The sequence below is a fragment of the Crassostrea angulata genome, chromosome 9 (genome assembly GCF_025612915.1).
Source record: "Crassostrea angulata isolate pt1a10 chromosome 9, ASM2561291v2, whole genome shotgun sequence".
NCBI classification, from domain to species: Eukaryota; Metazoa; Mollusca; class Bivalvia; order Ostreida; family Ostreidae; genus Magallana; species Magallana angulata.
The window spans coordinates 31,924,325-32,067,335 of NC_069119.1; the positions used below are offsets into that span (position 1 = coordinate 31,924,325).

Consider the following 143,011-nt stretch of genomic DNA (forward strand, 5'->3'; position numbering starts at 1 on the left):
TCGGAATAAAGTTCATTATACATATCATTTTCATAATAAAATTATCTCTATTGATCGTTGATGTATTTCATTATATGTTTCAATTTTCAAATAATTGTTTAATATTATTAATTCATAGATAAATGTTACGATATACATTTGTATAGCACTAAAAATCAAAGTACTGAGAATACTGAAAGACGGGGTCTTGAAGTTTGAATATGTAATTGTCCTGGATTTCCTCGAATATGCTTCCAACTATTTTGAATTAGTTGTTACAATCTATGTTAACTCGGCGTTTATGCAATTGTCTGATACTTTGTCTAAATTTTACTCTATCCCGGCCTTCATAATTGTAGAAAATTGACACAACGGTATATCATGTAAAACAAGCATTCTGAGAGTATTTCATAAGCAATACACGTCCCCTACCGGTTTGTAGAAATTTGTGAAAACAATGCACTGTTATGCAGAATATCATTTCTTACCGTCTCAACAGACCAACCCGATAACGAACCCGATTGTTATACTACATAAAACCCTGTCGATTAAATTTACAACACAATACTTGACACTGTTTTACAGAACTTATTTGTTTGTTAGAAACAATAAAAGGAATGGTCCAAGAAATGCACGATATTATCACTGACAACATACTTTCCTCGTTTATTTGATACACACAGAGCCCGATTACGAACCCGAACATTAAAAAATTGGAATGTAAAATATTAATTTTCTCGAAAATATGTCAACCAGACGCTACAAAAGTGTAAACTTGATATGTACTTTGACATTTTGAAGCTGTTCAGCAAATTTCATATTATTCCTCAAACGCATAAAGAAAAAAAGGGTTGAAAACTGAAGTGGGACAGACAGACGGACGGACGGACGGACAGACAGACAGACGGATTGACGGACGCAGAGGAAAAATTATAGTCCCTTCCGGTGAAAACCGGTAGGGGACTAATAAGACCCCAAGGAAAAATTTTAAAAATTATTACTAACCGGGAAAATCAAATAACTATATCAACGTAGATAGTTGGGAGTTGATTTTAATCAACTCTCCTATGCAGTCACTCTGGCAAACCGAAAGTGAAACAGTGTTTGGACCTAAGCACAAATCATCATCGCTGACAAGTCTTAGTTCTTGAATATAATAGAAAAATTCGACGTAATGTATGCTGAAGCATTGTTTTTCAAGGAAACTTATCTATAAACACTTTGTAAGATTTTATATAATACGAACAATTTAGATATTTATGTAGTCTCATGTATTCCTACGCCAGAGTTTAATATAGTCTCGTTCAACCAAAAGCTCGGATGTCTCCGTAAATCTCCGACAAACAGAGAGGCTCTCTTGCTTGTCGGGGATTAACGGAGACAGCTGAGCGACTGGTTGAACGAGACTGGAGTTCAATATCAATAGTGCTTGAATCCATACAATTTTTAGAATTGATTCGATTACTAATACATAGTTTGAAATCTATCTTTAAATATTACACAACATGATTCATATGGGGTTTCTCTAAATTCTTGTCTGAAAAGTCTAATCAAAATTCATATTATAAAAAGTGCGTAATTTAAATACAGATTAGAAACTAATTGCCATGCAAGATAAGTTAATTTTAAAATCAATGATAATCGATAAAATCAACTATTGTCAGTACTTCAGTACTTTGATTTTAATCAATAGAGTTATTCAATTTTGTGATCCAAGGGAAAATACACAAGTCGGACGGTGTCCGTAAAAAAAGTTTTATGAAAACCCCGAAAACTCTAAAACTGCTGAATTAACAAAGAAAGTGAACATTTGTATACCGATAACAAACACAGGCACCTGACGTTAGAAATATTTTTTGACAATAAGATTCCAAGAACTTTGACAATAAAAAGATTTGTCACGGTCGCCAATTTGATTTTTAAGACCAACTTACCTGAAACGATTTTCTTCATTTGCGATTCGTGCAAAATTAATAGATAAACAATATATTCGTTCGCCACTTACTACTTTTTTGTGTAAACTCGTGCATCACCTACACGAATTACGATACAACCGTTCCTTTCACTAAAAATCATACTCCGAAAATCGGAGACATAAATAACAGAGATTGTCAACCTCGCCATTAGCGTGTAAATCCTTACTTTGAGAACTACAAGTGCAACAGCAATCTTGTATAAGTCATCAAATTTGAACCTGATAGTGAACATGAACCTGTAAATATTTTAGGCATGTTTTATTTATGAAATATTTACAAAAACTCTTTATTTAGTTTTTAAATTACTTTTTAAAAACTTATTGACTTTTCACAAAGTAATGGTAATGCATTACTTTACTCATGTAATGGTAATGTAATACATTATTTCAAGAAAATTAAGTAATGGTAATGGTAATTTAATGCCCTAATTCATGAAGTAATGGTAATGTAATGCATTATTTTACAATGTAATTCACCCCAAGCCTGATTCCAAACAAGCCGAAAAACATGAACATTTACATTTAACTTGGTTCTTCAATCGATAATATTGTCATATATCATATGATGAGTAAGTCTTCCAAAATGTATAATCTATTATAGATTATGCTTACAATGCATTGTTTAAAATTTAAATTCAGTTTAATCAACTAAAGAGCCAACGAACGAGAAGACAAATTCAGACTTTTTTTAATTTTCTTTGTATAGAATTCCTTTAAAGACGAACAGCCGTCATACCTGGAAGCCAATGAAACACCTATTTAATTTGTAAAACACCCGTCCCGATTTTAACTTCGGCTTGCGCATGAATCGAAGTTTGGTAGTGTTCAGGTGAAAGATTGCCAAAATAAAATTCAAAATTGTTAAAAAAGGCACATTGCGTTTGGGAACTTAAATTTCGATTCCACCATCAACCTCTTCTATTCATTACTGAGCTCGTACACCAACTGAATCGTCAACGGCGCTGTGCATTCAGTTACGTAACTCATTCCACATTTGAACCCAAGCAAGAATATTTGATCAATAAAACTATTGTTTATTAAGGTCTTCCGTTTCCAACGGAAGACCTTGTACTGATTCTGATGGTTCTTCTTCATTATTAGGGTCTTCCGTTTCCAACGGAAGACCCTCTTGTTATTCTTCGGTTTCTTTTTATTAGGGTCTTCCGTTTCCAACGGAAGACCCTCTTGTTATTCTATTGTTTCTTTTTATTATTATTAAGGTCTTCCGTTTCCAACGGAAGACCTTCTTGTTATTGCTTTGTTTCTGTTTCCCCTATTATTATTCTTTTTTTTTCTTACGCATTTTTGTGCACGCGAGTTCTCGGGAACGGCTTGGCTGATTTTAATGAAACTTTCAGAACTAACAGATATTGATCTGAACCTTATTGGAAATTTTTTACATTGATGACGTCATTTCCGTTTTAGAGATATTGACGTTTTTACGATTTTTAGAGGGTCGGCTTGTCCGGTGTTTTTCTCCTAAACGAAAACAGATATTTGATTCAAATTTTCAGGGTTTGTAGACCTATGTTTGTGGATATGACAGAAGCATTTTCATTGTTCTGTGACGAAAAACACCGAAGCTCGTCTGCGCTTAAAAATTGAGATAAAAAGCGTCATGATTATTTTGTGGTTTTCTTTGAATATCTTTTTTCTCAAAAGTATTTTGTTAAGACTTATAGAACAAAAAAACTTCAAAAAGTCAAGATCTTCCATTTGACATTAGGGAAAAGGTGCTGGCCCTTTAGATTAAGGGCCGAAAGGGCTCTAAAGTATTCTAATAATATCTTTTTAATGTGAAATATTTTGTAATACTTTATAGAAGCAATTATGTTCATCGTAACGTTATGTACCTATACATGACAGTTGTTTACTCCTTTGTTACGTATTTAGGGATTTTAAGGGGCCAGCAGTCCGAAATTTTGATCTTATATATCTGAAAATGGAGAGAAATTTTGAAAAGCAATGTTGAACAAAAGATGCTCCAAATAGTGTCGTTAACAATTTGCAACCATAATTTTTTGTGATCCGGTCCCGGAAAGGAGTTATAGGGTCGGCCCTTAAAACGATCTCTTCCAGACATCTCGAGAACGGTACATAATTCTACATACTTGTTGAACAAAATGTGTTTAAAATGACAAGAGCTTTCTTTTTATATCACGAAAAAGGGGCTGGCTATTCAAATTAGGAGCCGATAGAGTTCTAAAGTCTTTTAATCATAACCTTTAATTGTGAAATATTTTGTAATACATTACGGAAGCAATTATGTTAATCGAAATGTTATGTACCTATACATGAAAATTGTTTACTCCTATGTTATGTAATAAGGGATTTTAAGGGGTCAAAAGTCCGAACTTATCATCAACGTCCCAAAATTAAAAAAAAGCAATTTTAAGGAGCAATATTGAACAAAATACGCTAAAAAATGTGATTAACAATTTGCAACCAAAACTTGTTTGTTATCAGTTCCCACGATCTCTTCCAGATAAATCAAGAACGGTTACAAATAACTTTTTACACAAAATGTATCGAAATCAAAAGACCTCTTATTTGATATGAAATAAAATGTGGCTGGTCCCGAAATTGGGGATCCAACGGGGTGTATAATCCTTCATCCATCGCTCTTTTAGATCACATCTGCATTTCCTGATATGTTTCGTTGATGAAGATAAAAGGCAAAGTCATTTCCTCTTCTAAAAACCGGACGGAAGACCTCCTCGTTGCTCGCAACGAGATCGTGTCTAGTTATTAGGGTCTTCCGTTTCCAACGGAAGACCCTCTTGTTATTCTTCGGTTTCTTTTTATTATTAGGGTTTTCCGTTTTTCAACGGAAAACCCTTCTGTTATTCTACTGTTTCTTATTATTATTTTTTTTTTTTCCCGCAAATTTTGTGCACGAGATTTCTCGAACATTTTTTGTCTGATTGCTATGAAACTTTCAGGGTATGTAGATGATATTAATATCTCTAGACGTTTTTTTCAAATTTTTAAAATTCACTTCCAGTTATGAGTTATTGCCCTTTAATTGAAAATTGGGGGGTCTTTTGTCCAGAGTTGATCTCGGGAACTACAGATGATAGACGCAGGAAATTTGGCGAAATTGTCGGTAACATTTTATATTTTTGCTGGCATGAAAATTTTGGTAATTTCTTTGTTAGTTTTTGAGCTATTTGTCGCCAAAGTTTAAGATTTTTTCGGGGCTGAAATTTTGATGCTTTTTGTATAATAACCTTTTAACTAAAAATATTTTGTTAATACATATAGAACAAAAGTTGTTTAGAATAACGAGAGCTTTCATTTAAAATTAAGAAAAAAGGGCTGGCCCCTATAATTAGGGGTCAGCAGCTCATACACGTATTTTTCTGATAGCAAAAATCGTTATCATTTTATGAAAAAAAATTAATTCAGTTATTGTTAATATATTAAATAATGTCATTTGGTATCAAATTAAACAAGTTCTGTGCTATATTTTTTTTCAAATTTCATAAAACAAATATGTGAGAATCGTACATGAACGAGTTAATATGTCTACATAGACACACAAGCGAACAAATGCCACTTTAAGGACCAGGCATTTACTGCATTACGTTGTGTTGCGTCTTAGATAAATTGTTATGATTCAATTTCATTTTTTTCATCTATATCATTTATGAATTCAATGAACACACATTATTTAAACGCTCAATGTGCAACTATTTGTCGGGGCGCCCCTGTTTGTAACCCCCGCGCGCGCGCCGAATGTAAACAGTAACGAACGGCATTGTAGAAAAGAGAGAGCCGTAATGCAGAAGAGAAGTTGTGTATTCTTTCGGTGTACACATGCATTTTCAATTTACTGTGAAACATATGAACATGCACAGGGAACAATACTACATATTTGTTTAAGGAGGATATTTTTCTCGTGTGAATCGTTTACGAGGAAATTCTGACAGCCACACTTCTGTCGACGATCAGCCGTTGATAAGCTACGAGTAATAAAGGAGAAAAGATGGACATGAAAGTGTGTGATTTATGTGGATGTTACTGAAGAAGGTGAGGCTTTTACTCCTTTTAAAGTTTCTTGTTAACTGGTTAGAATTTAGTATATAGTATAGATGTACATGTAAGTACGTGCACACTGTTAGATGTTTTTGTTATGGTGTGGGTGTTTGTTTACTAACGTGTAATTTTTACATGTTTCATGGATGTTAGACTCGCTCGAGGTTCATGGGGGACTGGAAAGGGTAACTGAATTTATCTATTTAAAAAAAATAACAGATTGTGAATTTTCAACTCAAAATTCAAAGCAGGGTCTAATTAGAAACATATCATATATTCTTGTGCAGAAGACTCCAAATGTAGTCATGAATACCCTGTAGACATAACTTGTAAATAAACAATAAACAAGTAAATAAAATTGTATACTTCAGACTTCAGAGTTAAAACATGACTTTAATATATTTATGATGCTGATCATTGTATCATTAGAGAGGTTTAGCAGAGCAACGGGTACCCGGTACATGTACTTGTACATGTAGGTTACAAGTTAGAACTATGCGTACCATTCTACCAGTTCACATAATTTTTCTTGTTTAGCAGTTATGATGTGTACTTAAATTGTCCTTGTTAATGTTTTAAATGTAATTTTTTATTCTCTTTTTTTAATCTGACTACTGGCAGTACTGGCGTGCGAGCAGTCCTCGCCGAGGACCATTTCTCGCTGGTGCACTGTTACATCATATTTTCGTATATAATTTTATGTGTTGATAAAATGACGTAACAATGCACTGGTGAGAAATGGTACTCGGCGAGAACTGATCGCACGCCAATATTGATTAATTACAGACAAAAACTGAAGGTTGCGAGTGTTATTTTTTATTGAACAACATTGTTTAAAATAATTCTTTATATATGTGACGATCAGACCGGTTTGAATACCAGTGCCAGATGGTAGTTGGTAGAGCACCTGACTAGAGATTCAGGGGGCCCAGGTTCAAATCCCGGTTTGGTCCTTCATTATTTCTCCCATCCTGTTACAATATTGGTGTTGTGACCAACCCCTGGAACTAACAGGTTAACTCGATCCTGCCAGGGGTGATCTTCGAGGGTGAAGATCATTTAAGGGGGGAGGAATGTGATGGTCAGACTGGTTTGAATACCAGTGCCAGATACATGTAGCTCAGTTGGTAGAGCACTTGACTAGAGATTCAGAGGGCCAGGTTCGAATCCCAGTTTGTTCCGTCGTTATTTCTCCCATCTTTTACATATACATGTATATCAGATATATGACAGATGATTAAGGGTCATCACATGTTTTGCAAGATGCAATAAGTGTTAAAAACCTTTACTTTACAACACAATACATTTAAGTGAATATTTATGTTTCTATATTGTTATTATTTGGTGTGGTTTTCTTGACAGTGTCGCATAAACAATTTACCCGCTCCTAAAACACAAACTTTCTTTTTGTGGATTCAGCTTACTGCTGATTGGCTGCTGTTGCAGCAGACAAATAAGATATGCACGCACAAAACACAGTGAACTTATCAGAGAATGAGTTGAGTTTATTTCAACTGTTGAAATTTGGGTATTTTTTTTAAAAATGTATACTTGTGACAAAACATATATGTGGTACATACAGCTGTAGCTTTATGAAGAAAATTTTGGTTAGACCATATATACCTATCATGCAAGTAAATGATATTTACAAAAAACTTGCAATTTATGGCGCACGAAATATACGCTAGTTTTATAAAGATTGACATACATGTAATGTACCACATTCTGTGAAAAATAATCTATTAAAAATTCTTCATTAAGTTTACTCATACATGTTTTATGCTTATTACACATAGTATTGTTTTTAAAACATGTAATTTATAAGAAAATAAACAAAAACCCTCGCTAAATTTATTTGCAAAAAAAAAAAAACACAGTAGAATTGATAAAAAATGGTATACCAGAAGCTAATACCAGTACATGTACTTTGACGCTGTTCGGTGGGTAATATTCGATTGTAATTTACGAATTGAAATATTGACTGTTGCACTACAAGTACAGTAATAAACTCTCTCTTTCTCTCAAACTCTCTCTCTCTCAATCTGATAAGTGTTTATACCTATGAAAATTTTTTAATATTATATTATGACTTGATATGCAAATTTTGATCTTGTACTGCCTAAATGTTATGTCATGTATTGGGATATGTCATACTTATTACACTGCATGGTCAGTGTATTTTTTACAGAAATACTATGCATATGTTAATTAATGTAAACACAGCTATTAGGTACTAGTACATGTAGTACATGTATGTAAACACAGCTAATTATTTTTTGTTTTATTTCAGCTCAAAACAGACTCTTGTTCCCACATGGCTTTTTCTGGTACCTGTTGATTCTTGTGGGTCAGCTCCTGAGATTAATCTGTCACCTCTATTCACATGCATATTCCTTGTGTTCTACAGACTATTTACCGGTAATTCAAATTAAATCCGATAATGCATGAACAATAATGGAACTTGAAGAAAGCATCATGCCATGTTGTGGTTTGTGTTTGATAAGAAATTATGAAAACAAAATTAAGGCTGTTTAAAGACATTCATAATTGCTGTGTTTTTCAATAAAAGTATGCAATTATGTTTCCTTTATTTTTTATTTCATAAAGATATTTAGATGTGTTTACATAATTGAAAATCTCCCCCCCCCCCTTTATTTAATTGTCTGCATTAAGATTACATGTAGGATATGTAAATGTACATTTGAATTTGAAATAACAACTGCTATGATAATTACTTTTGAAATGAACAAGAAACAACATATTTCTACCTTTCTAAGGTATATACATGTGCAGAAAAAAAGTAGAAAAACATGTCAAATTTGAACATTTTTCATTGAAATCAACTCTGTCTCCAGCTACCTGGGTGTGTTTAAATTTAATTCTAATTTAAGGCAGATGTCTAACTTGTAGGTTGTAACTTACTGTTTTAGCATGGTTAGAAGGAGACTAGAAATCAGAATAGATTAGATATTCACTAAATATGATTGTTAGCTTACTTTTTTCATGAAAACAAGAAATCACAAGCAGAACAGCAGTCTATTTGTTAATTAAAATGGTACAAATCATACAATAAACAAAAAAAAATCAAATTTTAGAATCATTGATGATTGTTTTCAAATATGTGTGAGAAATGACTCAAGGAAATTGCCACTTGTTTCATAAAATTTGGTAAAACATTTCAAACCATGACTTTTTATGAAAATCAAAAGATTGGGGTGGGGGGTATACATGTAAGGGTATTTCTAAGTGATGTGAAGCTTTTATCATGATTATATCATGTAGGCGTATGTTGTATTGAATAAGGTTTCTTTTTAAAGGTGGTTGAACAAAAGTTGACCTCTAAAAGGTCAGGTAAAGATGTTTTACTATGGAGAACCCTGTAAATCTGTGTTTACTAAAGGAATTTGGAAATGGTGGGTTCACTTAAATGGCCATATTTTTATTAAACCTCAATGGAATTGGTAATATGTGGTATTCTTTTTCTCAGAATTGCATTAGCTTTCTTATTCTAAGACAAACCGTCTTTTCATAAAACTGTTAGTGTACTAAGTTAAAGGTACACAGAACAGTTTCGGATAAAGTACCGTCAATATTTTTGTAAAATTGAGAGTGACTGTACTTGAGGGTTTATCATTGTTGCGTAGATTCATGAAATGAATTTTAATGATTATCAATAGTTAGAGGGATGTCTCTTGTTGGAATTAGTAAGCAATATTAAGGCCCCTAATTTTAAGTACATGAGAAGCAGAAATAAATTATATATCATGAAATGTAGGTGGATGGGATATTATATGCCTATTTAGTATTTACTGGGTATGAGGACAATAGCAAGTTTATTGTCCCCCAAGACAGCAACTATTTATAAATGAGGCAAAGCCAAGGGAAATAGTTGCTGTGGAGTGGGACAATAAACTTGCTATTGTCCGAATAGTCAGTTAATTGGTATTTCATTATACAGAAGAAAACTTTATTTGTCAGCGATGCAGAATTTCTTGATGATAAACAAATTAGAGTTAAATCAAACTTTGTATTTAATGCAGCGATCTTATTAGGTCAGAGGTGTTCCAAGTTTAAGGTGATATTGGACACTTCCATGTTGTGACGTATTGTTTATCGAAATAAACAATGAAATAAAGTGTAATTATATAAGTACATGTAGTTTCTTTTCAAAAATGGTCACCTAACTCCTTAGCACAGTGGGTTAGATGGTTTACTAGGAACCTGTAAGTCATGAGTTCGAATCCCGCTGGGGTTTTTACAATTTTTACCTTTTCAAATATTTTCAAAAGCTATTTTTTGGTTAAATATTGTAAAATTTGAAAATTCTAAACTGGTGAAAAGTTTTCAATTATATAGTACTTTAATCCACATTAATATCGACAGATGTCCCATACCACCTTCAAAAGGAGGGAAATCAAATTCTGTTGAAGAATGGTTTTGATGACTATTCACCATGGGCAGATAACATGGATACTATTTTAAATTAGATAAAAAGGCATGTTTATGCGGGCGCCTTCTAGTGATCAATTTGTCCGTCTGTCCATCCGAGATGGCTTGACAGGAGCATAGCTTCTCTCCCCTTGGCGCAATCTGGCTCATACCTCATCCACAGGGTTCCTTTGGTTGAAGGATATGCAGTGACCTTGAACCATGTTTTTAGGTATAAGGTTAAGGTCATAGCAGGATTATATATATAAAATCCTTGTCTGGGGCATATCTTTTTTCCCTTTGGTCCAATCTGGCTAATACTCACAGAGTGTCTCTATGGTTAAACGATGTGCAGTGACCTTCCATGAAATTTCTAGGTAACGGGTGAAGATCATATCCGATCATGCAAAAATCCTTTTTTAAAAGCATATATAATTTCTACTAACCCCTATTTGGCTCAGACTTCACATAAGCAGAGCTTTTGAGTAAAGGGTGAAAGGGTGTGTAGTGACCTTGAACCTATTTTCAGTGAAAAGAAACTGTGAAGGTCATAGCAGAATTATAGTTTTAAAAATCCTTGTCCGGAGTATATCTTCTCTCCCTTTGCTCCATTCAGCCTCATACTTCACCCACATGATGCCTTTGATCAAAATATATGCAATGACCTCGAATGATATTTGTAGATGAAGAGTCAAGGTCATATCAGTTCACACAAAAATCCATATTTTAAGAGCATAGATATACTTTCATTTTAGCCCCTATTTGGCTAATATTTTACCTTTACAGAGTTTATTGGTTAATGGCGTGCAGTGACCTTGAACCAAGTCTGTCAATGTGAAGGTCATAGCAGATCTTTTTAAAATTAGTTTTAGACGGTAGATTATTTTCCAAATATGCTTAATCTTGGTCAGATTGAACAAAAATGCATGTATGTTAGGGGGAATGAAATTTAATTAAAAGGGTAAAGGCTTTTGGAAGTTCAATAATTCACTCCTCCATGATCAAACTTATGTTAATCTAGTGAAAAGTAATATACAAAAAGTTAAAGAACAATATGCTGTGTTTCCATACAATCCTGCAAGTATCCATACAGTTAAGAATGACGAATTACATTTAGTTATTGATGATCAAATGTTTTTTGAACAACTATTGCTGAGCATAAGAGGTGCCACAATACAGTACTGTTCCAGAAAGAAAAAATTAAAAAACGAAAGAATAAAACTACTGGAAGAAGAAATTAAACAACTAGAAATATTGAGGAATAGTAATGATTCAGAGGACATTCTTCAAAAATTAACCAATGCACAGAACAGTTTGGAAGAATTCAGAAAAGATTTTATTAAAGGTTTATTTATCAGAACAAAACTTAACTGGATTGAACAGGGTGAAAAACCAACAAAATATTTTCTTAGTTTAGAAAAAAGAAATTATGTCAATAAAACTGTTGGCAAACTTATGCGCAGCAATGGTACTGTTATTACCTCACAGGAAGATATTTTAGCAGAAATTGAGACGTTTTATAAAAATTTATATTCCTGCTATGATAAAGAATTACAAGATGTTGATATTGAAATAGCTATTGATAAGAACTATATTAGAGCACTTGATGAAAATATGTCTAAAAATTTAGAGGGTTATATAACTAACGAGGAAGCCTTATTGGCACTAAAAAATATGAAAAATAACAAAAGCCCAGGAAGTGATGGTTTTAGTACAGAATTTTTTAAATTTTTTTGGAAGGATCTTGGATGCTTTTTATTAAGATCAGTAAATGTGGGATTTGATGTTGGCGAACTTTCAGTCACTCAAAAACAGGGTATTATATCTATACTGCCAAAAGGGGATAAACCAAGGGAGTATTTAACTAATTGGCGTCCAATATCTCTCCTTAACGTTACATACAAAATAGTTTCAGCATGCATCGCAAATAGAATTAAAAATGTCCTTGATTTCTTAATACACGACAGTCAAAAGGGCTTCCTCAAAGGTAGATTTATAGGAGAAAATACAAGAATGATTTATGATGTAATTGATGTAGCTCAGGATAAACATATTCCAGGTATGATTCTACTCATAGATTTCGAAAAAGCTTTTGATTCTATATCATGGAAATTTATGTACAATACATTACATTTTTTTAACTTTGGTCCTGATCTTATCAAGTGGGTATCAGTACTATACAATGGGGCCAAATTATGTGTTATTCAAAATGGTATTTTTTCAAAAATTTTTGAAATAGGCAGGGGCTGTCGACAAGGTGACCCAGTATCCCCATATTTATTCAACTTATGTGTAGAGATATTAGGACTTTTGATAAGACAAAATAAAAACATTAGAGGTATTAAAATAGGAAAAGAAAAAGTATGTTTATTACAATATGCAGATGATACAGTTCTTTTTTTGGATGGATCTGAAAAAAGTTTAAAAAGCGCACTTGATCTTCTTTTTCAGTTTTCAAAATTCTCTGGACTAAAACCCAACATTTCCAAAACAAAAGCAGTCTGGATTGGCTCAAAAATTAATTCGAATACAATTTGCAGTGATACTGGTTTACAATGGACGACAGAACCTTTTACAATTCTCGGAGTAACATATACTGCTAACCTAAAAAACATGGAACAACTGAATTTTGATAATAAACTAAAACTAGTTCAGAAAGAAATTAACCACTGGTTAAAAAGAAATATTTCAACATTGGGAAAAATTACAGTTGTTAAAAGTTTACTTTTATCAAAATTCACACATTTGTTTACCTCTCTTCCAAAACCAAGTACTCAATGGATACGGCAATTTGAAAAAACACTGTATAATTTTATTTGGGGAAATAAAATAGACAAAATATCTCGAAAAACATTGCAATTAAATTATGAAAAAGGGGGATGCAGAATGACAAAGGTTGAAATATTTATTAAGTCTCTTAAACTAACATGGATTAGGAGACTTTTAACAACTAACTCAAGCTGGATAAGTATTTTTTCTGAAATAACTGGGTGTCATACTTATAAACTATGTCAGTTTGGACCTGAATATTGTAGACAGAGGGCAAAAGCCACTCGAAATAATTTTTGGAAAGAAACCTTATTTTATTTATGTGATTTTTTAGAAAGTATAGAGACTGATAATATCAATATCATGCTTGAGCCACTATGGTACAATAATAAAGTAAAGATTCAAAATAAATATGTATTTTGTAAGGCTCTTTATGAGAAAGGATTTCATATTGTTCATGATTTATTTGATACTCAAGGTGAATTCATTAGTTATGAGAGAATCACTAATGAATATCCAGTTAAGATTCCATTTACTACTTACGAAGGTTTGAAACGTGCAATTATTTGTGCTTGGCCAAATGTTAAGCAGTTTTCACATCAAGTAATAATCAAACCATACCAACCTGAATCTATCAAAATACTTTGCTTGTGTAAAAAAGGAGCACGGAATATCTATGATCACTTGATGGTAAAATCTAATCATAAACCTATTTGTGAAAACAAATGGGCCTTCAATTTAAATTTACCTCTAGATTTTAACTGGAAACAGGCTTATTCAAACCCTAGATCTGCCACAAAAGATTCAGGACTGATATGGTTTAACTATAGAATTATCCACAGAATACTAGGTACTAACAAAATACTACACATGTGTAAAATTAAAAATTCCCCACTATGTTCAATATGTTTTTTAGAACCAGAAACAATTACACATCTCTTCTTTTACTGTCCATCTATTTTTCAGATATGGTTATTAATGTCTGATTGGATTTTTAGAAAGTCTGGTGAAAGAATTGTATTTGATGCCAAAACTGTTATTTTTGGTGTTCCAGAAAAGAAATACTTAGCTATAAACCTAATTATCATGTTAGTTAAGAGACATATCTTTAGTCAATCCAGAAAATCTGCTAATATTGCATTTGAGAATATTGTGAAATATTTACAAAATTACTATTCTTTAGAGAAACTAATGTTGGAAAATAGATTTTACCAAAAGAAATGGTCAAGATGGGTATGCCTCTTTGACGTGGCATAATGTGTAGTAAGACCCTATCATTATTGTATTATTATTTTTATATTTACTTTCCCAATCTGTGTGGGAGTGGTGTGGTGTGAATGATGGTATAGATGTATTTGTATTGAAAATGAATAAAAAAAAAAAAAAAAAAAAAAAAAAAAAAAATTTAATTAAAAGTTCTATGCCAGCTGGAAAAATTTCAAGTTATAGGTCAAGGTCAAAGCAGAATTCTCTGAAATAACATAAGCGGGGCCCTTTGAAATGTTCACCATTTCAATGTTGTCTGGTTCATAGTAATTTTGCATAGAAAATATTCACAGAGGTACAGTAAAGTAAACTTTACATCGATAAGTTTCTGACAATTAATGACGCAACGAGCACACAGTACGAAAGGTCAACCCTTTGAAAAGCAGTGAAGAGGAAAAGTTGCTCAGAATTATGTTTTAAACAAAATTGATTTTTTACGTAAATTTTAATTTTGCATTCTGGGAAGAAAAAAGATGTTAGTTCAAGGTAAAGTAAACTTGTACCTAAAATGAAGTCAAATTTGTTAAGTCGTACTTAAACACATTTTTTTTTGTTAAGTCGTTCTTGAAATGGTTAAGGGTTTTTGGTTAAGTCGTACTTTAAAAAATTCGGATTATGTTAAGTTGTACCAAGAATCATTCGATTTTTTTTTTTATCTTTTTGTACTTAGGTTTCTTTGTTACTAGATTAAGAACTCTGCTTCTTAGACGTACTTCTAGCGTTGCTTTCGACATTAGCGGAAAACCCACTCGTTGCTTTGCAACGAGCTTTGCTCTAGTTATTAGGGTCTTCCGTTTCCAACGGAAGACCCTCTTGTTATTCTATTGTTTCTTTTTATTATTATTATTATTATTATTCTTTTTCTTTATTTTTCTGACTTTTTTTAAGCTTAATATCTCACAAAGTTTTCAACGGATTGACATGAAACTTTCAGGGATTATGTAGCATCATTGTCCCTTAAATATGTTAAATTTTCAACTACAACGTCACCTTCGTTTTAACGTTACGTCAATTTTTAAATTTTAAAAAAGTGATTTTGTCCAGGGCGTTTTTCAAAAACGCTTCAAGATAGAGACTTGGAATTTTCTGTGTTGAAGCATTGATCGTTTTTATTTGGACATAAGGCTGGAATTTAGTTTCCGTCACTTCCGCTCCAAACCGGAAGTGTTTTAAAATTTTCGAATTTTCGAATTTTTCGTTTTAATTTCAAATGTTTACGAGGTTTGTAGAGTTGGTCATGCTGAATACGAAACTGAAATCCGTTTGAAAATCGGACGATGCATTACAGAGATATCGGGGTTTTAAAATTGATTACTCCGGAAATTTTGTTTCCGCGTCCTTGGTTTAAAAAATAGCGTAATGTTAATAGTAAAATTAACTCGTACCAAAAATAATTGTTAAGTCGTACTGAAACACATTCGGATTTTTTTTGTTAAGTTGTTCTTAAAATCAAGAAGGTTTTTGTAAAGTCGTACTTAAAATCATTCGGATTTTGTTAAGTCGTACCAGGAATTATTCGATTTTTTCATCTTTTTATTTTAGTTACTCTTGTTATTGGTTTAAGAGCTCTGGTTCTTACAGGAACTTCAAGCTTTACTTCCGACATTAACGGGAGACCCACTCGTTGCTTTGCAACGAGCTTTGCTCTAGTTATTATTCTTTTTCTTTTCTTCTGACTCCTTTTTTGCTTCATAACTCAAAAGGTTTTTAACCGATTTTTATGAAATTTTCAGAGATTTTTGCAAGTTGGCGTCCCTCAAAAGTATTAAAATTTAAAAGAGAACGTCAGTCCCGTTTTGACGTGACGTCATTTTTAAAAATTTAAAAAAGTCATTTTGTCCCGGACTTTTCTCAAAAACGCTTTAAGATAGAGGCTTGAAATTTTGAATGGTTATGATTTGATCGATTTACCTCTGTAATAAGGCTGGAATTGAAAATCTATCACTTCCGGTCGAAACCGGAAGTAAAACAAAATTTTCGAAAAAATGAATTTTCTGATTTAATCAAAAATGTATATGTTTTTTGTAGAGCTTATTAAGCTGAATCTAACACTGAAAGCCGTTTTAAAATCGGACGATGCATAACAGAGATATCGGGGTTTAAAAATTGATTTTTCCGGAAATTTTGATTCTGCGTCCTTGGTTTAAAAAATAGCGTAATGTTCAAAGTAATATTAACTCGTACCAAAAATAATTGTTAAGTCGTACTTGGACACATTCGGATTTTTTTTGTTAAGTCGTTCTTGAAATCAGAAAGGTTTTTGTTAAGTCGTTCTTAAAATCATTCGGATTTTGTTAAGTCGTACCACGAATAATTCGATTTTTCATCTTTTTATTTTAGTTACTCTTGTTATTGGTTTAAGAGCTCTGCTTCTTACAGGAACTTCCAGCTTTACTTCCGACATTAACGGAAGACCCACTCGTTGCTTTGCAACGAGCTTTGCTCTAGTTATTATTATTCTTTTTCTTTATTTTTCTGACTTTTTTAAAGCTTAATATCTCAAAAAGTTTTCAACGGATTTACATGAAATTTTCAGGGATTATGGAGTATTACTGTCCCTTAAAGGTGTTAAATTTTTAACTACAACTTCACTTCCGTTTTTACGTTACGACAATTTTTAAATTTTAAAAAAAGTGATTTTGTCCAGGGCGTTTTTCAAAAATGCTTCAAGATAGAGACTTGGAATTTTTTGTGTTGAAGCATTGATCGTTTTTATTTGGACATAAGGCTGGAATTTAGTTTCCGTCACTTCCGGTCCAAACCGGAAGTGTTTTAAAATTTTCGAATTTTCGAATTTTTCGTTTTAAATTCAAATGTTCACGAGATTTGTAGAGTTGGTTACGCTAAATACGAAACTGAAATCCGTTTGAAAATCGGTTGATGCATTACTGAGATATCGGGGTTTAAAAATTGATTTTTCCGGAAATTTTAATTCCGCGTCCTTGGTTTAAAAAATAGCGTAATGTTCAATGTAAAATTAACTCGTACCAAAAATAATTGTTAAGTCGTACTTGAACACATTCGAATTTTTTTCGTTAAGTCGTTCTTAAAATCGCAAAGGTTTTTGTTAAGTCGTGCGTAAAATCATTCGTATTTTGTTAAGTCGTACCAAGAATATTCGATTTTTTCATCTTTTTATTTTAGTTACTCTTGTTATTAGTTTAAGAGCTGTGCTTCTTACAGGAACTTCCAGCTTTACTTCCGACATTAACGGAAGACCCACTCGTTGCTTTGCAACGAGCTTTGCTCTAGTTATTATTATTTTTCTCTTCTTTATTTTTCTGACTTTTTCAAAGCTTAATATCTCAAAAAGTTTTCAACAGATTTACATGAAACTTTCAGGGATTATGAAGCATTATTGTGCCTCAAAGTTTTAAAATTTTCAACTACAACGTCACTTCCGTTTTTACGTTACGTCAATTTTTAAATTTTAAAAAAGTAATTTTGTCCAGGGCGTTTTTCAAAAACGGTTCAAGATAAAGACTTGGAATTTTCTGTGTTGAAGCAATGATCGTTTTTATTTGGACATAAGACTGGAAATTAGTTTCCGTCACTTCCGGTCTAAACCGGAAGTGTTTTAAAGTTCTCGAATTTTCGAATTTTTCGTTTTAATTTAAAATGTTTACGAGGTTTGTAGAGTTTGTTATGCTAAACACGAATCTGAAATCCGTTTGAAAATCGGACGATGCATTACAGAGATATCGGGGGTTAAAAATTGATTTTTCCGGAAATTTTGATTCCGCGTCCTTGGTTTAAAAAATAGCGTAATGTTCAAAGTAAAAATTAACTCGTACCAAAAATAATCGCTAAGTCGTACTTGAACACATTCGGATTTTTTTGTTAAGTCGTTCTTGAAATCAGAAAGGTTTTTGTTAAGTCGTGCGTAAAATCATTCGTATTTTGTTAAGTCGTACCAGGAATAATTCGATTTTTTTCATCTTTTTATTTTAGTTACTCTTGTTATTGGTTTAAGGGCTCTGCTTCATACAGGAGCTTCCAGCTTTACTTCCGATATTAACGGAAGACCCACTCGTTGCTTTGCAACGAGCTTTGCTCTAGTTATTATCATACTTTTTCTTTTTTTTTTCTGACTCCTTTTCGGCTTCATAACTTAAAAAGTTTTTAACCGATTTTTATGAAACTTTCAGAGATAATGTGCAGTTATAATGCCTCGACGATGTTAAAGTTTTTATAGCAACGTCACTTCCTTTTTTTACGTGACGTCATTTTAAAAAATTTCAAAAAGTCATTTTGTCCGCAGCTTTTTTCAAAAACGCTTCAAGATAGAGGCTTGAAATTTTTCGAGCTTATATATTGATCGTTTTGCCTCTGTAATAAGGCTGGAAATAAAAATATGTCACTTCCGGTCGAAACCGGAAGTAAATCAAATTTTTCGAAAATTTGAATTTTTTGATCAAATAAAAAACGTATATGTATTTTGTAGTCCTTAATAAGCTGAACCTAACACTGAAAACCGTTTTTAAATCGAATGATGCATAGCAGAGTTATTGGGGTTTAAAAATTGATTTTTCCGGAAATTTTGATTCCGCGTCGTTGGTTTAAAAAATAGCGTAATGTTCAAAGTAAAATTAACTCGTACCAAAAACAATTGTTAAATCGTACTGGAACACATTCGGATTTTTTTGTTAAGTCGTTCTTGAAATCGGAAATATTTTTGTTAATTCGTACTTAAAGTCATTCGGATTTTGTTAAGTCGTACCAGGAATAATTTGATTTTTTCATCTTTTTATTTTAGTTACTTTAGTTATTTGTTTTAAGAGCTCTGCTTCTTACAGGAACTTCCAGCTTTACTTCCGACGTTAACGGAAGACCCACTCGTTGCTTTGCAACGAGCTTGTCTAGTTAGGGTCTTCCGTTTCCAACGGAAGACCCTCTTGTTATTCTACGGTTTCTTTTTCTTTATTATTCTTTTTTTTTCTTTTTCTGACTTTTTTGGAACGGTATTTCTCAAAAACTATACAACCGATTCGCACAAAATTTTCAGGACGGATAAAGCATGATCGGCGCTACATTTTATAAAATTTTCAAATGATGACGTCACTTCCGACTTCAGATATTGACGATTTTGTAAATTTTTAAGGGTCATTTTGTCCACGCATCTCCTCCGAAACTAATCAAGATAGAAGCTTGAAATTTTCAGGGATTGTAAACGAATGTATGTAGATGTACCCCCATGCGTCCAATGATGAAAATTGCTAAAATCCTCAAAGCTCGCCTGAACCTGAAAATTGGCACCAAATTTTTTCACGAAATTTTTGCACATTTTCTGTGATATCTTTTGATGTATAAATATTTAGTTAAAACATATCATGCAAAAGTTGTTTCAAATTACACGGGCTTTCGTTTGATATCAAGAAAAAGGGGCTGGCCCCTCAAATTAGGGGCCAAGAGGGCTGTAAAGTCTTCTTACAATAACTCTTTACTGAATAATAATTTGTTATTAATTATAGAAGCAAAAATGTTCATTGTTAGGCTGTTTACTTATACAGTACCATACTTAAGTCATATGTTACGTAATTAGGGGTTTCAAGGAGCCAGAAATTCAAAACTTTGATCATTAATATCTGAAAAAAGAGATATATTTTTAAAAGCAATGTAGAACAAAAGTTGCTCAAAATAATGTTTTGTACAGTATGCTACCTTAAATGTTTTTGTTTATGACCCCATTTAGGAGTTAAAGGGTCGGCCCCTAAAACATATTTGTACATATATCTCAAGAACGGTTAACATTTCTTGAACACTTGTAGAACAAAATATGTTTGTATTTGCAAGACCTTTCATTTGATATCAAGAAAAAGGGGCTTGCCCCTCAAATTAGGGGCCAAGATGGCTCTAATGTCTTCTTACAATAACTCTTTACTGAACAATAATTTGTTATTATATATATAAGCAAAAATGTTGTTTGTACATCTGTTCATCTATACAGTACCATACCTAAGTCATAAATTATGTAATTAGGGGTTTCAAGGGGCCATAATTCAATATTTTGATCGTTAATATCTGAAATAGGATAAGTATTTTGAAAAGCAATGTAGAACAAAAGTGGTTAAAAATAATGTTTTTAACAATATGATACCAAACATTTTGTTGTTAGTGGCCCCGGTAAGTGGTTAAAGGGTCGGCCCCTAAAATACAGTTGTTTAGATATCTCGAAAACGGTTGACAATTCATGAACACTTCTAGAACAAAATATGTTTATATTAGCGAGACCTTTTATTTGATATCAAGAAAAAGGGGCTGTCCCTTCAAATTAAGGGCCTGAAGGGCTACTAAGTCTTTTTATAATAACTTTTTTCTGATAAATAATTTGATTTAAATCATAAAGCAACAAAGGAGCTTTTATTAAGCTTAATTTAAACTGAAATCTGTTTTAAATTCGGACGATGCGTTACAGAGATATTGGGATTTAAAAATTGAGTTTTCCGGAAATTTTGATTCCACGTTCTTGGTTAAGGAAATAGTGTTGTGTTCAAAGATAAATTAACTCGTACCTAAAATAATTCGGAAATTGTTAATTCGTACTTAAACACAATCGAATTTTTTTTGTTAAGTCGTTCTTGAAATCGGAAAGGTTTTTGTTAAGTCGTACTTAAAATAATTCGTTTTTTGTTAAGTCGTACCAGGACTAATTCGATTTTTTTCATCTTTGTATTTTAGTTTTTCTTGCAATTGGTATAAGAGCTCTGCTTCTTACAGGAACTTACAGCTTTACTTCCAACATGAAAGGAAGACCCACTCGTTGCTTTGCAACGAGCTTTGCTCTAGTTATTATTTTTTTTCTTTTTCTTTTTTTTCTGACTCCTTTTCGGCTTCATAACTCAAAAAGTTTTCAACTTACTTAAAGGAAACTTTCAGTGATTATGTGCAATTACAATGCCTCAAAGATGTTAAAGTTTCCATAACAACGTCACTTCCGTTTTGACGTTACGTCATTTTTAAACTTTAAAAAAAGTCATTTTGTCCGCGACATTTCTCAAAAACACTTTAAGATAGAGTCTTGAAATTTTCTGTGGATATGAATTTTGCAATTTACATGTGCAATAAGGCTGGAAATAAAAATCCGTCACTTCCGGTCGAAACTGGAATAAACAAATTTTTCGAAAAAATGAATTTTCTGATCAAATCAAAAATGAATATGCGTTTTATAAAGCTTATCAAGCTGAATCTAACACTGAAATCCGTTTTAAAATCAGACAATGTATTAAAAAGATATCGGGGTTTAAAAATTGATTTTTTCCGGAAATTTTGATTCCGCGTCCTTGGTTTAAAAAATAGCGTAATGTTCAAAGTAAAGTTAACTCATACAAAAATAATTGTTAAGTCGTACTTGAACACATTCGGATTTTTTTTGTTAAGTCGTTCTTGAAATCAGGAAGGTTTTGTTAAGTCGTACTTAAAATCATTCGGATTTTGTTAAGTCGTACTAGGAATAATTCGATTTTTTCATCTTTTTATTTTAGTTACTCTTGTTATTGGTTCAAGAGCTCTGCTTCTTACAGGAACTTCCAGCTTTACTTCCGACCTTAACGGAAGACCCACTCGTTGCTTTGCAACGAGCTTTGCTCTAGTTATTTTTCTTCTTCTAGACGTTTTTAAATCCTCAATAACTTATTTGTTTGTCATCCGATTTCGTTCAAATTTTCACGGTATATTGTAAATTAAAAAAGGTTGCTAGAGCACAAAAATAATTGAAATCGCAACTTCCAGTTTTGAGTTATTTGCCTTTTTCTAAAATTTTAGGGGCATTAGTTTCCAGACAAAGGCTCCAAAATGGTCAGTAGCAAATAATTTATAGTTAAAAATCTTTATTATTGACACTTTGAATATTGTCCTCTGATTTTTGTATTTCAGTTTTTTCCAATTATTCCACTCGAATTAATCAATCGAAATCTATGTTCTAAAAATAGCAAAAATTTTCTCATGTTTTAGCTTCGTAACTTTTTAGTTTAAGATATTTCCTAAATACATATAGAACAAAAGTTGTGCATAATGTTTAGGGCTTTTATTTGACACCAATAAAAAAGGGCTGGCCCTTTAAATTAAGGGCCAGTAGCCCCTAAAAGATTTTGCTGAATAACTTAAAAACGGTTAGGATTTCGATATGACTTTAGCTGGAAAAGTTGTTTGTTGGGATCTTATAAAGGTCGCTACAATGTTATTTTGTAAGTGATTTGTGTAGAATGAGTGTAAAAAGCTTTACATGTTAACATGTACCTGTTTTCATTTGGCAACTAAACGAAAGTCTTTGTGCCTAAAACTTGCATAAAGTGACCGCAGAAAGTATGCTGGTTTATACAGGAGGCTTTAATTCATGAGGAAAAAAAATTAGAACACATGCTGTTTTTTTTTTATTTAAAGAATTCCGAAGTTTAAGTCATTGTTGCTTAGTTCTTATAGTGCACAGTCCTTAAAGACGGGAATCGGAAATCAAAACATTCTTTTTCTTCTCTAGTAAAACACAAACTACGTATTGAAAAAAATTCTATGCATTACATTTTAGTTATCATACTGCATGCATTTAAAATCCACCTTGAATCAGAGCTGTGTGCGTATCACTACGTAAGCTATCCCTCGCCCGCGGCCGAGAAAATCGGTCACCGTGGTCGCGGCTGGACTACCTAGAGGTCAGCGGTTATCCAATACACGAGCGTTGCGTCTCTCATATATGAGTTTATTTAGCTTCGAACTGAAGAATTGTTTCAGTTTTGATTACGTACACATAAAGGTTTATCTGCAATTGGATTAAACGATAGGGTGTCAATTAAAAAATCGTTCAGTTTATTAATGAAAGCAATGCCATTCTCAATCTAATGCAATATCAGACTTATAGATCAATTAGGGGTTTTAAGTAAAAAAAAGTTTCTATTTGATAGATTTTAGTAATTAAATTGCAAACTTTTCAAATCTTCCTAGGTTCTGAGCTGTGCGTGTGTATGCGTTAATTCGATCTTTACGTAATCTATCGTTCGCCTGCGGCCGAGGAAATCATCCGCGGCTGCACTACCTAGCGGTAAATGGTTATCTAATTAAATACACAAGATTCGCACCCGCACACTTGCATGAATATGAACTTGTTTGAGTTTATATAGCCGTAAATACACTGTACAATGTTTTAACTATATGTTATAAAAGTTTGTTCATTTTGTATCTGTTTAAATCAAACATCGGAGAGTAAATTAAAAAGTCGTTCTGAAAATTAATAAAAGCGATATTACTCCAACTCGTCAGACATATTTGAATGTTTGATTTGAAAGTCTTAAATGTTTTAAAAACTGTACAAATAATGTTTTCAATCAACCAAAAAAAAAAAACAACACAAATATTAAAACCTTTAAATAATGATCATCCCTCGCACATGGCCGAGGAGATCCCGCGCAAGTGACATCTTCCACATTTACATGTACCTTATCACGCGTGCATGTTTGGTATTTTGTATGAACGCAACTATTTTTATTATGTTTTCAACTATTATATTAATTTAAGGTGAACAGATTAATTTATGTTACTTGTACAGTTGATTTAGCATTGATTTATAAGACAGCATATAAGGTAATTTAAAAATCAAATCAATTTATGATCAAAGTTCCATGTTACATGTTAGCAGTAGGTGCTGGCACGATAAAGGAATGCCCTAAATTGAGGCATTCGGTGATTATTTTAAAGAATATTCACTTGAGTTTTGAAACAAGTTTTGTTTAGATTCTATCGGTCACATATAACTAACTTCTGTAATGTTTCTCTATGGTCGTTCGATCCAGGCACGTAGCATCGTTTTTTGAAGGTGGGGGGGGGGGGGGCAGACTCATCCAAAAATCTTGACAAGCAAAAAAAAAAAAAAAAAAAAAAAAACAACACCAAATTTAAAGTTTCCCAAAATCTTTAAAATCCTAATCCATGGGGGGGGGGGGGGGGGGGGGGGGGGGTAGCGGGGCGGTGGGAGGGCAACACAGATATAAGTTTGTTTTCACAATGAAATGATCGCAGGCACGTAGCATCGGGGGGGGGGGGGGGGGGGGCTGGCTTACTAATAACTTCAGTTTCAATCCTCATTTCCTTCTTTCATATCATTTTTTACATACTCCCAAAAAAGTGGGGGGGGGGGGCAACTCCATGATAATTCTGTTTTCTTTATGTAAATTTTAAAAAATTTGTTGCTGCGAGAAAAAGTGGGGGGCCAGGCCCCCCCCCCCCCGGCCCCCCCTGATGCTACGTGCCTGCGATCATTTCATTGTGAAAACAAACTTATATCTGTGTTGCCCTCCCACCGCCCCGCTACCAAGTGCTCTTTTTTTTTAATTCCAGATCTGTCGAAAATCATTTGATAGTGACTTCTTATGTTTAACAGTTTCTCTTGAACGTGTTTCTCTTTTCCATCCGTTTTTTTATTCGGTCAGTCTTTGTAAATTTCAACTTTATTGCGTTAATTAATTGCCACGTGCTACCGAAAATCTTGTGTCGCTTCAGCGCACAGAGCTCAGAACATATATAGCCCCAGGTTATTTATGGCTGCAAATCATCAATAGTTATGTAATTAATCAACAGTTCGAAGGGTGCTTTCTTCAAAGTGGTCAATTATCAAACAATAAGACTTTCATTTTCACATTAAAGGTGCGAGTAACATAATCTGAGAACGTGGCTATAATAAATTGACCTGTTGAACACGCTAAACTTCTATTATGTATAGTTATGAACAGAATTATATATATTATAATAAAAAGTTTTAAGTCAAAGGTAATTTGTTCTTGGGATTAGATGTTATGAAATACGACTACATTATACTATGCAGGCGGTGTCGTATAATTAAAGGTCCGCCCCGTTAAAGGGTCCGGCCGGACCTTTAATTTGAACATTTAAGGTCCGCCTTTGCTATAAAAGGGTCCGGCCCGTATAAGAAGAGGTCTGCCTAACATAAAAGGTCCGGGGTATACATTTCATTCCTATCTTTTTAATTTCGAAGGTTTTAATTTCAATTCAATTCTGAGTCCCAAAGTGAAGGATACCAATCAATTTATCTTTTTAATTATCCATGTATACATGTATTTTAATAATTTCTGTTACTTTGATTATCATATTAACATATTAGAATCAGCACCCATAATCAACCCAACCACCCAGCCCGAATCATTACATGATATGCTTGCTCTCTCTCTCTCTCTCTCTCTCTCTCTCTCTCTCTCTCTCTCCTGGTGTTTCCATCATAATGATGTGTCTCTCTCCATAACTAAATATTCATGTGTAATATTTGATTAATTTGAGCACTAAAAAGCAACTTTACGGGATAAGTATAGCTTATTCTATCTTCTTTATATTCATTTTAACAAAAAAAAGTTTCTAATATTTAACACATTCATTTAAGGTCTTCGACATTAAGATTGTAAACAAAATATTTGTTTACATAGCAAAGAATTGTAAGCTCAGTAAATCGCTGATAACTTAACGGATGGCACTCGAATTTTTGCTGCCTATCAAAATTGTCTTAATGAAGAATTGCATACATTAGAATCGGAAAAATTATTGACCAAAATCGTGACCATGCCCCTTTAAACTTTAAAAAGAATAACATACGGAATTTGACATATGTACAGAAAAAAAAATACTAGCTAGTTAAATTTTGGTTTAAAATATTTGTACATGTAAATTGCATTAACTTTCTCGAATCACTCAGATATCCCCTAAACATTAGTTTTCATTTTAATATTGTCAAAATAATTGAGAGAGAAGTTAAGATATACAAGTGTAGATAAAAAAAAACCCCCATAAATAGATCTTATAAATTATTGTTGTTTAAAGAAATATCTTCTCAAGGGAATTCAATGCATTTCTATCTCTTACATTAGGATTTGATAAAAAGGCAAAACATTTGTTTTGTATGTCGTTTGTTTTATAGATTACTTTTCATTAATATGAGCAAAATAAAAACGATATCCTTAATTTTGAAAATATTTTAAGTTTTTCAATTAAGTAATTTCATATTTTTATCTAATCTTTCTTATGAAAATTTGTTTGCTTCTAATACAAACATTTAGGAAATTTTGGAGTAGGTATCTATTTTTTTTTTATGTAGCATATACTATTTGATTAATAAGTCAATAAGTTAATTTAACATACATAATGCTCTTAACAAGGAGAGTAACATCTTAGTTTAAGAAATCGTGTTCATTCCTTTTAACTTTTTACAATGAAATAAAATGAATTCAAAATATGACGAAAGTGATAATGAATAATCAACTCTTGTACTTTTCAGGTGAACATAGGTATACTCTATACCTGTGCCCCTTAGAGGACCCCTTAATTATCTAATTGTCTAATCTTCTACACTCACATATACGTGTATCATTAATTTTTTTTCCCACAAATATCATAGCATGCATTTCTTGCCGGCCCCTCCATTATAAAAAAGATAAGAAGGTCATTAGATGAAAATTAAAACCGTCACACAAATTTACCTTATTTTAAGAGTATTTCAAGGAGACGGACAATCGTTTGAAAATTGATTCCAGGGGTTTGTCTCAATATAAAAAAACCGTCGGATGAAACTTAGTTACAAAATTGTTTTACTTTTTAAAAAAAAAATAAAATAACACTAATTTTACTGTATTTTTGGGGATACAATGCATGTACATGCAATGGGCCCCACTTCTATAACTGAAAAGTAAATATAACTAGATGCGATCTCGTTGCGAGCAACGAATAGGTCTTCCATAGACGAATTTTAAAACTACAAAAGTTGTCATTAAACACTTCGTTGCATTTGCAATTGCAAAGCGGAAAATCATAGTAAAAAAAGAAAACGTGTTCCTCTGTTGATACTCTAACATTTCAAATAAAACATGAAAATAACAAAAAAAAAAAGAGACATCTAAATGACATATCTGAGATATCTAAACATAAGAAACGCAATAATCATCATGATGATTTACCGTGAGATTATAATCCTGGGTTGAATTTTTTAAAAAATCTAGAATATATTATCATTGATTAGAAAGTTTTAAAAAATATAATTTTGTTTGGTTCCGGTGACGACTGGACATGCCGGATAAATCATTGATACCTTTGCTGCACATCTACTTGTTTAGGTTTATCATATAGCAAATCTTGGTTACTCAATCACTTTCCGTTATTGAGTCTTGCACAGACAAAATCAGAAAAGATTCTGAAAATATCTGAGATACCTCAGTAGAAAAAAGCAATACTCATGTATTTACCATTACAATAATGCGCTGAAATTTAAAAAAATGTCTGGAAAATTCTATCGAAAATTATAAAAGTAAAAAGTACAATTTTGCTTGCTTCTGGTTACGACCAGAACCGACAGACAAGTTATTGATACGTATTCTGCACATATTCATAAAGCAAAGATTGATTGTTCAATCACTTACTGTTTTTGAGATATCGCACGTACAAAATCAGAAAAGAAACATATCAAATAGATATCTGAAATATCTCAAATGAGGATAACGTATATTTCATTCGAAAGGATCTAAAATAGATAGAATTTTTCATTAGAAAAGCAAAAACTTTTAAAAGCCGATTTTTGGTGTCACCTTCGGTGATTGCTGAAGTGATGGACTAATAACTAAAACGCTGTATCTATTCTGTACATTAAAATGTTAAGGTCTATTTGATGGCAATGATTGGTTGTTCAGTCACTAGACTTTATTGAGATATCGCGCGGACAATCTCAGAAAATTAACATCTCAATAAGATCTGAAATATCTCAACTTTTCAAGTATTTGCCATTTCAATACTGTGTAATATTTCAAAAACAATCTGGAAAATTCTATTGAAAATATCAATAATAGATTATAGAATCTTGTTTGGTACCGTCGCGACCGGATGTTACAGATAAAATACAATGTATTGATATTTACATGTAATAGAAAAAATTACAATAAAGTGTGGATTTAGCTTCCCAACCATTTCTTTGTAAAGCACAGAAGTATGAGTTTAAAACAAAACGTCAAAAATACATAACCAACGTCGCAGGCGTGCGGCGACTGTCCTTACCTAACGCTCTATATATGTTGTCTTCGGAAACAAACATTGTTTTGCACTAAAATTTTCAGATCTAAATAAATATATGTAAATATAATAAAGCTCGAGATTTTGTCATTACAGCGAGTTTTCATGATTTTATTGCAACTGTGACACTACTTTTGGAGCAACCCTCGTATCAATCCCACAGTGTTGTGTATTTAGTGATCTGGAAAGTGTAAATGTCTCCGAATGCTATTCATGTGAAAGTCTCATTTAACGTCAAGCTCGAATGATGTAAAGATTATTTGACTGATAAAATTATTTTTTTTCATTTATCACTAGCTCCCATTAAAGAATGTCATAATTTTTCTCCACTTTTCCCTTTAAACTAAATCATTCTTTAATTTTTTATGTAAAGAAATGCATCTAATTTTGTGAGGTTTTGAAATGTGAAGTAGTAAAACAACTTAAAATGGTGCCTTAAAGGCGCTCAGACAGCAATCTAAAGATAATTGCTAGGCAGTGTACAAATATATTTCTGCATCAAAACGCTTTGTATCATAGCACTTTATCACAAATTATATACCGTCTATCTTTTTATGGAACCTTAAAAGAGAGAGAGAGAGAGAGAGAGAGAGAGAGAGAGAGAGAGAGAGAGAGAGAGAGAGAGAGAGAGAGAGAGAGAGAGAGAGAGAGAGCATATCATTGGTTGTGCAGTTTATGGAAATAGAATGGACACAAAACCCGTGGCTTGAGACGATGAACACTACAGTGGAGCCTTTATTCTCTCTCAGATTAGGTTATATTGCAGTCTCCCCCAAATGTCTAGCATTATCTCCTCCCAGAAGCCCCCGAAGGAACTCAGACGCAGATATGAAAGGAGGTGTATATACATGTGAAAATAAAGAAAGACATGTACTTAGTTGTCACCGTTAGGTATCCATACATGTTATACTATACCTGGGCAATCGCGTACACTGTTCAAAATTAAACTTTTCCCAAACGTATGATTAAGTTAAAAATACATGAATTCATTAAAAAAAAAAAACCATTATCATTACATACTTATATAGATATTTACCAAGGAACAGTGTACAAAATTGCGCATCCTGAATGATGATATTATAAGTTTTATTCATATCTTTTTATTACCTGAACAAACGCCTAATAAATAAGACAATGCGATGAATAATACACGCAAAACCCATTTTTAAAATGAAGCGCGTTTTACATTTGTAGAGAAAAATGTAATCTTAAATAGATACAAATTTGATTATGAGACGATAATAGCAATATGAATATGTATTTTTGTATGATCGCTCATGCAAAAATTACTTACTTAACCAATGAAAAAAATATATTCTGCCTTACGACAGATCAAAATAAACAATGTACATCTTCGCTCCAATCATCTTTGTGAATTATAATTTTGAGAAGAAAATTGCTATAGATGCAGTGACCAATCGTTGGAGACTATCTTCATCTAGATCAAATTTGATAACTGTTTCTTATTATGTTTTTAAAGGTTTTTGAAAATTTGCTTTCTCGATAGTATCAAAGTAAAAATTGCCGCTTTATAACAACTGGTTATAATTATTTCAATTCATAGTTGAGTGGCTGAATTACCATAATTATCAGTGAGATCAATATACTAGCTATTAGGTCTAAAATTTAAATCAATATGATATTTTAGATATTTTTGTCAATATAAACATGTATTAAATAATGTTTAGTTTTATATTTATATGAATTTATAAAATCCTCTTTATGGATGAGAAAATCTTACACATGTACTTATATCGGTTAACTTTTTAATGCAAACCAACACAATCATTATTAAGTTTAATACTAATAACACCTTTGAACATTCGGATGAACAATATATGCAGTAAACTATGCCTTTCGTACAGAGCATATTTTGTCTTCATGATGAATACGCTATTAGCATGATCAGATCTCCGATCAGGGCATCAGGTCATTGTATCGACAAATCAGGACATTTACACAGTTGCTTTTTATATGGTCTATAAAATCTAATCGAACGCATATTTTTGTCCCCCGCCGCAACGCGGTGCGGGGACATAGAAATGCCGGGCGTCCGTCCGTGCGTCCGTGCGTCCGTGTGTCCGTGCGTCACACTTTTTTTGTAAGCGGTCTCGTGCCTACAAATTTTGACGGATTTTCATTAAATTTATACTAAATGTTTATACCACTATTACCTTGGTCAAGTTCGAAAATCAGCATTGGTCGATACTTTTTGTTGGAGTTATGGGACTTTGACCGCAATAAAGACTCCGTTTTATCCAAAAATTGACCTTGTAAGCGCTCTCATGCCTACAAATTTTGACAGATTTTCATTAAATTTATACCAAATGTTTATACCACTAATACTTTGGTCAAGTTCGAAAATCAGCATTGGTCGATAGACTCGATACTAGTATACTGCTTGACCGGCGGGGGACCCAGGAATTCTATTCTTGTCATTTTTTTCTCTTGATTATAGTATTATAGTATTAATAATCAATATGCATAGCCCCAAATTACAAAATTATATTTGAAGTCATTATTTTGACTGTTTATGTATCATCAGGTCATCAGGTCATTATACATAAAAATCAGGACATTATACACATCTATTTTTTAAATGACGAATAAAAACATACTGAAAATATGTTTTATTGTTTTGTAATTTTTTTATAGTAATAAAAACTATTTACAATCATAATCAATAACAAAGAACAAAAATTATTCATAATAACAATCTTTATTTTTCATTTTATGGCCCATCAGGTCATCAGGACATTATACACATCAGGTCATTATACAGTTCCCAGATTAGGGGTGTATTCTGATTAGGTAAGGTGTGAATGCCTGCAGGGCTTCATTTACCCGTGTGTACGTGAAATCCTCCGTTAATCCGTATACACCGAAAGAGATTAAAAAAAAACAAATCGACGAAATAGGGTGTTCAAATTATTGTAAAAATACTCATGTTTTTATTTTCTTTTTTTACTCAGATTCGTAAACAATTTGTCAAAATCTAATCCGCTATCAATATTTAATATTCCACAAAGTAATTAGTGATACGGCTATACTGTGATGTACCATACGCTAATGGCCGACAGGTTTATATAAACAAAGACATATTTTAGATACATGTAAATGCACATGAGCAAAAAAAATAATGACTCTGAGATAAATTGCAATAAGTGACTACGGGTAGGACCATTTCTTATAGAGGAAAGCCGGACCTTAAATGTTAACATTAAAGGTCCGGCCGGACCATTTTACGAACCGGACCTGATATTATACGACACCGCCATAGAAATCATCAAAGTATTGCAAGTGTGGACAGATTAGTTCACTTGACTTACAGACTATAATATAGTGACATATCTGCCTCCAAAAAATATAAGCGCTTCTCAAAGTTACACTTCAGTGAGATGGGACATGTGTTCTTTGGGATTTTCTTTATTGCTATTTATATGAAAATTGATTTTAAAAAAAAGTTTTATTGAAGTTGTGTGGTTTGAGGTTGTCATGCAACTTAATTTACTTACAAGGTTAGCTACAGCCAGTGGAATACTAATTTTAGGTCAACTCTATTAAAATACCAGAGAAATAGAGAAGGCAAATATTGCTTGTGACGTACGTAATTTTTTATATATATCTTTATGATAAAACAGAGAAAAGCAAAAAACAAACAAAAAACCCACAAAATACAAACATGGAACTTGCATCAAATTTACTTCATGTACATGTTACCCCTAAATTCCGACCGAGTATGCCCCTTTGTCACATTTGATTAAAGCAATTGAAAATAAAAACCGTAACACCAAAATTTTTCCCTTATTTGTATTGAAGTTTCTACCGGCTTTTTTTCAAAATACATACGTAAACTTTCTCCGAGAGAATTACTTATGATCCGATAAAGGAGAAAAAAATGACTTAAAAATAGGTATTTTGCATATTTTTGCATCGTCGAGAGAAGTAATATTCATTTCTGTAAATAATGTCATTTAATTTTACGTTGCATAACGGTGTCTGTATATCAGGTGTAAAATTTAGACGCTCACTTATGCATAAATTCTCCCGATGATCTTTCATAGCTGATTATTATTTTAAATGTTCAAGTCTACTCGTATTATCAAATAATATCAGCCCTGAACAAATTTTCAAAGATGCCATCAATTTAGGCTATTTACCAAATTTTGACAGCACGCAACAATTTCAAACTTGCACATAGTCTTCAAAAAATTAGAAAGATTTAATTACAGAAGTTACGTGTTTTTTATGCACGTTTTTGCGTGCATTTCCTTACATGAATCATGAGTACATGTATATAACAATCCTTGCTACCCTTAAAAATTTAACTCGCCATTAAACTTCTCATTGTTTAAACCCCTGTCACACTGGAGCTGCGTCCTCACGGCGATCCCGCTGCGTCATTGAATAATGTAAAACGCCATGGTAAACGAACTAGAGTCTACTACAGCGCCTTAACAATGCAACGGCATCTTCGTTCGCCGTGGTGGGATATCCTAGAACATTTTAGAACGCCGTGACAGCGCACGTGCACGCAGACAGCTCGCAGGGCACGCTGTGGACGTGTGGTAAAAACTCCTAGCACGTCATGAGCACTCGGCGGATACCCAGCGAGAGCGCAGTCAATCGCCAAGTAGAACTCTGTGGAAACGTAGTTGGGAGCTCTATAAGGACGCCTCAGTCCCCATCAGGATGCCTTGACATTTTCACTTGTAAATTTTCCTTGCGATCCTACGAATTCCATGAATTTTACAACGCCGTGAACACGCCCTGGGAACGCAACTTGGTGTGACAGGGCTTTAAAGAGTTTTCAAAACAATTACACAAACTGTGTTCGACAAATAGTTTTCCTAAAACATTTCCTTCCTGTCTTTATACAGGCTTTCAATCACAACACGTTTTTATAACAAAAGCAGAAGTGAAATTTTAGTCATTAGTCATTATAATCGTTTGACACCAAATCATTTAAATTTCAACTCGCAGCAACAACGGAAGACCTACTCGTGGCTTTGCCACGAGCTCTGCTCTAGTTTTCTAAATAGAACTTTGTGTATACACTAAGGACTTACAAAGATTTGATTCGTGTTTTTATGATACATATTTACTGAAATGCATGAAAACTTTCTGCACTATTTTCTTACGCGTAGACTCAATTCATGTGTTCTACGCGTGCCTTCCAGTTTGAGAACCAATTGACGGGGTCACGTGACCCCGTCTAAAATTACTTCCAAGTGATTGTGGATGTATTTCATTATTATGAGCACCTGGCAACCACTACTGAAATGTAACCACTATTGAAATAAATTGTTTCAATAGTGGTTGGGGATGCATTTCATTACAACCACTATCGAAATGAAATATTTCAATAGTGGTTGGGATGCATGTTGTTTTAAGTCTATTATTCTGACTGTGCGTAACACTTTCGTTTCCGGATGACATTATGGTAAGGGAAATAGGACGATATACAGATGAATCGAAGTGCATCATTATTAAGGTGGAATAAAGCATCATAACAAAGCTGACCGCTTATCGAAACGACATTTCATAAAAGGATTTAATGAACTGAGACATGTAATTATTCCATACCCGAGTGGATAAAGTGTCGGACTTGTGATCCGTACATCCCAAGTTCGAATCCCGCTGGGGCTTTTATTATCATTTACTGAAATAATTATTTTAGACATTCATATTTTTTATCCCAAAACTGCAAAATTTTCGCATATTTGACATTAAACAGTTTATTTATCACTATATCTTTCATTATCAAAAAAATTCCTGTTAATTTTGAGTGACCTGTTCCAGGCGTATTATTCCACCTTAATTTGGAAGGAATTCGTTATTTTTTACAGAACCTACTTCTTATATTCAGAAATTCTCCTTCTGCCTATCAACCGGTAAGGAAATATTACGGGGTTTTGTTTTGTTTAAAAGAAAACAAGTTGTTATTTATTAGAAGTTACTGTGGAATCATTAGATTTCGTGGTGGCTCAATTTTCGTGGAATTCGTGGGTACCTCTTATACACGAATTAACATCCTCCACGAATTAATAAATTTAAGTAATAAAGTCTTGTTTCGTTTTCAAAATATAAGAGAATACACGAAATTACGTCCCCACGAACCTGTAAAATTCTAACAATCCACGAAAATTGACCCCCACGAAAATTAATGATTCCACAGTAAATGGTAAAAGGGGTCAGCACAGGATCAAATAAAAGATGTAAAAATAGCTAAAGCCTTATTCATCCAAAGAAGTTTTAAGTTAATAGGTACAGCCTTTTTCAAGCCAATTGACCATTCCTAATCCAGGACTTCAGCGATCCTTTTTCAGGAAACCGTAACTTTTATTTAGATCCGAGCAGAGCAATGGATCTCCCAATATCAAGATAATCAGCATTTATGTAGACAATAATCACATGGCAGTTATTAAGTGACATCTATACAATTTTACAATTAATACAACTAAAAGACTATAACTACATCTACATGTCTTTCATATTGTTCATAAAAAGAAAATACCATAACAGAAAGTTACATGAACTGGCTGGATATTCACATCTGCCTAGTTTAATAAGATCTTAAGATATGGCTATAACCTATTGTTTTGTAAAGAAAAAAATTATTTATTTTACCTGTTTTTACCTTTGCCATTTGTTTTATTTCCTAGTTTTTCTCTTGTACAACTTTTCTACAAAAAGAGATCAAAACAGTCTAAAAATGGCCACAGCCATCGATCCTTCTGAACTTCTGATATACATATATGTATCTGATATATATATATATATATATATATATATATATATATATATATATATATATATATATATATATATATATATATATATATATATATATATATATATATATCTTGGAAATACACAAGAGGGTAGTTTGAATATATTTTATTTCTTTGATATAATGCTTTTGATATGATTTTAAAAATGATCAAACACAAGTCTTTAACAAATTCAAAATTACAACTCAGTGAAATACAAAATTTCACATAAAATGTAATTGTACTAACTGTGTACATGTATGAAGGCAGGCTTAATATACGTATGCATAATTATTGGATGAAAGAAGTCAAAATGCAAATTAACTTCTATATATAATGAATAACTCAACATGAACACTCAACCAAACTTCTAGCTGTTCACTCTGTTAAACAGAAAATAAAATGAAAATTACTAAATAAAATAATGAATTTTTTACATTTTGTAAGTGATATGTATTGTCATTAATAGCACAGATAAAAAAGTCTAAAGGCAATCTAAATCGAATTTAAATCAGTTACCCGTGACGAAACGTCAAAACAATAAAATTTTTAAAATGATTTTTTTTTGTAATTGATATTAGTCTTTAGTGATAGTTTCAAAAGAAAAGCACTTTATTATGACCAAAAATAATTGATCACGAGTAAAGCCAGTTTTGTTGAAATATGGGTATATATATTATTTCTATGACAGTGTGCACTCAATTTATATCTACAGTTTTCCTCAGCTACAATGCGAAAGAAACGTTCCTTTAATATAATTTGTTACAGAAGAAACGTCATTTCCACCACCAACCGAAAAAACTCAAAAGCAAACTTCAACCTAACCAGAAGTGTTCGTGATATTTAGCAAAGGTCAAGGTCTCTGGTTGCAACCAGAGGTCAAGATCAATACATTGTTCCTAACTACTCAAAGCTACAGTGGTTAAAATATGAGGCTTGTGAACGGCAGATCTTGAATTTAATTCAGCCAGGGCTTTTATGTTCATATCTATACACAGTTCAGTGACTTTGTCTCGTATAACACTACGAATCGTTTTTGTACTATAAAATCAAACAAATTCAAATGATGTATTGTTGAGGAGCAAGCGGGGTTGGCATCATTAAGAGAAATGGAATTTTCCAAAGTATATCAATATTCTAATACATTGTGTTTAATCCTACAACGGCTAAAATTATGTAAATATAAGTCATATGGAACCATTCTTTTGATATCATATTGGGATACATTCGGGCTTTATTAGATTTGACCACGCTCGACCGAAATTATCACCTCAAAATACTCAAAAAATGATCCCTTATTCGTTAACTTGTTTATCCAAAATTGCACATATTTTTGTTTCTTTGATGCATCGATCATGCTATCCTTTATAATTAAGTGAATTTCTGTTGATTCAAGAAACTATTTTAAAGTATAGCGAACTACATTTAGTGTACATTGTAGGTATTCATATGCGTTAACTACATTTATAATACAGCAAACTCAATATCAGTTCCACTACAAAGTTGTACAACTACAGAACGTTACACGCGAGGACGGCAGCCAAGAAGTACAAAAAGAACGTGAAACAAGTAACCAAGGCGGCAGCATTTGTTTTGTTAGGTTCGTCATCATATGTCGCGAAGACGCGCGCAGGTCCTCCACTTCCGTCAGCAATATTCAGAACCGGTATGTAAATAGTGCTTCCGCTTTCCGGCACATTATCCAGATTGGCCACATTTTCAATCCCCACGACTCTGTTTTTACCCAGTATCGTGTGACATGGGAAAGTTGAAGTCATTCCGTAATCTGTGGAGGGCGTGTCTACTCCAACAGCGTTGATTTGGCGCTTATTTATCAACCATGTGCAAGCGTCCACATGCCAGCTCGGGAAGTGCAATGTAGAAATATCTGTGGGTTCGGGGGACCCAAACACGAGTGTTTTATTTGGGTACTTGCTCGACCAACCGGAATTCATTATGGCGACAGCGCGTCGTGGCATTTCTCCGTACTTCTCCTCCCACATCAATAAGTCTTCAACAGTGACCCTTAAAGAAAGAAGGGAAGAAATGTAATTGTAAAAATGACCTACTGGCACAAATGCAACACTTCTAATGAAATATTAGTTTTGCTCACTTTAATCAATCAATCATGCAAAAAATAAAATAAAATGCGTCTCACTCGCTTGCTTCAATAAGAAAACCAATATTTGAATACACATTTACGCGTTCAATAGTTGATTTACCCTAGTGAAGGATACCGTTTATTGAAAAAAAAGAACAAAATTGTCAGAATTTTCTATTTTCCAAACTACATCTATAAAAAATGTAAAATATTTATACTTTGTGTTTTATGATTTGTGTCATTTTGAATATCTGACCATATTGGTTGAAAAAAAAATCATCATGAAAATTCGGTTGTTATTGGATTGATATTTTTTTTGCAATAAAATCAGGTTTTTGCCAAAAACTTCAGGTGTTGTTGATTGGTCCTCCCTACTATAAAGTCATAAATGTCAGATTGAATAATTGTAGACGCGTCCTTTAGAACTTTTACAACCTGTAATCCGGATTGGTTACGGCTTTGGACTTGACATTTATAATGACTCCAGCTCCATACAAGTTTTCCATTGGAATTTGGTCGGTTTTCCACATTCCTTGTACTGTATGAACGGGTGCGTCTATGTGAGTACCCATGTGTTCCGGCATCGCAAAGTGGTTGTTTTCAATCCTTTGAAAAAGAAGTTTGAAATCTTTTTACAATTACTATCATAAACTGCTCTATTTCTTGTCTCTATTTTGCAAAAGAGCTTGTAAATGATGACTATATTTTTAAACAATGAAATGCTTTCTTTTTTAAAAATCCGGGAAATGAAGATGGCGACGTTGCAGAATTTTTTTCTCTGCAATGATCGGTCGCTACCTTCATACCTTCCTATTGTTTATATTAACTTCTTTATTTTAACAAATTTATAAATTGGTTGTAAAAAGTAAGTAAAATGAACTAAATTATTGTAATATACATCAGCACGTTAGCTAAAAGATACAGTTAAATTCGAAATTCGGATTTTGAAATTTGGAATTCGAGTCTGACAGCATCATGATTATTTATTGCAGTCCGTGATTTTTATGAAGTCGCTTTAGGTTTCGACAAATCGATAAACAGGGTGTGTAGATGATTTGGGTCTGACTGTTTCTATAGAGCTGTTAGTTAACGATGTTTCCGAAAGAAAAAGACGGAATCATACAAGGTATATGTAAATTTTTACATTTAAAGTACTTTATATTTTCAGTATCTTATTTTTAGACTCATTATCTTCAAGCTAGTAATTTATTTATTTAAGGAATCATTTTTTGAGTATTATGAGGTCATAATTTCGGTCGAGGCGTGGTCATTTCAATTAAAGCCCGAAATGTTTTATGATAGATTTGACCTTGCTCAGACCGAAAGTATCACCTGGCTCGTAATATTCAAAGAATTACATATCATATGTATTCCTCATAACTTATTTATATCATTTCAAATTTTTACAATTAAAGCCACTGTTTTTTTTCATGTAACACATGATCTGTATTACTACGCGGAGCAGCCAATACCTTTTTCGGTTATGCTATGAGACACGCCCATTTTGTGTCAATCATGTTTCATGTAGTGATTGGTTTTTAGGGTTCAAAATTGATTCGTGATGTTTTCACAGAAAAAGACAGTTGAAAATGTTAATGTATGCAATTCAAAACATGATAGCGTGTTGTATAACATTTTGCGCAAAGGATATCAGTCCACAGACCCTGGAATGCTTTACGGCTCAGTCGTGCATTTTTGGGAAAAATAGATACCAATCTGACTATAGGAAAAAAGGCAAATTCAGCTTTTTATCTGTGTCCTTTTAAATCAGCACACAGTTTGCAGAGAGTAAAAAAATCGTTTAATAATAAAAATAAACGGTTTATTTTTAATATATTGGCACGTGGGATCAACTCGCACGTTTGGGTGGATAACAGTATATGCTATCTGTTCATAAAAAGGGAGAAAACCACCGTTTTAGATAAGCCCTTTGACACAAAAACTGTCTCTGTTGAAACAGTACTTTGTATGAACAAATAAGTTTTAATTTTACTTTGTTCGTCCAACGAGGCCATAGTTTGGGGCTCTATACACTTAATATAAATTCTTCAATATTTCCTATTTTTTATTGCTATTTGAAAAGGGAAAAATGCACACTCAGAACTAAAATAAAAAAAAAACCCATTGAAATCACACGTGTGCCTATTTAGTTATGTATGTCACTATATAAATGTTTTATTTTCAAGGCAAACGGATAAGAGTAACGTTTTGTTGTAATCTAGGTTTAAGTAAAGATTGAAATGAGGTTGTCTTTGCATGGTAAATCAAGTAGTGCAAGGCACAATGCGTGCACTAATAGTAAAATTAGTAAAAAAAAATAGTAAAAGCATGCAATAAAGCTTTGTTTAAATTTTGTCGGCGACATAATTCTCTGAAATATCAAGGATACATCAGGCCTACTTTATGCATTGATCAACTTGTTTGTGAAGCATGAAGTCATTGTGAAACATAGAGGGAATTTCTGACTATCTAAATATTTCGCCGGGGAAGATACCGTCAGTCTTTGTATACACGTAAATAGATTGTGACAACCATTCACCAATGAGTTCAATTGCTGTTTCATGAATAATTAATAATTAATTACTAAATTTTCAATTGAACTTAAAAAGTCGTAGGTATCTGTGATTAATCGCCGATCCAGAAAAGTTTACCAGGAGGAGGGGTGTAAGATAAAATATGTTTTTCCGGATGAGGGGGGTCTGATGCCAGATTTCGGTAATTCTAATAAGTTTAAAATATCTAGAAGTCCGCCACCCTTAGTATTAATATGATAAACCATTGTTATAATCACAAACTGTTCCCTGAATATTGCCTTGGACCTTACAACCTGAAAAAAACCCACAATTTTTTAGAACAATCAATTAATCCAACGTCGACAACTGCACTTAAACTTAATGATGTTATATAGATCAACTTTATACAATTTTGTTTTGATTTGTGAACTGTTTTCCCAATACGCATTCAAACTCGTATTAAAAATAAATCATTGGAAAGGAAGGAAGGGGATAAGGCCCTTGACCCCTCTGGATTCTTGAACAAATAAACGTATTATATATATATATATATATATATATATATATATATATATATATATATATATATATATATATATATATATATATATGCCTCGGACTAGAATGTCTCGTCGTCATTGGATGAACTGCGTCACGTGATTGCCGATTGCCTTGTAAATTTCTTTACACGGCGGGCATCAAAATTTTTACAGCAACAAGGCGGACGTACGTTATTTGAGCTGACATTTTACACAACGTTCAACAATACCTTTATTTTTTAGACCCCAAAATATTTATAGTGACCCCTTTGCCCGTGACGTATTAAACGATCCTATTCAACGACATCCAGGTTTGCACAGACGACTGACGAGAAAGGTACAAAATTAGAAAATAACCCTTTGATTTTAATCGTTATATATTATCTTTTGTTGTTTTTATATCAAACTTTGGGTCATCGACAATACAAAACATATATATTCCTTTTTGCACGCATATTCAGATTATTTTAAAAGTTAACCTCATGATAAAAAAAACAGTCTTTCAATGTGCGGGCGGAGTTTTATTCCTCTTTTTTTTACCTAAGAGAGAGAGAGAGAGAGAGAGAGAGAGAGATAGAGAGAGAGAGAGCATATGTGATTTGTGCATGCAATAAACTAACCATAACTTCAATCTCAAAATATCCCCGGAATAGTTGCGTGAAGCTATAAGACGGATTTCCAGGCCAGGTAATAGAGTCCCTTGTTCTGCTTGTAGCTCAGATCCACGATTCTAGGCACGGTCTGGACCAAAGTGACCGTCGTCGCCAAGAAAAGAACACAGAAGTCGACGTGGTATGCCATCACTAAGCAGCGCTTCTATATATTTTACTACTCTTTCGATGAAATCGTGTATCTTTAGATTTGCTCTATTTAACGCTCATTTGTAATTGTAAACTCTTTTTCACGCACACCGAACCTTGGCTAGGGGATAGAAAACAAACAACGAGTTCGATAAAAATCACATACCATTGCTAACGATGAGAGATCCTTTTAAAGACACGTTTTCTGCATTTATGTATTTTGTTAAACTTCAATCTTTTCTATATTAAAACATTTTAATTATGATCCGCACAACACATTTACTACATGACCTCGACAACGTACGCAAAGATAAAAGTGCCTTTAAGATTAACAAACAAGTATTTGATTTTCTTACACGATATTGAATATTCATCACAAGATTACAGAACATACATCGCAAGATTATCGAATAAACACTGCAAGATTTAGAACATTCAGCACAAGATTTTGAACATCCATCATTAGGGTTTAAACATACATCAGAAGATTTTGAATATACCTCACAAGATTTTCTTATAAAGCAACGTTTTTATGCGTTACACCCCATCCTGGATTACATAATGTAAATTAAGGGTTATTTTGAAATAAATCAGTTTCTGCAAGAAATAGTTAAAACATTGGACGGAAAGACTTGCTGGAACGCGTTTTGAACAAAAATAATATTGCAACTTCTGCATCGGAGAGGAATATCCAATAAACGATGAAACAAAACAGACTGAAATCAAGGCATACACATTTCAAAAATCCTCAATGGTTGAAGCCGTTTTCCTGTGTCTATTGTAACATCGCACATGCGCATACCACACACTGTGGCAGGTCGTGCAATTACTGCATGGATTTTAGAAACGGAGAATTTGTAGAAACCGACGGAAACGATGATACGTTGTTACTTTCTTGAATTTACTATCATTTATCTACTGTGTTGGATGAAGTGCCGCTAGGGTCTTTAACAAGATACAGACGTTCTACACTCTGTATGAACTACACACGTGTTCGATGTGGATGTCAGGTTAGGCAACACTCTCTGTGCGAAATAATACAAATACACTAGAAAATTTTACACACATTTTTATTACAATGTGTAGTTCATGCATTTAGAAGTCCGTGCAACCTTAATGCCTTGATCGAAAAGCTATCGACCTTAACTTTCTTGACCGGTATATATATACCCAAGTGGCAGTTCAGATGCGATCAAAACTTATATGGCGACCAAATGCTTTTATGAATGCATGTCAGCTGTAAGAATTATACAATAATAATTGGCTTTACGTAGAAATAGGCAAATATACATGAATTAGATCTTCCGTAAACTTTGACAAAGGATATATATTGGCCAAATATTTAGTGAAGAAAAAAACCCCAAATAGTTAGCTTTAAAATTCAATTTTTTTTTATCTTTATACCAAGTTTTTTTTTTCCTTTAGGAGATTAAAATAGTTAAAAAAAAGTGACCGTGACTCCATCCTAATGGAGACGCCCAATCACATGGCATTTTTATCATTAAGGAAAGAGTCTTTTTCTGGTTCTCGACTTGTCAAACGTAAATTTGATTAATTGTTCATTAAATCAAGATGAAAGGAAATTAAAATAGTATAATTATCTTTCTTATTTACCATCATACAATTTGGCATAGAAATACTAATCAATGTTTAGAATCTAACAAGGACTACATTTTTGGCGTGATATTGGCGTAGGGAAATATCAAATGTTTCGCAATTCAGAATTGCTGCAGATTAATGAGTTTGTTTTAGCATTTTATAAAACAATAACATTAATGTTGGATTTTTTTTACTAATAAATGTGATCTAATAATGTGATACTTGGGTTTTAGAATATGTTTTTAAAATATGATTTGCCTATCAAATTACATTTTTATAAGCTTTTAAAAGCTCCCATTCTATACATTGATTTTTGTGAAAAAATTACTAAAATCAGTTTTTCTCTCTAATCAAATGGTGAAGAAATTTTGAATATATTAGCTTTTCTGTCAATTTATATCTTTATATAAAGTCTTCAAAATACATAAAAATCAGAAATGTTTTATTTTTGAAAGCATAAAAAAATAATCAAAATTTCTTCACCATTTAAGAAAATTAGAGGAAATGCGGGCTAAGCAATATCAATTTTAGTATAAATATTTATTCCAATTTAGTAGTATAAGCTGATACACAATCTGATATTCTATCATTTCCTTGAAGAATAGAATCTTGAAATCTTAAACAAATGTCTACAGAACTACAAAGAGCTACACTTATTATTTTCATCCTTTACGTTGAGGAAAAAGGTTGTGACCTTGACCTGAACTTTATGCAAAAACAAAAAGTTCGAATTTGATTAAACTGTAAGGATCATTTAGTAATATGATCTGTTTGACTGTGTCAAAATTTCATGAATTTCTTATTATAAGAAGTATGTTTGATAACGAGAAGACTCCTTCCTTAAGGTATATATAACGTCTTATTATACCATAGAATATTTTCTACGTAAAAATTGCAACGAATAAACACGCTATTCTATCTAACCTTGACATATGGAACATAGTTAAAGCAACCACTCACACATACATATTTGTTAGAGGTAGAGAGAATTGCACGATATAGTGAGTACATTTATACAAACCATGAATTTTCATAAAATCCTCGGACTATCACTGTGAATTCATACGGGGGGTTTCCAGGCCAGGTAAGGGAAGCATTATTTAGTATATGGCTTAAATCCACAATTCTAGGAACAGCTTGGACTAAACTGACCAAGGCAACCTTCCAGAAAAGAACATTGCTAATACAATTTTTAGACATATTTAAATCCTTTTTTGTTTTTTTTGTTTTGTTGAAAAGATCAACGTAGCGGTATCTTCTCTCAACTTTTAACGTGTACACGTAAGCTTAATTTTAAATATAATAAATTCAAGCATGAATGCTTTAGCTTTCATATATATTGACAACATTTAACCTTAAGTTAAATCGTTAATAAAAATCAGTAAAGTATAGGCACTTGATAGAAAACATTCCATTTAATAATCAAAAAGGATTTTTTATAGCCAAAATAATACCGTATCTTTTAAGGACATGTATTAGTCGTCACATTTCTGTGTACTGAGACGTGAAAAATGGTTAGTTTTGCAAACTTAAGGGTTGGAAATAAAAATCAATAAAACATATTTATCTTATTGATCAAAGGCGGATCAAAACAGGTGGTAGGGCAGATCCGGATTCGGTAAACCTATTGGGTGTGCGAACTTTAATTAATAAATGACCAGGTCTACACTAAAAGGCCATGATACGATGAGTTTAATATATCAATTTCAAAGCTGCAAAATTGTAAAACAAATGTATAACAGGCAAATGTGTAATTGACAGAACTACAGCATTCTGTCTACATTTTAACTACCTTTCAGAGCTCCATTCTGTGCAAGAGAAATATGCATTAGTTATTAATACTGTGGAATCATTAGATTTCGTGGTGGCTCAACTTTCATGGAATTGATAAATTAGGGTAATAAAGTCATATTTCCTTTTGTAGCTATATAAGAATACACGAAAATACGTCCCCCCACGAACCTTTTTAAAAAATGTAAGCCATCCACGAAAATTGGCCCCCACGAAATTTAATGATTCCACAGTAATATACAGCTACAGATATTTGATTCTAAATGCCAATATCTTATCCACTGACTGTGAGATACAATGCTGACATGAACACCCAATTGCTGCTTAACCTACACTATCCATGATAACGGTCAATATCAGACCATTTACATCTATTACTAGTATTTGGTGTTTTCTATAAAAAATAGTTTCTCATATACTATGAATGGAAATATTGTATAAGTTTTTTATAAAGATATTTCATTTTTGATTTATACAGCTGTTTTTATTTTTATAAAATTAAATTATCAACAACGCAATTTAGAAAAATGCTCCAATTATGCATAAGAAACAAAACCTAGATACATTGTATAACAACATTTATAAATCGTACAATCGTATAAATACATAATTATGAAGTAATGTGTACATGAAAGCGAAGTTTTTCTTAAATGAATGAACCAAACAGCAAGCAACATCACAAGGAATAAAAAGTAGTTGTAGTAGTTTATTGGCGTATATATTACATGCATTGTCTTAGCATAAATTTAACAGTTTTTTACAATGGATATGGGTACAGGTGGGAGGAGGCAGGTTATATAAATATAAAGTATACTTTACATCTGCAAATATGTTTCCTTATATGAACCTGCAGAATAGCAAGAACGCTCATTTCTGCATGAATTTTTTCATGTCGTCACAATAATAGCAGCGCTTATCGCTTGTCTCTTGGATTATTGTAAACCTAAAATATCAGTAATTTTGATTTTAAATTATGTTACTTAAAAGAGTATTCGAGTACTTTCAGTAATACCCCAATTCTGAATGATACGTATGGTGGCATAGATCTGCCACCACTTGTCAGATAATTATGTCGACTTGTCAGATCTTGATGTCTACTTGTCAGATAATTATGTTCATTTGTCAGTTCTTTAAGTCGACTTGTCACTTATTCACATGTTTAAGAATTCTACACTTTAACCTTTCCACGCCCAATTTGTGCCATCCATTTGAAATAATATTTTTCGACAAGTCGACATAAGGATCTGACAAGTCGACATAATCATCTTTTAAGTCGATATAATTATTTGACAAGTCGACATCAAGATCTGACAAGTCGTAATAATTATTTGACAGGAGGACATAACATCTGACAAGACAATATCATTATCTGACAAGACTTACAATATGAATGATAATTTTCTTTAAACTAGTTGCCATATCATTTTTACTGTCAGATAATTATGTTTACTTGTCAGATCTTTATGTCGACTTGACAGATAATTATGTTAACTTGTTCGATCTTTATGTCGACTTGTCAGATGAAATTGGTTAACTTGTCAGATATTTATGTCGACTTATATGATATCATGATGACAAGTAAATGGCAGTTAGTGACACTCACCCAATTTGACAACAGAATATTGAGTTTCTAGTCACTATGGTTATTTTCTGATAAGTCAACATAAAGATCTGACAAGTTTACATAAATATCCGACAAGTCGACATTATCATATGAGAAGTTAACATAATTATCTGACAAGTGATGGCAGATCTATGCCACCATAGTAACACCATACTAAAGGAAAAAGATAGCAGTTATGTTAAATGGTATATAAAAAATACCAACAAAGCGGCATTAAAGACAGTTGTAAAACGTACAGTGTATAATATCAGGTTTTCTATTTCCAAAAAAATGTACCACTAAATTACAACTGTACACATAAAAACGCCTGCAAATAAGTGTACATAAATAATGGAGCTAGTAACCATGGCAGCGGGGTTTGTTTTGCTAAGATCGTCATCAAAAGTAGCAAAAACGCGAGCAGGTCCTCCGCTTCCGCCAAAAAGGTTCAGGACCGGAATATAAATCGTACTTCCGTTTTCCGGAATGTTATCCAGATTTGCCACGTTTTCAATTCCAACAATATTTTTTTGTCCAAGAATCGCGTGACATGGCATGTTTGTGGTCTGTCCGTAGTCTGTGGAGGGCGTATCCACACCGACAGCGTTGATTTGGCGCTTGTTTATCATCCACGTAACTGCATCCTCGTGCCAGCCTGGGAAGTGAAATGAAGAAACATTGGAGGGCTGGGGGGTCCCAAACACGAGGGTTTTGTTTGGATACTTACTCGACCAACCTGAATTCATTATGGCGACAGCACGTCGTGGCATTTTCCCGTATTTCTCTTCCCACACCAATAAGTCATCAACAGTGACCCTCAAATTATAACAAGAAATAATGCATGTTTACTGACCTACTTGTACACATGCACCATAGTTATTGTAGGGTTTAGCTTTGTTGAATAAAAACATTTACATGCAAATTTAAAAAAAAATCATTTTACAGCCATGAACCAAATTAAAATGTTTAAAAAACTAGTTACATGTAGTATTCAAAAGTTAATATTATCATATTGATCCAATGATTCGTCTGTTGAAAAATGTTTGTCAGAATGTTTGGCCAGCGCAATTTTGAAAAGGTTTCGGGATATTTTTACAATTCACTCATTTTTTTAATCTTGCAAACTAGCCGAATATAGATAAGTTGTGCCAAAAATTCAACGCAGGTACAAATCCATATATATTAAGCGATCAAAATCAATTGCGCAACACTTCACACGTATTGTAATTGAAACTTTATTTTTTTTTTCAGGTTACATACCTGTAATCTGGATTGGTTGCGGCCTTGGACTTGACATTTATAATGACCCCTGCTCCGTACAAATTTTCCATGGGGATTTGATCAGCTTTCCACCCTCCTTGCGCTGAATGAGCGGGTGCGTCTACGTGAGTACCCATGTGTTCCGGCATCGCGAAATGATTGAATTCAAACCTTTAATAAACCTCAAATAAAACAATACATTGCATTTTTAAGTGCTTGTTTACAAAAGAACTTGCAATTGTTTTCGATATTTAAATCAGATGCCGGCATGGCAAAGTAAGTGTTTTCAAGACTTTTGATACGAGAAAGATACCTAATTACAATCGTTTTTATATATTTGTTTTCGGCGTCCAATTGTATTTATAACAATATTAAATGCAAAACTTCAACGCTTTGCATTTATCCTCTATTTACTGTAGTTTCATAAACAAGGGCACCGCTAAGCGGAGCATTCCCTTGCGACATGAATTATTGTGTGGGGGATGCATTATTTAGGAATATATAGTTATGTAAATGTAAATGAGGAGACCACATTCTACTAACCCTCCTTTACTACAAAAATTAATTTTTCTTTTCCTATACCAGATCCAAATCCAAAAAATATTAAGTTGTTGATTGGAACTACTTACTTTCACTTTGGTTTCACAGAAGAAAAGCGGTGGTAGTTATTGTCAAGTCGTACACAAAATTTGTTTAAAACGATTTATTAAAATTACTCAACTAATTGACATAAAAATTAATAGGGTTTGTCCTTTTACCATGCCAAATAAGTGTACGAAGTTTGATACATATCCATGAAAGGGGTTTCTTTTAAACTTGCTTCCAAGCTGAACACACACACGCGCAGCAGCAATGCAATATCCCCTTCGCAACAAGTTGCGCGAGGGGATGATTGAGAACTAAGGAATCATTCTTTGCGTATTATGAGGTGATCAAATGCGGTCGGTGGTGATCTAATCCAATCAAGCCTAAATGGATTTTGGAAATATTTAATCACGCCCAATCCTATTTGATCATTTCATTACATTCAAAAAAGGCTTCCTTACTACAGACCCTGAAACGTGCTACTACACCTCTATAACGAACCGTACCGTTCCGTGCAAGAAACGAACCGTACCGTTCACAAAACGAAACGTACCGTTCACAAAGCGTACCGTACCGTTCACATAACGAACCGTACCGTTCACAAAGCGAACCGTACCGTTCACAAAGCGAACCGTACCGTGCAAAAAGCGTGTAAGATAATTTATGCAAGACCCGCCTCCAGACGGAAAAAAAGCGTACCGTACCGTGCAATAAGCGTGCAACTTCCATATATGGCTTATTGACCTAATGTCTTTCGATGAATACGGACGGAGATTATCGCTGACCAGATAAGTTCAATACTTTGCTAGATTTTCTATGCGGGATTAGATAACACATACTAAGATTTAAAACTGTTATTCTTATTAAAACAGTCACAAAAATATTTCATTTCTTAGACCGTAACCATTTCTTTGTTTTTCGACAAAACTTGCATCGCCGATTTCTTAAACATTGTAAACTATTAACGTTCACACAATCCGTGGTTATACTGTTTTGATTATTTTTATGAAATGTTTTAAACATTGGGTACATACTGGACTTTACATAGCTTTAAGTGATTCTCGGGAGAGAGAGAGAGAGAGAGAGAGTGAGAGAGAGAGAGATCTCGTTACCCGAAACGTTAGAAAGTAGCGTTTGTTAAGAAATATATATATATATACACTATGGCTAAACAATGTTGAAATATATCTATATATAATTTTATATCCTTTTTAAATTAAAAAAAAAATGTTGACTGAAGTTACGCAGACCCAGAAAATGTAAATGACAACCACATATTACCGGTGACTCGAATGATTTGTTTTTGAGCTATTTATGTACCAATAAATAAACAAAAAATCACTGATACATGTATGATGAATTGTAAATAAATACATGTACAAAATCTAAATGCATTAAATGCAAGCATTGAACGGAAAAAAAGTACACGCATTCCATAAAATAACTTTCAACTTTATTTCCCGCATAGCTGGTAATGGCGTCGTGATTTCACTTGAACAAAAATCACTCCAGCGAAACACGTGTACAGAAGCTGATCTTTGGTTCTATACACAACAGGTGTTATTGTCTTTCTTTGGTTTTTAGCAGTTATTGTACTTTACAACTAACTCTGTATATTTGGACGCTTAAATAGGTGTACACGAGATGCTGGTATTCACACCTTTCCACGGGCACCTGTGAGGTTACTCATCACAATCTGTCGTGTGTATAGTCTGAGTATATCTTACTTCTACTTTGTTAGTTTCATGGCTTTTCTTAATCTCTAAAAAACAAAAGAACCGTCTGTAGAAATGGACACAAACAACTACACGAAAGACTATCGGCGCGTGGATCCGTGGAACAATTCAGCGACTCTATACATGCGGGATTTTCACATATTAACTTGCGATAAAAATATCATTTACCGGGTACATTTATGTACCCCAAAAAAATGATTAATTAAATCATAAATAGTTGAATGAGATAACAAGTACATGTTAGCACAAACACAGCTCTTTTAAAATTTATTTTCACTCTTATATGTGTGATGTGACATAGCGTCGAAATTATAACCGTCGAGATCAATCTATATGTACATCATCCGCTGTACAAACTTTTAGTCATTGTGTTGAAATCGTTTTGAAAACCATGAGTCTAAAATAAATGAATTCAATTCATACAAATAAAAATCTAATAATTCCAAATGGCTTGCACACAATTACATACACCCTCAGAGAGAGAGAGAGAGAGAGAGAGAGAGAGAGAGAGAGAGAGAGAGAGAGAGATTATAATACTTAAATTAAAATTTTATCACTGAACTTTATTATTTAAAATTTCGCTTTAGGTTTCTATAGTTGGTCATTTGAGCGGGATTTTATCTCAGGACACCACGTGCTTCGCCTGTCAATCAGTAACAGTACAGATCACGCCACGCGCTGTGTGCTACTTGGCTCCTCCTATATGACTAGAAGAAAATTATCGACTGAAACGTTTTTGTTTTATGTTTTCTTATATCCCTATTGAAAAGAGTGTTCCTATCTTAAATTATTCAACAATAATTTCTCTCCGATTTCATGATTATAATTCATGTACTGGCGATCAGAGTCGTTTTCCCTCGCTGTCGTATTATTTTTGTTACTAGATAAATTCTTATATATTTATAACTTTTAACATTGAATTCATTTGTTGATTACCGGGTATTTTTTCGTGTCCTGTTTACAACAAGTATGTGTGTAAAAAGGTAAATAAAATATAAACAGGTTAGTCAGCATTTGTAAAACGTCAGCTAAATCGCATGCATACAGTGAAGAGCGGACACTTGTTCAACAGAATGATAAATATCGCCATTATATAAATAAAAGTGAACATGACTGTATAGTTTAACGGAAAAACAAAAACTAATAGTCATATTTTGACTATACACGCGATCTTAGTTCAGACAAGAGAGGCGATGACGGGTTAGATGTAGGTATGATCTATGTATTCAAACAAGTGCAGAAAATCATAGAATTAATATTTAAATGAATAAAAATTCGTTTCAAAAAACTATATAACAGTTGATTTCAAGATTTCTTATCTATCCATTAATTTTACATCGTCTATTCACTAAGGCAATCGGCGATCGGCAATAGTACTACAGTAGTACGCAATAAAGAATGATCATACGAATTATGAATAATAAAAACTAGCCGAGAATCAAGACAACGATAAAGGAAACTAAACTAAAAAAAAATATCGGAATAAAGTCGGGGCAATTTGTTATAGCAATTTTAAATGGATTAGAAGTATTTAATGACTTCAACTCAAGTACATGTACATGTATAGAAATAAAAACTCAAGATGCTTTGTAAAATTATCGACAGCTCGCTGAATTAACAAAAATATATCGGATTAAAGTCAAACAGTTCTTTTAATCTATCTGAATGATTACATTAATCTAAATTAAATACTAATAATAACAGACTGATCAAAATTAAAATTACCCCCGCTTCCCAGTTGTCACTGAGTACACGGTTCACACAACGTATCAAAAACGGGGGAACGGATGGACGTTCTGATTTTAAATAGATCGATTGAAATTCTTTTGTAATATATCATATAAAAAAAGAAAAATTCTTGTCATAATTACCACCTTGCTGAAGTAGATCGGGCAAAAACTAAACAAAATTATATGGAGAAAAATCAAAGCGTTCAGGCCACGCCTACCTCATTAATAAAGCGCGCAAACCGTTCACAAAGCGTGCAGCTATTTTTAGCAAAGCGTACCGTGCAAGAAGCGAACCGTTCCGTTCACAAAGCGTACCGTACCGTTCACAAAGCGAACCGTACCGTTCACAAAACGAACCGTACCGTTCACAAAGCGAACCGTACCGTTCATAAAGCGTAACGAACCGAACCGTGCAACTGGTGTAGTAGCACGTTTCAGGGTCTGTACTTATATTATAAAAGTTAAAGCAATTATTCTTTAAACCATTACAAAAAAGTCATTAATGACGTGTATTGGAATAAACATTACAGAATTGATTCGTAGTGTTATCACACAGATACTGAAGCGTATTAGTGCCACATATGCACTTCACATTTATTTTTATTTTCCACGCTTTAATCTGTTAATTTTACACTTTAATCTGTAAATGTACACTTTATTCTATAAATTTTAATACTTTAAAGTGTGAATTTTACAGATTAAAGTGCAAGATTTACAGACTAAAGTGTGAATTTTACACTTTAAAGTGTGAATTTCACAAATTAAAGTGTAAAATTTACAGATTTAAGTGTGAATTTTAAAAATTAAAGTGTGGAAAATAAAAAAAAAAAGTGAGGTGTATATGTGGCACTAATACGCTTCCGAACACATAATGATGCACGAAAACTTAAATAGTTTTTTCTGGTTAGATTCGTGGATTGTTTGTTATCGATAGTTTAATTTAGTATAGACTTCATTGGGGGATTCTACAGAAATAAATCTTATAACGAAGTTGTTCATAAGATAAAAAAATGCCATTTCAAATAAGCATCCTCCCTGACTATCAAGCATTCTCTTTTCAAACTTATTCGTCAGAGCGAAAAAAAATTTTCGTTTGGTCTTTCCACAAATTTATAGTTAAGCCATCTTTGCTTGATAATGTATTCTGTCCACTCCTTCCACGAAAACACATTGCTAGCAAATATTTTGTTCGGTGTTTGATACACTTCATATGCTTTTGAAGATTTTTTTTTCGTAGTTACTAAGCAAGTGAAAAAAAAATTATTCAGAACCCCCCTTCCCCCCCCAAAAAAAAAAATAATTATGTAGCAGCCTTTTAAGATCAAATTCAATGTGTGACAGATAACACTTTTGAAATCAATATTAACTCGCGTGACAAACTTGATGATAAAATAGAAAATAACATTTCAATGAATTGAATACCTGCAAAGCTTTATACAATGAAAGGAAACATTCTTGGCTTCATGTACTTAAATTTATAAAAATTCATCTTGTGGGCAAATGTTGAAAAGACAAAAGGTTAATAGATAAAAGTTGCATACAGGACACTGGAGATTGACATGTCATTTGTATTTGAATGGTTACAGTATTGAATTGTTAATGAAAATATTGAGACGTAGTTCTTCAGTATTAAAAGATTACAATTACTTGTACAAAAACTAGGCATTTGACCACCGTTCAAGAGAAATTGTTTTAGATTCTTTTATAAATTAGGGTTTTAAAATCATAAGGTTTGACAATTGATGAAAATGCAAATCGTTTTTTTAATCAAAATATGAAAAAGAGTTTCGTTTAAACCATGCATTGCTCAGCAGCCGAAAAAGTTATACCTATATGTTAAAGGGACTTGGACACGATTTGAGATCAAAAATTTTATTTTTATTTTTTATGTATAAAATGGTTTACTGATGTATTTTAAATGTTTGACCAAAATATGGAATGTTAAAGTCAAGTTACAAGCGAGATACAGAGGTAAGAATTGATTGTTATGTAAACAAAGCTCGAGACTTACAGTTGTTTACAAAAAATTTAATGCAGAGAATTATCATTTCTTAGACAAAATGATATTTAAAAAACAATTTAAACTAATTTATTATCTTCATAAATACTATTATCAACAAAAGAAAGATACATTTGATTGAAACTGACACCAATACAACACATATGTAAAAAATGACAATATTCGAGTTTTGTTTACAAAACAAAGAATTAGGAACTCTGTCTCTTGCTTAATACTTGATATTTCACTTTCAATTATAAACTTATATATTTATCAATATAAACATTGAAAATGGAAAAATAAAACTTGAAAATTTTAAGTCAAATCGTGTCCAAGTCTCTTTAAGAATTTTGGCCAATAAGCTAAAATTGCCTGCACCAGCGTAATTGCTTACACCTTTGGTATTTCAACACGTGTTTTATGATGTCCGGAAGCTAAAGTTAAATTTTACCTAATAACAATTAATGTAAAATTAATTAAAAACCAACTTTCATTTTCGATAAACCAGCTCGAAATAGCAAAAATGTAAGGTGGTAGACACGCTTTGGCGGATCCAAGTCAGGGGTAGTTTGAATCAAGATTTATGTTTTGCAATGAAATAATATTGAATGATTACCTAAACAGTGAATATATATATTAGGAACTTACCTAGATTACACATAGAAGTTAAGATTTGACAAACGTTGAATAAATGAAATAAGGCAATTCGTTTCTTGAGTGAGTGATTTTAGTTTTGATAGATAGAGCTAGCGAAGCGCGACCTCAGGCGAAAGATTGGAATAAAACTTTCCGGAACGTGGTTACCAAGAACGCGGTTTGACTAATTAACGTCATGGCTAATAGTGTAGTAGAACGGGTTCATCATGCATCACGGGCAGATATTCATACCATGGATGGGACAAAATTTAATATATAAAATAGAAAAGTTTTAGTTTTTATCAAAATGGGTGCCTAGGAACGCGGTTTGACTAATTTACACAATGGTGGAAGTGTAGGGAGAGATATTTTGGATTTGAAACTTTGATGTAAAAAAAAAAAAATGGAAACTAATATGCATACACTAGCGTTTTATTTTTCAAATTTCATACATCTAATACCACGATAGATTGGTAGTAAACTTCATACATTAGTTTATAAACAAGGAACAGATTGTTTTATCAAACGGGGACGTTAAATTTGGTGGGGGGGGGGGCACCCTCCTAATCATTTGTTCAAAACAGTCTTTTATCCGACCTTCATATTGGGACAGGGATGAAAGATTTACTAAGATTTGACCTAAATAATAAAATTTAGATTAGAGTCGTCTTTTACACCCACTCACTGGTTTAAAAAAAATCATTGTAATCATTTTCCACTCAGCTGCAAAAAAAAATTGAAGGCCGTGTTCATGTATATATTATCCGATTCAGTTTAAATTTTTCATCCCTTTTCTAAATATCCAGCTATGTAGTTTTTTTCTTTTTCGACTATAAAGAATAGGTTAAGAAAACTAACTAGATACGATCTCGTTACGAGTAACGAGTAGGTCTTTCGTTCAATATCGGAACTGTACGATTAAAGTATCAATGAAATTTTAGAATTTCCCCTTAACCCCCCCCCCCCCCCCCCTATTAGATAATTTATACGATTGTCAATATCCTTTAAAATGCTTTACAAAGTGTTTTGCTTTTTCACATACAAGACATTAAAAATTTCAGATTTTAGTTCCTTAAAATCCCTTATTACGTCATCAATGGGCGTGGAATGAGTTTTTCAAACTGCTATTGTTACGATCAACAACTTTATTGCTTTAATGCATTACAAAATCTTGATAGTTTTTATGGACACGCGTAAAAGACTTTACGCGTGTCTTGGCCTTTAATTTCAGGAGCTAGCCCCTCTTCTTGGGTTCATGTAAAAGATCTTAAGAATACTAACATTTTTTGTTCTTACACCAATCTAAAATTGTTGATCATTTTTGAGATACAAATGATTGAATATTTTAGGGTCCAGCCCTTTAGATCCTAAATGGGGACAGACATTGGTGTTTTGATTAATGTAATCGATAAGCACCATAAATGCAGGTATTTTCATTTATCTTCTACAATGCTGAGCAAAATATGTCTCCTTCTCTTGATATATTGCGTCAAAGTTTAAGTACTTTGCCCCTCAAAATCCCTAATTACGTAATAAATGGGCGTGGCAATAATGTTACCTTATAGATATTGTTACGATCAACAACTTTGTTTTTATAATGCATTACAAAATCTTGCCTGTTTCAAAGTTATTTGTAACAGAGTTCATGAGTGGCTTGGCTCATGATTTCCTTTTAAAGGTCTTAAGAATTCAAACATTTTTTGCTCTTACACCAATCTAAAATTGTTGATCATTTCTGAGCTAAAATGTTTGAACATCTTAGGGTCCAGCCCTTTAGATCCTAAATGGGGACAGACATTGGTGTTTTGATTAATGGAATCATCAATACAGACATTTTCTCTTCTACAATGATGAGCAAAATATGTCTCCTTCTCTTGATATATTGCGTCAAAGTTTAAGCACTGTGGCCCTTCAAAATCCATAATTACGTAATAAATGGGCGTTGCAATGATTTTGCCTGATAGATATTGTTATGATCAACAACTTTGCTTCTATAAAGCTACATAAAATTTTTATCGTTTTTAAGTTATTTGTAATTCTGTTTTAAACGGAAGACCTTAAAAAGAAACAATTCGGACACGATGCACTTTTAAATATTATTATTAGAGAGAGAGAGAGATTATGTTTATATCCAAGCAATAAACCTACCATATTTTATAAGTTTTAGAATATCCCCGGAACAGTTGCGTAAGGTTATAAGACGGGCTTCCGGGCCAACTGATGGTGTCTCCGTTTTGCTTATAGCTCAGATCCACGATTCTAGGTAGAGTCTTGACTAAAGTGCTCATCGTAGCCAAGAAAAAAACACAAAGATTTACGTGACGTTCCATCTTATTCACAAAGCCGCGTCCTTTTTTTCTCTATTCTTTCGATAAAAATTGGACAAATTGCCAAGTTGAACTTAAACAAAAACTGATTTCTTATTATTAAACAGGTTTACATAACTTGATGTGCCTAAATTAAGTACAACCGGAACCTAAAGAGGCCAACACAAATCTGACACGAACCTGGAGATTTTTCTAGACTCAATTGCACACATATAAGTCATGAACTTATTATTCCTTGCGTTGTCCTAGATTTTCTACATACATTGCTCTTTTAGTACATTTCATGTTCTGAATTGCATCGGATGCGTTGGCTTTTATATTATATTACCCCCACTTACCCCGACATTGAATAGGTGGGTTGAATTTAATATTTTGATTGTACAAACGATTTCAAATTTTATGCATTTTATCGGTTTTTGAATCGTTTCTAAATTATGCAAATGGTTTTCAAATTCGTATGAACAATTTTATTTTTCTCCAAAACAACCCCTCCCCCCCCCGAACCCCCCCCCCAAAAAAAAACACCCAAAACAACAAAAACAACAAAAAACTAAATGGCAGCTTTATCTGCACTAAAGAAAAATACTAACAATTTACCATCCTAATAAAAGGCCATTGTCTATCGTGTCGTTCTACTCCTCGGTATATGAATGTAACAATTCTCACTATAATGTTATCTTTTTTAGGTCAACAACATATATTTCATAACTGTTTATAAAAAGAGGCTGATTTAATGACGTAATAGAAATGATAGTGTCATTAACCAAGACCTTGAACGTTGTGTCAGACAGCAATTTGACGTTTATTTCAATGTCGGTCATTCGGTCATCAACAACAATAATATTTCTAATTCAGAAAATCTCCACTATTTTATTTGTTTTCTTTGGAGACAGGTTCACATTTTCAATAAAAAAATCCAAAAGCTTTTAATTACGTACATGTATACACTTCTGATCAAAAGTGCTTCTAGAAACGTGACGTTATTGTTTATAAATTATATGGTGTCTTAATTAATAATAATGAAATACCGGTGATCTATCGATGTTTATGTAATAATGCGTCCTGGGCAATGAGATAAATTTATGGTTAATTAGTTATTGTTTCATATATTCTTTCACTAAAGGTATTATCATACATGCACCTTAGCTTGTTTTATCTAATCTGAACACAAAGTTGTTAATGATATAAGTTACTTTTTATTACGAGTAATTGTATGTTAAAACACTGCAAAATCCTTTTATATTAAAATAAAAAAGAAATATTACAGTTCCGGGCCAACTTTTTTTCAAAGGCAAAATATTGATACAGCCACAATTGAGTAGTAATCGTGAAAATAATTTTTTGTATTATTAAGATCATAACTTTATACAGAATGATATTAATATTTACTAATAAGACGACAGAGAGCTTTGAGCTGATCAGGATTGCAGCGGGGTTCGTTTTTGTTTGATTCATCATCAAATGTCGCGAAGACGCGCGCTGGTCCTCCACTTCCGTCAAAAATGTTCAGGACCGGAACGTAAATCGTGCTTCCGTTTTCCGGAACTTCATCCAAATTGGCCACGTTTTCGATTCCCACGACGTCATTTTCCCCCATTATCACGTGACATGGATAGTTTGTGGTCTGTCCGTAATCCGTGGAAGGCGTGTCCACGCCTACAGCATTGACTTGTCGCTTGTTTATCAACCACATGACTGCGTTTTCGTGCCAGCCCGGGAAATGAAACGTGGAAACATCGGTGGGCGTGCTTGTCCCAAACACGAGGGTCTTGTTTGGGTACCTGCTTGACCAACCGGAATTCATCACGACTATAGCATGTCGAGGCATTTCTCCGTTCTTCTTCTCAACGTCAACAAGTCAGCGACTGTTACCCTGAAAAAGGTCAATGAATGATAAATAAGAAACAAGTCAGCGACTGTTACCCTGAAAGAAAATGAAGAATTAGAAAATGAGCTACTCATTCCAATCAATTGATTTGAAAAAGTCTTTCGCTTTAGCTTTCTTTTAAAAGGTTAGGTAAACAAAAACTGTCTTGTGATTGTTCTCTGATATCGTCTTATACAACTAGGTTACCTGTAATCTGGATTATTTTCGACTTTGGATTTTACATTGATGATTACTCCTGGTCCATACAGTTTTTCCATTGGAATTTGATCTGTCCTCCACGTTCCTTGGACACTGTGCGCAGGCGCATCAATATGAGTACCCATGTGTTCCGGCATTGCGAAATGATTGTTTTCGAGCCTTAAGTTGAAACAAAAATCGTACAACAATCATAGTCATTTGCGTAAACTGTCTGAGTCTTAGCTGGACTTGCTCAAACCTATGTGTTGTTGTAAATGTTTTTTTATATTTCTTTCAAGTTTTTATGTGTTTTATGTGTTGCAGAAAATTTAATTTCTGTTTTCTTTACCATTATTAAATGTTTGATATCATTCTAAAGCACTGAAAAAACCCCACTAATATTCTTAACCTAGAAACTTGAGAAAGTCTAGTGCTTGTGCGTTTTAAAAAACAGAGCATGCGTTTTTAAAGAAATCTGTTCTTGATATTGATAGAGTATCTACTAGTATGAACTAGTAAAATATGTTAGTATCGTATATGGACTCTCATTTGCGATTACTTCGCATCTTAAAAAATACTATTACAAAAAAAGATAAAGCCTGCAATATTTGTTTTATAAAGCTTTAAATAACATTAAATGACTTTTGCAAATAGAGTTAACAGCATAACATCATTTTTTAATTTTGCGACACGCGATAAAGACAGAATATACAATGTTTTTAGATAATAGATAAATTTAGTATATGTGCAATGAAGATCACTGCAATAGGCTTAAAATATATTTAACTTTTTACACCTTCAACTCTTAACGAGGCCGAGTACAGAACGAGTACGCACGCTTTCGCGCAGCGTTTCATTTGTATTGTGACGTCATCTTTTTGCTTGGTTGACGCCATGGCGTGATAGTTTCAACTGCAGACATTCAGTGAAATGTGTTGAAAATGGCTCGTTTAATGCGTAAAATTAATGTTATATTGTGGAATAAACATAACTGTCTCGAAGTAGAAGCTATATTTGGGCTCGGGTCGAAAAAGTGAAGAGGGTTCAGCAGGCCTAACCCTCTGTCACGTTTTCTTAACACGCCTAAATTTATATCGCTTAATTCATATATTTCAAGACAGTAACCATGTATTTTATATTAATGACCCTTAATATGTGATGTTATATATTTTTTTATTACTTAGATATGTCTGAATGCTTTAATAATACTATAAAGATCACCTTTTCCGCCTTTATCAAATAAAAAATAGCCATTATCTGACAAAACTCGGAAATTGGGCATACAAAAATCAACTTTGATAAGACCCCTGGAACAAACCAGGAGGGAAAAGGTTTTTTTTATTTGACCATGTGATGCCTTTTAGCAATAACTTTAATATGTAGAACAGAAAAAGAAATCCCTAGGGCAGAAGTTTAAAAAAATGTGCAAAATTGATACATTTCAAGCGAAATCCCATAGGGTCCTATGTTAAAGATTAACAAACTTTGAGATGACCCCCTAAACAAACGGTGTGGTAAATGTCTTATTTTTTAATCTTAAAATAATAATTACATCAGTAGAAATTCAGGTAAAAAATTTCATTAAAAAATCTAGGGCAGAACTTATTAGACCCGGCCTCGTTAATAAAAAAATGATAACCAAAAAAACCCAACTTAGTATTTAGTTCCATTAATTCTTTAGCTTGACTTGGTTATTTTTGAAATACAAAATGATGGAGAAAGAAAAAACCCAAACATACCGTATATCAGGTTATTTCCGCGTGTATCCAATTTCTGCTTTGTTCGCGACGATTTGCAAATCGCGGAAAATAAATCATCGTAAATTTGATATAAAGTTTTGTTTATGTAATAGGGTTCTCCCTTTCCTGATAATGTAAACAGGTAAGTAAAAGTACGGAGAACTATGTTCAGTTAGAGGTACAAATTGCGGGATCGGAGGTCAAGCGCCAGATAATAGATTTGTAAGCCATGTTGTTTATTTAATAATCGATTGACAAGCTAATTAAAACGGCCGCTTTCCTTTTGTAAACCGATGTCTAATTATAACTGAGCTACTGGTATATGTAACGGTACATGATCTAGTTATGTATGACTGTTTGCGTCTCTGAAAATAATTATCGGTAATTATTTCACATTAAGGAAATCGTGTACATGGTTTCATTGTCCGAAAGAGCGACACTTTAGATACTTTTCCCCTCTTACCTCTTAGGTTTAAACAATCGTAAATTATATTTTTAATGTCACTTTTATATAATGTTCTAGGCCCTGATTGGCGGAAAAAACATGACGCGGAAAAAACCTGATATACGGGATAAGATTCATTTGTTTTTTGTCACTTTATTAAAGCATCTTATTATACAAAACGGTATTCCCTTTTGTCCGTATGTTCATATTTAAATTCTAAAATTATAACAAAAGTTTATAACGAGCTCTTCAATTTTTAACATAATGTAAACGGGAGGAAATTTAAAAATAGATGTCCAATTTCTTGGAAATTAGAAATTTGTACGAGAGAGAGAGAGAGAGAGAGAGAGAGAGAGAGAGAGAGAGAGAGAGAGAGAGAGAGAGAGAGAGAGAGGGACGTTAAGCATCCTCTTTTTACAAACCATGCGTTGTCATAAAAGCCTCGGTCAAGCACGGTGAATTGATACAGTGGGTTCCCAGGCCAGGTAATGGAATCATTATTTTGTTTATGGCTCAGATCCACAATTCTAGGAACAGCTTGGACTATGATTGCCAAGGTAATCAAGAAAAGAAAACAACCATTGCAAATCTTCGATCTCATGTTTAAATTATTTTCCTCTTTTTATCCACGTACCGATACGTTGCTCCTTTAAAAATGTAATGTTGCCTACTGGATTATTTCAAACATGAATGATGTTTCTTTTATATATATTTTGAAATTTCTCTTCATTTTTATTAGATATGAAATTGACGTAGAAGCATTCTATTAAATACGCAAATGAATTTTATTATCATAGCATGAACAATTATCGTACCCATTAAGGAAGCGTTTTAAAGTGCCTGTATATAAAGACTGATTAGGGGGTGAACATATAATCATTAAATTTGGGGAAATGGAAGAGGTGAATGAGATAAACAAACAAAGGCAGTATCCGGCTATGCTAAAATTAAAGTACATCTAAAATATTTCGATGCTTTTGACTTTTACTACGCAGTAACATGTAGATATACTTCCCTTACATAAATTCAGAATTCATTGAGACTTGAATGAGTGAGTGCTTTGAATTAGATAATCCAGTAAGAAAGTTTGTTGGAAACCGAAATGGCAAATGGCATTGATGGGACAAATTGGTGGAATAGACAATCCCATCATTTCCTATCTTAGTGACAGAAGTGTTAAAATGTGTAAAGTTTGATGAAATTTCAAGCAATATGATAAAATTATCCGTTTAATAGGACCATAGTCAACATGTATTTTCTGTACCATTTCAAGACATACATAGATCTTGAACATTGTACTGAATTGCTATAGCTGGATAATCAAAGGAGTATTTTCAGGATTTGAGCTAGTCTTTTTCAAAATTCTATTTTGTCATTATTTATGGATAAAATAGTTAATTAAGGCATTTCTTATGGTAAACAACAATTTAAATACCATCTGTAAAGTTTCATAATGCTCACATTTTTTGCAGACGATTTTTCCAATTAAACGTTTAAAAATAAATTTATGTACCTGGGGTAATAAAAAATGAAACAAATGGCTTTTTTATGTTTTTATTTTAAAGAAAAAAAAACAGTCTAATGATATTTACCAATTACAATGGTTGATTTTATGTCGACTAATTATCTGAGTCAAATAATTGACACACCTAGCAAACGCTTTGTTCAGTCCATTAAAAGACATATTTGTATTCAACACAGTTTTACTTACTTTTATTAAAATATGAACACCAAGAGTCAGATAATGTCAAACTCCTTTACCGTCGCTTATTGTCCATACTTTAAAAATCCACACATACATCAGTTCAGAGCTAATAGAATTAATTTAAAAAACGCTTTCTTATTCGACAAGCCCAGTCTTTTTACCAAGAAAATTTGAAAGATACGAATAAAGTCTTCTTATTCTTTCTGAGACATTTTGTTTCATTTAGACCTTAAACACCTGGCACAAATTAAATTTTTTTTCGCTAACAACTTTTATGGTTGAAATTTATTAATCCATACTCCAGTCTTCTTGGTCAGCTTGATGTTATAGAGAGGACGATCGAACATAAGGAGAAATCTTCAGTTGTTTTTATTTTAATAACGAAATACCAGACTTTTATAGAAGAAAAATAACACATTGAAAAGATAATCAGGAATTAAGATATGTGTAATCATCAATTGTCGGTGATGGGGAAATCCACTATTTCATTGTTGATTTGTTGCTTATGGAGCAGTACATTTCAGGTAAGAACTATTTTATATTTCCCCCCATTATATTCTGTTTACAGGAATGAGGTTGATTACCTTTAAAAGTAATCAATTAAATAACAATTACTTTGGATTTAAAAAGTAATTGATTACAAGCTGATTTCATCCAATCTTAAAAGTAATTAATTGCATTTTACGTTTCAGTTTTTGTTCCAAAAGAAAATATATTATTTTTTTCCATAAAAAAGATACAATTTTAATTAAACGGATAAAACAGAAAACTTTTCACAAATATTTGACTGTGTTGTCATGCGTTGAACGTTTTAGACAACAAATGGGCTTAAAATGTATATACTTGGTTTTACTTAGGGAGACTGGCTGGTCAACAAATTAACCTTCAGATCAACCTAAGATATTACAATATGATTGTTATGAAATATTCGTAGGAAATAAAAAAATCGTATGTATTACCTTTTAAATTTGGGTGTTTCCGTATTTCGTAAACGTTTACATTTTAAAGGAATACCCTGTTTTCGTCTCTAATGAGATCTGATAGGGAAGTCCTATTGAAGCACAGTAACATGAATTCTTTAAGAAGTTTTGAAATAGCACAAGGAAAGGATAATCTATTAATACGCGTGTTATGTATTTGATAAATTTAAGTTATTGTACTTAAAGTGAAAATTAATGCATCCTTTTTATTATTATTCTATATTGTTCTTACCAAAAAAAATCTAACAAAACGAAAGTTATTTCATCTGGACTAACAACCTCGATGTTGACCAGTCAAAGTATCGGTCCCATTTAACAAAGAACTTTTTCCCGCTACGTCACAGCTATTTAATATGCGTCCGATCTCGGTTGAACAGAAATAGCTAATTAATATTAAATCAATTGTAATATTAATGTCTGGTTGCTTCTTGAAATAATACTTGCATCTGTAGGGAAAAGTAAAGCAAAAGGGTTGTTGACTGAGGTACGGGCATCATATAATTTGTTGGAACTTCAGAAATAAATTTTGTGCTTGGTTTTCTGTCTGTGGCATCATTTGTGTCTTATAATCCAACCAATCAAATTTTTCCAGCATAATTAGTCAATAAATAAAATATAACTGTATTAAATTTGTTTGTTCTTTGAAAAACATAAACTTCAAGAATATCGATTACTTTTTATTGCAAATATTTCTGGGTATGTAAGTCACACTGTTTAATATAGATTTTAAGCTAATTATCATGATATTGAACATACATGTATAAAATGTGTAATACAACTGTGTACAAAGAATATTAATACCATGAAAATACAGCAATGAAAACCGAATTAATCACAAAATTTTAATTGAGTTAACATCTCTAATATTATTATACTTTACAGTTCAAAAACAACCATAAGGATTGCAAGATGACTATTTTTGTGAAATAAATCCATTTTCTTTTATCCATTTATAGTCATATCATTTCATTGAAATTTATGATTAGCTTATTCGCTTTATCTAGATGGGGGAAGGGGCTATATTCTTATGAAAAAATCAAATCCCTCAAAATGCTTCTTAAAAGCAGAAGAAATTGAACGTATTGTCAGCATAATATTTTGTTATTTGATGTGAACTTTTTTCGATGTGTATTCAATACTTAGACATTGCACATATACTTTTAATAAAGACGGGTCGCAAAATAAAAAAAGCCAGTGATTAAGAATGGATTAAATGGGTAGATATTCCAACGAAACCGACTACAGTCCAATTTCACGCAAGAGAATCATTGAGAAAAAGATGGCAAAGCAGAAGGAGCTGGTTGGACTGGTTAGGATAGCAGCGGCATTCGTTTTGTTTGGTTCGTCATCAAATGTCGCAAAAACCCGCGCAGGTCCTCCACTTCCGTCAAAAATCTTCAGGACCGGCACGTAAATCGTACTACCGTTTTCCGGAACTTTATCCAGATTGGCCACAAATTCGATGCCGACAACATTGTTTTTCCCAAGAGTTAGGTGACATGGGTAGCTGACATTGACCGAAGCCTGTCCAAAGTCTGTGGAAGGCGTGTCTACACCGACAGCGTTAATTTGACGCTTGTTTATCAACCACGTGACTGCGTCCACATGCCAGCTTGGGAAGTGAAACGACGATATATTGGTGTGTTGGGTGCTTCCAAATATCTAGGTTTTGTTAGGGTACTTGTCCGACCAACCGGAATTCATGATAGCAATGGCATACCGAGGCATTTATCCGAACTTCTTCTCCCACATCATCAGGTCCTCGACCGTGACTCTTAAAGAAAGAAAAAAAGGCGAGTGATAAGTGAAAGTTTCGAATTTAACATGGAAATGAAATGATATTTTTTTTATCGAAATGATATTTGTTATGTAGCGTTATTAAAAGTGACTTAATGCTTGTTTGTGTAATGTTGTTTTTGGTGTTGTTACATTCCTTTTAAGGAAGAATCACCTGTAATCCGGATTGCTTTTGACCTTTTCTTTGACATTTATGATAACTCCTGGACCATACAGTTTCTCGATTGGGATTTGATCGGTTTTCCACACTCCTTGTACTGTGTGAACAGGTGCGTCTATATGAGTACCCATGTGTTCGGGCATCGCAAAGTGATTGTTTTCATACCGTTAAATAAAACAATGAAAATAAAAGTTAATACATAGATAAACACGAATAACTAGAACCTCATTGCAAGTTATATCAATGTAATTATTGGAATGACAAGAAAGGTATAAGCAAATTAGACCGCTTTGTTAAAAAGAAAATATGTATAAAATTGAAAGTTATTGCAGATACATGAAAATATCCTTATAGATATTTTTTGTAGTCATCCCAATATAAATGTTAGTTGGAGTTGGCTATTATGTTTTCATATGATATACCTTGACTGGCACATATGCATTTTAAAAAAAAAGTAATGATACTTCATTTGCTTGAAAACAAAATCGTTTGTTTAAGTTTGTTTTTCATTAGTATCAAAACAAAAAGGTTTTGTGACCAAATTTAACAAAATTTATGAAACCACAAACTGCTCTTTTGAAGTTGCTAATTTAGAAATTTTATATTTATGTCCTAAAAAAGGAAACTATTTTTTGTCTAAAATATACGTAAACAGTGCAACTAATCCCCATAGTAGGATTTCTCCTCTACGTTTTAGGGTCGAAATATAGAAATATATCTTTTGAAAGACAATTGAGATTTAACTTTGAATGAATGTTTTGTACACCCGCAAGTTGCATAAATCTCCATACACAATTCCAGCAGTTTGTCGACCAATCCTTTAATAAAGACAATGTTTTAATTCTCCTTTTATGAAATACAGAGAATTTAACTAGTTAATTGATAAATGAATTTAGTATTGCATGTTATGCATTTGTTATGTTATGCATTTGCATGCGAAGATATATAGTCCAACACCATGATTCAACCATTTTCAGTAATCAAAAGTATTTACTATAGGTATCTAGAAAAAAGCTTAGCTAAATTTCATGAATTGAAGATAACTTTAAGTGATAGACTATTTGGTAAACTGCAAAAAAGATTCCACATATATTCACTTTATTTTTTTTATTAGTGTACACCTAAACTCTCTTGTTACACATCAGAACTTAATAACTTAATTGCTGTCCATTTTCATTGATCAGATCAAGGTGTGCAAGTAGTAGCAAAGTGAAAATGCATACGCTTCTGACTGCTGCAAGCAGATTTCGCTCAACGTGATCAACAGTGGCTGTATGTGATAGAGTACGGCAGTCACCTGCTTGGACGTGTGGGTTCTCTTACGGTACTCCGGCTTAATCCCACATCAATAAGCCCCTAGTGCCATCAATAGATATTAATATAAGTTGTAGAACTTGTTTATCAATTGTTGTAAAATAAATAAAATCCACTTCAGTTTATTGAAAGACGACTATTCAGCCAGTTTTCCAGGCGCTAATATGGGAGAAACGCTGCTCAATAACAATGGGCTATATATATATATATATATATATATATATATATATATATATATATATATATATATATATATATATAAGCCAGTTCATGGAATGTTAACATTCTTATCCTCAAATGAACAAGATGGCCGCGAATCCCCCTAACGGGTGTTGTTTGCTCAGGGTTTGAGTTCTCAAATTTGGATTGTTTTGAAGTTCAATATCATGCGTAAATTTGTTCTTAACACAAAAAAGTAGTTTTGAAATGAATCTTATTGTCGTAACATTCAATATTTCTACTATATTTTGGAAGTTTGCTCAAACAAATATAGACTTTTAGCCAAACAGAGGAAATTCAGACTAAATTTTGCTGATTTTGTTTTCCGCTAAACTGTTTTGGCAGTACTTTCATATTTTAGTATATAAAGTTTTGCATATTTTCTGTTTTTTTTACCTCACTTATGCTTTAAAATAATCATATGACACGAATTGCAAAAATGATCAATAATGCTTAAAAAAGACAAAAGACACCATTTCTCATAATTTTGATCATTGACCTCATATAGATTTTATACAAACATAATAAAGTCAACATAAGTAGTTTAATACTAAAACTTTTTTTGGTTTAATCATCATTTAATTTTTTTGTTAAATTGGATTAAAAATGGGTAGGGATTTGAAAACCTATAGAGGAAATTCGAGCTGAAATATTTAAAAAAAATATTTTGCTAAAATTTTAATGCTTTGTGTATATTTAGTGCCACTACCATTCATAAACTGTATTTTATTTGTTAAAGTGTTTATTTTTTGTAATATTTTCACAATTAAGAAAATCTCAATCGTAGTGTAAACTTTTATGCGATTTTTCTTGATAACATCCTTAAAGCTGAATGCCGCTCGTAAGTAGACACCGTGACACAGTTACGTAATCCCTTCAAATTTGTTACACCCGACTGCACATCTGAAACTCGTGAATAACGTGTAGTTTTCTCTTCTAATCTCAATTTTTCTTTGCGTTTATTTATTTTTTATGTGTATTTGTGTAAATATTGCATTTATTTGTATATATGTTTGATGTTAGCAAGTGTGTACAATGTTCTAAATAAAAGAAAGACAACTCGGACGTACGAACAAAATGTCTTATTTTTTGAAGATTTTATTCTTTCGATTTCAGAGTTATTGGATTCATGTCGCTGTTAAAATGTTTTCGTTTTTTCAAGTTTATGTTGAAGTTAAAATGTATTACTCTACATGATAAATTATATTACATTGATAGATTTATGCTGTTATGTAGAATCGTCTTTTCTGTGTTTTCTTTAAGTTAAATATGTTGTTATGGTTAAATTATTGGGTTTTTTTTGTGTTTTTCCTCTTTCACGAACGAATAAAAGTGAAAGACTCGTGTATTATCAGACAATGAAAGTTATTACGTCTTGTGCAGCATCATGTGTCTCTCGGTATGGTATGCGCATCAATGTTCAAAGCGAAATGACCGTCATAAACATTACGTCCGAATGAAGGAGATAGCAGTACAATGAACAGGCGATATAAAGTGTACGTTCACATAGGTTTAACCTCTAATGCGAAATACTTTGAAATGTTAATCATAAGATGACTGCGCTTAGAAATAGATACCCTTCTTATATTTTGTGCAGACCATACTTCCAGATACATATGGCTTTGGAATATCTTTATTTGTTCCGACGACCATTTTGTTTTAGCAATTGTGAGTGATTTCTATCGACACATGTTAGCATATTTAGCAAGTTTTTTTTTTTAAGTAAATATAAACTTATCTTTTTAAGTTTTTCTAAAATCAGCATATTTCATGCAAAAACTGAAATCTTGCATCATTGACCATTACTGAGAGAAAATTCTTTACATACCTTTGTCATAAAACCCTCGAACTAACTTAGTGAATTGATTGGGTGTACCAGTCAAGTAACTGAAGCGTAATTTTGGTTCAAGGCAAAAATCAAAAGTTGATAATATTTTTTGCTTACCAGAATCCATACTGTTCAGCAAATCCTCGGTACAGTTGTGTGAAGTTATAGGATGGGTTCGTTGGCCAGGTGAGGGAGTTACCATTTTGCTTATGGCTGAGATCTACAATCCTTGGTACAGCCTGAATCAGGTTGATTGGTACCGTCAAGAAGAGAACGCAGAGATTCGGAAACACCGCCATCTTGTTATGATGGCTGCCGTTCTGGTCTTGTTCTTTTTAAACATGAACTCTAAGTGCGATTTCGTTATTAAGGAAAGAACTTTAAACGCAAACACACATCAGAACGAGAGCCAGTTTTCATGATATCAGGAATAAAAGAAAGCATTTAAACAGCAGAATGTATACTTAGAGTATCAGGGATTACACTGTATTGGAATTTGATGTCTACCCCAGATAAAATACGATTTCTTACAAATCAACTTTTAACAATTTTAAACGCAAAAACATGGAACAAGAGCCACGATATAGGAATAAAAATATGGCTCTTAAAATAGCAGATTAACATTTTAAATAATGGGAATTACAATGAATATAAAAATTGCTGTCGAATTGTTGTTTTATTTCTCTATTGGTTATCTGAGAAATGAAAATAATAATAATTTTTCTATTGATCGACGTATGAAAGAAAAAATTGACCGGAAAACTTCATCAATGCGCATTGATAAAAAAGTTTCCGGTCAATTTTTTCTTTGATACGTCGATCAATAGAAAAATTATTCTCTTCATTTCTTATCATTTAATTAAACATTTTCAAATAAAAAAATGTGAAGTGTCATTGATCACAAATGTAAATTATGTAAATGAAGCGGCGCGTATGAATACAAAACAACAACAGCAACAATATTCAAAATGGATGCGCCTTCAGCTGATGCAGAGCTATTGAGCTGAATTTAATGGATTAAACACAAATAGTGAGTTAAAATTTGAACCGGATGAATTGAAAACGAAAGGAAAATACATGCGATAGCTTGTGATATTATTCACTGTGCAGAAAAACTCGTAATAAAATGGAGTTTTCATATGAGAGCGCTGGAATATGGAACTGAAAATAACCATTCAAGGAAAGGCGATCGTGGATGAAAATAGCTGATATGTCGACAAAGAATAGTATGTATAAGCGACTTTTGTAAACGTTGTGGTAACTAGATAGCCAGTGATGTACTTAAATGGTATATCTGCCGCTTGGAAATGCGCCGAAGCAGTTGATGCATTACTCATAGCTTTTCTTTAGGACGCTTATTCTGATGACCGATCATGTACGTGTGTAAATTTAAAAATTATCGTTACCAAATTTGAACAGCAGTGTTACCGTGAAAGTTTACAGGCCTTTATGTTCGTTATAATATTCCTGGAAAAGGAACAGCCAGCGTCGCTGTAAATGTTGATTGATCTCAAGCAGACGAAATCGTGAGAAAACGCTTAATTTTCTATTTCGTGAATCAAATAATTTTGAAGGTTAAACTTTCAAGTTTTTATATTCACAAGGTTGCATTTTGTTTGCTGACAATAAAACAGATACGACTTTAAATTTTGTTGACAGTGTTTATCTTGGAAATTCCTGTTCTGTAAATAGTGTTAGTACAGAACGGTTGAGAAAAGTAGATCCGGCAAAAATTTTATTGATGCAGGTATCAAAGAAATTTTTCGACCAATCAAAAGCGCCGATATCTCATCAAACGAATAAATATTAAATGATTCTAAACTGAAAAAATAATTCATTTACCGTCCCGATTTCCTAGGGGCTCGTCTCGAAAGTTAATAATCTTAATATTGGACCCAATAGGGTTTGTTGAAAAAGTGCCAAATATTTACGTTTTCTCCGTATTTTGTCCATGGGATTTCTTTTTCTTTCAAATATATGAAAAAGTAAAAAAAAGTCTGTAAAATTGATGTCTAACAAGATTTATCACAATTACCAGACATTTTACAACATCAAAAGGGTTGAATGCTTATGGCCATTTTAAAGTTAAACTAATTTTACCTCTAAATACAAAGAGCTCTGTATGAAGATGAAATTTTAAGGCAGATTTGATGGTAAGTGTTGAAACCGTTCAGCTTCCTTAAGCAAACGTTTAACGTTTCAATTGAAAATCGTCTCAAAGGTTTAAACGGTGTGGGTTTTTTTTGAGTAAGCAATTTTTTTAAGATTTAAAATAATGAGTCTGATATAAATACTGAAAACCCTAAAATCAGGGGGCGATGAGATGATTATTGTTTCGGTAAGTATTGTTTACTTTACTTATTTCTAGTATTGACTCAACTCAAGAGGGTTAAAATCATCAACACAGCTTTCGTAGACTGATAGTACAAATAAAACAAATCTTATTTATTTAAACTTCCATTCTAAACTAGGTTCCCCTGTTGAGTACTGATTTGTTATGTACTTTTGGTTGGTGTAGAAAATATACATACAACAGACTCTTAGTAGGAACATGTGTATGGTATATGGCCATAAGTGAGTCATCAAAATGGCCACCGTTTTTTCATTTTTACAAATGACTGAGTTGTTTTTTAAGTTTTGGTCTTAATGACGTGGCCAGAGAAAAACAAAATAAATCATAGCCTTTTAGTAGAGCTCATCTATATTTATACATGACGTCAAATGTCCCTGACCTTTCTAAACTGTAAACATCTTCTGCTAAAACATGGACGAAAAACAAAAGGAAATGTCAACACCACAGAAAAAGTTGGTTATATCTTTACATCGGGATGGATTCAGTCAATATAAAATTGCTGACATTATTGGAGTAAGTCAGTTGTGCATAAGTAAGTTTCTTCATAAATTTAATCGGAGTGGAAACATCGAAAATTTACCCCGAAGCGGACGGCCTCGAAAAACGTATGAAAGGGGAGATAGGAAAATTTTACGTTGTGTTAAAACGGACAGACGACAAACTTAAGCAGAAATAACGAACAAAGCAAACAATGTACTACCCTCTTCTGTATCCGGCCGAACTGTTAAAAGAAGATTACGTTTTTCTGGCTATACAAGGAGGAAAATTCGTAAAACATTAACAATTCGGAAAGAGAATAGAAGTCGTCGGATAAATTGGTGTAGATCAAAACTTGGATGGACTCTGGATAGACACTGGAAAAAAGTAATTTTTAGTGACGAAACACAAGTAGTGGTTGACAAAAATAAACGAGTATATGTTTGAAGGAGAGCTGACGAAGTCTGGCGACCGGAGTGCCTGGGGCTACGAGGCAACCGTAAGTTTTCTGCCATGTTTTGGGGTTGTATTTCCTATAATGGGATCGGAACATTTACTTAAGTTGAGGGCAATATAAATTCCCGAAAATATATCGACATTTTAGATGAAAATTTGTGGCCAGTTTTATCCCGGCATTTTCCTAACAACGATTACTTGTTTCAAGAAGACAATGCTCCCGTACATACTTCAAACGAAACAAAACGATGGAAAGAACAAAACAATATTAAATCTTTAAATTGGCCATCCCAATCACCGGACCTTAATATTATAAAAAACGTCTGGCGAACAATTAAAATCCGTTTACAAAGAGAAATAAACAACATCAAAAACAGAGGAGATCTGATTGAAAAGTGAAAGAAATATGGAGTTCACTTCCACGGCACTACATTGATGGATTATATGCATCCATTCCAAAAACGTGTACGACAGTCATTAGGTCAGAGGGTCATGCAACTAAATATTAAATTTGAGGCAAGTTACTTTGTTACTTTTTGAGATATTTTACTTACATGTAGAAGTCAGGTAGGCGTGCACCGATGGCTTATAACGGCGGCCATTTTGATGACTCACTTATGGCCATATGCTGTACTTGTGAACTGATGCAGAGAGTAGGTCATCAGATGCACCCCCATTTCTAATTGAAGACATGGCATGCCTTGGTAGGTAGATGTCCCCTTGGCGTGTATACGTGAACAAATGCAAAAATAGGTCATGAGATGCACCCCCTCTCTAGTGATAGACTTGCATGTGATTAATCCTTGGTAAGTGAATGTACCCTTAGCGTGTACTTGTTATCTTATGCCTAAAGTAGGTCATGAGACGCTACCCCCATTTCTTGTTAAAGACATGCATGCAGTTAATTCTTGGAAGGTAAATGTACCCCTGCGTTGTGCCTGTAAATAAAAGCGTAAAGTATGCCATGAGACTTAAGCACCATTGCTTATCATCTTTCTGTCAGTGTACGGTCACCTTTGGTAAGATAATAGTCAATTTAATTTGAAAACAACAGTCCTATTGCTTACCACTTTGTATCGTTGCTAATACTACATCCACTAAAAAAATGCAATGATGAAAAATAACAGGCAAATGTAATTTCCTTTTATAGGGACAACACGTGTACAATGTGCATATGAAGGCAGACAACGATTTTCATAATTTTGCAAACATTGCAAAAAAAAAAAAGGGAAAACTTTAAAGGTCGTTTTAACTTTACTGAAAGGAAGCAGACGTTACGCATAATAGAACGTTTACTCAGAGGTAAAAAATGTTCAACTGAAAATTGTTTTGCTGTTCTTTTATTTTGTTTCAATGAAATGAATCAACGAACGTCTCTTAATACTAGTGACCTGAAAGTGCTAAACCACAGTCAATATTTTCTTTGTTTTAAAAATATTTAAAAAAAAGGAAAAGAAAGTTGCTTGTTACTATTTTAAAGGTGGAAACTAATTGAGTAAAAATTATTCACTTTATGTCACTTTAAATAATTTTAATGGTAAACTCAATCCTGAATTAGAAAATTTAAAAAAGACATATAAGCATTGAATGCTTATTTTTGAATGCAGTCGGTCCTATAGCACACCAAAGTTGTGCAGAGAAATTGAATACCACGCGTTATATAATATTTTTAAAGGCTTTTCCCCTCTTCGTTATTTTGCACTGATATCTTCATTAACATTTAAAAAGACATACACATTGCTATTTAAGTATCATTATAGTTACATGGTGAACAAATATGCTTTTCTGTTAATTTACGTGAAATGTATATTCCATTCCAAAAGCGCACTTATTAAGAAATACTTGTTATCGTCTGCAGTGAGATGTAACAGGAAAACCCTAAACAAGTAAGGAGGCATAAACTCTTAAGAGAAGTTTTGAAATAACAAACGGTAGTGATAATCAACTAATTGACATATAATGTTTTTTGATTAATTTATGTTATTGTATTTTATGCTCTAAATTGGTTTATCTTTTTTATATTTGTTTACATAGTTCTTGCAAATAAAAATTTACGCAAACCGAAAGTTACTTCAAACGGCATTTAATGTTTACCGGTCTCATGTAAAAATAATTCAACGGCTTTGGTACAGCTTATTAAATGTTAAGGCAGCATATGATTTGTTGAATCTACAGCAATAACGGCCTTGGACGCATTTGCAACTGTTTATTGTTATAGCTTACAGATACTGTTTTTCATTGTTCTTACCAACTTTACCAACAAAAAATAACACAACACGAAAGAAGAAGGGTGGAGAAGGTGTGTGAAATGCCCATACACGGCGGACAAGCTACTGAAAAATTGAAATATCAATAAATCTGATGTTTTTTTAAAAAATCTTTTAAAACAATATACATTTTACATATCATTGATTTTTAACCGATAAACATTTTCAATACTTGGAATATGTTGACTCAAACAGGCGTATACGTATCAAAACCTGCAAATACTGCATTTTTTAGAACTTCATGCCATTTTCTTTTATAGAGTGGGTCTGTGCTCCATATTTGTCTCATAGTCTAAATGAGGTTTATTGGAAAACAAACCGATTTCAATCAACAAAAACATGGAGAGATGACCCACTTTATTTAAAACTATCATTTTGTATCCTAACAACTGAACGTTTTGAAAAAAATAATACAGTTCCGTAAATTCGTGGTCAAAGTCAAAATATTTAAACAGCCTACTTTGTTGTAACTGAAATGGCTCAATGGTTAGAATACCTGACATAAGCTAACCTTATATATCTAGGGTTTTATGTTCAGGGTTCGACACTACAAAAATATCTGGAATATTTTTTTTCTTATCTTTTGTGAAATATATTAAAAACTGAATATAGTTACAAATTGTGCTTTTGTAAACTCGTATTATAATTTATTTGAATAGATGTAATTGGGAAAAATAAATTCAAAATTGTATTTCACTACTAAACCGAATGGGCATTTGCACCATCTTATTCCCCCATCTTCTTAATTCAATAAGTCTAGGAAATTCGACGTTAGAAGGTAAAAAAGCCCGATCAACATAAAAATGTGAGACAGCTACGTGCAATTCTCCACTGCAATAAATTAAGCCCAAGATCTCTGTAACATGAATAGCTGGTTGTTACTTGACATTATACTTGCATATATAGTGAAGAGTGTAACAAAAATGTTGTTGACTAATATTCGAGAAACATATTATTGGTTGCATAGACCTTAAGACACAATTTTTTTTCTAGGCAACATTTGTTTCTAAATGTCCAACACATGATATTCAAATTTAATAACTGTATGATATTTACTTGTCAGTTTGAAAACAAATTGTTCAAGAACATTAAAAAATGATTATTTGCTTTTTATTGCATATGAATCTTGGTCTTGCATATCTTTATTTGTGTCATACTTTTTGGTATATTTTTCAGTTATTTTTGATATAAAAAATACATTATTAATAATACCATTATTTACAAAGAATCTAAATACCGTATATATATAGCTAGGAAAAACAATTGGTTGACTTGATAATCTGTATGAAATATACATATCCAATGTTGCTATTCACTATAATTACTGTTCAATGACGAACATAAGCTTTAAAAGACGAACATTTTTGTCAAATAGAACCATTTCCGTATTGTCTATCAACAAATTTGATTTTTTGAAATAAATTAAGATTCAGCTGCAGATAACACGAATAATTCCACTCCTGTAAACCTTCCTTAAAGCAGAGAAATAAGTCATCTAGTCAGGGTAATATTTTGTCAGAATAGTGATATTTTTTCTATGCTAGTACATAGAAAATATGATGTTTATACTGAAATACTACACTAATAAAAACATGCCACACAAAAAAGCTAGTGATTGAAATTTGAACAAGTTGGTTTTTATTATGAAAGTATCAACTACAATGATTTATCAAATTTAACCCATAAACATCATTGAAAAGACAAAGAGCTGGAAGCTAGCTAGAATGTCAGCAGCGTTCGTTTTGTTCAGTTAGTCTTCGTATGTCGCAAATCCTGTGAACAGTTGTGTAAAGTTATCTCGTAACATGGCCATGTAATGGAGTCATTACTTTGTTCCTGGCTAAGATCCATAATTCTTGGTACGGCCTGAACCAAGGTGATTGATACTGCCAGGAAAGTAAGCAGAGATAAGCAAAGACTGCCATCTTGGTTGAATGACCGAACTCAAAAACTTTCTTCTGTTAAATCTTGTGTCTTTGCTGTAACAATCATAAAGAACATTTTTGATTTACAAAAAAGGATAAACGTACTCAGGAAAAAGAGTATTAATAATATGTTATACGGTGTGACCGTCGGGGCGACACAGCAGGATCCACACAAATGTCGTCAAGAATATTCCACCTTAAAAACATCGCAAACAAACTCTCGCTCAGAACCCAAAGTCAGGAACTTTAATCTTTATTTAAGAAATAAACAGCAAGTTAAAAAGTTCAACAGGATATGAACTTAATTGGTCACGTGATCAAATCCTGTGAGGCCCTAACAGCTTCTAAAATTTGATCAATTACGAATGTATGAGAGATATTTTCCATTTCTAAAAATAACACAGCATTGAAAAATCTCAAAAGGATAATCATAAACATGCAATGCAAACCTTGTTGTGATGATAGAAATGCTGCAGCGAATTGTAATGAAACTATATAAGTTCTTAAAAGGAACGATGACAAGGCATAATAAATATAATAATGTGTAAAGATAAATAGAATACTAGTAGTTGGCTAAATGTGTCTGAGAAAACGAAAGAAAATGTTTAATTCTCTACGATCTTAGAAGTTGATACAAAACAATTTGATTTTTTCTTTTGTACTGTTGCTTTTACAAGATGAAATAACGTGCCATAGTAATTTGTCTAAAACTTTTATAAAAAAAAAATACAAATGCGAATCCATAACCAATTATCTCTTCAGTGAACCTCAATGGTATAAAAAACGAAAGAGTCACATTCAAAATAGAACTACTAAGTATATACTGGATTTTTTTTTAAATTCCTGCATTTGTCATTTGCATAAGTTTGCAAATTTTATTTACCTGTATCGAGAAAAGAAACTTTGTCATTTCGTCTGCAGCCGATTTGGATGATTTGTTGTTTCAACATGCGCTTTTAATTCAATCACCCGTCGTATCTCTTGGTGAATGCAAACGTATGTTAAGATGTAAACCTTTGCGCTGCATTCCAAACTCAGAATGACCTTGGCCTGTTCCAAATGTACTGGACACACTTCCTGTTTTTTCAAAAGGAGAGTCATCTACCAGCTGGAAAACCTACGCAATTGTCAGTGACTTGTTTTATCTAATATACATGAGTAGTTTTGTTTTGACTTTTGCTATGGTTTTCCCCATAAATTAGATCAAATTAATGCTTTATCTTACAAAAAAAAGAGACTTTGAGATGAGATACGATCTATATATTTTTATTAAACGAATTATATCGTCTAGATTGCAAAAAAATTCTTTCCTTGTTTCCTGTTTTTATTCTATAAAAATCATCTTAAATCATAAAAGAAAAAACTGATTAACTTTGAAAAGCAGGAATAATATCATATTTTTGTGTCAAGTTTAATGATGATGTTTACTCCAAAAAAGACAACATAATAAAAAAATGAAGAAATAAACACCACAAGATTATAAATGAAAATCTATAACACTCAAACGTTTGTTGGTCTGAACTACTTTTATTAACCTTATTTTGCAGAAAAGGTTATTGCGAGGTCACTGAACAAACATTTGAGACATGGTGTCTCTTATTGTTTTTAAACAATTTTTAGTTCAACATTTTTGCACTGGTTGCCATACAATTATCTAAAAGAATTAAAAAGGTAAAACCATCAGAAAGTATGTAAGATTATTTTCACTAACAAATAAATTGTATCTTTTATAATTATACTACTGCCAAAAAATGTTAAGTGAGAAACGAAATAAAAAAATAGTCCGAATTTAATCTATTTTCGTGTAAGCATACCGGTAACTTCATGATATAGTAAAAAAAATTACCAAATGTTATATTAATAGTAATTAATTTTCTTTTTGTACTCTTTTTTTACTCTTTTGTGTTTAAAACAAACTTTTCTCCTAACATGGATCTTTATAACAATAGGAATCTGACAACTCAAAGCCTGAGTTAATAACATCACTAAGTACATGTTTAGTTTTTTTGACAACTTTAATACTTGTACTTTAATACATATACGTTGACGAGGTACAGTTTCAAGTTAACGTATCGTAGGCAATTGTAAATCCGGATATCTTTATGCAAGGCAATACGGATACATTTCAACATTTAAAATTTTCGTTTTGAGATTAGGTAATAAGATTGACGGTTTCCTGTTGAATCATGTCTTTATACAGCATTATTATTTTCAAATATTGTTAACTTAATTCATTGCAGTGATTACGTTATGTTTCGTTTCAGTTTACCACTGATGTAATGTTGATATTTTATTCGGTATTGTTGGATATATTTGTTAAAATCAACACATAACTTTTTTTCACAGAGAACTAAAAGATAAAAGTCGCTTTAATGTGAAATAGAGTGTTTATTTTTGTAACGAGTTTTTTGCAACAAAACACTAAAGTTATAATAGGTAATTAAAAAATCATATTTCAAAACAAATTCAATGCATTACCAATTCTATGTCTGAAATGGTTGATTAAAAAAGACACAAGAAAAAGAAATATGTTTGCTAGGAAGTGCAAAATAGTGAAAGCGTTATCAATTCTTAAAACTTCAAAGAGTGTTATCTATCAAAATGTAAATGTTTTTGTAGGTGAGCTAATAATTTCCAATTTCTTTGATCAGTTTGTTTGTTTTTGATTCTTCCTTGTGAAGACCACGATATTCCCTCTGGAAAATACAGGTAACGAAGCTGTTTAGCATTGCAAGAAATGAAGATACGGTTGCCATGTTCCAATACCAAACGTTTGCATTCAGCTTCACAGCATATATCAATATTCCAACTGATAAGAAAGTACCTATGAAAAACAAATCGTAAGTATTAGTTTCATATCCAAAAGACACACTTACATGTATTATCAGGGAGTTCGTTTTAGATTACAGGTGTCGTTTTAACGACCTTTTCTTTTTACATGACAAAGAGCGTTAAAGAACTGAACTGAAAAACTGAATTTTATTTATTTTACAACGATTGATATACATATTCTACAATTATATATTATATTTCGTTGTCGCGGATGTAAGTGCGAAGGGGGGGGGGGGGCATTGGTGTGGAAATACCAATCTCGGAGTACCCGGAGTGTCCAAGCGGGCGACCGCCATACCCTATCACATACAACAACCGTCGATCAACGCAATCGGACTCGGGTTGCAGCGGTGATAAACAAGATAATTGTCCACTGTGCCACTCAGACACCCTTATTATATATTCTAATATAATATACTGGTTCATAATATTGCATTAAAAGTTCATTTCGACTTTTTGTCAATTTGTTATTAATACCCCGATATCGCATCGTGCATTTATCTGACGTTGAAATACATTGCGATGTCATCTTTTTATGGTTATGCCATGGCGTCATAGTCTCATTTGCAAATAGTCAGCGCAATTTGTCGAAGATAGGACTTCGAGGCCTAAAATATGAAAATTTGGTTCAAGATAAACAAATCATATGTTAAATGTCTTGAAAAAAAACCCCGATAGTTTGGCTTGGGTTGAAAATGTAAAGAGGGCTCAGCAAATCTAATCCTCTGCCAAGTTTTCCTACACTCGATCAATCGCACACCTATAGCTAATATTTGAAGACAGTGACCTTGTAATATATATTGGGTCAAATTAATTGTCAATTTAAAAAAAAAAAACAATGCTTAGAAATTTTTAAAATTTCAAACATCTGGAAACCTCACCAACTATTTTGTAAGCTCAGCAGTTACATGTACAATAGCGTTTTATGTATTCTTCTTATTGTAACATATCAATTAAAAATCAAGCAGATCGTTTCCTCTCTAGAGAGACGAAGAAAGTCATAATGAGCTCTGTAGCTTAAAATACTTTGCTATTCATTACGTTGTGAACAAAATCTATAAAGGTAGGATACTCAGACACAAGCCATTACTTTTTGAATAAGAAGATGTCGATGCTAATGATTTGTCAATGCATAGAAGAAAATAGGTACGATATTAGCTGTGATAGATCTAGCCCACGCGTCTGTTTGTGCATACTAACTTTATCAGCTAGATTAAAATGTAGACGACATTGAGTGCTAATTCAGTGTCAGTTGGTACATGGTTTTGGAAAAGTGAGTTTCTGAGATATTCTCATAAAACTCTACCCGCTAATTAGTTCTTCAAATGGCTTTCTCTTTTTTATGAAATAGCAAATATTCAAGGTAATCCCAAGAAATGCCTTATGATTTCATTGATTGATGAATATTTTGCTGATATAAATAGTAACCAATACAGGAACAGTGACCTTATTTATATACTTTCCATTCAAATCGGGAAAACAAGTACATACACTACTGGTACAAAACATTAGTAAATTTATCCTCATCAAAGATATTATGTCTTATGCACATTATTGGCTTTAACATTTTGTTTGGTTAAGGTTTAGAAATGTTTGTCATTAATGTTTTCAGATTGAAATTTGAGATTTGTTTTGAATTGAAGCTCTAAAGATTATTGCTATGTTAATATGTTTTCCTACGTTTTTTTGTTTTTTTTATATTCTCGGTATTTTTCTTCTTATAAAATTAAAATATCTATAAATATGGTTTACGTAAATAAGAATCATGATATTTTTCTTCTTTAAGGTAATTTTTATGTTGCGAATTCATTAATCAAATGAGTGTTCTTCCTTTCCACAACAGGATAGGGTCCAATTGGACAGAGGAAATGATTCACAAATCAATATCAATACCAGAAAACAAAAAAAAAATATATAATTCATCAGAGAGAACTTCGGCCTATATGAACTATTTTAGATATGAATACATTTTCATGACAAATGTGTCTAACACACTTCAGAAATAAATATCAACTTACAAGATGTAAAGTGTAGAAGTACAATCACGTGGTAGCAGTTGATTTTACATCGACCTCTACATATAATAGCTAGGGCAAAACAAGAACCTTTCAGCAAACAAAGAAATGCTTCCACGACAAAGGCAAGACAGAACAGGGCAAACGTTCCTTTAAGCGAACATGCTGTAATAAAAATTATATATATTTTCATATGAAGGACAAACAAGTAGGTAATGATAATAAAAACTACATAAGAAATAATAAATTAACCGTAGGTGACTATTTAAATATTTCGATTTTCATATATTTTAAAGCTTTCTGTTTAATTATATTTGTCAAAGTAATTAAAAATAATTAATCACATTTGAGAAAAAAATCAATGTAATTGTAATTGCAAAAAGATAGACTAAATTATGTTTTTGTTTGAAAGTATTCAATTACATTTCAAGGTAACTGACCCTAATCCTGAACTGCATAAATAAAAAAAAGTCTCTCTTACATGTTTCCAGGTCGTTAAATATCGTTGGATTGTCAATATAGACGTTAATAATTATAGGAGCAGCTGTTCCTAGTGTAGCTACTGATAAGATAATTCCAAAAATCTCTCGAAAGTAGAAAAATCCGGTTTTCTTCCCCATTGTAGTGTGTTAACAAGGGCATGTGTAGTTGTTTTAATGTAGATGTTTAAGGAAACCATATCTCCGGAAATGTCCATTGCTACAAGCAGGATGCAAATTTTAAGTTGGGTGTAAAGTTTTAAACAAACAGGTTTATTCTTTAAGGAAACGTTTCCTTCATTTTATGTTAGAAAAGTTTAATTGAAATTGTATTTAACTCACTTAACTATAAATTAGTCTGTCAGTAATTTTTTGTGGGTGCAAAAAGCAATTTGCAGGCCTTTATTGAAGCAAAATTACATCACCTAAAATAAGAAATAGTAAATTTTGATTTTTATTTTATTTATAAATGTTGTCGCTCATCGCAATAAAATTGCATACTTAAAGAATAAAGTCATAAAGCCTTTCTTTAAAGGGACATGCTCACGATATTGGTTAAAAATTAATTTTCAGATTTTAATTTTAACAATGCTTCAGAAAGGCATTTTTAATAGGCAACCGACCTTTGAGTGTCATTAGTTGAGTTATAAGCGAGTAACAGAGCTCGAAATTCTTCGCTATGTAAACAAAGCGTTTGTTTACATTTAGAACGTTGAAGTGAAAAAATCAATATTAAACCTAAAACGAATGTGTTAAACATTAGGAACTGTTTATCTAGTCTTTAAATAAATAAAAAGATAGACAAATAGGCTGGGAAAGATTTTTTTACTGGTATATTGAACCTTTGTAAACAAAAACAGGGCACGAGCCTTGTTAACATGACAAAGAGTTGTAAGCTCTTCTTGCTTATAACTCTACGAATGACTCTCAAATTTTATTTTATTATTAGAAATGCATTTCTAAAGCATTGTAAATAATAAAAACATAAAAATATAATTTGATCAAAATCGTGACCATGCCTTTTTAAGCTATTTCCAACAAGATGACAATGCACAGTCCCACTTAAGCCAAATGTTATTATATTTATGTCGCAATGCATAAAGTTTGAATAAACCAGATTCCAGAGACCACAGATTTGTTTATCAAATTCCTGGTTTACTTTCCAAAATATCTACTGTGGTTTCATTAATTTTCAAAGGTATCAATTTTCGTGGATAAAGTGAAAATCACAGTTTCAAGGATTAAATTCGTGGCCAATGACCATATCAATAGAAAATGTTAATAGAGATCACACTTCAATGGACATTAAATTTCGTGGATCAACTTAACAACGAAATCCACGAAAATTGGTATTCAACGAATATTGATGAAACCACAGTATATAGATATATCAAAATGCAAAATTGATTCATTCTGGCCTTATTGATAAATGCAACTCGTTGTATGAGGTCAGGTGTTAATGGTCATTGAAGGAATCAAAAGTAATAAAAAGAGAAGTCATAAAAATTGTTTTAGTAAGCTAGGACTCGCTCGTTAAGTCAGAATAAACACTCTTATGCATATAAACATTGTTTGGTGTGCATAACCAAGATATAAAAAAACTTTCACATCTTTATTTGTTACAGTAACACTGCAGTTAACTGATTAACTTTTGACTTGGTACAATGCTTATTTAACAAGGTATCTTTTTTTTAATATATCAGGTTACTCTCATGTGTTTCTTTAATGGAATCATTATAGGTACAATCCCTAAGGGACATAGTTTATTACCAACTGGCTGTTTTAAGTTAACACATTTATCGATTTACAGTGTTAATAATTAATATTTTGTCGGGTGAAATTCCTTAAATTATAAGAAGACAAAGCCAGTTCAGCCTATATTGTAGGACATGTTAAATGAAAGCATGGAGTTTCAGAAGCTAAGTGATATCGTCTTTTCGGCCATTATTTTCTGCTCAATGTTCGTTAGAAAAAGTATCTCAGTCTGGTCGTTGTTCCGTTTAGAGACAAATTTAAATAACCTACTGTTCAACCACGGTCTTTTGGTTCAGCTAAATGGCAGTTCTGTTTCAGAATGCTCACTGAAATGTTTGATGATGGACAATTGTGTCTCGTTCCAAATTCAGGACGACCTTGAACTCTGTCGGCTGTACTGGACACACTTCCTGCTATCTTCAACAGGAACGCCATCTAATGGTTGGAAAACGTACTCTTCTGTTGGTTAGTTGCAGACAATTTGTGACATTTCTGTTTATTTAAAGCTTTTGGAACATTTAAAAGACATATAACAAAAACGTCATCTAAGAAAATATTTAAATTACAAATTGATTCTAAAGTTATCTTAAAATTAGTTTATTTTGGACAAATATATTTGAGTTTTGTATAATTATACGATATTAAACTAACGTTAAAAAGTCAATAATTTAATAAGTTATTGATCAACTGCAGATTATAATTATACAAAGTGTTTTGGAATATTCTTTAAATATTAAGTAGTGATCTTATACAGGTTATTATCTTAGTCAGGCGTGATCAAGTTTATCATAAAGGCTTTTAGACTTTATTGGATTTTAACACGATTCGACCTTATTCGATCACCTTATAATATCAAAAGAATTCATCCTCATTCAATTCCTTAAATATAACCATATTTACAATTCATTTTATCTATCTTTGTAATCAGAACCCCGATGTTTTAATACCTTTCCACAACAATTAATGCATAAACATGTATCTGTAAAGTAAAAGTTAGTTGTTATCCTTACGAGCATGCACTTTAAAAAATTATCAACATAAATCTAATTATGGTTAAAATGATTCAGGTTCATGCAAAAAAGGACACCTATATGCCAGACAATATGGTTATTGTTTACATTATGTCGGTCAATTAACCGCTATTCAAGGGACAGATGTATGCCGAGACAACAGTGAGGAACTCATTAAAGTGGATTCACGGGAAGAGAGTGTCTTTGTTAGTGGATTAGCATGTAAGTAGAAAGAATACTGCATATCCGGTTATTTTTGCGGTTATCTCTTTTCAAACCGCAAAAAATTGAATACAATGAAATCATATCGTGTGTCATCTTCTATACGAAACTTTTTTAATTGCAAAAAATGACTGACGTATATTAATCAAAGTACTGAAGTACTGAAAGCTGGGCTCTTTTGGTGTGTCTTTATGCATATTGTGTAGTAAATACTGAAAATCTCTCTCTCTCTCTCTCTCTCTCTCATGCTTTTAATGTCGGCAAAGCATCAGAGAGCGACCAAATGTTGTAAGCGGCTATAAACAAAAAATATGTCTGTCTAGTAGAAGTTAAAAAGTTCAACAGTTGCTGCCTTGAATTTTGCAACAAGCATTATATATTCAATCCCCATTTCTTCATCGCGCAGCAAAGTAGTTCATGGAAATTCATGCGCATTGTATGTGTCCAAAATGCATAGTAATATTTTAAAAATACGTTATTAATAAGAAAACTAAAAAAGATAGACAATTCATTCGAAATTTAAAAAAAAGAAACAAAATGCCAACACTTTTGACAAAACGTGGCTCTTTGTGTAACTATTTGGTATAGCGGAAGCTTTACCTTGACTCTGTTTGGTTTTTTGTTTACTTGTGGTATTTAAAGTAATATTGGCGATTTGCCTGCCTATAGCCAGGCTAAACATGATACAGATTTTCCCCATTTTTTGCAAACTTTGTGATCCGCGAAAAAGATAAAATAATATAATGTTCTTTGTAATTTAAACTTACTTTGAATTATTAATACGTGTTTAACATACGGAAATGTCAACACATATGTCCTAATGCATTGAACATTTAACATGATTAAATGTTACACATAACTACAATGTAATTAACAACTTAGGGCTACTCTCATTAAAATTGTGGTATTCAATTCTTGATGTAACTTAATCGGACACTGCAATTGCAAAAAGAACCGAAAAACGGTGTTTTCCTGTGGTAAAAAACACCTACTAAAGTAATTCAATGACCCATAAGAATTAATTTTTATTTACTTATGAATAGAGATAATACATATGCTCATTTATATTATAGTAAAACAAAGACAATATCAAAATTTTTAACTGAGTGTTATTATCAGTTTGCAGGTATTGACATATTTAACCATATGAATAAAACATTTATAACGAATATACATTTTTCACAAGAATATTTTGACATTTTATTGCTCATCAAATTTTTATATATTCTTCCCTTAATTAAAACACTCAGATTTTGTTTTCTTTAGATTCATTTGTGAACAATACGGAAGGCCAAGGAAGCAATAAACTGATTATCGATGGAGTATTTTCTAATGAAGCTTGGGTTTCGTTATTTGGAGATCGATCCAGTTTAATATACACAAATTTCTTCAAAGACGAGGCGCTCGGTTCCGAAAATGACAGGGTCAACATCCGTCCGAGTAGCTCCACCCACATAGCTGAATATGATTGGACCTCTCAACCGGGATTGCACAATACGCGGACCATTCTATGTAGGTATTATCCGAAAAAATGTCAAATAGGCAAACCTCAAAAGAAAACAGTTGCAATTGAGTACCAATGTTCATGAACACCGTTTTCTGTGTTGAGCAAATGTTTTGAATATTTTATTTAAAACGCTTACAGAGTAATTGAACTTACAGAATACAAACTGACGCTAATAACAAGTTTCTATACATTATGTAATAATGTTTATTTAAGTAATTGGTGTTTTAATTCCACCAATAACAACGAAGACGTCAATTATACTGAAGTTATTATTACAATGGAATCAATTAAACGCTGAAAATACAGAAAAATGATAGGCTTTAGTTGCACAATGTACATGTTATAAACTTTAAATGTGTTTGACTTCATGTACATAGATATATTTTTATTTATCAATGAACAATTTTGGCAAGTTTATGTAGCTAAAAGTTCAAACAACGAATTTTAAATTGACTCTGAAAATGCTTAAAATAGGCTACGGTTTCATTTTTTGAAAATGCTGTATTTACAATTTTGCGAGATGAAACAAATCAAATAACGCACTGATGGATAGCTAACGATATTTTAAATGCCTTTATTCTTCATATTTCTTTGAAAGCAATGCATTTCCATTGTATGTCTCTAATTTTTACGCCGTTTCATAATTAGAAAAGAAAATTGCATCATTATGTATTACCAAATCAATACTTGGAGATTATTTAAAGTTCTTTGAACATTTTAAAAAAAAAGTCGCCTCATCTATTTTAGTAATATTATTACTCTTTCAAGAAAAATCATACATAACATCTTTGGGAATATTCATGTTATTTTAGATATGGATGATTGAAAACAAAGACATTTGGTCAATAAAAGAGTCGGGTTTTATAATAGTGACAATTGTTGTCTTATGGTTATTCTTTTTATAAATAGAAATATATTGGTAACAATGGCAAAATATGATCATAAGAGATGATTTAAAAAGTAGATATATATTGCAAAATATATGGAATGATTTTTTTCTTTGAAGGTTGTTTCGAGTGATTGATGTCTTATTTTAAATTGTTATCAATCATTTCCTTCTTTTGGTATTCAAAACTTCATGTTGTATTGGCTAATTACTATTTTTCTGCATTTTGTTTCTCAGAGGTCTAATATATAAAATAGTATGAGTGCTTTACATTGAAATAAAAAAAATAAGGCATATACAAGGGATTGGGCTCTGAGTTAACTCTTTCTAAAATACGTTAGTGGCAACGAACTAGGGCCCTGACTAAACTCTAAACTTTCTAAAATGTATTGAATTTAAACATCTCACATTTTGAAGAGTAAGTGTTCATTCAGAATTACATTATGACAAGATCTAGTTACACCATATAGTTCCTTAAACAAATCAATAAAGTTTATCAAGTAAAGAAATCAAATAACAGAATGTCGTCTTCGAATGAATAGAATTGCCACCATAACTCTTCCAAAACTACGATTTTTCATTTTTGACATTGCTTCAATATTCTTTTTGTCCTCTGATTGTATTAAAATAAATTTGTACGTATTTAAACTTTTGTTTGTCATCCTTTTAACAGTGCAGTTTGAAAACAAGTATCGAGACGGGATTGACTATCGTTAAAACATTGTAGGAAGACTCCATCTTGTCGACAGTCAATCGGATTGTCTTAGAAACTTAAAATCCTTCAGTGACAGTAAATTGAGACATCTGTGTCTGCATAAACAATGCCTCCCAAAACCGTTTAAAATATAAAACGAATTCTTTTCTTTATAATGCTTTTGATTTCTGTTTGCTCTTTATAGCCAATGATATGTTCTCTTTTTCCTGTCTGCTTAAGAGGCGCGAAAGGCGTGACCAATTTAGAATGCATTGATTTCCTTTCAAGGTAGAAAGTAGAAATAAATAAAAAATAAAACCTTTTTCGATTGAAAAGCAAACATGTAGGCAATTTTTCTTTACTAAATAATAGTTCAATCATATCTAAAAACTCAAGGTATATCTGATGGACAATGTATTGATCAATCAACCTTCTGAACCCAAGAATCTGTAAAATTGGTGCCATCGAAAGATTTAACAAACAGATACTTTTTTATTTGTACTTGTATATTTGAATTTCTATGAGCATGTTTTTATAAGATAAATATCAAATGGATAATTATTGTACAAATTGCGAGTTAAAAGAATAAATATTAAGATGTTTTCCTTCTCTCATTTTTATCTTCTTCATTATCTGTTACAGCCTTTGTAGCATTTTTGCTACAATAAGTATATAATGTATGATAAAGAAAAGAAATATAAATTTACTCACTGCCTTGCCACTAAGGTTCTTCAATTAATCAAACAAAGTTACACACCCAGAAATCTATTTCATTTGAAATATATTGACAAGACAATAAGACATAGATTTAAATAAAAAAGATTGTTAGCACCGATTACAGTCAAGGGTACGGAAGACTGACAATTTTTAGACTTCAAACAAAATTTTAGACATTTATTAATACTTATTAATCAAAAATTGAATTCTACTTGTTAAAAGTACAATAAGACCGGAAAACATTTTAAATTTCATTTTCTTTGTAGATATTGCATAACTAATATGCGAAGTGAAATGAACAAATGTTCAATTATTTCTAAGACTACATCATGAATGTGGGGCACGACTTGCGAAATATTAACAGCATATGTTCTGCTTTTTCATTAAAGGGGCATGGTCACGATTTCGGTCAAATTCTATTTTTCTCTTTTTGGGGTTGATTTTAGTCATCTCTCCTATGCAGTTACTCTGGCAAACCGAAAGTGAAACAGTGTTTGGACTTAAGCACAAATCACCACCGCTGACAAGACTTAGTTCTTGAAAATAATGGAAAAACTTCAAAGTAATGTATGCTGAAGTATTGTTTTTCAAGGAAACTTATCAATAAACACTTTGAAAATAGTCAGATTTTATATAATACGAACAACAAAGATAACTTTATAGTCTCATATATTCCTACGCCAGAGTTTAATTATAGCCTCGTTCAACCAAACGCTCGGCTGTCTCCGTAAATCTCCGACAAGCAGAGAGGCTCTCTTGCTTGTAGGAGATTAATAGAGACAGCAGAGCGTCTGGTTGAACGAGACTATAGTTCGAAATCAATAGTGCTTGGATCCATAATTTTTTTAGAATTGCTTCGATTACTTTTACATAGTTTGAAATCTCTCATTAAATATTACACAACATGATTCATATGGGGTTTCTCGAAATTATCGTCGGAAAAGTCTAAAATTCATATGATAAAAAAGTGCGTAATTCAAATACAGACTAGAATGAATCTAATTGCCATGCAAGATAAGTTGATTTTGAAATAAATGATAATCGATAAGATCAACTCCTGTCAGTACTTCAGTACTTTGATTAGTATTTACTATACTTAAGGAATGCTGTTTCAATGATATAATGAAATTCGATAGTCATTTGTAGAGTTATAAGCAAGATAAAGAGCACACAATTCTTTGTTTTGTAAACAAGGCTCGTGCCCTACTTTCGTTTACCAATAACAAATCTTTTTTTAGCTGATTTTTCTATCTTTTTATTCATTTTATTAAGCAAAAATAAACAGTTCCTAACCTTTAACACATTAATTTAATGTCTTAAACGGGAATGTTTACTTCAACATTCAAAATGTAAATAAACGCTTTATTTACAAAACAAAGAATTCCAAACTCTTTAACTCGCTTAAAACTTAACAAATTGCATTCAATTCACGGTTGCCTATTAAATGCTTTATTGAAGCATTTCAAACATTAAAATTAGGAAACAAATTTTTTACCAAAATCGTAACCCTGCCCCTTTAAGCTTGAAAACTATGTTTCATATTTTAATCACAGAACACTCGTAACGTTTTGCTTTTAAAAATAAACGATTTAATAGGTTAACCGCACGATAGAACAACACACACGTGCTATCCGATAAGATTGATGCACGATAAAAAAGGAATATGAGTAGTACTTGTTTATGTACAATACTGTTTTGGTTCAATAGATATTTTACAACAGTTATTGTCGAGATCAAAGAGATGCCGAAGCCATTGTTTTCTAATACACCACGGCCGTTATCAGTAAACTTTAAGATCAGAAATCTCCTAAAATCTTGCACTGATCATTCAAGAATAATTTGTAAAAGAAAAAAAAATTAAAACATTGCCAATTTCATTTCTCATTTCCAATAAAAACGATACCATTGTATATTGCTTTAAACGGCAGTTAGATGAACCTCGCTAGCACCTTTGAACTGTGTGTTCTTACTTAAAAATGAAAAATACAATGTAATGAGTAAGGGTATCGATTTATTTAATCCTATCATTTAATTGTAGCAAAGTCATGTCAGGGTCACTACATGTATCTTGTACCTTAATACAATAAATTAATATATTTATGCTAAATGTCACTCTTTCAGTTTGTAAAAAAGTACAACCAATTCCATATATATGAATAATTAAAAATGGCGTTGGCTGTACTAAATTCCCATTCATTTATTTTCTTGAATTTAGCTTCAATGGATTATTGTCCTATCACAAAAATATCCATATTTACATATGATAATGGTTCTACAATGGAGCATACATTAACAGAATGCCATCATATTGTATTTATGAAATACCGGTACTTCAAAAAGGTTAAAAGTTTGTAAATTATTCAAATAATCACATTTTATCAACACCATATTCATTAACTTTAAATTTTATGTTTGTGATAGTTATATAATATAACATAACTTAACCTAATTTTAATTCATGTTCAAGAGGGCCAAATATTCCTGAATGGAATGAAACCTAACAGTGACATTATGTATATTAAGGCAAGCCCTCGAAAACAAACCAATAAGTCTTCGAGGTCTTATCAATTTTCGTGCAGTGTGTAAATTCCCATTGACCCCTTCTGGACACTCGTCACGGTAAGTACTTGTATATATATAGCCTCACGGCGGACAGGGCATCACCTCTCCGGTCGGATTCTATTAGTAAGGTAAGTTAGTCAAGGCACTAAGGAGGATATAACAGTGTCCCTATTTGTAAAAAAAAACACACCTTTTTTTTTTTTATAATTTTTAAAAACACTTATAAAAAGTTGTTGAAAGAATTTTGTGTATGTTAATTTTCAAGTGACCACACATCTACTTTTTGTTTATTTGAATCTGTTATAAGAGGATATTTAGTAGTTTGAATAAGCTTACATAATAATCTGTTAACAAAAATGAATTTTAAAAATGAAACTAAGAACTAGTATCTACAGTTTTTTAAAAATAATTTTATTTAGCTGTGATATTGGAAAAAAAATAAAAATTCATGTCTTAAAAGCGTTGTTTCTGACCAAAAAACAAACCAAAACAAAACAACAAACAAAAAACACTAAACAAATTTTACAACATTGTTACCCAGTCTTTTACATGAAAAAAATGTAGCATTTGTAAAAATATTATTTTTGAATATACAGACCCTGAAACGTGCTACTACACCAGTTGCACGGTTCGGTTCGTTACGCTTTATGAACGGTACGGTTCGCTTTGTGAACGGTACGGTTCGTTTTGTGATCGGTACGGTTCGCTTTGTGAACGGTACGGTACGCTTTGTGAACGGAACGGTTCGCTTCTTGCACGGTACGCTTTGCTAAAAATAGCTGCACGCTTTGTGAACGGTTTGCGCGCTTTATTAATGAGGTAGGCGTGGCCTGAACGCTTTGATTTTTCTCCATATAATTTTGTTTAGTTTTTGCCCGATCTACTTCAGCAAGGTGGTAATTATGACAAGAATTTTTCTTTTTTTATATGATATATTACAAAAGAATTTCAATCGATCTATTTAAAATCAGAACGTCCATCCGTTCCCCCGTTTTTGATACGTTGTGTGAACCGTGTACTCAGTGACAACTGGGAAGCGGGGGTAATTTTAATTTTGATCAGTCTGTTATTATTAGTATTTAATTTAGATTAATGTAATCATTCAGATAGATTAAAAGAACTGTTTGACTTTAATCCGATATATTTTTGTTAATTCAGCGAGCTGTCGATAATTTTACAAAGCATCTTGAGTTTTTATTTCTATACATGTACTTGAGTTGAAGTCATTAAATACTTCTAATCCATTTAAAAAATATTGCTATAACAAATTGCCCCGACTTTATTCCGATATTTTTTTTTTAGTTTAGTTTCCTTTATCGTTGTCTTGATTCTCGGCTAGTTTTTATTATTCATAATTCGTATGAACATTCTTTATTGCGTACTACTGTAGTACTATTGCCGATCGCCGATTGCCTTAGTGAATAGACGATGTAAAATTAATGGATAGATAAGAAATCTTGAAATCAACTGTTATATAGTTTTTTGAAACGAATTTTTATTCATTTAAATATTAATTCTATGATTTTCTGCACTTGTTTGTATACATAGATCATACCTACATCTAACCCGTCATCGCCTCTCTTATCTGAACTAAGATCGCGTGTATAGTCAAAATATGACTAGTAGTTTTTGTTTTTCCGTTAAACTATACAGTCATGTTCACTTTTATTTATATAATGGCGATATTTATCATTCTGTTGAACAAGTGTCCGCTCTTCACTGTATGCATGCGATTTAGCTGACGTTTTACAAATGCTGACTAACCTGTTTATATTTTATTTACCTTTTTACACACATACTTGTTGTAAACAGGACACGAAAAAATACCCGGTAATCAACAAATGAATTCAATGTTAAAAGTTATAAATATATAAGAATTTATCTAGTAGCAAAAATAATACGACAGCGAGGGAAAACGACTCTGTTCGCCAGTACATGAATTATAATCATGAAATCGGAGAGAAATTATTGTCGAATAATTTAAGATAGGAACACTCTTTTCAATAGGGATATAAGAAAACATAAAACAAAAACGTTTCAGTCGATAATTTTCTTCTAGTCATATAGGAGGAGCCAAGTAGCACACGGCGCGTGGCGTGATCTGTACTGTTACTGATTGACAGGCGAAGCACGTGGTGTCCTGAGATAAAATCCCGCTCAAATGACCAACTATAGAAACCTAAAGCGAAATTTTAAATAATAAAGTTCAGTGATAAAATTTTAATTTAAGTATTATAATCTCTCTCTCTCTCTCTCTCTCTCTCTCTCTCTCTCTCTCTCTCTCTCTCTCTCTGAGGGAGTATGTAATTGTGTGCAAGCCATTTGGAATTATTAGATTTTTATTGGTATGAATTGAATTCATTTATTTTAGACTCATGGTTTTCAAAACGATTTCAACACAATGACTAAAAGTTTGTACAGCGGATGATGTACATATAGATTGATCTCGACGGTTATAATTTCGACGCTATTTCACATCACACATATAAGAGTGAAAATAAATTTTAAAAGAGCTGTGTTTGTGCTAACATGTACTTGTTATCTCATTCAACTATTTATGATTTAATAAATCATTTTTTTGGGGTACATAAATGTACCCGGTAAATGATATTTTTATCGCAAGTTAATATGTGAAAATCCCGCATGTATAGAGTCGCTGAATTGTTCCACGGATCCACGCGCCGATAGTCTTTCGTGTAGTTGTTTGTGTCCATTTCTAGACGGTTCTTTTGTTTTTTAGAGATTAAGAAAAGCCATGAAACTAACAAAGTAGAAGTAAGATATATTCAGACTATACACACGACAGATTGTGATGAGTAACCTCACAGGTGCCCGTGGAAAGGTGTGAATACCAGCATCTCGTGTACACCTACTTAAGCGTCCAAATATACAGAGTTAGTTGTAAAGTACAATAACTGCTAAAAACCAAAGAAAGACAATAACACCTGTTGTGTATAGAACCAAAGATCAGCTTCTGTACACGTGTTTCGCTGGAGTGATTTTTGTTCAAGTGAAATCACGACGCCATTACCAGCTATGCGGGAAATAAAGTTGAAAGTTATTTTATGGAATGCGTGTACTTTTTTTCCGTTCAATGCTTGCATTTAATGCATTTAGATTTTGTACATGTATTTATTTACAATTCATCATACATGTATCAGTGATTTTTTGTTTATTTATTGGTACATAAATAGCTAAAAAACAAATCATTCGAGTCACCGGTAATATGTGGTTGTCATTTACATTTTCTGGGTCTGCGTAACTTAAGTCAACATTTTTTTTTAATTTAAAAAGGATATAAAATTATATATAGATATATTTCAACATTGTTTAGCCATAGTGTATATATATATATTTCTTAACAAACGCTACTTTCTAACGTTTTGGGTAACGAGATCTCTCTCTCTCTCTCTCTCTCTCTCTCTCTCTCTCTCTCTCCCGAGAATCACTTAAAGCTATGTAAAGTCCAGTATGTACCCAATGTTTAAAACATTTCATAAAAATAATCAAAACAGTATAACCACGGATTGTGTGAACGTTAATAGTTTACAATGTTTAAGAAATCGGCGATGCAAGTTTTGTCGAAAAACAAAGAAATGGTTACGGTCTAAGAAATGAAATATTTTTGTGACTGTTTTAATAAGAATAACAGTTTTAAATCTTAGTATGTGTTATCTAATCCCGTATAGAAAATCTAGCAAAATATTGAACTTATCTGGTCAGCGATAATCTCCGTCCGTATTCATCGAAAGATATTAGGTCAATAAGCCATATATGGAAGTTGCACGCTTATTGCACGGTACGGTACCCTTTTTTCCGTCTGGAGGCGGGTCTTGCATAAATTATCTTGCACGCTTTTTGCACGGTACGGTTCGCTTTGTGAACGGTACGGTTCGTTATGTGAACGGTACGGTACGCTTTGTGAACGGTACGTTTCGTTTTGTGAACGGTACGGTTCGTTTCTTGCACGGAACGGTACGGTTCGTTTTAGAGGTGTAGTAGCACGTTTCAGGGTCTGTACAATGAATACACTGAAAAGAGAAATATCAGAATGAATATTGATGTGTGAAATACACATGATACGGTTTTAGATTTGGATACCAATGACAAAAAATAAGCAGTGATATAAAATACACCCCTCATTTCAAAAAAGAAAATCAGTGGATATATTCTTATAGTCGATGTCAAGAAAAAGAAATCCCGAACGAAAATAATAACTATAACGTTTCGTTTACTTCACTTCCTCTTCGAAAAATATCGTTTTAATTTCGTTCACAATGTATATAAGCTTAAAAGATAGCACCACTATAGTACCATACCATATCGGGTCTTCCCGTTTATTTAATTGATTATACAATTTATGGAATCTTAATGTGAACAGTTTGTTAAAATTTGTCCGGCCAATGTTTAGCAATGCACCTTGTTTTTGATGCCTATTTCTGTATTTTTTGAAAATAAAAATGCATTAACGTTCCCGATAGCAAACGTTTGAAAAACAAATTATTGGAATAGAAAACAAATGAATTACATTATTATTTCCTCGAAAAATTCGTAAGAAATAATGTTTGGTAGTTTGTCCAAATATATTTTGTTTACTTATGCCATGCCTCCTGATTTCAGGATATCAAATGAAAGGGACTGTTTTTCTACATGTGGTATCATTCATTTTTGGGATCGAAAATGAATGTTTTAAATAGCGCACTTCAAATAAGAATGAAAATAGAAACGAACATTTTAAATATGTTTAACTTAACGGAATGTATCTTAAACACGCCATGATGTGAATTTGACGTCACAGAATTTCTTTTTACTTCAAATTAAAGTTTCTGTTTTTCTGTTTGTCGATTATCGTTATGCACGATGATTTGTTAAATTCTCGAACAAACAGATAATCAGATCAAACACGAACCTTTCAAGAAATTAAAGGTAGGATCAGATGCCATGGAGGAATAATCATCCTCTGCTGACCGGGCACACCTGCCATTTGCCTTTTGTCGTTATCAAGATAAACGAAACAAATCCGTAGACAGTTAGATGATTAATTATGGTCTAACAATAAGTATATAATGATACATGTCTTTTCAAACCTGCCAGTGCCAAAGATGAAAACAAATGTACTCATTTCATTTGTTTGCATAATTGCGCGAATATGACATCATATGTTAATATTTTTGACAATGTTGACTAAGCACAATGCTTATGTTAGACATGTTCTATATGATATACTTTAAACGTATCATAATTGGCGTGTATGGTATTGCATGAAGGAACATAGTTTTTTAATGTTCCTATTAACATACATATATGCACGCTTTTAGCGATGTACTTGATTTAGTGGAAGCTGTCCAAAACACTTAATACAATACACAGCCAAATAAAATACATTTACACTAAATACACATGTTATAAATTTGGATAATGTGTTATAACGAAAAATTGATCATTAAAGAATTTAGTATTTTTTTCAATGGCTTGTAGAGTATGTTTTAAAAGAAGGTTCACCTTCGTGGTACAGATATATATCTTTGATACTTCTATTTAAGTGTTGCTGCTGAAAATTTTTTAGAATATCAGAGTTTCGAATAATTTTTTTTTCTTTCCTTTAAAATATTATGGTTATTTATTGATCTTTTTCTTAACTTTTGTATTTTTAATCCCCCCACCAAACCTTAATAAGAATAAAAAAAAACCAGGGATTGTTTTAAAAGAAAATTATTTTTGTTTTGCATCTGCTAAAATATGAATTGCTTATTTTCTAAACATGTTTCTTGCAGTATTTCCTGTAGTGTAGAACCCTTGGGCTAAAATCCCCAACAAAAACATCCCAAGAACCGCCAATTCAACAAACACAAATGGGGAACATGCATTTTTTTAATTTTTGGGGTATAATACTTAAAACTGTAAACCACATCTGATGGTACATGTAATCTAGTACATGAAACATGAATAAGGAACATGAAATAAACATTGATAAGCCATGTAAGTAACTATGTCACACCTAATTCAGAAAACCGGGATATTATACAAGAATAACTACCAATCACAAAGATATTTCCATCTGCTCTAAACTTCTCACTAGATAAATAACCAAATAATAAGGTAAATAGGCACGACCATAGATCTTTGTGTTGTGTGACATTGACACTCCCAAGACTTTATATTACGATTAATTACATCATGCAGAATGATAACGTTCATCATATCAGGAACTATATTCAGTACATGTTTGTGCATTTGCGATTAAAAGAATAAACAATTACATACTGGAAAAAAAATATTTCATTTAGTCTAATGATTTTTTTTTTAATCAAGGAATCATTCTGATATTAAATTCAAATATCATATCCATAAAAACCCAAACATTTTTTATAAACGATGCCAGTAGTTGTTGATATAAATATATGCATTTTGTCTTTAACGTCTTAAGAAATGCCAGACCATCATTTAAAAAAGATATTGTGAGCATAGCTCGCCAGCGGGAAGGACTGTATAATAACGGATATAAAACACCCAACCTCTTACCTCGGTAAAAAATATATAATTCCAAGAATGTTAATCTTTTTATGCGAATGAAACAAAATACTACTTGTAGTTTTAATTCTCAGTCGAGTGTTAAGAGCCAGACGACACTAAACTGACGTGTCCCCTTACGTCTAATCACCTTACCCAAGATGAAGTAACTTTAGTTGTAATGACTGAAAGTTGAATACCGTGGTTTCATTAGTATTTATGGGTATCAATTTTCGTTGATAAATTAAAAATCAGTTTGAAGGTTATTTAAATTCCTGCCCAATGATCCAATCAATTCAAAATGTTTGCAGAAATTGTAATTCAATGAACATTTCAATGTGTGCATCAACTTAACAACGAAATCCACGAAAATTGGTATTTAACGAAAATTGCTGAAAACATTGTAACCGAAATTTGCCGGGATTATGAAAATTCTTGCAATATGTTGCAAAAGCTATTGAATTATGATGTTTTGCAATTCGAAAACCACAGTAACCGAAATCTGCCGGGATTACCAAAATTCTTGCAATACCTTGCTAAAGCTAACGAATCATGATATTACGTTGAATGTAGGAAACGATTGTAACATGAACTTATTTGAATTGATGCTCACAGTTACATATAATAAATAACGAGACGATTCCGGTAATTTCTGCATTTTTCGGGTATTCGTGACCCTTGATTCTCAGGAGAGTCTTACCAGACACTACTATAAAAATTAAGTTCTAAAAGTGAACAGTAATTATGTATAATCACTTTTAAAAGGAAAAAAAAACCTCTGCATTGAACATTTTGTTAAAGTATTTATTATTCACCGACATCATATCCGATATTAAACATGCAGTGCTTATATTTCAATTCGTAGCGTAAAAATTGTAAAAATGAATTCACTTAAAATGAATGCATATTTTTTTCTCTTGTATTCATTTTCATATGCATTGCTAATTCCTTTATTAATTTTTTAATATAAAAACGTATATACACATTGAAAAATATGTGCTTGCTTGTCCCAATGATCGCACCGTAAAGCATAATAACTTATTTGACAACAATCTTTTTATGTCTTCAGGAGCCATGAAGTTTCTGTGTGTTCTTCTCATCCCAGCTGTTCTCGCTGCTGGTACGTTTACTTAGTTACTTTTGAATTTGTATTTACCCTGTTTTAAATGATAGTCATTTGTCTTTCTACAAGACGAGCAGTTCAAACATAACCTACACGCTATGTTGAAAAATCCTTACACCTTGACTTTTCACATCATGGGACAATACTAAATAAAAGTTGTTCTCACCGTCAGAAATTCAAGAAAAGAGGCTTAAGTTTAAAAAATTCATTTACAAATCCTATTTTCCAAATATATATGAATTTCTGATAGGTTTAAATGTAATGCAAAACAATTGAATTTTTGGAAATGTTTCATTTTAGTTCCCAGCAAAAGAGTTCTCTTTGACAGTAAGTAAATCTTTCTTACCCAAACAAAATATTAGTTATAGATATAAATACATTTTTTGCAAAGAGAAGAAAGCATACCAAGTACAAACAATGATAAGATATTTATTAGTAATCGTAACGTTTCTAACGTTACTCAGTTTTCGTTGATTGCATCTTTGATTTTAAAATCCCGATTGTAAAAAAGTTAAAAGTGTTACTATGCTATATATAAATAGTTTATTTTTTGTCTGATAACATGTGTTTCACAATAGAATGTTTACTTTGTTCTCTACATTTAGCATTTCTGATATGATAAAGTAGTAGCATTTGTGAATTTACTAAAATACTTTTTTATATCTTGAACTATGCATTTTATAGTTCTATTCTTACTTTATTTTCCATGCGCTTAGCATTTCTGAACAGTCAAGAGGCTACACACTTGATTGACCAGCTTGTGGAAAGCTTGGCAACTAATGATAACGAGGCTAAATGTGAGCAGGAATGTCACGTGTTGATTACAAACCAGGACTCCGTTTTCCAGCATCTGTGCCCCTTCATGTGCCATTCGTATGTTTTTAAAGTCAGATTTTAGAATAGTATCCTTCAAAGCAAATTTTTTGAAAAACTGTGTGGAATTAGTTTGCTAAATCTGTTCTATCCATATCCCCAGGTGAAGTTTTTTTTTTTTTTTTTTTTTTTTTACAAATTTTTGTGATACGTTACAAAAAATTATAAAAAAATTCCCATGGAAACTTAACAATTTTCCGAAATCAGAACATGTTTTTTTGTGCTCCTGTTGGCCCTTAATGCTCTTAATGCGTATGGAGGCTGTGTGATTGACAAAATAGTGATCAGATCTATTCTAAATTTTTTAGAGATAATCCTTCAATCGTTAAATTATTAATTAATAAAGAGGTGTAAAATTTAGCTTTCCAATTTGATATTTATTATATCTATACACCAAGTTTTTCTTTTAAAATATTTTACATGAATCGGCCACGATTAATCAACCACTTTTAATCTAAAGGAAACAAGAACATTTTGGAAGCATTATTTTAGTTTTCTTTAAAATTAGCTCCAAGTGATAGGAACATTTTGTTTTGATTTCTGTGTACACCAATTTGAACATTTTCTTCATCAGAGCTATGCAGGCCCTTGGCAATCTCCATAGTCCTAACACGGATCCTACAGCCGGCAAGCGCATGTTGCTCGACTGTAAGTTTGTACAGAAGGCTATCGTAAAACATTTATTTTCTGATCAATTAGAAAAGTTCTGTATCAATGTCTTGAAAATGAAATCTATTATATGAGCAAAAAAAAGTAATTTTTTAAAATGTATTTGTAAAGTTTCATGTAATTGTGTTATTACTAAGCGGGTAATAAGCTCAAAAGTTGTACTATAAAAACATTATGATGTTTTAAGGCATGGAAACATTTTACTAGCTTAATACAAATTAATGAATGATATGAACAAGAACATACGTTTGAACTGTTTCTTTAATATAAAGTTTTGTTATAATTTAATGTTAAGTTTCTTTATCACTAGCTTTCCTGAACACACAGGAAACCTCCAAAATCATTGATCAACTTGTAACTACACTGAGTTCCGATACAACAGAGGTTGCATGCGAGAAAGAATGCCACATTCTGATCGCCGATTCTACTTCTGTATTCCAGCACATGTGCCCATTCCTCTGTCACTCGTGAGTTTATTGTTTTTCACTTCAATTATGAAAGAAAAACAAGTGGTTATGAATATAGTGGCGATTTCTTAAATAAGGACATTGTTTAAAAGAACGCGTTCGATTGTATTTTTTATTATATTACTTTTTTAAAAATCTTTATTAACATAATTAATATATTATTGTTGATTTAACCTTATCATTTAATTTCATAGCCTAGTGTTAATTGTACGTGTGCTAGCATGGAATTTCAAAAAATATAAAAATACAAGTTTTGAATAGGACTAATTGGACATGATCATGTTTAAATATTATTCATTTATTATCTTAAAGTATCGCTTTGAATGAAGGTTTCAGAAAAGTAATACATTTATCTAAAACATTACATATTTAAAAAAAAATTTCCTTGTTGATAAAGTCCACTTACAAAAAACCCTTTATTACACACAGAGCCCCTCACAAATAACCTTTAATTACACACAGAGCCCTTTACAAATAGCCCTTTATTACAAACAGAGCCCCAACAGATAACATTTTAATTACACACAAATAACCCTTTTATTACACACAGAGCCCCTTTACAAATAACCCTTTATACACATATATCTCCTTACAAAATACCCTTTTATTACTCACAAAAGCCCCTTATAAATAACCGTTTATTACACACAGAGCCAATTACAAATAACTCTTTTTTAACCACAGAGCCACTTACAAATAATTCTTTTTTTAACCACAGAGCCACTTACAAATAACTCTTTATTACACACATAACCCTTTACAAATAACCCTTTATTGCAAACAAAGCCCCATACGAATAACCCTTTATTACCCACAGAGCCCAGGCTATCGTCGGAAACCTCCACCATTCTTCGGCTCCCGCCTCACCAGCAAAACGTCTCGTTCTTGGAAGTAAGTTATGTTATCTTAAGACAAGGGTATAAACATTCTTTAAACTTCTGCCGTTTACATAGATTTTACTTGTATTCCTTAGACGAAAACGCGTTTTTTTATTTCCCGTAAAAGATCTTAAACGTTACAGGTATAGCAACATTTAGTTTGTTTGTTGACGTTTGTTTTCTATTTCTAGACTTCATCAACACACAGGAGACATCCAACATCATTGACCAGCTTGTTGCCACTCTGAGTTCCGATTCATCAGAGGTTGCCTGTGAGAAAGAGTGCCACATTCTGATCACCGACTCTACCTCTGTCTTTCAGCACATGTGCCCATTCCTTTGTCACTCGTAAGAAAAAAGTTTGAAAATATTCCAGTCACAGAAACACAAGTAATCTCAATTCATCTATATTTGATTCCCGTTTCGATGTTTCAGGGCCCAGGCCATCATTGGGAATCTTCACCACACAACCGCTGCCCCTGTCCAGAAAAAGCGATTTTTGGTTGATAGTACGTATTTTTTCATCTTTTGTTCAGACTCTTTCTCAATACACTCAATATCTCTTTGATGTTGTAAAGTATGAAATTTGACTCTTTATAACACTTAGAATTTGTTTGTCGAAAAATACTTTATTATGAGACAAGTACATATTCATTCTTAAGATGTGGGGTGGTTTACAAACTAGCCATCAGATTTGACATGTGACATTTATGACTACCCACTAGCATTTTGTAAAGAAAAATAAGAATATTAAAGTTTTAAAATTTAAATTTTTGACGAATAAAAGCTTTGAATAGAGATATAGATATCTCTATACAAAGCTTTTCTTCTTAAAAAATTTAAATAGCCTATAAATGGAAATGGGAATGACTACAAATCCCTTTGGAATACCTCTGGTATATATTCTGTAATTATAAAAGTACATTCAGGAAGTCTGGTGTTTTGAACTGTCAAAATATCAATAGTACATTTTATTGACTTTTCATTTAATCATCATGAGCTTAATTTAAAGGATCATATTTTTCGGTTCTTTCTTACTATTGAACAACTTAGCATAGTAATAGTAATCAAAGTTTAGAATTTATTCTGGTCTATATTTTACATACATTGGTCAATCAATAATCACGTGTTTTCGAATTTCAGAATTATTGTAAATTTTCAGAGCATGTATCCGTTTTTATCAACAAATGTGTATTATTGATAAGAAACTTGGCTTTTAGAGCGTGTTTTTAAAACAATTTTCCAATCTTATACATTTTTATCAATTTTATATATTTGTATAAAATCTGAATAATAAGTAAAAATCAAAAGTATTTCAGTAATTAAAATGTAGGAAAGATATTAATTAAAATGTCTTCAAATTTTACGAAAATTGGATGTAATTCGGACTTTGGTTATATCAATTTCAGTTATTTTTTTTTAATTTAGTAGTATAAACCGAAAGACATTGTATTTCTTATCATTTCATTAATGAACAGCATCTTTATTTCTTTTCTTGATGCCTATATAACTACAGATAAATTCATCTATCTTAAAGTTGAGAAAAAAAGATATTAACTCTGACCTCATTTTGATGAGAAAAACAAGTTGGTCAAATTTTATAAAACTAATACTCTTATTTATTAATACGGTTTGTTTGACTGTGTGAAAATTTCATGATTTCTCAATCTATGAGGTACTGTTCATGTGTGTTTGATAACGAAAAAAACACCTTTCATAAAATATGAGCTATTTGAATCTACGCAAGCATTTTATAAATAAAAACATTGTACATACTACATATGGTACTTATATAACACTTTAAGGTCTAAAATTAACGTTTGGTTTTTTAGCCTTGTTGGCCAACCCAGAGGTCAACGTTTTGGTGACCAGCTTGGTTGCTGTCCTTGGATCTGATCCTACAGAGCAGACCTGTGAAAAGGAATGCGTCGTCCTGATGCATGCCGATAGCGTTATGCATCATTTGTGCCCATTTGTGTGCCATTCGTAAGTTTTTTCTGTTTTAATCAAGAGATCATAAAATCAACCGTAAAATTATTTTGAAAATTCTGTTTATTTATACTCACATAAATATGAGTTTTTAAACCTTAAAATATACCGTTTTTAATAGTTATGTGAATCATTTCCATATGAACTACAGCAATAATTAAAACAACTGTTTTGATGAATTTCCCTAAAAATAATGTGGTTCAGAAATTCATCTGAATATTACGTATTACAAATTTAACTGTAATAATTTGCACATGTTAATATTTTAGGGAAAAATATCATTTATGCTTTTTAACATTAGCTTCCAGCAATTGGTTTCAAAAGTTCATCTGACAAGCTCTCCATCAAACCCATCAAAGAGATTCCTCGTTGACAGTAAGTTTATTTTATATATATACGCAAAAACTATTTTTGGAAAATCACAATAATCTTAAAAATAGATACTTTTATGAAAAAGAGATAAATGCAATCCTTGAATATAAACAACAAACTTGTTTTCAATTTTTTAATTGTATAACCGTTGTTTTAGAAAACATAGGTATGTTTCAAAAAAAGGTTAGCTTGTATCACTTATAGAGCAATAAAATGGTATTTAAACTTTCCCTTTTTTGTTAGCTCTTCTGAGTAACCCAGAAATCAGTGTTTTGGTCAGTGGGCTTGTGGCCACCCTGGGCTCTGACCCCACCGAGCAGGCTTGTGAGTCTCAGTGCGTGACCATGATCCACGCTGACAACTTCCTACACCACCTTTGCCCATTTGTCTGCCACTCGTAAGAGATATACCCAAATATTTATATTTCCAATATGATTTCTTAATTGATCCCTTAGATTAACGAGAGCGTTTAGTTCTGTATAAACTTTTCATTATGTAACAATGATAATTACACGCGCTATACATGTAATGTATACATGTACTATTATTTTAGATTCCAGGAGTTGGTTCATAATGTGCATCTCACACCATCTGTATCCAACCCCGTTCACAAAAGATTTTTGATTGACTGTGAGTTTATATTTTGTCGGTTCTATCTATCAAATTCTAACGGAACATCTTTATTGGATACTTAACAATAGTTCTGTTTTTATTTAGACATTTGTCATTTTAAATGGTGTCCTCTTACAATTTTTGTTTGGAACTATACCCGTTAAAACGTTACATTCTTAAACAATTGCAAATATATCAATATATTTCGTAAAACATTTCAAACTGCTGGAAAACTATTCAAAAATGACTTCACCACTACCTATCTGATGTGTACAACTTGATAGCAATTTATTTCATTACAACTGAAAACGTCCTTCTATCGCCTAGCTCTCCTCAACAACCCCGAGGTCAGTGTAATTGTTAACAGCCTGGTCAGCACCCTAGGGTCCGATCCCACCGAGGCCGCCTGTGAGTCCCAGTGCACCAATATTGTACATGCCGACAACGTCGTCCACTTCCTCTGCCCTCTTGTCTGCCATTCGTAAGATAAATTTTTTTCTCTCCTCTAGTTGTTATAAACCCCTTCACTATAACTTCAGTGCTGCTTTCTTGCATGGCAAATATATATACTTTAGCGAAGTTTAAGTGAGCAGATAATTAAACGACGTAAATCAAATAATCAAGGTTAAGTTATGTATCATTCAACCAAGTCATTTTGCCCTGCAAAAGAGCAGTGCATCAGTAACCGTGAATGGGTCAAGTGGCGGGCTTAACATATTTCTACTACATATCATGATTAAATTTACAAACAAATTGAACAAATATACAGACATTTTGCGATTGATAATTCATTGAATTGTCATTATTTTTCCATATATTCATACAAAACTGTTGAATATTGTAGTAGGCAATTAACAATTTTTTTTTAATTTATAGCTTCCAGTCTTTAGTGCAGAAGGTTCATCTCAGTTCTCCTATGGGAAACCCGGCTCAATAGAAATAATATATATTTTTTTTACACAACGAAAGTTTATTCCTGAAATAAGATTTAAAAAAAATATTATGTTGTAATAATATAATATAAATAATAGGACCTTAAACTTTGTCCTGTTGTTGTTCTTTTTAGCATTAAAAATAAATTTTATATTATAATAACAGTAACTTGTTCCAAAGGGTCGGACCACGTCGAGTTGCTAGGCGCGGATCATCAGATCAAACTTAGCGTCTCTTTTGATCTGATTATCAGCACCTGGCAACTCGACGTGATCCGGCTATTTAGATCAAGTTACTGTTATAACGATAAAATTATTATATACTTTTATCTATCTTAAAGTTTAAATTACAATACATTCTTTTTTAAATCAACTGTATGACGTTTAATTATATAACAATGCTATTTGAAATGAACTCTTTTAAAACGCGCTAAAATACAGACGTTATTCAATGCGTGCTACGTCTTCAGTTTCGGAGAGGGGTGATACAGAAACAGAAAAGCACAGTGTGTTGATCCGGAAAATCGGATCACTCTGTAAAATTGAAAATATCAAGGAGACGATATTAATTGATATATAATAATAGTTTATATCATTGCATACATATGCAAAGGCTTTTGATAATCGTTTTATATTTATTAACCTCACGCTGTCAAGTATTATCAGGAAAGACAAGGAATTAAACAGTTAAAAAGAAATAAAGAAAAGGAAGAACAATTAAGAAATAATGCAAGATTTGAGAAAAGAATAATCTTAAAATTTTAACAAACCAAGACATAAAGGAGTTCTGTTAAACGTGTTCTTGTACATCGTAGTTATATAGAATAAGTAGATATCGAAAGGTTACCTGGTTGAAGGGCACAAAGGGCACTCACGATAAGTCTAGCTGCACCTTATCATTCGTGACGTTAAGCGTCTTGATATAGAATTAACCAGCAAGTCGTGTTTAATTTCATTCCGAAATCTGAACTTTTCAGATCACTTGCCAGTATTTATTCGTATACTTTTAAAAATAAATCAAATCTTAAATAGCAAGTAAACTGTCTTCAACAAAACTTGAAACAACCTCAGAATATATGCCTCACAAAATTGAAAATGCGACTATCAATATTAGTATATTTGTGGAACAATACAATATGAAATGAAATTGTACGGAAGAAAACTAATCCATAACATGTTCTTGACTTTCGTTTCATAGATTTTCCATGATAAAGTTTCAGTCTGAAATGATATATTATGATTACGAACATAAATGCAATGGTGTACGTGACTTAGGATTTGGTCTAATTTGTCTGATATTATAACATACATGTAAATGTAACCAAAAACATCATATGTGATAAAACACTTAAAAGGATTAAAAAGTGGTTTTAAGATACATAGTACTTTTAATCTTAAACGACGAATAAGGAATTCGATTATCATTCAAATTAAGAGATGATTACCGAAATAAAATGTTGATCGCTGTTAAAACTATGACAAATTTTCAGTCAAAATTTCATAGATTTAATGACAATTTGAAATTTTTAAACTCACTAAATTCAATCATGGAATATAATGTTAATGCGGCACATTTTCGGAATATTACTAACTTTTACCACACTTAACTTGGTTGTCATGTTACAATTTACCCACACTCCTTGTGTCATTGTAATAGATAACAGGTTTTAAAGAGAAAATGTACTTAACTGCCTACATGTATTATGATTAGATAATATATGTCAGAAATGTTTTTTGTGATATATGTCAAGTGTTAGCTACTATCTTAGCATTACACTATCCCATTGAGTTCATCGTTAACGTACATTGGAGCTATTCTTTCCGAGATAAGATATTTAGTATACGCTTTATTTATACAAAGTGTAAAAACGAAAGATTTCTAATAATAACATTTATAATTTACTTTTTCATATAAGCAATTGGAGATGCATAAAACATTTAAAATAGTGACAAGTCAATATAATGTAACGTGATAATTGTCCTTTCGTCATGTGAAAATATCAACGAAATCAATTTTCATGCACAATGCACCTATCATAGGAACATAATATTTATGTAAAGTTATTTTATTTTGATATAAATCTGAAAATGAATAAAACAGCATAGTAAATTGCCACTTTGTATGACATTTAGTGTGGTTCACTAAATTGACAGTCACGCGATACGTGTTGATAATTCCCCCGAACGAAGGTCATGAACTAATTTCAATATTACAAGGGCCTGTCCTTATTAGAAAAAAAAATGAATTTATAGTTAAATTCTACTTATCTAGTAGATTCTGAAAAATGTCACTGCTTTGTTTAGAGTCAATCTTTTACTAAAATAATAATAAGTATAACATTGAGACATGTTTTTTTTTTTTTTTAAAAAGTAAACAGTATCATAACTCCAGCAGTGTGTGCGTACAAATTGAGTAACGCGTGTTATGAAAATTTGTAAGCACACATCGCTGAAGTTGACTGTACCGGCACTGTACCAGTTATCGGCTATAATTTTACGTTTTCTTTTCGTTTTTCCTAATTTTTTGTATATATTTTGATATTTAATTATGTCATCATTTAGAACCCAAATCATATTGTTTTTGTGTTTTATTGCACGCTTGAATTTGCCGAGTTTTTACGATTTACTGTACCAGTTATCGACTTCGTGTTGATAACATGGTGAAATCCCTGTACATGTTGATTTTATATTCTGCAAAGTGTAAATTGAATTATGTTTCTCGCAGGGTCAGCCTATAGGTTGAAGGGGTTATTATACATAAACAAAACTCATAAAATTATCCGTTTATCATCATACGGTAATTCACAAAATCTTACGCTTATTCAATACATAATTGTGCAATTAGGCGTTCAACTGTGCCATGAATCTCTCTGAAGTGAGTGAAGTCCTTTTGTTTATAAATATTTTATGCATTGATATTATATTTCATATCAAAGAAGGGTCATAATAACGTATCATAAAAAGGTCATATTCTATTTTTAGATTATTATACTCTTCCCCTTCAGCTGAAAGTGCAAAGATGTAAATCCGCGGTAAACAATGATCGTTAAAGTTCTTGTTCAAGGAAGTTTTCAAGTAATCTTACTTTTCTCAATTCGTGACAGACGATTGAATAATAAAATTTGGACAGTCGCGTGTTATAAACCCGAGTTCTCAATTTAGCCGATAACTAGTATACTAAAAAAAATCACGATTCAATGCTTATACATATATTTACAATTTTCTAACCTCATGCCTTGTCTGCAAATGCGATTTATACCTTAAAATTCCTATCTTATCCTAAGGGTAAGTTCGTATTAATGGAAGAGCCACAGTAACAGCCACAAGCGTGCACTTTGATTTTCGCTTGTGACGTTGAAGTTTACAGCGTTCAACGATTGTAACGTCATAATAAAACTCGTCAATTTAACCTTTGAGTACCCTGTGTGCATTGCAGTGTTATAACTGCTGTCGCATTCAAAACACTTTTTCAAGCAAAAAATATGTGGAATGTAAATATTATTGATTATATACAGCTAAGAATGACGGAACTGAATCCAGTGATACCGTTATCGTGCCCATGGGCCGTGGGTTCTGTGTACATAGACAATATTCTTCTGACCAGTCTCTATTCCCCACAGTTAAAATATGACATGTGTGGGATCAGTTATTTTACCGGTTGATAAATAACCAATGCATAATGTGGTTTTACACAAGTGTTTTACTAATGATCCAAACATTTCATCTAAACAGTGACTAATAGAAGTTTGTCATGACATTGCAAATTAAAATTATTTGATGTGCAGCCTGTGCTTCCAAAAAAAAAAAGGCAAAATAGTCTGTATCATCTTAATTTTCTACATTTAGTTGTTGTGCTCTATCTTCATCTCCACAACTTAACTATGTTGGGCAATCTGTTGGGATTTGAAGAATTTATCTGCGTTAATGAGGATACATATGATGGCATGATTAATCCAATATCAGCTTGTCGGAAGTCGGCAATTTTGAATTCCTTATCATTTAATATTTATTCGTTTGATGAGATATCGGCGCTTCTGATTGGTTGAAAAATTTCTTTGATACCTGCATCAATAAAATTTTTGGCCGGATCTACTTTTCTCAACTGTTCTGATCTAACACTATTTATAGAACGGGAATTTCCAAGATAAACAATGTCAACAAAATGTAAAGTTGCGTCAGTTTTATTGTCAGCAAACAAAATGCAACCTTCTGAATATAAAAACTTGAAAGATTAACCTTCAAAAATGAATAAAACACATTGTTTGATTCACGAAATAGAAAATTAAGCGTCTTCACACGATTTCGTCTGCTTGAGATCAATCAACATTTACAGCGAGGCTGGCTGTTCCTTTTTGCAGGAATATTATAACGAACATATAGGCCTATAAACTTTCACGGTAACACTGCTGTTCAAATTGGTAACGATATTTTTTAAATTTACACACATAGATGATCGGTCATCAGAATAAGCGTCGTAAAGAAAAGCTATGAGTACTCAGTAATTAATGCATCAACTCCTTCGGCGCATTCCAAGCGGCAGATATACCATTTAAGTACATCACTGGCTATCTAGTTACCACAGCGTTTACAAAAGTCGCTTATACATACTATTCTTTGTCGACATATCAGCTATTTTCGTCCACGATCGCCTTTCCTTGGATGGTTATGTCCAGTTGCATATTCCAGCGATCTCACATGAAAACTAGTTTTATTACGAGTTTTTCTGCACAGTGAATAATATCAGAAGCTATCGCATGTATTTTCCTTTCGTTCTCAATTCAGCCGGTTCAGATTTTAACTCACTATTTGTGTTTAATCCATTAATTCAGCACAATAGCTCTGCATCAGCTGAAGGCGAGTCCATTTTGAATATTGTTGCTGTTGTTGTTTTGTATTCATACGCGCTGCTTCATTTACATTATTTACATTTCTGATCAATGACACTTCACGTTTTTTTATTTGAAAATGTTTTATTAAATGATAAGAAATGAAGATAATAATTTTTCTATTGATCGATGTATCAAAGAAAAAATTGACCGGAAAACTTTTTCATCAATGCGCTACGCGCATTGATGAAGTTTTCCGGTCAATTTTTTCTTTGATACGTCGATCAATAGAAAAATTATTATCTTCATTTCTTAAGTCAGATAAACTTATGCCATCCCTTTGAAGATGCTGTAGAAACATTATGCCATTTCTTGTGTAATGTGACGATCTGATATGTGGCAACCCCATACTGTTGACACGACTGTGACCAAGCCGCTTGAAGGAATGCCTTTTAATTCTTTAAATATATTGAAATATTTGAACTCATTCTATGTTAGATGCTGTGCTATTAGATTGCATAGTCTTTCCTACAAAAATTTTATAGCATCAATGACAACTCACAGAGTTTTCATTTCAACAATTGTTGTTAAATTTGCCGAAAATTTGTTCCCTTCTTGATCCAGGTATCACTCTTTTGTATTGGTCATACATAATATTTATCCAGTTTTGTTTTTACTCTGGGAGGCAATGTAGATCCCAGGTGGTCAAGCAGATATGTGTCAGATCGTAAACCATAACCATGTAGCTTCATGTCCCGAGTATCAAAAAAGCATATTTTAAAATTTAGAATTCCCCCGACACAGGAGTTGGCAGTCCTATCAATATACGATAAATAAAGTCAATGTAAGGAAATCCTAACAATACTTTTTAGAGCCTTGACCTTGCATGTAACTGAAATCTTTTATATACAATAAGCAAACTTTTTCATTACCTTATAATTCGTCTCACCTGACTAAATATACACAGCGCAGTTTGTTAACAGCTGAGCCGATCGATCAGAGCGAACAAGTAATAGTAGAGAGCGGTGTAAAGGGGAGTAATCCGGTACATTGGTACATGAAGCAAACCTTCATTATTTTAGTTTTGTACTTTAAAGAAAATACAATTGATTTGAAGCTCCCAGAGGCTTTTTTCAGTAACTCGTTTTTAATAAAAAATTTAGCTGAAAATTTTTAACTTCAAAATTTTAACCAGATTTGATTTGATTTGCCAAGTCTAGAAAAACGATAAAAATTTAATAACGATGCATATAAAAATTGAAATAATAATGACGAAGGTATGAGTATATTGTGTAACTGTAACTTCCATATTATTTCGTAGGCAATCACTCCATATCTTATAAACCTCACCACATACATGTGAAAGCAAAATTTACTGTAGAAGTTTTAATTGGTAATGAACCTTTTTTGAATATCTACTAATTTTGACTTTATCCATGATATCTTATAGGCAAAAGAACTATGAACGTTCCATCATTTTATATGACTTTTTGCAAGACAGCGTGCAGTTATATAACCTTGTGTGACCTTGCAATCATTATGCATACATTACGTAATCGGAATAATCTCTTGCATATAAAAACTCTAGAATTATAACCATTGTCCTTACAAGTTGGAAGACACCTTAAGTGAGTATTCACTTTATTGAACATTAGGACTATGAGAATAATCATCCTACGTGAAAATGCTCGGTTTTTTTTTTTTTAATTTGATTTTTGTTTTCTTTATATTGAATATTTTGTTTTTAATTTTCACATCACGCAATCTTGTTAAAAGTCATCAAGTTGTTTTTATAATTAAGGTTGTTACAATTTTTTTGTTGGATGGTTGTGGCCCGTTTTTAGACTATATGAATCTTCTTGAAAAGAAGAACAGGAAAACATTCAAACTTTAAAGCCAAAATGTTTTGATTTTCTTTCACTGTACGACTGTCTAAGGTTAAAAATACCATCTGTAAAGTTTTAGGGAAGGTTTGATGGATAATGTTCTGACTATCCAGCCTATTTATATAAGGTTTACAAGTGTTTAGCTTTTTATGTAGCATTGTAAAGATCACTTTCCATTAACAATATAAAGCTCTTCAATTCAGCTAGCTTACAGGTGACTGAAAGATAGTTTAAATCTGTCGACTGACAACAGAGCTCCGTTTTGTGATTTGATGACTGATATTGTATAGAAATTTTACTATAAGACCTTAAACGGAACCCAAGACATTTAAAAAGCAATATATTTTTTCTTATATTGCAGTCAAGATGAAGTGTTTAATCATATTTCTGTTACCCGTGGCCTTTGCTGCCTCAGGTATGATTTTTTTTTTATTAAATATAGCAAACCGTTTTGTATCATACTAAAAACAACTAAACAAAAAGCCGAATGATATCTAAATAGAAATTACGTGCGAGTTTAAATGTTTAACTTACTACTTTCGCTTTCACTTTTCAGTGCAACAAAAGAGAATCATTGCTGACAGTAAGTGTTGCCAATGTTACATTACAATTTTAGTTAGGAGAGAAAATGCAAATTACAAAGTTCACCGAAATATGAACTTAGTTGGTCACGTAATAAATTTCTGTGAAGTCCTGTGATTTTTTCAAAGTTGGCATCTATTAATCATATTTGCGTCTGAATGTTCAGAATGATAAAAACGTGTAACTGTTCTCTAAAGTATACAATAATGCAACCATAAAAATCACGAAGCAAAAATTGTGACGTAAAAGCCATGACATATTCATGCGTTACAAAGTTCACAGAAAAGTAAAGATGTGTGCAATTATAAGTTTTAACAAAGTAATGTCCATAGATATTTTAAGTTTTTATACCGCTATATTCATGTGATCTAAACAGATTTCAAACACAATAAATAAATTAATATATATATATATATATATATATATTGCTTTTGCAATAATACATTAATGATTATTATTTAATTGATTTTTGTTCAATTTTTGCAATCTCGTTTGGTGTCCAAACATACATGTATAAATACAGCCAAAAAATGTTCTTTTTTTAGCACTTCTGAACGGCCAAGAAGCTAGAAATATCATCGATCAGCTGGTGACATTCTTATCATCTGACACCAGCGAGGCCAAATGTGAATCTGAATGTCACACTCTAATTGCAAACCCCCAGTCTACACTCCAACATTTGTGTCCGTTTATGTGTCACCTGTAAGATGTCATTCACTTGCTGCAGCTGGTCAAAATAGTTAAAAGAAAAGTGATTTCTGTCAGGTTTAGGGGATGCATGGTTTTCAACATTTTATTTTCTTCAAAAAATGCAGTAGCTATCTTTGTAATGTGATAAGCAGTACGAGTTGAATGTATTATTTGCAAGTTAAACATACGGTGTTTAAAAACTTAGAGTATCGATTTTCTATATGTAGCGCTCAGCAGACAATTGGTGGACTTCATCACAACAAACGACTTGTTTTTGACAGTAAGTCGTCAACTGTAACAATTTCAACAAAAAAAATGGCAAACTCAAATATCTTGGTTTCTATCTAGGGAATCACACATCAACACAGCAAACTACATCGATTTAATGTGTACAATGCATGGTAAAATCTGTGCAATTTACTTGCAACCAATGTAATACATTTATCCTTTTAAATATAGGAACTACTACAAAAAGTTATTAATTTGAAAAATAAAATTAAAAGTTTGATTAGGAGAGGTAATTTGCGATTCTATACACAGCTTTCCTAAATGGAGAGGAGGGGAGACGCATTGTGGATCAACTTGTGGAACAGCTCGGAACTGACGCCAACTATGCAAAATGCGAACAGGAATGTCACGTGTTGATTCGGAATCAGCAGTCCGTGATGCAACATCTCTGTCCCTTCATCTGTCACTTGTGCGTGGATTTTTTTAATCTAAACAACTTCTTCTTCTCTCTCTCTCTCTGCATATATATATTTATATATATATATATATATATATATATATATATATATATATATATATATATATATATATATATATATATATATATATATATATATACGATCTTAAATGTAGAACAATAGATGCGATCAAGAGTCTTCATAGCCCAACAACCGACCCAGCAGCAACAGGAAAGAAGAGACTGTATCTAGCGAGTATGTAATACATTTGTCAGCATATTTGAATACACATATTTTCCATTTTAAAAAAAAAACTGCCCTGTACTGCTTTTTTTCTATATAAGGTTGTTTAAATGTAATTTAAAATATAAAGTTATAGCGTCATGGTCCCGATTTTGGTCAACAATTTTTTTTATATATCTTTAATATTTACAATGCTTCAGTAAGGCGTTTTTTAAAGATAACCAATACGTGAGTGTCCTCATTTAATTATAAGTGAGCTCACAGTTTTTCCTATATAAAAAAGCCATGGTCATGTTTTTGTTTACAATTAGTATTTGAAAAGAAGAATTAAGATTTAGACCTTAAATGACAGTTTTTAAAGCTCAAAACGAATAAGAAGGTATAAAAGCGTGAAATAGATTTTACCGGTATGTTGAACCAGTGTAAACAAATGACACGACCTTTGTTCATATGTTAGTTTCAAACCTAAAATGACAATTGCCTGAAAGTGGTTTTTTTATGTTCAAAACTAATGAGCAGAGAGAACAATGTGCTTAAGAATAGATTTTACAGGTATATTGAAACCAATGTAAACAAATACATGACTCATATAAAAAATATGAGATCAAACTCTACGACTGAAAGATTAAACTGTGTTCATCATTACAATTAAATTACATGTAGTTAAGCATTATAAACAATAAAGATAAAATAAATAAAATTTGGACAAAAGGCAATAGTTTAAACTGTGTGATAAACACAATGGGTATTATCAATTGGATGATATAAATGTAATTTTGATTTTTTTAATTCCCAGGAGCTTACAGAGTTTTTAGATGGCCTTTAATTCAAAATTTTGCCCTCGGTCACTGTTTGATTTTTCAGAGAAGCTATAGCGGAACAAATACATGACACTTGCCTTGTTTGTAAAAAAAAAATAAAAAAAAAAAAACATATGAGATCAAACTCTACGAGTGAAAGATTAAATTGTGTTGATCATTACAATTAAATTACATGTAGTTAAGCATTATAGACAATAAAGATAAAACAAATAAAATTTGAACAAAATTGTCACCATGTCCTCTTATAATTTAAACATCGTTTGTTGATATCTTGATTCATATTTTTGATGATAGCATTGTGTTCGCTATTTTGTGATTTTTATTTTAATTTTAGGACCTGACCCCCCAGAGTAACCTTGTCTTGAATAGACTTCAACCTTTCGGTAGTGACTATGGTAGCATTCACGTCTTTGAAAAATAAGATTTCCTTTCATGTAAACGTTGATCAGCAATAAAACTTTATATATATTTTATTTATATATTATGCTTTTAGGCTCATCGAAAGCGAAGGTTCAAATGATCTTTTCTGATCACCAGTTGTCCGTCGTCTAAAGTTTAAATAAAATAAAAACATATTACCCAAACAAACTCAATTGAAAAGCAATAGTTTCAACTGTGTGATAAAAACAATCGGTATTATGAATTGGATGATATAAATGTAATTTTAATTTTTTTTAATTCCCAGGAGCTTACAGAGTTTTTGGATGGCTTTTAATTCAAAATTTTGCCCTCGGTCACTGATTTTTCAGAGAAGCTATAGCGGAGAAAGACATTTTCATATAAAACTTTAGAAGTAGTATGATTTTTGCAAGATATAGCTTGAGCAAATCTGGTAAAATGGTCAGTTATCAAATCTACCTTTTGATTGCCAAGAACTCAAAAAATCAATACAAACTAACTCCATGGGTCCTTTTAGTAGAAAATTGGAATAAGCTTAGCTGCAGGCGTCACTGGGGGTTTACTGCATACGCATCTGCTAAAAGTCTCTATATGATTGCTCATTTCCCTTACCATTCTTGGCCAATAAAAACGCCGCCAGGCTAATCTTAAGGTTCAATACTTTCTGGGATGTCCTACATCATGTATTCTTTGAAATTCTGTCACTTTAAAAGTGCAGGAATGTCTTTTCTCAATAAAGAAGGTTTTAAAAAAGATCGATTGATTATCTATTGAACCTCTTTGGATTCCCTTTTTACATTTCCTCACTTGGGGCGGAAACTGCTTTTCAGGATTTGGACAACTCGATGTTCATCATATTTCTTGACTGTTCATCTATCCAATCATTGGTGTTTAGTGTGTCAGTAGGGAAGCTATCATCATCGGCCTTTTGAGGTGAACCCTCCTCCGAGATCATCATACAATGGGCGCTTGCAGCTTGACAAAGGCTTTTACAATAAGTAAAAAATAGGCTTTCTGGAGAGACCATCTGCATCACTATTTTAAGAACTATATTTGGTATAGTCATTTATCTGCCCCCAATTTAAACTTATTTATAAATACTATCATATAAAAATCGAATCTTTCAAAATCATAATACAGAGGAGAGGATGTCAATCACTTTTATCTTGATTTTACTCACCATTGCTCATTTGCTGTTTACTGTGGTTTCATTAATATTTGTTGAATACCAATTTTCGTGGATTTTCGTTGTTAAGTTGATCCATGAAATTAAATGTTCATTGAAATGCAATTTCTATTAACATTTTGTATTGAAATGGTCATAGGCCACGAATTTAGGTATCCTTGAAACTGTGATTTTCACTTTATCCACGAAAATTGATACCCTTGAATATTAATGAAACCACAGTATCTATGACGTCAAATAGATGACCAAATTCCCGCAAATTTGCAAACAAATAAAAATATTGTCATCTTTCCTTTATGATTTGTATTTTCGGAAGTATAGAGAGCAGGTCTGCTCAGGTACGAATTTCACCTATGTTTATTCAAAAAATTATACACAACAAACTTAAAAAATGGTACTTAAAGTTTCCCAGTCGAAAAAGCATCGGGAATCACCCATATTTTGCTACAAAACATCAATTTGACAAAATAAGACTATCTTCATGACGTCATTTCTATATTTTGACGTCACTTTGGTGAGAACCTTTTGCACACTTGCACAAATGCATAATACCGGAAACAGTCCAAAGATATTTGTAAGTTGTAATTGGCTGTGACAGCCACCTACCTTTGACCTGTGGCATCCAATTTGTGTTTCAATAAAAAGCTGTCTTACTTCTATGAGTGTCGTCACCTTTTAGTAATGAGTTCAAGGGGGCTATTATCTTGGTAAAGCTCTTCAATAACCAACAATTATAACCAATGAAACCAAGAAACTGGCGTAATTTCTTTACATTCGTCTGGACTGGCCAGTCTTTTTATAGCTAATATATTTTCCGGTTCTCTAACAATATGGCTTAGATATGAAATAGACTGCTTGAAGAATTCGCATTATGATGGTTAAAAGTTGAATTCATGGTGTGCTAACTGTTTAAAAACTTTTTTCAATAGTTGACAATGTTCTTCAAATGTTTTAGAAAATATTAAAATGTCTTTAAGAAAAAAAATCAAACATTCTTTAAGATGAAATTTCACTTTGCATTTTTTCCATTTAGCGTTGAAAAGTATCAGGAACATTAGTGAGTCCAAAACACATCCTATTGCAATCGTAAAATCCTATGTCACCTACATAAAAGAGACTTTTTTGTGTTTTTCCTTCTCTGGTATTTCCAATTGCCAATGTCCAGATCTCATGTACAATTTGATGAAACACTTCGCTTTTTTCAATGTACCGGTATCGAAAATGTCATCAAAATCGGTAGCATACAGCAATCGTTTTTGAGTTTAACATTCATTTATGCAAAAGGAAAAAGATCTGTCAGATTTGAGGGACAATGCAACATTTGACGAATAGTTGCTATTATATCCTATAATAACCCCTGAGTCTAACAAATTTTTACCATGCTTCCTAGCCTCTTCTAACATATTAGGAGGTATTTTCTTAACTCTCTACACCGATATCAATCCCCATTAAAGACCTACAGGCCTTGCCCCTAAAATTCTTAATCACATTTATCTAAAAATGAACAACAATTTAATATAGGTGTAAGAACAGCAAATTTTAATGGTATTTGTGAAACATTTCGTATGATATTAAATGGGCAGTGTTACAACGTATTTTGAAAAATTACGCACTTAGAATTTTTTTTCCAAAAAGCGTTAATTTTGGGACCAATTCAATGCACTTTGAAAATACAATATTTGTTCTCCAAAGTGCGTTTAAATCGTCGATATTAGCGCACTTTAAAAAAAAAATTGTTCAGGGTTTAGACGAAATAATATATAATTTTATATACAGTACTATAAATGATTGTTTTAAATTTAGGTAGCTTTACGTGATATATTTAACAAAAATGCATTCTAAGTTAACCTGATAAACAGTTTCTCAATAAGGATTTTGTTCTTATTAGCTTGCGTTTTTTGAAATTTAGATGAAGAACAACCCGGGGGGATTGAATAATATATCGTTTAATGTAGTACGTAAAAAGCATGACGTTCTGGAAATTACACATTTTATCTGGTTCTTAAAAGTTTTATTTTGATTCTCGCGAGTACGTGAAAACGCCATTTGCAATGCATAGAATTGCATTAAGGGTCGAAATTTACAGACACATGAAAAATTCTGACGGATCAATGTGCAACAAAACCATTGTGACGTCACTCGATTGTATTTCAAAGTATACAGAGGTTTAAATGCGTTAATCTTATGTAATGGTATCATGTATGTATCCATGTACGTTGTGTCTGCAGTATTTTTACAATGCATATATATATATATATATATATAGTCCATAATTATTTTCATCTTGTTTGGTCTCGTAAGAGCATGAAAATCATATTCACATAAAACTACTGGTCCTATAAAAACAGGGTATTACTGGTCTGAGTATCTGAGGCAAAAAAATCCGTTGAATAAATATGCAACTAGTCTGAATTTTCTATTCATACACGCCTTACCAAGAAAGCTCGCTTCGCAATCAGTGGCTGCACACCGGCGAGCCGTGATTGCTATGACGTCACGTTAATAAGCAAAATACCACCATTTCTTAAAAACAAGAAAAAAAATCATCAGTTTTCCTTCCTTTTATTGAGTAGGATATATAGAGCGCATTGTTGCTTACAAACTTTTTTCACCGTTATCATTGTTCATATTATTTGCATAGTATATCAAAAATGGTGTTGGAGCAAGCATGTGCTCGATGTTTACTGTTATTGACTGTTACTTACCTTATTAAATTGTTTTTTGTCAGTGGCGTCATTTATAGGAACTCACTTTTAGACGAAATTTTGGTACAAATTTTGAAATGAAATGTTCAAACGTTCTTAAATCAATTAAATAGCAATGAAGACATATATGTATAAAAAGTGGCAGAGTATCTAATGTTCTTTCCAACAAAATTGAAACAAGGGCTGGTCTCTTTAATAAGGGCCAAGAGACTCGTAAAATCTATTACAAATAACTTAAAAACGATAAAGATTTTGCAATGCATCAAAGAAGCAACGTTGTTGATCGTAACAATATCTGTTTAAAAACTCATAGTCACAACCATTTATGACGTTATTTGGAATTTTTAGGATGCCGAATTCCTTAAAATTTGACCCAAAATAATCTAGAGAAGGAGACATTTTTTTTTTTTTTTTTTTTTTTTTTATTTATGTTTTTTATTCATGACTTTCACAGCTTTCTTACATAATACATTTCTTTTGGAATCTCAACATTTTTTTACATACAATATACATGCAAGAATAGATATATAATAGTTCACAAAGGTGTGAAAGTTTGTTCTTTATGTTTTTAGTGGGGGTGAGAAAGGACAGAAAACATTAAGTGAAATAATATGCATATAAACACAAACAAAAGAAACAAAAGAAGAAAAGCAAATAAAAAATATAACATGCACACCAACTTATAAATTGACAGCTCAAATTTAAGGATTTTCCAATATGTGATTATAATATACACAAACAACAGCATGGACATAATATTTAGCATGTACATGTACATATATTTATTTATGAGAGAAAAGAAGGCGGAGAGAAAAAGCTGACGGGGCAATGGTTGCTTTGCAGCATAGCTGTCTATCAGGGTTTGCTTATCAAAAAGATTTATTTAGATATTTTAAAAAAGCATCATACATTCTTTTAACAAATAGTTGGGGATATAGTAAAGACTTGCTAAATTCTTTCAATAATATTCTCCAAGTGTCTCTCAAATTTTTCAAATTCACAGTTCTTTAAAAGTAAATATTTTTCCACAAGAAGCCTGTTTTCAATTTTCCTTTTGAGTTCCAACACGTTTAAAGTTGGGTAAGTTTTAAGTCTACAAGTGAAAATATACTGTTTTAGAATATAACTTAACAGGTTTTGTATTCTATACATATGGTAGTTTTTATATTTACCAAAAAGTATACTTTGCTTATCAAACATTAGGGATACCCTGTAGTTTCTTAAAAATAACTCTTCAATGTCACTCCATAGTTCTTTTACAAATGGGCATTCCACAAAAAGATGGCTGATTGTTTCAGAATCTTGTTTACAAAAAGAACATTTAGGGGATTCAATAAGTTTAAGCTAATGCAAGTAATAATTTGTTGGTAATATCCTGTGTAAAATTTGGAATTGTAACCAATGGAATTTAGATTCTTGGGTTGTCTTAAAAGGAAGTTCAAATATTTTATACCAATCATTCTCATTAAATATTGTGTCATTCTCTTCCCATTTTAGTATTGCTTTATTTTGGACCCTCTTTTCCCTTATCAATATATTATACATATCTTTACATCCTTTTCTATTTTTGTAGAATATGGCTAATGTGTTTGGGATATATGGTCCAACTGTTGGTTTAATTTCTTTTATATTGCATTCACCTATTCGTTTTAATATACTCTTTTTTAGACCATTATATTCAACAAAGTTAGTTTTAATACCAAGTTCAATTAAAGATTCAAAACTTCTAAAGTCACCATCTATATCAAAAAGGTCAATGATGCAAACAAAACCAGCATTAAAAAAACTTCTCAAAAATATACTTTCCTTGTTTATCTTTACCCTTGGGTTATACCATATGTGTTCAAAAAGTGGATTGGTGTTTTGGGAGATTGTCTCACTTATTTTTATGTAACTTAGGAACACCTCTGACCATTTTTTAAGGAATTCTAGAAGAGAAAATGTCTGCATTGATGATTCTAATCGATTCCACCAATCAAACCACGAATGTCTGTCCCCATTAGGGATCTGCAGGATTGTCCCCTAAAATATTCAATCACTTGTATCTATAAATGAACAACAGATTTAGAGGAGTGTAAAAATAAAAAAAATATAGTATTTTTGAAACCTTTTGTATGAAATTAAAAAAAAGGGGACAAGGAGACTCGTAAACTGTATTATGAATAATTACTTAAAAGCGATAAATATTTAGTAATGCATTAAAGAAGCAAAGTTGTTGATCGTAACAAAATTGAAAAACTCATTTCCACACCCATTTATGACGTAATTAGGGTGTTTTTCTTTATATGAAAGTGGGGGGGGGGGCTGATTTTCATCGTCTCATATAAAAATTTGGATGGAACACGTGTTATTTGTAAGAAGATATTATCTTGTCTTATATTTTGGTCTGCTTGTTATTTGTAAAGTTGACAATTGTTTTTTTATTGCATAAACAAAGAATTTGCAGTGTTGTTTAAGGTTAATGAATTTGATGCTGTCGATTGTTAGCCGGATAAATAAAACAAAAGTGATAAAAAACCAAACTTAAGATTTTAGACAAAACGGTTGTAATAACCAACAAATAAAAACATTAAAGGAAATTCTATCAAACGTGTTCTCATAAGACACCTTGTAGGCATAGTTATCTATTATAAGTAGATATCATAAAAGTAGGTTCAAAGGCACATAGAACACTCACCTTATCAGTTCTGACGTTACATTTCCTAATATAGAATGAAACAGTAACTCATTTTTAAATTCTTTAAAAAATCCGAAGATTCAGTAAAGAAAAATTCTTTCTCAATTATGCCCAGATTAAGAAATATATATATTTATAGACATACTTACCTTTAAAAATAAATCAGACCTCTGAAAGAGAGAAAACTTTTTATCAATTACACTTTAATACAATTACACAATATCTGCTTAACTGGAAAAAAACCAAGACTATTAAATGATTCTTAATTAACGTGCAAAATACATTAACATCATAAAAAAGTGAAATAGACTGAAATACAAAGTTAATCTTTCCTTAAATCGGCCAGGATTTCCAGTGTGAAATAATAAATTGACATTTTCATCATTAAATCATGTAAGCATATCACTTAGGAGCTTGAATATTTTGTCAAAACGTTAGAACATGTATGTACATGTTACCAAAAGTTTTGTTTTTTCAATACCAAAGCAAATGGGGAACACAAATAAAACATTGATTAAAAACAGATTCTTATTACTACAATTGCTTTTAATCTTTGACGGTAAGTTATAAATTTCAAAATGATTCAATTCAAAAGTCGATAACCTGAATAATATGTTGATTATTGTGTTAATTATGCAAATTTTTCAAATACTCAATTTAGATATCTCCTGACACTTTAATATCTTGAAACTTCAAAATTAACTTCAGTCAATGAATAATGTTAATGCGTTCACAGTATTGCAATAATATCAATAACTCTTACTGAAAGTGTTATACTTCGTTCATTAACAGCTTTTAAACGGAAAAAATGCACTCAATAGTCGACTGTTAAAATGATTAGATACTAGTAATATATGTTTAAAATGATTTTGTATGATTTGTGCCAATAGTTGGTTTTTTTGGCATTACACTATTTCATTTAGCTCATAATTAACATGCATAATTATCCTTTTTTTCAAAAGTAAATAGTTAATATAAGCAATTCTTTCAACAAAGTGTTGAAATGATAGATTTATATAAGATTGTAGCAATAAAAGTCACGATATATTCTTTTCTAACTAATGACAAAATAAGATATTTAAGATGTTCAATTATGGGTAACGCAATGTTTGCACTTTTGTAGCACTCTTCGCACAATATCGCTGAACATAACGATCATTATATAACACAAGGCAGTCAACGCTCTCATGACGACTTTATTTTGCGATTTTCACGGGATAAACTAGTTCGAATCAACAATTTTAAGCGAGCAAGGTATAAACTGACTTTGAAAAAATGTACCAGACATATTTAAAAACTGATTTAGGGCTAGAAATATGTGTGAAGAAGAGGTTGTTGTGAACCTCGCTAAAGTTTTTCGTAAGGTATGATTTCTTGTATTCGTATGAGGACGTTTCTAATCCCTCTAAAATGTAAAATTCTAATCCGACGAACACTTTTATCAACAGACATCAATCTCGAACATAAACATGTTAACGTTTTATACACATGATAATTTATGTTTTCTTTTTGAATTTCAAATCTCAATTTCACTCATCATCACCTTACTTTTGCAAACTACATGTAAGAAATATTTTAGCTTTCAATTCGCCCTCTCTCCCATAAAGATATTCAACTTTCCTGTTTGATGCATACATGTAAGCATAAAACATCCATAAATACAGATGTAGGGTTCTTATGTGGTCATGGTTCACAAATTAATGTATAAGATTTACCTACAATCTGTAATGAAGCACACAAGACAGTGCAATTTTAGGATCCAAGAACGTGTACTTATACTAGAGGAAATAAGTGTACTCTGAATCAATATCAGCTGGAACAAAAAAATTAAGAATATAACCAATTAATAAATAATTTCTATATTGTGGAAGAAAACATGCCATCGGTTTGACGCTCCTAGTAGCACATTTGATAACTTTCATAACTAAGTATCTTAGATATTCCATAGGAATTCAATTTAACAGACATCACACGATAAAAGCGAAAATTATCTTGGGAGTTTGTGATGAATCATTTGAACTTCATTCACGATTATTTAATCGGGCAAAGAATTCTTCTTCTTTCATACGACATTTCGCAAGACAACTTGCAATTGAACAACCCTTGTTGAAACATATTCGAATTCTTATCAAACCGTGTGACCTTGCAATCGTTATGCTTACAACACGTAATCGGCTATCTCTCGCATATAAAACTCCAAAATCGTTACCATTGCCTTTACAACTTAGAGGACGCCTAAAGTAAGATCATCCGCGTTTGTGAACAATAGGACTTCTAGAATATTCATTTTTGTTTTACTGCTCATTCTTTTAGTTTGATTTTCTCTTCTTTCATATTGAATTTAAATAGAAAAATTGTAAATTTTTCTGACTCTACATCACTAAGTTTTTGTGTTTAAGTTTGTAACAATAGTAAATTTCCTTGAAAAAAGAGTTTTATACAAAAGATTAAGGAAACATTTCAATCGTTAAAACCGAAATATTTTGAATTCTTCTTGACTGAAAAATTATTAGACCTTTAACAATAGCCTACATATTTATAAAAAATATTGTTGTTTTTTTTTACAGTTAAGATGAAGTGTTTAATCATATTTCTGTTACCCGTTGCCTTTGCTGCCTCAGGTAACTTTTCTTTAATTTAAGAAAAAATTACTTTGTATGATAATAATGTTATAATTTTTCATTTTTATGTTACATTAGATAAGAAAGCCAAATCATGTGGAAATGAAAATTCATGTGATTTTAAATGTTTAAGATACATGTATTATTTTTACTTTTTTAAAATAATACTTTCACTTTTCAGATTTTGAATTTGAATTTCTTTATTATTTTAGTGGAACAGAAGAGGCTCGTGTTTGACAGTAAGTTTGTCATCTTTGCATCAAAATTTTAGTGGGAAAGGTCTGTTGAATATTAATTTGGTTTGGTAACAAGATACATTATGTTAAAGCCCATTATTGATATTCACGTTTAAGAATAACTAAAAAAACTATAATATATAATCGTACTCTTTTGTTATCAATAATCACAGGATGTATGCCTATCTTGAAGTTCTCCTCAAAGACAGCTTAAAGGTGCTTAAAGGTAGCTTAAAGCCAATCTTAAAGCCAAATCTAAGCTAAAAATGCTGCTTAAAGATGGCTAAAGGAAAGCGTAAGATGATCTAAATGTGCTTTAAGGCAGTTTAAAGACTATTTTTAAGCGACCATGAAGCCACCTTTACGAACAACATATTAGTCTTTAATGTCAAAACTTCTTTCAGCTACATTCAAACCATTAAAAAAATCAATATTGTGCTTACTTTACCAACAAAATTTATTAACTATATGACAATTTAATCAATTGTGATTAATGGACAGATATATTTAACCCTTATGCAAAGTATTTATTTTACAATAGCATAGCCGTGCGTCTGAAACGAAGACACACCTGTTGTGTATATCCGAAGTATAAGCTATATTTGGGCTCGGGTCGAAAACATGAAGAGGATTCAGCAAGCCTAGCCCTCTGTTACGTTTTCTTAACCCGCCTAAATATAGCTTAATTCATAATTTCAAGACAGTAACCATGTATTTTATATCAATTACCCTTAATATGTGATGTTATATATTTATTTATTCATTTTACTTAAATATGTTTGAATGTTTTAATAATACTATAAAGATCACCATTTCCGCCGTTGTCAAATAAAAAATAGCCATTATCTGACAAATCTGGGAAATTGGGAATACAAAAAACAACTTTGATAAGACCCCTGAAACAAACCAGGAGGTAAAAGGTTTTTTTAATTTGACCATTTGATGCCTTTTAGCAATAACTTTAATATATAGAACAGAAAAAGAAATCCCTAGGGCAGAAGTTTAAAAAAAAATGTAAAAAATGTGCAAAATTGATATATTTCAGGCAAAATCCCATAGAGTCCTATGTTAAAAATTAACAAACTTTGAGATGACCCCTTAAACAAACGGTGTGGTAAATGTCTTATTTTTTTTTATCTTAAAATAATAATTATATCAGTTGAAATTCGAGTAAAAATTTTCATTCAAAAATCTAGGGCAGAACAAATTAGACCCGGCCTCGTTAAATTAGATGTACACAAAGAAATGAAAGCATGTCTAGTCAAACAACGCAGCCTTTATAACAAGAGAAGTTGAGTCTACATGAACATGTACTGAAGTTAAGTAAATAATGTATATTCTATCGCAAGTTGCCATAATTCTAAGACGGAAAGAGTATTTAAAACTATTTCTAAAAGTAAAAAAAAGAGATATAATGCTTAACCTGGGACCCTAGGTTTACTAGCACTAGCTCACTTTCAGTGTTCCACGGGAACTCATGTATGACAGGGTTTTATATCCTATTAGCCACTGGCTATTGAATCAATGTAATGTGTATGTATTTTTAACTTAAAAAGGCTTTGACTTCTATTCAGTTTGTAACAATAATTTATACCTATTTGCATGAATGCATGTATTTAGAATGAATTACGTTACGCGGTCTGTAGTCAAAAAATACAATAAACCAGGCCCCGCCGTCACCAACTTTCCTCAAGTCAATACTCAGCCTCAAATCTGAGGTTTGACCTCAAATTTATGCACTTTTCTTTAAAGGATTTGAGTTGAGGAATGAGTTGAGGGATTCGAAAATTTTGGTGACGGTGGAGCCTGATTGGATACTGTTAGGGTTACTTGTACTAAGTTCATAAATAAGTTTAATTTAATCTAATTCACAACTATAAAATGCAAGGAAGAAAACGAAATTAATTTTGTAAAACATAAATTGAAACTATCCAGGTAGCAAGTATTCGCATTTTACTGGTGTACATGATCACAGCTGATTTGAAAAAAAAAATATTGATTGTTATACATTTACAAGAAATAATCTTAAATAACGAATCAAATTACAGAAAAGCTCGTTGCAAAGTAACGGATTTATATTCTTTTAATGTCAGTTAAAGCTAGACGTTCCTGTAAGAATCAGACTTCTTAAACCAAAAACAAGATTAACTAATACAAAAAGATACAAAAAATCAAATAATTCTTGGTACGACTTCAAACAATCTGATTGAGTTCAAATAAAAAAGAACAAAAACCTAAACAGTTAAAAGAACGATTTAACCAAAATATCCGAATGTGTTCAAATACGACCTACCAATTGATTGGAAACGGAAGACCCTAATGATGTATGGTTAAATGTGTAATTGCATACATGCTTTTGAAATTATCAATTCTATAACAAACAATATCACCAATAACCGATGACGTGTTATCTTTATGTGCAATTGCAAATGATCTGTACATGCACTGTATATGATGTACAGCGGGCCTAATGTTTGTGTGTGTGACATATATACATATTACCCGTTATAAATATGTATTTAATAACCACCCATTTATGATTACTGTAATAAATTACTTTTTTGATTTTAAACACGCTAAAGAAATAAATATTTATATTTTGCTTTTATAATCATAAATTAGTTAGATATTGTTTAATTGCTTTTTGGTTCTTTTATCCAATCTCATTTGGTGTCCAAATTTATATATATATATATATATATATATATATATATATATATATATATATATATATATATATATATATATATATATATAATTTAAAAATGATAAATATCCAGAATAAAATCACAAATTGATCCTATTAACCGCAAACGTTTTCGCCATTCCTGGCTCTTCAGGCAACTGCCTGAAGAGCCAGGAATGGCGAAAACGTTTGCGGTTAATAGGATCAATTTGTGATTTTATTCTGGATATTTATCATTTTTAAATTATTTAAAACTGTGCCGATTTATTTTTTGTTGTATTGGGAAATTATATATATATATATATATATATATAATTTAAAAATGATAAATATCCAGAATAAAATCACAAATTGATCCTATTAACCGCAAACGTTTTCGCCATTCCTGGCTCTTCAGGCAACTGCCTGAAGAGCCAGGAATGGCGAAAACGTTTGCGGTTAATAGGATCAATTTGTGATTTTATTCTGGATATTTATCATTTTTAAATTATTTAAAACTGTGCCGATTTATTTTTTGTTGTATTGGGAAATTATATATATATATATATATATATATATATATATATATATATATATATATATATATATATATATATATATATAATCTAAAATATTCCTTTTTAGCACTCCTGAACGGCCAAGAAGCTAGAAATGTTATCGATCAACTGGTGGTATTCTTATCATCTGACAACAGCGAGGCCAAATGTGAATCTGAATGTCATACCGTAATTGCAAACCCCCAGTCTACAATCCAACATTTGTGTCCTTTTATGTGCCACCTGTAAGATATTTGAAAGAAAAGAAAAGATTTTTGTTAGAAATAGGATGTGTCATTATTTATTTCTTCAAAAAATTTGCGGTAACTGTGATTGGTAGTGAGAGTTGAATATATCATCTACATTTTAAATATAGGATGTTTTAAAATTTCCATAAAACACTCTAAAATAACGATTTCCTTTTTTAGCGCTCAGCAGACTATTAGTGGACTTCATCACACCAAACGACTTGTTTTTGACAGTAAGTCGTAATCTGTGATAATTCTCCTTTTTATTCAATATTGCAGAAAAAATAAAATTTGTTCTTATCTAGAGGAGACCATTTCAACTCTTTTGTATTAATAATAGACTATGTATTGTATCCTGTGCAGAAGCAATAGAAGACGAATTTCAATTTTTGTTGCATTGTATATATTTCTCAAAACTCAGAACCGAAATCTTTACAAATTTTGGCTTTAATAACCAATTACTTAACATGTAAGACTCAGATTGAACAAGTTTTATCTTTTCCGACTTTTCTAGACAAACTACCCAATTTTTTTATCCGGCTTTAATGTGTAAACAATTTATCTTATTAAAAAAAAACGATGCGTTAAGCTATTATTTGTGTATATTCATGTTTATAAAGTGACATATAGGTTCAATCGTCCGGTGTTTATTCCTTCAATTATTATAAATGAAAAATAATAATGTCTCTGTTATTGTTTATGAAACACATGTAAGTATAATAAATAATTTACTCACTTACTCATACTTAGCTTTCCTCAATGGGGAGGAGGGGAGACGCCTTATTGATCAACTAGTGGAACAGCTCGGAACTGACGATAACTATGCAAAATGCGAACAGGAATGTCACGTGTTGATTCGGAATCAGCAGTCCGTGATGCAGCATCTCTGTCCCTTCACGTGTCACTTGTGCGTAGATTTTTATTAAATTATTTTTTTAACATTTTGTGATAACGAAAATTAAAAAAGAAACCCGTTGGTCCATGCTTATATTTTATAGATTTCTAATGCATTTTACACACAATGATTTGTTCCGTCATCTGTTATTTTATTTATATTTGCTGCATATGAATGTTTGTCAATTTCGCCTTGTAGTGTTTGTACATATTCAGCACTTAAAAGGAGAGGAAAGAAAAGAAACACATACTATCTGATTACAAATTGCACATAAAAAGGTATACCTATGACTTTATTTTGCATTAATGAATATTTATGTATTCCAAATGCAGGGCAATCGACGCTATTAAGAATCTACATAGCCCATCATCGAACCCTGCAGGAACTGGAGCAGTAGCAAAACGTCTGGTCTTAGGAAGTATGTATATGATGTAAAAACATAAGTAAAATTAATGTTAATATAAAGTAATTTAACTCACACATGTAATCAAAATATATATACTTGTGCCATGCAAGTCAAATGTATTGTCGTCAATAAAGAATTCCCGGGTTTATTTTTCCAACTGTTATTTAACGTTAAGTTGTCATGATTGCAATTTTTTTCACTATACTGCGAAAAAAAAAAATACGCACAAACATTCCATGTCTCTTAATTGCTCTTTTTTCTTATAGGATATATAATTCATATAATCTAAGGAAGTATGGTCGCAGATATTCTAGACTAAACTAACCCCTTTCGGATGAAGAATAATTTTAAAAAAATCTTAAAGGGGCATGGTCACGATTCTGATCGATTGTTTTTTGGATTTTAATGCTTACAATGCCTTAGTAAGGCATTTTTAATAGGCAACCAAACTTTTAGTGTCATTTGTTGAGTTATAAGCAGATTGCAGAGCTTAAAAATCTTTGCTATGTAAACAAAGTGTTTGATTACAATTTGAATGTTGAAGTGAAAATTCCAGTTTTAGACCTCAAATAAATGTGCTAATCATTTGGAACTGTTTATTTATGCTTAATATGAAGAAAAAGAAGATAAACAAATCAGCTTGAAAAAGAGTTTTTGCTGGTATATTGAACCTATGTAAACAAAAACAGGGTACGAGCCTTGTATCTTACTTAAAACTCATCGACTGGCACCCACATTTCATTTTATCATTAGAAATGCATTCCCTAGGCATTGTAAATAATAAATGCAGAAAAATAAAATTTGACCAAAATCGTGACCATGTCCCTTTAACCTTAAATCATTATAATATAGGGCTTTTTTCATTTTTGTTTTATTTTATTCTGTACAATTATAGAGATTAATGTTACAATTAATAAATTACATGATCAAAAGTATATATGCCTACTGTAGACAAGGTTATTATCGCCCCATGGGCGGTTCGCCCTTCTAGACTTGCAAACAGTTGTGGTCTATCAAGAATTCGCCCAGACACTGTTGTGTTAAAAGATATAAGATAAAAGATAAGATTAACACTAAAATCGTTCTAATACAGTCAGTGCAAGCAAATCTTTTACAACTTGCACCATATCATACATAACATTGAAAACTAATAATGTACAATGCAGCACTGACGTCTCGAAGCAAATCATTTTTATTCTTAAAGCATATCATACCATACCATAGCAAAGCATACGATATAAATTGAACTTTTCAAAAATAAATTTATTTGAAAAAAAAAATGTTTTCATTGCAGATGAGTGTTAGAGTTTCTTAATTTTGTTATATTGCTTCAAAATGTTTGGAACTTTTGTCTATATGAAGTGTTTTTGTTCAAAATTTATCAAATAGCATATTTCTTTCGGACTTTCATTTCATTTTCTCATTGCATAGCATACATGTACTTGTACAAATCTCATAGCATTCAATATTAAACTCTAACAGCATATTATTGCACATCATATCATAGAATAAAACTTTAAAAGTTATGCGTGAAATAATATTATAATATAGTTTATATCATTTATTTTATTACATTTAGATTTCATAAACACGGAAGAAACATCTAGGATCATTGACCAACTCGTGGCTACTCTCGGGGCTGACGAATCTGAACAGGCCTGTGAGACCCATTGTCACACCTTAATCAAAAGCTCTACATCAGTCTTCCAGCACATGTGTCCCTTCCTCTGCCACTCGTAAGTGCCGCAAAAATGTCATTTGACATTTCAATACTTTAGAAGCACATACTGTAGAAGCACCTTTTTTCTTTGGGTCTAAATTTTGTTCTAGAACCAAAAAAACTTTCGTTGGCATTCAATTTTGTCAAACTGTAATCTTTAAAATGTATCATGTATCAACTCTGTATTTTTTACAACTTGGGTTAAAAATTAGTCATGGATTAAATTTTGTTGGTTTATACTGCCAACGAAAATGAGGAAATTAAATCCCCTAACGAATACATTTCATTCTAAGGGCTAAAGTTTTTCTGCTTTTAAACAAAAACAAGTTTGTTGGCATTTTATTTCCTTATATTGTAATCCTTAAAGTATATCAAGTATTAGTTCTTTATCTATGAACACAAGGGATATGGCCATTTTTTGAAGAAACATGTCATAAATTTTAGCTTTAAAAGAACTACGTACATTTTCAGTCAAAGTTTGCCTTATTGTAGAGTGATTTTTGAAAATATCACAAACAATTGAAATATGTGTAATGTGCAATGTGCAATTTTTCATTATCAAACCAAATCTTATGAACATACCAAAATGTTAAAATCTTAATTGTTTTTCTGAAACAAGAGAAAAGTGCATAACTTGGTTCTGTATATGCACACATGTTCATTATGGTGTATATTTTGATTAGATCTAAGCAACTTTTGAATTTTGTGGAAAATATTGAAAGAAACTGTCCCTTCTTCTTTTAATATTTTCCTGCACGTTGATACAGAACTCTTCTTCTTAGGAAGATTGATGTAGTTAAGATATGGCCTCGACCAATCGTTTTTTAAAAAGAAAACGGATATGACCCTTAGTTCACGATTCACTTTTTTTTTATTAACATTCATTTAAATGAAACGTTATTGAAGCCGTTTAAATGATTTGCATAGTAAATGCTTCCAAGAAAGTAAGTCATTTATTATTAAAATGATCGACTTGATATTCCTGATAGGGATTTAGACTTTAAATTACAAAGAAACCCTGTGTTTCAATCCTAAGTGAAGGGCTATTTTTATTGCAATACAACTGAACAAACATTTGCATTTAATTAGATGGTCTTAAAGTTTGACGTGATTCACAGGTTGTATATAGTTCAGTAATTAAGCTTTATTGTCTTGGAAATTAGATTATTCACCAAAATATTTTGAAAGTAACTCGTATAACGCTTCTGGTATATATGCTTTGATTATACTCCAAACTAATATTTTAATCAGAATAAATGAGTAACAAGTTACATGTAAAGCATTAAAAAAAGAATTTCAATGCACTTTCATTTCATAAGGAATAAACGTTAACTCAACCAGAATTTTCGAATGTTTGAATTTTTAAATGTTTGAATTATTAAACTTTTGAAATTTTGAATTATGAAATTTTTGAATTATGAAACAGGGCCCAGGCTGTTATCAACAGCTTTGGCCATCACTCCACTACACCGCCACCAGCACCAGGAAATCCAGCCAAAAGAGTCCTTCTCGACAGTAGGTCTTCCTTTTTTATGAAATCATATTTCTATGCAAAAATATGAATCGTTTTTTTGACAAACATTAAGTTATATTGAGTTTTTCTGAAATTTGATTTTAAATATTTAGATTTCGATAACAAAAACTATTAGTTTAAAAAATATCATCCTTGTTTTTGTTTCTTTCTGTAGCATTTATTTACCAAATCACTTCTTAATTTTGCCAATCTAAAATAAATGAATAAGAAATACTCAAGGAACATCATTGTTAAATTGTTTACATTTTAATTAATATGGATAATACAATATCAGTAAATCTTTCGCAATGCTATCAGTCTGCACGACACTGCTGGCTATAGATTAACATCATATGTCAATAACAAATCACATATTGTAAATTCATTCTATTACGTCGGAACTTATTTCCGCGATCCCCCTGTTTCGTATCAAATAGAAAAAATATAAAATCGCAAACACGGAACATTTATTTAAAAATTATTATAGTTCCCAACTCTTAGAAAATAATGGCGATATTTAAAAATCTGCGATGGGTGCTTCCTACGATTTTACGCGGATATAAATTCCACGCATTTAGTTAGGAATTTACAGTACTGATTTATTTACAGCTTTTGTTAAAATGTCAAACAGTACATCAAATTACTACACGTGTAAGTCAATACCTAGTATGCGACAATCCTGAACCTTTTGTAAGAAATTGCTTAATATTTATTGAATAATGATACCACAATACTTACGAATGATGGACATTTTCTGTACTGACTATGTATGAATGAATTAATATTTAAGTAACTACAATGCAAATTTGTATAAAGAATTATGAAATGCATTGAAATGATGGACGCCCTATGTATGACGTATTATATACAATATAATTAATACTTGATATACTGTAAAAGGTACTACATTTGGCTGTGTATTTTTAGCGCTTTAGGTGGAATGCTGCTTCCGCTAAATCAAATTTCTAAATGCCATACATAAACATGTATGCATAATGATAGTCACATTCAGGAATACGCTTATTCAAGTCTACGACAACTTGTTCAAAAACAAATTTCCGCAAAATATCGTACACGCCAAATAAAGTACGTTTACATGTGCTATAACTGTTTTATGAATATGTTTTGCATTTCTGTGTTCTTCGTGATATTGAAGCTTTGTTGAACAACCAAGAAGTTACAAACATTGTCGACCAGCTTGCAGCCATGCTTACTTCTGGTACAGCGTATGGCGCCTGTGAAAAGGAATGCCATGTTTTGATCAGAGATCAAACATCTGTTGTCCAGCATCTGTGCCCCTTCCTGTGTCACTCGTATGTATTCGTAGTGACTACAAACTGTTAATTGGAACATTTATTGACATAATATACGATTTTAAAAAAAAATATATTCTATGAATTTTTTGTTCTTAAAATGCTATTTTTTCTTCACGGTTTGAAAAAGCATATAGTGGAAAACTAAAGTCGAAGGTACTTTTTGGACAATAATTGACAAACTACAGATATATATATATATATATATATATATATATATATATATATATATATATATATATATATATATATATATATATATATACGTGTGTGACAAACCTTCGATTTTTATTTTAGAGCTCAGGCACTTTTAGGAAATTTACACCATACAACAGTAGCTGCATAAAAATATCGAAAGTAAGTAAAGAACATGTACCACTAGGATATTGAAAATTACATGAAAAATAATGTGTTTATGAATACAATTTCAAGCATTTTCCACGGATAGTTTAGGACCCTCTAAAAATGCACACAGACCTCAGAGCAAATTTAGTAAGCTGAATATTGATAATTGAACATGCAAAGGCGATTTTTAAAATTTCAGGTATTTTACATTTTATGTAACATATTCTATGGATGTAAAAGAGACTTATAAAATAATTTCTTTTTGCAACACTTATTTAAATGTTTTTCAAAAATGTGTTGATATGCCATATTAAACGGAATATAGTCGCTAGTCTGCAAACTTTTTTTTTCCGATTTCAGACAGTTGGTAATCCCAGAAAGGTATGTCCAAATACAAAGATCACAAAAAGTCGAATTGGTCTAATTCTACTCAATTCAATTTCCTTAATACCTAAAAAAAGTTTGAAATGTTGCTTTTTCAAAAAATAGTTTTTTGAAAAACCTACTGTAGATTGCATATCTAAAAGATATCCATACGTAAAAAATGGCTATTTCTTGCTCTGTTTTGTGTTACATGTAATTACGTTTAATGATGACAATTATTTCAATTTATTATGTATTTCAAACTGTTTTCCCTTTTCAGTGCCCATTCTGTGAATGTAAATGAAAAACATCCAAATATGAGATCTATTGAATCTACAAAATAAAAAAAATCATGTCCAGGGTAGCATCGATGTTTGTTGTTTTCAAGGTATATAGGTATTACATATGTGTTTGTTGGATCATACATATATGTATCATGATCTTACAGGTTTTTGTTAAATTCCTTGTTTGGAACTTGTCATGTTCTACTTCAAGTTACCAATTGTTACATTACCTCTTATAACAAAATCACTTTGAATTACGTTTGTTGCTAAACAAAGTATGTAACGTTGTATTTCTCACAGAATAAATCCAATTAAGAAATAAACAGCAATTTAAAACGTTCACTGGGATATGAAGTTGGTTGGTCATGTGATCAAATCCTGTGAAGCCCGAAGGGCTTCTCAGTAGATTTGATCACGTACCAACCAACTTCATAATCCGGCGAACTTTTAAACATTGCTCTTGATTACTTATATTTACGTTTGAAAGAGACAAATCGTTCAGAACTGTTAAAATAACCGAGATTTTATGTTTACAATAATCCAAGCGACAAGCGATGAGCGCGTGTTATGATCATTGTGACGTCACGGAAAAGTTCATACAGAATTGAACGTTTTCGCTTTTCTATAAGTTCATGTAAGGAAAAATATTTTCAAATGTAAATATAGAAACCTGGATCATATTAATTTTACCTTAAAGTCATACACTTATTTCTTCTCAAAAAAAAACAAAGGAACATTAAAAAAAGGATAAAGATGCATGATTATTTACAAAACAAAACTGTTCAATCAATTTAATTAAATTTAGAATTCTGATGCGCTCCAAAAAGATTGCTAAACAAACTGTAGCGATCCAGCTTTGGAGCAGCTCATTGATCTTATTTCAGTTAGATGAATAAATGAATGAATAGCGTATAATTACGAATACGTTAAGTAAATCACTTATCATTATTGCTTCTAAGTCTTTTCTTTAAATTTTATTATTTAGTTTGCGTTGACAATCACGTTAGCAAATTAAACGACAGCCTTTATAAGAAATATAATTTAAATCAAAACGTTTTAATTTACACGCAGAAGAACTGAAAAGTATCAGAAAATAATTAATTGATCGTTTAAGCGATAAGAATTTGTACGTCATGAAATAAATATTTTTTAAATTGTAAATTGGCTTAGCTATGTGCGATGCTAATACATGTACACACGTTCACAATTATCATGACATCTACCTTGTCTGCCTTTGAATAGTTAAAATTCGTGGATTGCTTAAATTTTATTGGTTCGTGCGGTTTCAATGTCCTGCGTTCTCTTATACCTACAAAAGCCAAACTTACTTTGTAATCTTAATCTAATAATTAGATGAAAGGTACACACGGATTCAACGAAAATTATGCCACCTCGATTAACCAGTAATTCTGTATGACAATTCCTGAAGAAGATTAAAACTTATTCTTAAATTGGTATGTTTAAATGGGCAGGCCCTTTCGAAATGGATAATAATTCCACCATATTTTAAATGTTTACAAATTTATTCTTTCCAAAAAATATGTAAATATGTGCTTAAGCTAGCGGATGATCTGTAGCTAGCCAAAAATCTACGAAGAACATTTCAGGTTAACATGTCCTATATTTAAATTGTACATGTATAACTCTGGTATTGACTTAGAGAGAAGTGTCATATTAAGTCCAATAGCTATGCAGTTAAAACAGGTAGTAACCGAATCCGATAATTCTGATTTGGTTCGAATCTCGAAACAATTGAAAGTTTTTATATATATTTCTTTTGATCGCATGAAATCTACGATGACGCAATAGGTAAATAAAATATGTACTAAAAATATGTCCAACTTTTCATCTAGACAAGGCATCTACGTAGATACTATAGAAACTTGCGATGATTGTAATTAAAACGGAATAGTATTCATACAACTCAAAAAGATGATATCTTATACACGCTGGAACGTAGAAATCAAATTAAGTAACTTTGCATCAAAATTCAAAATACATGATCACCTTCCAAACTGTATTTTTTAAAATTTGATGGTGGTAACCGTTTTAGATAAAGATGCGCGTAAAAATGTTTGTGTATTTTGCCTACGTACGGAACATGCCCGCTATGTAAATATAGTCGTGTAAGTAATGTTTATATCACGATAAGACTCTTTAAGTGTTACGGGGATTTTAGAGGTTCTCTCCACCCTTTTTAATACGCCATGCAACTTACAGCTGCCAATTTATGTTGAAATAAAACTTCAATGAAAGCTCTTAAAAATATATATATCCACACAGTTTGTGTGCAAACATAATTCACACACTGTGCAATTACATGTATACAATAATTTATGTGTGGAAACCTGGCTACATGTAATGCTCAACTGTCTAAGGAACAATTTATGCGTAGAATGTTTTGTTTTATTGTCTATTCATGTCTTGCCTTACTGACAGTTTGGTATGCAACAATAAGAGCTATGCTCAGACTATTCAAATAACATATTCTGAATGAAAATGTTACCACCATCGGTCAAAGGACCAGTTTGCATTGTTAACATAAAAATGTAAGCTAAGCTGAACTTTATTAATATTGCAATACCTTTGCTATAGTTTGCCTCGTTGGATACCGAGATATTAAAAAAACACAATTTAACTAGTTCTTCTTTCTCCTTTGATTCAATTCATGTAAGTGACGTACTGTTCAAGATTTTTTTGCAGATGTAAGATAACCGCACACACAGTTTTCCACATGCACTGGTTTCTCTTGGCTAAGATCAAGGGATTATTTGACAAGCACATGTAATCATGTACAAAATGAACTTAAAAGTTATGTTAAACTGAAGATAATCTCATTTATTTACTTATAATCATTGAATCATTGAATCTTTATCATTCATCTCATATCTGCGGTCTAATAATATTTCATTACAAATATAGAAAGGTTGTTTTCAATTTAACAAGTTTGAACTGATCCGAACATAATGAAAAGTGATTATTTATCACAAACGACCCGTAAAGAAAGCAATATCACACTAATAACCTTATTTTATGAAGTGGTAGGTAAGCCAAGTATTCTGTACATTACAAGTTTATGCACTAGCAGTTATTTCACATAGTTCGCAAAATCAAAACGTGAAGATCTTTAGATATTTAGCTTTTCATTTTCTAACTTTGCAATGTCCTTGCGAAAACAATTTTCAAAAGATCACAACAAATTCAAAAGGTTTATCTATGAATATCCGATCGTTGTGGCCATATTGAGATTTATGTGATCTTCTTTAAGTGAAGAATTTCATAAAAATATAGACACATTTTTTGGAACTTTGTACTATACATCTTATAGTTTATAGTTTAGCAATTCATATATTAACATATTAGGAAGATCTGATGGCTATTTTGTTTAACATCTAGCCCTCTTAAGCAACACGCCTAGTAAAAGGTAAAAATAAATGATGCAAACAGGAACGTTAATGTGATAAAAAAAATTCTAATTATTATGAGGTAAATTCTTGTAAATCTTCTCCGTCTATATGTTCCATATTTAAAAAAGTACAGAATTGCTGTGGCTGTCAACCAATCTAAATAATGTACATTTCCATTGGCTGATACCCCCTCCTCCAGTAGAACAACAATAACAATTGACAATGCTCTTACTTTAAGAGTCTTCCAAAGTACAGAGACACAGTTATGTTTTCTTTGATTTTATATAAGAGTGTGATGGTAATGAAATCTAATCAAGAAACAGTATCAAATGCATTTGTAAAAAAGTGAACATTTTTAACAGATGCATTTAATGCTGTTTTATGAAGGCAGATATAATCAAACTTGTATTACGCACGGACATGTCAGGGCTCGCTAGAGTAAATGTTTAATCAGAAATCATGCACCTGTAAAGCTATATAAAAAAGTATTTCTTATCTTTTCGTGAGAACTTTTAAATGTTGCATTTATGATTATATTACCTAACATGCACACCCTCATATCTAGAAACAAAGAAACAGAACTGTTTCTTTGCGCTTGCATAGGAGACTTTTAAGTAAGAACATTTTTCAATTGTTAACTTTTTTTTTGTAAATTCGAAAGGCTTTTTTAAATATATGAATTTGAATAGCCGTGTATTATATGTTAATATCAAAGATTTAGAATTATATTTAGCAAAATTCAGTAGGATTTAACATTTGTTTTGTTTTATTATTTTGAACATAACAAAATAAGTATATTTAAAGAACGAATTAATTAAACCTATGCTATACGACTTATCCTACAATATTTTCCTTTTTTTTACTGTAACATGTATGATTAATATTTGAAAGCAACACTTTAATATAATAAACATTTAATATCAATATAATTCTGTTATTCAATGATGGTGAGGGAAATGAAAAGAATCATTTCCATCAGAAATATCATATTTCCAAAAAGGATCGCCTGATAGGAATTTAATTCTTCCCGGGGGAAAAAATTTCGTATTTTCGAAACATTCATGCAATAAATATTTTATTACACCGAATATCATATGATACTACACAATACGTCGAGTTCTAAATTTTAAATTTTTTTTTTGCATTCCTTCAATTTTCTTTATTGATTTAAATCAAAATTGTTTATTTGTACAATAACGAAGAAAGTTTTTTAGATTATAACTTGAATTTAACCACAGTTTTCGTATGCTCATATTGGCTTTTTCATACCATTAAAATTAAAAATTGCGCGGTTTCCGAAGAGTTGGAATATGATATGTATTCCCCTGGAGACACCACGTTTTGATCACCGTGTCACTTGACTTTCTAAACCAATTAGGCACATTATATATAATTATCATAATAGCTGATATTTATATTTTATAAAGCTGTCTATGAAAAGTAGAAACTGTCCCACGTTGTGTTATGATTGAATATTATGGTAGAAATGAAATTTATTTCCTTGTATTTTTTTTCTAAAAATACAACAAAATGAGAAAATATTGTCCATCACTCATTTAAATGACGTTTATTTGCGCACATTTAAATGCAATGTCATGCAAGTTGACTATTTTTGTTATATTGTGACGTAAACAATGAAGCTATTAAATGGCGATTATATAATATAGATTAATTTGGTTTGCCGTACCACATAAGGTATTACATGTCAAAGGGAGATCGAATAAAAAATTCTAATAATTTTTTTGCACAAAGTATATTTTACAAAACCTTTTACATGTAAAATTAATATAAATATGCTTAAATTCGTCGAACGTAGATTTTTATAACAAACACAATCCAAATCAAAAAGGGAAAATCAAAATTCCTCTTTTTTGACCCCGTTTTTCATATCTGCATCCATATACACCCCTTTTTGCCAAAAATAAGCCTTTACAAGTCAAAGTTATGGAATTTTCCTGAATCATTGACATTTAAATGCATTACACAGGCATTTAAAATGAGTAACGTTCCTCTTAATCTTATAAAAACTAATGAAGCATCAGAGGAACGTTCCTCTTTACCTAAACTAAAATCTCTACACTTCATCTGAGGAACGTTCCTCTTTTCACTTCAACAGAAATCTTCACAAAGAATATGAGGAACGTTCCTCTTTTCACTTCAACAGAAATCTTGACAAGTCATCTGAGGAACGTTCCTCTTTTCACTACAACTGAAATCTTGACAAGTCATCTGAGGAACGTTCCTCTTTTCACTTCAACAGAAATCTTGACAAGTCATCTGAGGAACGTTCCTCTTTTCACTACAACTGAAATCTTCACGAGGAATCTTGAGGAACGTTCCTCTTTTCTCTTTAACTGAAACCTTTACATGGTACTTGAAGAATGTTCCAATTGAAAGTAAAAACAGCAATAAGCAAAATACTGGTAATCTTATTAATAAATTAAATAAGCATTTAAACATGTTATACTTTACGTAAATATTAAGGATGTTAACAAGTACTCGAGTACTTGACTATCGCTCAGTCCTGATGATGATCAGCTTAAATTTTCTAAGTTGATTACTCGATATAAAGTAAAAAAGAGTTTGAATTTTTAATATTTTATATCGCGGCATTTTTGGGTTACAATTCAAAATAACAGCTTAGACATACATAGGCATGTAATTAAGAATACCAATTTATTAATATTTCTTTTTATATTAAATATCAAGTTTAGTTTGTAATTGGATTAGATGTTTATATAATTAAAAATTTAACTATATTAATAATTGTCTCAGTGCATATGATTTTATAATTACTAAAAACATAAAGCTCGCATCCATCAAATTCAGGATGGAGTTCCCAAGTAGAGCTGCATTTTCCAGAAAGCACTTTCACTTAATTCGGTCTTCGATACATGGTTGACATGAATCAAGGTTTATCTTCTGTTCTGTTTATCTTCTGTTCATACTGTGTGACTGGCTGGATGGCTTTTGAACTTTTCTGTGGCCTCATTGATTTCCTCCCAGGGGGGATGTCCAGATCTTCTATAGAATCTATGTAAAATAGATATTTGCATTAAAACTCATCATCGCTAAATAACTTCCTGTTATTTCATTTCATAAGGAAGATCTGGTGCTTATTTTTGTTGATAACACACAAATTCTCAAACATACATTTAGGTATTGACATTCTTTAAGAAGAAATACCCAGTATATTAAAGGTCACATAAGTTTTTCACTGCTTAACTTGAAAGAGAGAGAGAAATTAGAGAGATGTAGCACAAGAGAGAGAGAGAGAGAGAGATATTTGTACAACAAATATTTCTCTTCAGATATAAATACCTATATACCTAAATACGTTTAAACATTTACAGAATCCAAGCAGGATACTTAAGCATGAATTTGATTTAAATCTACCAAACATCAATATACTCTTGAATTTCTGCTCTAATCTTAAAACACATTGGTATTATTGCATTATTTTTTTTGGATGGCGACAGATCTTAACACTTCACATCAAATCCCAAAGCTATTGTTATCGGGGCCGGTCATTCTTGTGAGTATGAGAATGGTTCACAGCTCTAAATTATTGGTTTTAAGCCAGACAGCTGAGCAGATGGAATTTGCATCACTTAAATAAAGCAGGAATTATTAACCACGTCAAACAAGAAAGCTGTATAATTCAGATTCTGTTCATCCTATCAATTTAATGTTGCAGCAAGGGAATACTAGATTCAGTAAATAAGCTTGATGAGCTTAATCAAACTTATTTTTGTTTGAAATTTAGAAGCATAAATTATTCAGAATATTTGCTCATCATAAATTCTGACTTGTTATACTAAGGACTTGATGTTTGTTTCATCAAAATTCTCTTCAATTTTTTACATGCTCCCAAAAAAATGGGGGGGGGGGGGGGGACTCCATGTTTATTCACTTTTTGATATGTAAATTTAAGAAAATTGTTTTCTGTGAGAAAAAGTTATGGGGGGGGGGGGAGGTCCCCCCACTCTTTACATCCTGATGCTACGTGCCTGCTTAAAAGGGTTGATTTAAAAATAGGGTGTTTTTTTTAAAAAAGAAAACGCTGCAAATAAATGCATATTGACTGATAGAAGAAGTGAGGATAAAAGGCAAAAATTTCTGAATGAAACAGCATTCTCATGGATGATTTAGCATCAATATTCCCAAATCACTTAATTTGCGGTAACTCCTACCCCCTACCCCCTTCCCCGACAAAAAAAAATAAGATGAAGAAAACACCTAACATTTCTCCCCTAAAAGAAAAGCTAATTTTGTGGAGGGATAGGACAAATCATCCAGTCATTCTTTAATTGAGTATTTATGTAGTATTTATTCCTTTTTAAGATATCAGTAATTCTCAGGCATGAATAACTTAATTATCATCAGTGCACTAGCTATAGCTTTATACCCGCT

At 31.9% G+C, this 143,011-nt stretch overlaps 7 protein-coding genes and 2 pseudogenes across 8 annotated transcripts; 4 read left to right on the plus strand and 5 right to left on the minus strand.

The window, feature by feature from the left end:
* Positions 1–35,391: 35,391 nt before the first annotated feature.
* Positions 35,392–44,763, minus strand: LOC128163291 (isatin hydrolase-like). Its single transcript, XM_052826845.1, has 3 exons — positions 43,845–44,763; positions 37,808–37,978; positions 35,392–37,296 (listed from the first exon to the last, which is right to left on the minus strand). The coding sequence occupies exons 1-3, from the start codon at positions 44,021–44,023 to the stop codon at positions 36,783–36,785; spliced, it is 864 nt and encodes a 287-aa protein (XP_052682805.1). The 5' UTR covers positions 44,024–44,763; the 3' UTR covers positions 35,392–36,782.
* Positions 44,764–44,799: 36 nt separating this feature from the next.
* LOC128162076 (isatin hydrolase-like) lies at positions 44,800–56,767 on the minus strand. Its single transcript, XM_052825265.1, has 3 exons — positions 56,312–56,767; positions 47,478–47,648; positions 44,800–47,033 (listed from the first exon to the last, which is right to left on the minus strand). The coding sequence occupies exons 1-3, from the start codon at positions 56,491–56,493 to the stop codon at positions 46,517–46,519; spliced, it is 870 nt and encodes a 289-aa protein (XP_052681225.1). The 5' UTR covers positions 56,494–56,767; the 3' UTR covers positions 44,800–46,516.
* A 625-nt stretch (positions 56,768–57,392) lies between these two features.
* LOC128164078 (kynurenine formamidase-like) lies at positions 57,393–61,356 on the minus strand (annotated as a pseudogene).
* Positions 61,357–64,543: 3,187 nt separating this feature from the next.
* Positions 64,544–65,735, minus strand: LOC128163788 (isatin hydrolase-like; annotated as a pseudogene).
* Positions 65,736–78,368: 12,633 nt separating this feature from the next.
* Positions 78,369–81,706, minus strand: LOC128163537 (uncharacterized). The gene is made up of 3 exons (XM_052827159.1): positions 81,549–81,706; positions 81,071–81,232; positions 78,369–79,044 (listed from the first exon to the last, which is right to left on the minus strand). Exons 1-3 carry the CDS (start codon positions 81,685–81,687, stop codon positions 78,845–78,847), a joined length of 501 nt encoding a protein of 166 aa, XP_052683119.1. The 5' UTR covers positions 81,688–81,706; the 3' UTR covers positions 78,369–78,844.
* A 1,710-nt stretch (positions 81,707–83,416) lies between these two features.
* Positions 83,417–87,745, plus strand: LOC128163536 (uncharacterized). The gene is made up of 3 exons (XM_052827158.1): positions 83,417–83,766; positions 84,369–84,533; positions 85,800–87,745. Exons 1-3 carry the CDS (start codon positions 83,436–83,438, stop codon positions 86,120–86,122), a joined length of 819 nt encoding a protein of 272 aa, XP_052683118.1. The 5' UTR covers positions 83,417–83,435; the 3' UTR covers positions 86,123–87,745.
* A 3,207-nt stretch (positions 87,746–90,952) lies between these two features.
* Positions 90,953–105,432, plus strand: LOC128164254 (uncharacterized). 2 transcript variants are annotated; one of them, XM_052828023.1, is made up of 15 exons: positions 90,953–91,027; positions 98,479–98,529; positions 98,833–98,859; positions 99,249–99,405; positions 99,980–100,053; positions 100,385–100,541; positions 101,359–101,432; positions 101,611–101,767; positions 101,855–101,928; positions 103,252–103,405; positions 103,710–103,783; positions 104,024–104,177; positions 104,334–104,410; positions 104,720–104,873; positions 105,269–105,432. In XM_052828023.1, exons 2-15 carry the CDS (start codon positions 98,484–98,486, stop codon positions 105,327–105,329), a joined length of 1,440 nt encoding a protein of 479 aa, XP_052683983.1. In that variant the 5' UTR covers positions 90,953–91,027; positions 98,479–98,483; the 3' UTR covers positions 105,330–105,432. The 2 variants fall into 2 exon arrangements, with proteins under 2 accessions (XP_052683983.1, XP_052683985.1); XM_052828025.1 differs by lacking the exons at positions 101,359–101,432; positions 101,611–101,767.
* Positions 105,433–111,768: 6,336 nt separating this feature from the next.
* Positions 111,769–115,427, plus strand: LOC128164220 (uncharacterized). The gene is made up of 8 exons (XM_052827975.1): positions 111,769–111,778; positions 112,398–112,451; positions 112,593–112,619; positions 113,164–113,320; positions 113,536–113,588; positions 113,849–114,005; positions 114,170–114,249; positions 115,393–115,427. Exons 2-8 carry the CDS (start codon positions 112,403–112,405, stop codon positions 115,410–115,412), a joined length of 543 nt encoding a protein of 180 aa, XP_052683935.1. The 5' UTR covers positions 111,769–111,778; positions 112,398–112,402; the 3' UTR covers positions 115,413–115,427.
* An 8,792-nt stretch (positions 115,428–124,219) lies between these two features.
* Positions 124,220–135,271, plus strand: LOC128164242 (uncharacterized). The gene is made up of 13 exons (XM_052828011.1): positions 124,220–124,265; positions 124,593–124,646; positions 124,859–124,885; positions 128,193–128,349; positions 128,533–128,585; positions 129,103–129,259; positions 129,580–129,665; positions 131,233–131,389; positions 132,800–132,888; positions 134,043–134,199; positions 134,497–134,556; positions 134,905–134,925; positions 135,188–135,271. Exons 2-11 carry the CDS (start codon positions 124,598–124,600, stop codon positions 134,543–134,545), a joined length of 981 nt encoding a protein of 326 aa, XP_052683971.1. The 5' UTR covers positions 124,220–124,265; positions 124,593–124,597; the 3' UTR covers positions 134,546–134,556; positions 134,905–134,925; positions 135,188–135,271.
* Positions 135,272–143,011: the final 7,740 nt, after the last annotated feature.

What these genes read in the sequence shown, in the direction of transcription:
- LOC128164220 (XM_052827975.1), top strand. Translation starts at nt 112,403, where the DNA reads ATGAAGTGTTTAATCATATTTCTGTTACCCGTGGCCTTTGCTGCCTCA. An exon ending in TGTCCGTTTATGTGTCACCT is followed by an intron (nt 113,321 to 113,535) that starts GTAAGATGTCAT and finishes TTCTATATGTAG; the next exon opens with CGCTCAGCAGACAATTGGTG. An exon ending in TGTCCCTTCATCTGTCACTT is followed by an intron (nt 114,006 to 114,169) that starts GTGCGTGGATTT and finishes TCTTAAATGTAG; the next exon opens with AACAATAGATGCGATCAAGA.
- LOC128163537 (XM_052827159.1), bottom strand. Translation starts at nt 81,687, where the DNA reads ATGGGGAAGAAAACCGGATTTTTCTACTTTCGAGAGATTTTTGGAATT. An exon ending in ATTTAACGACCTGGAAACAT is followed by an intron (nt 81,233 to 81,548) that starts GTAAGAGAGACT and finishes TTTTTATTACAG; the next exon opens with CATGTTCGCTTAAAGGAACG. An exon ending in ACTTCTACACTTTACATCTT is followed by an intron (nt 79,045 to 81,070) that starts GTAAGTTGATAT and finishes TGTTTTTCATAG; the next exon opens with GTACTTTCTTATCAGTTGGA.
- LOC128164254 (XM_052828023.1), top strand. Translation starts at nt 98,484, where the DNA reads ATGAAGTTTCTGTGTGTTCTTCTCATCCCAGCTGTTCTCGCTGCTG. An exon ending in TGCCCATTTGTCTGCCACTC is followed by an intron (nt 104,178 to 104,333) that starts GTAAGAGATATA and finishes CTATTATTTTAG; the next exon opens with ATTCCAGGAGTTGGTTCATA. An exon ending in TGCCCTCTTGTCTGCCATTC is followed by an intron (nt 104,874 to 105,268) that starts GTAAGATAAATT and finishes TTTAATTTATAG; the next exon opens with CTTCCAGTCTTTAGTGCAGA.
- LOC128164242 (XM_052828011.1), top strand. Translation starts at nt 124,598, where the DNA reads ATGAAGTGTTTAATCATATTTCTGTTACCCGTTGCCTTTGCTGCCTCA. An exon ending in CAAACGACTTGTTTTTGACA is followed by an intron (nt 128,586 to 129,102) that starts GTAAGTCGTAAT and finishes ACTCATACTTAG; the next exon opens with CTTTCCTCAATGGGGAGGAG. An exon ending in AAAACGTCTGGTCTTAGGAA is followed by an intron (nt 129,666 to 131,232) that starts GTATGTATATGA and finishes TATTACATTTAG; the next exon opens with ATTTCATAAACACGGAAGAA.
- LOC128162076 (XM_052825265.1), bottom strand. Translation starts at nt 56,493, where the DNA reads ATGGAACGTCACGTAAATCTTTGTGTTTTTTTCTTGGCTACGATGAGC. An exon ending in TCTAAAACTTATAAAATATG is followed by an intron (nt 47,649 to 56,311) that starts GTAGGTTTATTG and finishes GGTTTATTAAAG; the next exon opens with GTTTGAATTCAATCATTTCG. An exon ending in GCAACCAATCCAGATTACAG is followed by an intron (nt 47,034 to 47,477) that starts GTATGTAACCTG and finishes TTATAATTTGAG; the next exon opens with GGTCACTGTTGATGACTTAT.
- LOC128163291 (XM_052826845.1), bottom strand. Translation starts at nt 44,023, where the DNA reads ATGTCTAAAAATTGTATTAGCAATGTTCTTTTCTGGAAGGTTGCCTTG. An exon ending in GGATTTTATGAAAATTCATG is followed by an intron (nt 37,979 to 43,844) that starts GTTTGTATAAAT and finishes TCTTTTTCAAAG; the next exon opens with GATTGAAAACAACCACTTTG. An exon ending in GTAACCAATCCGGATTACAG is followed by an intron (nt 37,297 to 37,807) that starts GTTGTAAAAGTT and finishes TCTTTCTTTAAG; the next exon opens with GGTCACTGTTGAAGACTTAT.
- LOC128163536 (XM_052827158.1), top strand. Translation starts at nt 83,436, where the DNA reads ATGTTAAATGAAAGCATGGAGTTTCAGAAGCTAAGTGATATCGTCTTT. An exon ending in GAAAACGTACTCTTCTGTTG is followed by an intron (nt 83,767 to 84,368) that starts GTTAGTTGCAGA and finishes AAAATGATTCAG; the next exon opens with GTTCATGCAAAAAAGGACAC. An exon ending in CTTTGTTAGTGGATTAGCAT is followed by an intron (nt 84,534 to 85,799) that starts GTAAGTAGAAAG and finishes TGTTTTCTTTAG; the next exon opens with ATTCATTTGTGAACAATACG.